This window comes from Tauraco erythrolophus, chromosome 8 (assembly GCF_009769465.1).
Source record: "Tauraco erythrolophus isolate bTauEry1 chromosome 8, bTauEry1.pri, whole genome shotgun sequence".
Taxonomy (NCBI): domain Eukaryota; kingdom Metazoa; phylum Chordata; class Aves; order Musophagiformes; family Musophagidae; genus Tauraco; species Tauraco erythrolophus.
The window spans coordinates 24,260,303-24,391,485 of NC_141472.1; the positions used below are offsets into that span (position 1 = coordinate 24,260,303).

The following is a 131,183-nucleotide window of genomic DNA, read 5'->3' on the forward strand; positions in this document are numbered from 1 at the left end:
GGGTTAGTAGTCACTGGACAAGTTCCCCTTCTTCTATGCCAAATGGAGTTAAACTTATATAATATTTCTTCATGACAACTAATGAGATCTTTCTGACAAATCAAAAATCTTTCATTTGCTTTTCTGTTCTTTTTTCTTTTTAATTTCTTTCATTGAAGTATGTTACCCTGTTTCAAGTATTAATTATAAGCTATCCTTGCTTTAAAGGGTCAATGGAATAATTTATAGGATGCATTGTAGTATTGCCTGTTCAACTTAAAGGTTCTACTAAGGCTATGTCAATATTAAATCATGTTTACATGTCCTTTATTAAGGACAAGTCTTCCTATGCCTTTCTACTTCAAAAATGCAGATTTAAAGAAATTTTTTTTCATGATGTTTTGTAATTTGAAAAATGTAAAGTCTGAGGTAGTAATGGTCAGTTAAATGTTTTCATTACTGATAAAGCTTCTTTTGCTCTTAAATGTTTCTTTTGCCAAAACTAATTGCATTCATGCAATCATATGCTCCGTGGTTTTCATTCATGAATTTTCCAGGTGGCGATGGGGCTCTTCTAACCATAAGTATACTGAAAAAGGCAAGTCAGATGTCATGGATGCCAGAATTTAAATTTTACTGCTATTTGGCTAATGGCTTTATAGAATCTATGGATCCTTCCTTTCATGTAATGTAGAGTATTAAAAAGTGTAATTTACCTTTATTGAAATGGCAAATAAGAATAACCTGTTAAATGGCTTTCTTAGGACCTAGGAGGTCTGAATACAGAAAGAAGCACCTTTTTATTTCATAATAAAAAAATATGATAGTCAATATTTTTTGGAAACAGTTAAGAATCCCAAAAGTAGAGTTGTAGCTATCATCAAAAGCAATACAGAAAGCGTGCTTAATTTAAGCTTCCAACAGAAGTGTCTTTCTGACAAAATAAGGCAAAAGCAGCGATTTACAATCTGGTAGTTTTAGCAGAGCTCGCTGAGAATGAATGAAAGCTATTTACTACCTATGCTATATTGTTGGACAGAATTTTGCACTTAAGAGTGTACTTTAGATTTGTAGTTACAAAACAAGTTTGATTGGTAAGGTAGAGATATTTAGCATTGCTCAACTACTGAACAAATCATAACGTCTGGCTCTTTGTATTTCAGTATGATAAAGTTTTCTTTTTCATCTCAGTATCTTTTCAGATTTTTGGCTTATTTTGGTTTGTAAACAGTGCAGACTGGAGTGTGTTGTAGTTTTGTAAATCCATTCAGATGCTCTCACTGGCCTCAGCACATGCAGGATCTCATCACTATTGTAGTACTTCAAGCAGAGGTGTGCTGTGCACAGAATTGGAAGGAGTGCTGAAAGCAGCGATATCCCCAACTCCAAATGCTCTGTGGTGACAGGATTTCATGGAGACCAGGCAGAGGGAGAACAGCAGCGTTCCACAAGCACTTGCTGGCAGGGTTTTCACATCAAACTCTAGTAGTGTGACTCACTGTTTCTTCCAAGTTCCTCTCTCCAGCTGAGAAGCCATTTCAGGACACCAGATGTACAATTACCATTCTTACAGGAGCTAAGCAGGCAGTTTTTAACTTTCTAGAGCAGTATGTTTCTTATCAATCACAGACTTCCGCACATTCACAAAATATTTTCTCCTGAAAGTTTATGAGACGAGCAAACCCTATGTACTACCATAGACTCCCTAGAGTATTTTCCTTCCTCCTCAAGTTTCTGTGTGGAAGAGGGGCAGGATGGCTCAGGTTTGCTACATGGACATAAGTCTGTATGTTTTTCACACACAAAATGTTTGTATCTCATATCACACGTTATCTGGATCTTATATGGGAAAGATAGTTATCTAGTAAATAAACTATTTAGTATTTGTGACTCAGTAGCAAACAAAACCTAAATACAGTGTGAGGATTTAATTAGACTCTGCCTGATGTGAACACTGAATAGAAGTTTGGGAGAAAGACAAAAAAGTAGCAGACTAAAACAAATGTATTGTGAATGCAAAACATGAGATTGAACACGTTCCCATAGCAGGAAGGAGAGAGAAATTAAAAAACAAGCATAATGCACAGAAGGTTTATATTTTTGTAGTAGTTCTGTTACGTGGAGATCTAATTTTAAAAAGCAATTCTTGAGTTTCAGCCTAGAAACTGTATTGCAACATTTGTTGTTTGAAATTTTTTTTAGAATTATCATAAATTCTACAAAGTAAAGGATTTGAATTCCTGCCAGTGAAGGAAATAAGTAGAAGCTTTCTAGTTTCTGTTGGTCAGTGCAATTGGAGAAGATGAGATTCAGGTACATGCTTAGCACAAATTCAACATTTGCCTCAAAATTCTTCGTGGAGAAAACCTAGATTATTTGATTATTCCTCTTTCTGCTTATTTTTCTCGTCCCTCTTAGCTAAATGTTGATTCTAGGTGCTTCATAAGACAATACTGTATGGAAAAACTATAGTTGCTGTATAGAATTCCAAAGTAACATGCAGCAGGAATTCAAGAAAACTTAGGAAGGTCTGAATTTTCACATGTGGTTTCCTGAAGGAGACAATGGCTACTAAAATCTGGAAATTGCCAATAAAATTCATGGACTTACTGAATTCATACAAGTACTGAAGTAATGAGCTGAAGACGAAAAAACAAAGTTAGAAAATAAGTGAAAATTACTATTAAACATCATAGGAATAAATTACAGATGTCATTCTATAAAACCTGCATTAGCTGGAGTCATGCAGATCTGCTTTCAATGGGATGCTATGTCTGCCACAAGCAGTACACTTGTGTCGTGGTTTAGGCTGACCCAGCAACTAAACTCCACGCAGCTGCTCTCACTCTTCCCCAGTAAAGTGGAGAGGAGAAAAATATAATAAAATGACTGAGGGTTGAGACAAGAACAGAGGGAGCACCCACCAACCATGGTCCCGGGCAAAACAGACTCGGGTTTCTTAAAGCAAAACAATTTATTAACGGTTACTTAAAAGGACAAAGGGAAACAAAACCAGTTACTTGAGAGGATAAAAAGAAACAAAGCCAGATATTAAAAACAACACCTCCCTCCCCTTCACTGACCTGGTGTCTGTCTGGCCGTTTCTCTCAGATCTCAGTCCTCTCTGGGTGAACTCAGCCCAGTGGGCACCCCGGGAGCCGTGTGCTCCCCGAGTTCCCCAAGCAGCTTCGCCACCACCATCCTCAGTGGGCGGCACCGACCCGGCGCGGGCCGCCACCTGGACAGGAGCCAGGGAGTGGGGGCAGTGCCCTCTTCCCTTCTCTCCTCGCTCCTGAGCAAAAGCACCTTTTCTTGTTCCTTTGTCCCGACTTAAGTAGGGCAATTCGCAGAGGCGCTGATTGGCTCAACCCCAAGGGCGATGGGAGTCCGATCTGGTGGCCAGAACTGGGTCTGACCTGGTTCCAAAACCAGGGAAGTCACAGGGAGCAAATCCCCTCTCCTGCCACCAGAACTGCCCCCCCACATCAAACAATCACATTCCACCCCTCGCCTCTGCGAATTCCATATTTAGGCACAACTTCAGTTACATCATTACAATAGTATAACAGCATTGAACAAGACGAACAATCCACCCCTTTCCCTTCACCAGTCACAGCAATCTAAGTTCCCCAAGGTCCTTTGGTTTTTCACCACTGTGGAGTCCATGTTTTGCCCGTTACCTCTCCCAATCACTATTCTTATCTCGAATTCCTCAGCCCCATGTTGGGTGCCAAATAAGACTGTTGTGGGTTAGGCCGCTCCGGCAACCAAACCCTACACAGTGGCTCACTCACCCTCCCCCACCCCCAGGGATGAGGGCGAGAATTAAAGGAGAAATGAGAAGCCCAGTGAGTTGAGATAAGAACAATTTAATACAGATGATTTAATACAAAGTGTAGATACTCACTACCCCCTCTTATCCGAAGCCCATCTTGTCCCGAAGCTTCAATCCCAGACGAACGCGAGGCCCCAAAATAGGGAGGGAGAGAGAGAGATAGTACTCCAAGAGTGGGCGTACTGGAAAGAGTGGGGGGAAAAGGCAATAGAGCAAAAGCAGCGAAAGAGCAAAAGTGCAAAAAGCCCTTCTTTCTGGCTGACCCTCACTTTTATACTGGACATGACGCTGCATGATATGGAATACTAATTGGCCAGTTTGGCCCTCAATCCTAAGTTCCATCACAAATCACAAGGGGAATCATGGCCCCCTTGTCCCGGCTATGCACACCCTTATCCCGCCATGCTTCTGCACTCCGGCCAGAACACGGCACACTGAAAAGTCCTTGGAGTTTCACTTCCAACTACAAACATCAGGTTGCTATCAACATTCTTCTCAGAGAGAGCCTCTGAGTAAAACCAAAACACGGAGCTCTTCTAGCTGCGAAAAAGAAGAGCTAACTCTGTCCCAGCTAAAACCAGGACAACTTGGCAGACTCAGCTGTAGCAAGTAGAAAGCTCCATACTGAAATAATTCCACACAGCCTGCTCCGGCTATCTCTTATTTTCCTTTGACTCTTCAGCGGTGTCTTATGTCTTTATGGTGGTAGAAAACCTGATGGTGGTGATACTGCTGTCTTGCCAAAATTTACTGACAGATTCCGTGGTGTTATGTTGTATGCATCTCTCATGACTGGTTTCCAGAAGCAGGGGCTGTCTTTTTTTGCATTCTGTGTTCATATCCTGCCTAGTTCAATGGCTTCTGACTGGTGACAGTGCCTCCTACGTTCTGTAGTAACATAGGCAGTAATTATTATACTTTGGCTGTGTTGTGCTGTTCCTCTATTGTTATATTTTGTCCCTATCATGAGTAGGTAACATAAATGTGTCACTGGGTGACAGACAATCCCTTGCTTTTATTTTTGGTTCAGATGTGGGAGGTTTTTTTGAAAAAAGGCTTAGAAGATGTCTCCATACTTGGTTCACTGCATTTTGTGACTCTTCTGAAAAGGACACAGGTGTCATATGCCTCATTTATGTAGCCAAAGTGATTAGTAGTTATTCTAATTTTTGTAGTGCTGCATGAGAACTCTTGTGAGAAAGCAGTGTCCTCCCTATTGTACAAATATGCTCAAATACAGGGCAGTTCTGGCCCTCTTGGAACACTGATTAGCTCATCAAAGGAGGCATGACTGTGGTCATGTGACATTTGATGAAGTGACAGCTGTCTTTCATACCAACTCATTTGGAAAGATAATTTTGAGGGCAAAAGACAAGCATTTTCTTTTAAAGCCAAAACTGACTGCTTGGATAAAATGTGAATGATTAAAATAGACCCTACAGGTCCAAAAAGTTACGTGATGGCAGGGACTTACATTTAAAACTCCGTTGTACTGAGCACTAGCTTTTTCCTTTCATCCTACCTTTATACCTCATAGAAAAGGAATATTTCTAATGAACTTCAGCAAGTAAGTTTCAAGCTCTTTTCTATCATATGGCAAGAAGTATGTTAGCTGAGAAGAGGCAAATAAAAATATCTTCCTGTGCTGTTTGAAGAAGTCACTTGCCTAGGCACTAACAAAAAAAAAGAAAAGACTGGAAAATAAATTATAAAATGTGAGCATATTTAAACAATGTTCAGGTCACATAAATTCACTTCTGTTCATTTGCTTGTTCTCTTTCCATCTTGTCTCTGTTTTATTCTTTCCTAGAAAGTATTGTCTGTCTCTTGAATCAGGTCCTTTTATATCCCAGCTCAGTGCTCTGATGTGTGAAGTGCAAAGTCATTCCTCTTCCATCTATTTGTCTTTACATTAAAATTCTTGGCATTGGCCTACTACAGAATAATACATGTCTTACAATAACATGAGTTTTCACAGAAGGATTATTACCTTCCCAGGACTATGTAGCTAGCTGTCTTCCAGAGAAGAGATAAATCCCTAAAATTGAATTTTGGAGGAAGTAAGATATGAGACAATACCATAACACAGTGTTTTACAGCATTTTAAATTAGCAGCAAGCTGTATGCTGACACCAGACGTTAGTAACAGTGCAAGTCTGCCTGCAGTGTGAGACAAATGATGCTCTTAGACTCCATTCCTATATTTAACAGCATATATTCAGTCTGTTCCCATCCAATGACTGGGCGCTGGGATGAAAAAAAGATTATTTCTTCTAATAAGACTGTAATTTTTAAACTATACAAAAAGATTATAGTATAGCCCATTTTGTGCAGAAATCTTATTATGAAAGAACGGTTTATAGTGTGCTGGTCCTTCCAGAGACTTCATAAACCATCATGAAGCCTTCCTAGACCATCACGAAGCCTTCCTAGAGAAGTGGGACAAGTTATGCAATAAGATAATGGATGTTTTCAGTCTTTCAGAAATCTGGTGTAATTTAATACAGGTTTTATAAAAGAGAGGTAGGTCTCAATGATGAAATACAAACATAGAATTGGTGGCATATCAAATTATTGCAGGTAGGCTCTGTTGGACTTGTCCCAGCTGTGGGAAGTGGAGCTAGACTCTAGAGGTGTAAAGTACTACTGATTTCCTTAATTTAGGTTCACCTACAAAAGCAGTGGGAATCAATGGCATAATACACATTTCTTCCTTGTAATTCCTGCCTTCAGTGCTGTGTTCCCCATCTATTGCATTACATGGTTTACAGTGCACTGGAAAAGACCACGAGCACGAGTGAGCTGGATCAGAATTCTAACTTTGTAGGTACAGAGAGGAGAGTGTGAAAAGCTTTAAGAGAGGGAATGGTGTAGCTGTCGATCCTGCGGGTGATGCAGATGCACTGAAGACCCATGCTATTATACTTCAAAAAGTTACTCATAGTGAAGCTGGACAAGAGACCCCATTTCATTTCTTGTACATGCTAAATATGGATAATATGGCACAGGAAGCTTGTTATTTTAAATTATGAACTGATATTTTTATCTGCTTTCTGCAAATATCTAATCTTGTATTGCCTAAGAATACCAATAGTGAGGTTACTAATAATTCTGCTTGCTGCAAACAAATTCTGGCTTTTGGAATTGATTTAGTCTTCTCTGTCTACTCTGAATTCCACTGCAACTATTGACTAAAAAGTCAAGGAAATGCAGAAAGGTGCAAGGAAACTTGAAACTAGTCTTTCACTTTGGTAGCGTCTGCTGTTACTAAGCATCAGCTGAACTGGAAAATAAATATAAACATTTAAAATGCAAGTCGTCTTTAGTAGATGGGAACACTGTTTCCTCTAATACATAACTCAACCAGTAAGAGTAAAGAACTGTGGACTTCTTGGAGCAGAATTAGCTCTAAAAGTTTTAGCTCTAAAGGTTCCGTTGCATGCTACTTTGTATTATTAATTACTGGTAGTCTGTTTCCACCTACTTTTATTAGGATGCAGTTCTTCCTTAGGTGGACATTGTATTGTGATTTTTTTTTCCTTGGAAGACTGTGAAACTTGTAAGGGGCTTCCAAGAGGGCTTATATCTTGAAACTAAAGCAGGATGCAACAAGAAAAACATCCTGAAACTTTAGCAGGGCATCAAAAGAGGAGCCTCCTGGAACTGAGGAAGGAACTTTGTTGAAAATTTGCAAATACTCCCAAGTGATGGTTAATGCTTCCAAAACTAGAGCCAGAAAACCCCCAACTTTGTGCTTGTTGTGTTGTAGTTAGATGTAAGCAGGGAACTCACTTGAAACTCATCTGTAACATCAGTATTTTAACAATGTAAACTGTGTTTCATTGAACTGTGTTTCTAAATTGTTGAAATAAGAATGTTTTACAAGTTATAATTGCTTATGATGAGATTTGGTAAGTTGTGCAACAGCTTCTAGCCGTTTCCTATAATAAGTGGGATGGTGTCAACATCGAATTATAAAACAAAAGATCCCGTGCATCAGGATGCCATCGGTCACTGGACAGAGTATCATGGGACTGGTACAAGTTTATGAAGAATGTCACTGTGACCCAAGAGAAAGAAGTTCTTACTGTGAAAAGATGAAGACAACTAGATACAACCAGGGAACTAGATAAACTATTGTGTTAAAATTTTTAACTTTCCTTCCCTATAGAATAATTATAAATAAAAGTTGTTTATATATTTTCCTCGTAGTATAGCTACCCCTTTTAGAAAAAAAGAAAACAGCACTAGGGAAGCCTTTAAACTGCTCTTTTGCAAATGGGAAAATAATGCCTTGACTGAAATATTAAAGGAATTGCAGAAACACTTCTATTTCTGTTATTTTAGGATCTTCACTTTTGGACTAACTCTACTATCAGTATTCTTGTAAATGAAGCTCTTAAATCTATGCCCTTGGGATTCCCACAAAGTACTAATGGGTATTAAGAATTCATTGCACTTTCTCTTTTTAGAACCATCTTGGTCCAGACTAGCAACTTGGATTTTTTTCTGCTGTATGAAGTGTTAGTGTTCCTTGAGGTATTATTCATGTTTTAATTCTGAAAAGACTCTATTCATGAACAGTAGCTTTCTGCATACTCTTTTATGTGGATTTAAATTTTTGTGAGCCTCCACAGGGCTCCAAAATCTCAATCCTGAACATATATATTTAAAAATGCAGAAGCAGTCCACATGAAAAAAGAAAAAAATGCTCAAGTGTTTTTATGATTATTTTAAGAATCAATATTTTACTCTGACAAGAGTCTACTGTGAAATATTGACCACTACACAGAATATACCCAGATTGACTACAATATTCTGGGCAGTAGACAAAGCAATTGTGGAATATGAATAAATTAATAATTCAATTGATGATTGTTAGTGACTATTCAGTAATTAAGTACTCAATTTAATTAAATAACTGTTCAGCATGTCAACAGACCAGCATTTTATGTCTAGGCCTTGAAGGCTGTACCTTCAGTTTGATACTTAATTTTTATTTAAATTATTTGGTATTTTAAAACACTTTAGTTAATTGTATGTGTTCGTGGTATTCAAGTATGTTTGTCAGAAACGTGGGAAGAAAGTGGCAAGATTCAAATGCTCCCTTCTAAACTGGACATTACAAGGCAATTCAAACTGGAAATAAATTACCTTTAACAGAAAGCAAGTACGTGTTTCTTATGTTACAAAATATTTTGGTAAGTGCAAAATTAAGCAAGTATTCATTCAGTATTCTAGGGAGAAGGAGAAAAGAATTGGGCTCCAGATTTGCGAATAGTTAACCCTGTCAGAATCCAGGCTCCTAACTTGGGACCCTGTCATCTTGTCCTAGAGGGATTGTTAGGTCTTTCTCTTTCTGGAACGGAGAAAGGAGAAAGACAAGAAAAGCAGATGGCAGTGTATTACTAGGCGCAAGAGGCAAGCAAGAAGTAATCATGATGATATATTTGAGGGTGAGGTTCTGTCTTTGTAGATTTCTCTACAGCTCTTTCCAGTAGTATCTGAGAATATGCAAGAAATAAAATATGGCAGTGAGATCTCTCCTTTCTTTGCTGACAAGAGTTATGGTAGGGGTGACATATGGTACGTTAAGATGAAAACAGTGGCCAAGTTGCTTTCATTTTCAGTGTACTTTAGAAACCTTTTCAGCTTAATAACGTCAGTGTGACAGGCTTATCTCAGCCTATGTTAACAGCAGAGCAGCTATTTTAACCTTTCCAACACATCTCCTCTATAGCCGTCCATTATTACGTGAATTCTGTTTCCTGTAGTATGATGATAATGCATGACCCGTTGATAAATATGTAACAAAATAAGTGATAAGTCAATACAGACCTGATACGTATCTAGATGTTAGCAGTTCAGAAATTTGGTTGTTGTTTTAGAAGCAGACCAGCAGATGGTGCTCAAAAATTAATCGCAGCACAACAGAGTTATCATGGTGTGTTTTTAATTAATTTATCTTTCTTTGTTCTATATGGAATGGTTATTACATACATTTCTTAATTAAATAGAAATGTGAATAAGGATGGAAGAACAGAATACCTAACACTTCTCAGAAATTGATCTTGAATCCTTACTAATTTTCTTCTAGCAATAATTGTTGGTTTTAATTTCATCATTTATCTTATTATATTACTTAATTTCAGTTCAAATGTTAACAGTTTTATCTTAAAACTTTAGCTTTCCTCCAAATTGGACTGAGATGGTTTGCCTTGTAGATTTAAGAATAATTATAATGATATTTGGAGGGATGATGAAAGCTGCAGATCATAGTTATTAAATTAAAAAAAAAATAGAAGTCCCTGCTTGAACTGAAGTTAAGCTGCAAAGATATACCAGTAATCTTAAGAGCCTTGAGAATTTTATGCACAATATATTGACCATAAAACCTTCTGCAAATCAGAAAATTCAGTGTTAGTTTTGTATTCACCAAGCAAACATTGGCCTGTGTTAAAATGCAGTAAACCTGACATGCTCTGCCATCTTGTTAAGTCTCAGTCTACGGCTGTGACAACCTGTTGACATGCTATGTTCTAGATGCTGCGAATGATATGCCCAGGTAGTTTGAAAGCTGGCAGCTTTACAGTCCCTGCTTTCCTGGGTATTTCACTTGCAGACACCTTGATAAATACATCAGTTTATGCAACAGAGTGTGAAGAAGAACCTAGCTTGAGAGCTTTGGTGTGCCCCAGCCAAAGTGTATAGTCTGTTAAAATTAAATATATTGGCAAGTTAATGAAGCTGGTTTGTTTGACTAGTAAAAGCTTAACATTGGCAGTTGCTGCCTTGAGGTAGCTGTACTGGAAAGAAGGGAGAGATTTGACAAAGAATCAACAACATGACAAATGGTATACTGGCGGTGGCATTTTGTGAAAGAAGGATGAATTAGACTGGTCTTTGGCAGGACAGGGATGTATACAGTGCTAGCTTGCATGTTAATGGAGACAGCTACAGAACTCACATTTAATGTAGGAAGTTTATGACAAGTAACAAATTTTGGGTTATGCAAATTCCAGGAAAACGCAAGTAGAATATGCACTACAGTGGAGTTTAGGAAGTAGAAATTATGTGTGTGAATACACACACACAAAACAAAAACAGAAACAAAACCACCCATACATTCTTTAGAAAGGAGAAAATGCAATTTAGAAACAGTAAAAACTTGCAAAACATAGATTACACAGCATGGGAATAAAACAAGGTACCGGTCTTTGTCTCTTGCTGCTAAGCCCATTGTTATAGACTTTTAAATATAAACTTTCTATTAGTGTTTCAACAGATGCACCAGGGGAAAAGAAGTAAAGATTTATCTGCTCTTTGTCGCACGTAAAAGGAGAGGCATTAATACAGGACCTTCAAAAAAACATTTTCAAATAATCACAGCTCTGCATGATCCTCAGTGCTTGGAATCTCTGCTGCATCCATGAGAAGCATCTCTCTGTGATAGGTTTTCTGCTGTAAACTACTGAGATTGTTGCAGAAAAAAAAATTACATTACTAAAATGTACATCAGAATTCAATTCAAAACTGTGTAAACACACATACAATGTGATTTTCATGGACCTTAAATATGACTTAAGATCTTTGATAGACTGAGAATGAATCAGACTACCTAGCAAGCCCAAAGGCATATATATGGAGACTGACTGACTTTCAAGTATGCTGTACGCATGAACAGAAAAAGAAAGGTATTTTTATAGCTGCTATTGTCACAATATTCCAGTTTGGAAGTTACGTATGCGGTGACATGTCTTTGAACTCAAAGCTGATCAAACAGTTTTCTGCTCCTCAGTTCTTATTCTGTTGGCAGCTTGGGCTTCTGTATGTAGAACACCTCTCTTTGCTTTCTCAAGTATAGGAATGAAGTAATTTGTTCGTGTTTTTAGTGAACAGACAAGCATTGTAATGGTGTATATTGATTTTATGGACTGTGTGCATTACCTGAACTTCCATGGCAAAGATAGGAACAAATACAAGCGAGTAATTTATCTATACAGCTGGAGTCTTTGAATGCAGCCATTACTCTGTACTGCATATGAAGTTAGAACTGCAGATCATGTGCAGCTTGAAATCGAGGTCATTCATTGGAGTGAATCTACGCCGAAGCAAGATGTTTTGGGCTTGTTCTCATGGGAGTGGCCAGGAGCTCCTTTGGAAGTAACAAGGATGATGGTGACTAGCATGGCCATAGATTTTTCTTTGTCATACCACCATCTTTTCTTGGTTTTGATTTTTAGTACATTTGTTGCTTTGTTACTCTTGTTGCATATGATGTTTACTGTGCTCTGCATGGTGTCCATCAGTCCTCTTATTCCAGTAAAGACTGTGTTTAAAAGTCTTGTTTCTTCATAATAGTCTTCAAACAGTTTTATTCATCTTTGGCTGGGGGATGAGATCATTCTTCTCTTAAACTGAGTGCATATATTTATATTTTTGTTGATCTCATCCGCAGTAGACTTGGCCAGTCGGAAAACCGGCATGGATATGCTGAGATGGAGGTCATGGGGCTGAATGTTACAGAGGTCAGGCATGCAATAGTTGCTGACTGTTGTTTTTCTGTGGAGAATAGGAGATCGCTGTGACAGAGGCTCTGAAACCTCTGGCAACGTGTAGTGGGCAGAGGCAGCAGTAGGCTCAGAGCAGTCTGATGGTTTAGCATCTGTTTTGATAATAGCTTCAACGAGAAGCTATTTTCACCTGATGCTTGTGGGCTACCTAGCATACAGTGTAGCCCACACTAAATTGGCCCTTCGGGAAGCTGCAGTATTGATTGCCTCAAAACCTGGCTCTTGCCTGGGGTTATTGAAGCTTTAGACGGAGGGAACTGGTCTCTAGATCAAAGGCAAAATGGCACAGAACTGGTTATATCCACAGTACATATTAGGTGGCCCTTTATGTGCCCTGGACATAATAGAGTACTGCTATGGCTCTAGGCATAATTTGTGTGTGCGTGCACTTGTGTGTGTGAAAGAGAGAGAGAGAAAGATTTTTTTCAGCTCAAAATATTTAAAATGATGTGAAGGATTTGCAGCAGCTTGTGGGACTGGTAAACACTCATAGATGGCATTATACAGAGGGTATGGGAAAGAGTGCTAGCTGGTGCAGTCAAACCACACCAGAAGCCATTGAGAACAAGGGTGCAGGGCTCAATCTTGTTCCATGTTCCTATATAATTTGGCAGTATAGACGCAGCCTGCCTTTGTGACTGGTGAAAAGTCTGTGATAGATTATCAACTGTCTATCAACGATATCAGGAGATACCACTGTACCATTAACAATTTTCAGACAATGTCAGTACAGGCTAATAAGGACTAATACAGACTTAATAAATAGACAAACTGAAATCAATCCCAGAATTACAGCAGTTTCTTGTTCTACCTGCAGAGGGCATTCATACTATTCAGTACATCGTTCCTCTCCAGTTGCAGTGGATTCAGGGGTTTATTTCCAGTTATCTCAGTTAAAGGTGAATGAACCAGGAGCTCTGTCATACTCGGTTTACTGAGCACACCTGCCTTCTGTAAAGACTCTGAGAACCCATAGCTGGGTATATATGAAACAGCTGGAAGATGTGGTTGTGAGAAGAGTTGTAAGAGATGGTCATAAATTCTCCTAAGCAAAAATACCATTTTGCTTGCTGAACTACTTTATCATTTTAGTTATAAAGTTTTAAAAATTATTGTTACTACTAATTTCTAACCCTTTGCATTTTAATAAATTTTTGCACTTTGTTTGTGCATGGTGCTAAACTCCTTTTTGATAAAGTTACTCGACGGAGTTTGCACTGATCTTGCAGAGACCAGCAAAAGTTGCAAATATGAAAACTCTGGAAAAGACATAATAAAATCAAGCCAGATTGTAGAAGGATGGTATTTTATTTTCTTGGAACCAAGAAGCATAAGAGGAAAGACATCTTATATCACGGCTATTAATCAAAATATTTTTCAAAGCATTTATTTCAGTATCAAATTTGTTATGAAAGTGATTATTGTTGTTTTCTTGAAGAGGGAGCATGCCCCTTAGGGAGGCTCAGGAAGTATCTTCGTAAAGGATCTCCCCATCCTGGAAGTGGAGAGGGCAAGGAATGTAGACTAGCTGGAAGAACAGGTCTGATAAATGGTAACCCAGGCCCATTGCGTCAGACAATGGCAACTGCTTAACAAACACTAGCAGGGCAGTATTAGTCTGCACAAGAGAGGAGCTGAAGCACAGAACACTTGAGATCCTATTCATGAGATAGTTGTTGATCCTTAGATGCCTCTGAAAGAGAAGATGACTGTTAGAAAGTTGGCAGTCTGTAACAGCTGAGAATAGAGCTTTATGAAACAGAGAGAGAGGAACAAGAGGAGTTTCTGCCTCTTTTCCAGGCTAGTCATTCTGCATTTGGGCATTCATTCGTACCACAAGCCATAAGACAATTCTGAGGACGTCTGCATTCATTATGTCAAAGTGACTGCGAAGTATATCACTGAGAATCCAGGGCACTGAGGTGAAGATAAGGTGCTTGTCAGGAAGGTCATCCTTGGCAGCGGACGCACCTGTATTGCAGAACACAGTATCGCTGGAGCTGCAGTTTCCTTTCATGTAATAATCCAGCGCGTATTCATGAAACTGAGAGTGACTGAATGCTATATCCCAACTTCTAAGTGCCTGACAGCTCTCCCCTTGGATGCATATATTTCTGTATTCTCTTTATACTGTCACAAGCTGCTTGACACGCAGCTTTCTCCTCTGAACTCTCATCAGCTCTCTGACAAACCTTATTGATTATTCCTTACCGGAACTTACATAATAAATATTTGAGTGCAATCACTGCAGATGGTGTGCTAAGTCTTGCTGCTCTCAATCGTATTTTTAATACAGAGGCCTTCATGCTTATTCACACTTCCAGTAAAATAGTTTATGAGCCTTAACAATTTGAAAAGTGACTAGGGTTACAGCAATTGCCAGGTGGAAAAAACTCAGCAAAGTTTTTCTTGCTGACTGACACAGAGATCTGTTTCTGTAGAATCCCCCCATCCTTACAATGGGCTCTATAATATTCTGGTAAATTAGGCCTATGATGTCTAGTGCACGTATCTAGGTATGGGAATACAAAATATGCTCTTAGGTCTGCCGGGTCAGATGTTGCTAAAGAGATTAAATTGCAACGGTTACCTGACTTTTATATCCCTCTGGGTAATGGAAGGGAGGACGAGAGGAGCTGTTGGAACTTGCTGTTTGTTTTAAGTTTGGCAGGGGATTTTACTCATCGTATTATTTCTCTTCTGTTTCATGTACTGCAGATGAAACAGAGTACTATTTAGCCAGGATCTGCTAGTGCAGCAGATCCTGAAGCAGATAAGGAGCAAGATTTCTAGCAGTAGTGGGAAAAGACATTACCACTCCATTCCTTTAACACCAATTCCATGGTGGCAATCATAAAAAGTTTAATAGATTAGTTTATACTACCGCTGTGCCCAATATGTCCCATTTTTTGTCATGCCTCCTATATAAATTTGAGGTCTGACTTAAGGCGTGCTGAGCTGACTTTTACAAATCAGTAAAATCGATATGTGTTTTCACTGGACAAGGTGAAACTGTTAATAATCTCTAGAAAGTATATTTGGTCTTGATGAGACTTCTCACATAAAAATGATAAGCTTTATGCAAAAGCTAAAACATATACTGCAATCAGGTCCTGAGGTTTTCCTGTAGTTTCCAGCATGCCTTTTTTCACATCTTGCTTTTACCAGCTACTAATTTTCTCCTTCAATAAATCAAATCCTTTCTGTTAATCTGTAACTGAGGTAGACTATTTGCAAATGAAATGCTATGGTTCTAATCAGATTGCTGTCTACTATGGCATTTTGCAATGTGTGATATTCGCTGGTATCTGGTGCAACCTGGAGAGATCTCTGGAAAGGCAGGTTTGCTGGATAAACATAAGGACTAAGCTGTGTTGCATGGAAGGATTTAAGAAATAATATTTCACTTTCTTCTTCCCAGCATCAGGTTAAAGTTGTCATGACTTAAGCACATTACAGATTCCTGGTGTTCTCTGTCATATCATGCTTAACTTGGATATCTTTTCTGTGCTGTACTATTGTTTTTTACCTGAATGATATTTGACTTGCACAGTCATCAGAGAAAGCTTCCAGATTTTAGTCTTTTTTTTTTTAAAGAACTGTGTACAACTTAGATTCCTGTTGTAACAGGTACACATAATTGCTGCAGCTCTTAAGAGAAGATTCTCTTCACGGTGGCTGCGATAATGAATTCTGAACACTGCCCTTACTATCTCCTCCATTTCCTATTTTGCTGAAGATTGCAAAGTGCTTCTTTTCTTATCATCGGCCCCAGATGTCTACGATTCTTTCACAGAAGTAACTTTCAGAATATATCTTGTGATTTAATTTGGAGTTAAGAGAGAGACTCAGTTAAAACTAGAAAAATTGACATGTGTAAGGATAGAACTTCAAAATACAACAAAATCATTGCTCTGAAATCTGCCTCCAGGCTTTTTTTCTCCTTCAGCACTGTGGTTCAAATCTTTCTCTGAACTTGGAGAAAATTGTGGAATATATTCAAAAATGAGACTGAAAGAGCCATCGGTTAGGGATGATCTTTGCAATAATCAGTAATTGTTATTGGTACCCTTCCAGGCACATGTGTAGCACAGATGGAAATCCTGGTCCAAATTCACTCAGAAGACAGGACAGCAGTTTCCAGCTGTCTGCCTCGTGCAGGTGAACAGGCTTCTGATTAAAGTCTCAGTCATAAACTGTGTGTTAAAAAAATGCTGTAAGTAGGATCACGACTAGAAGTCCTAACAAAAGAAGTATTCAAGATAGTATTATGTCATGTATAAAGCAAGGTATGTGTTGTCTACAATAATAAAAGTTATTAGAGAAAAGAAAGAAAAAAATGAGAAAGCTTCCAGTATATTTTAAATAGTTTAAGATAATTCCCCTTTCCTCATTATTCCCCATCTAAGTGATCCCTAAGTCCTGTCTTTTACCTGCTTTTGTGAACTAATTTAAAGAGAAATGAGGATTTAAATATCTGTGACCTTTGAAAACTTAGACTTCTTAGCCTGAATGGTAGGAAGAAGGAAAACCTTGAAAACACCAATGCTTGAACCTTGAAACATCAGGTAAATTTGCACCCCTAGGAATCACAAAGGATCTTGCCCTTGGAGCCAGAAGGTTGGAATTCATCCATGCATGGTGTCTGACTGTTCTGCATTGGTGAATCAGTAGAATAGGTTCTCTTCTTTGTAGAGAGTAGTTTCTGTTATGTTTTACTGGAGAAACAATACATGTTTTTGTGACTCCTTGACTCTTAGAACACAACAGATTGGCTTACATTGTTTGTTTCATTTTTAACAGAACGTATATTTAGTCTGATTTGCAATTCATAAGCATCATATTAACTGAATAAAGATGTTATTCAAGTTAGCCATCAGTGGTTTAAATCTTTATGAACTGGACTTTACTTTTTGTCAGCTACAAATCTGTTCTGTATCCAATAAATCTTTTATCATAAGAAGGATTAAAAATCTGTTATTTTGTTGAAAAGCATGAGCAAAAATAATTTCATCTTATATTCAGGAATGCCAGCCAAAAATTGCAGTGGTCTAGGTAGTTAGAAATGTAGTTATCTCTGCCATTGCACTTTGAAAGACCTAAATTCAGATTCACATTCACCGCCTTTCAGGTTTACATAGGAATGATAGCTGCTTGATGAAGCTGCACCAGTTTGCTAAGACAGTAACAAATCTGATTTCCTGACTCAGTCTTAGACAGTTGATCGAAGTCATTGGAGCACAGGCCTTGATGAGTACCAGCATTAAACTCTCTCATTCTTGACTAAGGATGAAATACAGAAAAGTACTGCACTTTTCTTTATGCACTCTGCATTTTTTTATCAGTGGCATGTGAAGTGGAAAAAAGGTGGCTTGAAAAACTGGAAAAAAAGAAATTTTTTGCTAAAAAATGATGACAAATAGTTATACAATCTAGCCTAATAGTCCCTCTGATCTAGAGAGGACAGAGTGACTTTGATATTAAAGCCTCTGTATGCAAGGTTAAACATCTGTCCAGCCCAAGAACATAATTTTAACTTGTGCCATGAATCTGTTCCTGTACCTTCATGTTCCTTAACCATGTAGTCTGGCCTTGCCGAACATTTTTACCTCTTAGTTCTCTTCCTCTCATCTCCGTCTTCATATTTTATGCTGAAAAATGTCATATTTCCTTTTAACATTGATAATCACAGTCTATGTTTTAAAAAAATTTCCTTCTGCCCTCACAGGAATCTATCTCTTGAGTCACTGTGCAGCTCTACCTCCCTGTTCTTTTTCATTCACTCTAAATGTTTAAAAAATTTTCTGCCCTTGGGCCAAAGATTTTCTAAGGTGCATCTTGAATTACTTAAAATGAGTTATGCAGCAGGGTTCTGTCTGTAAAATCAAGAGAAAAGTTAGTTCGCTTGAAAAATGATTGTGCGTCTCAACCTAAATTGACATCATGTTGACCAGAGTCTACAGCTGCTTAATTCTCAAATGCAGTTTCATAAGTAGCAAAATAAAATAGAATAAAAATCATTTAGGATGACTCTTTATTTCCCCATATTTTCTCCTGCTTCTGCATCTGGGCAGCTCAACTCTTTTTCAATCTTTGCTCTTTCACTATTTGACCTAAATAGACTCTGATGCATTTAATTAGCATATACATGTTTATCTTTGTGAATCTTAGCCTGGAATGAAGGCCAAGAACTTGTATTAGACTATAATGGGCCGACTTTTAAGGTTCAACCTGGTCAATAAGTGTTTCATACACTGCTAGAGAGAGAGAAAACATCTCCTTGTCCCAGTGCTGTCACTTTCACACACAGTGAAATAAATAGTGAGTTGTTAATAAGGCCATTCAGCATCACCACTTTGCATAGAGCTTCTAAAGTCAATAGCCAAGCAAGCCATTCAGCAGGGCTGTAATTTACCTTCTAACACCACTGCCTGTACCAGCTCTTTGAATGCCTAATACTTGAAAGATGTGGTGCATTACAATGTAAAAAATAAGACTGAAGGCAAAATCTCGAAATAATAATTACAGCAGGTTCAAAGAAACCACAGACATCTATAGCACTCCTTTACCTTTATTAAAAAATGAAGCCTTTCTGTTTTAAAGTCAGACCTCCAAATAGATCTAAAGAACCTCAGAACACAAGAATGCCTCTCTGTGTCAGACTGAGTGTCTTATTTAGCCTGTCTCAGACAATGTCCAAAAATGTATGTTGAGGGAACACTGTAAGTGAAGGGAAAACATATATACTTCCACAAATATTCCTATCATCCAGCATTCTGTGGTTTGGGAACTTCCTGAGCCAGAGATGGGACTTTGTATTTAATAACTCTTGATGGATTTCTTTTCCATTAACTTGCCCGGTCTTCTCCAGGAAGAGATAGGAGAGATAAAACTGGTACTCTTTTCATTTTCTAACCTTTATTTCTGGGAAAAACACTGACCTCATTCCACAAAGTGAGAAGTAGCTGTAGTGCTGTCATAGCAGATGAGTGGCCTGTGGCTCCAGTATTGAATGACAATGGCAGTTTCACATCTCCTGGCATAAATGTGTGACACTGGAGCTACACATTGTTGATGGAGTCGAACTGACTGATGCATTCAAAATCTTTTTGTTTTACTTAATTGGGTTTTTCTTTTCAAGGGAAAAGGTTAAAAATACCTTTAACAAGCTACTTAAAAGTTTAATCGTCAGATCTTTTAATTGTGCAATTGTACTGCTATGCATAAAACATTGCATAGTCTTCTAAATCTGGTCTAATGCCCAAGTCAAATTAGTTGAGCCAAGGGCATTTCTTTTTGCATGGAGCATTTAAAACTCTAGCCTAACTGGTTTATTTTTTCACCTTTTTCTAAATGAAAATATCTGGACAATTTCATGCAACCTTTGTCTCTGATTAGTACACAATACTTAACTAGAGTGAATATTAATGTACAGCAAAAAGCAATGTAAACTGCTGCATGTATACATAGTAATTAGCATGTGAGAATTCTAAGCATCATTATGTTTGGTTTTATGCTGTAGTAAACAGGACAAAACCAAACTAGATTGTTAAGCCTTTTTTTCCCTCCTGACTGTGTCAAGATACGAATGAAACTTGCCTAGCTGTGCCATACTCAGTGGATAGTAAGCAGTGACTTTAGCATAGCAGTTTGGAGGGAAGGAAGAATGAAATAACAGCAGCTCTGATGGAGGAGAGATTCCCATGGTGTATGGACACAATCCCTCAATTTTAAAAATGGAAAACTAGTGCTAGAAAATTCTCCATACATTTCTTAAATAATTAAACTTAGCTAAAACTTAACTGCTTAAATTAGAAGCGTTCCAAGATGCTGTGGTTTTGATAAATCAACAGCAAATAGGCATGCATACAAGTTGTATTTTTATACAACCACGCACAAAGGCTAGACAGCTTTCTCAGTCCATGTTGCCATGGGCTTATTGCTATGTGTGAGACTACTTTGCTGCTTAATTACCATCTTTTTAGTATGTATCTCTCAGATACAGTGATACATCTAGTGGTGCATATAGTGCACCAGAGAATACACTTGTGCTACCCTTGAGCTATCCTGTCCTGTGTACTGCTGCTAAGCATAGCCAAAGACATAAAGAATTAAGCTTCTACATTCTCCAGGAAACCTGGCTCTGAAAATGAGTCGTTAGCCCATGCTGAGCTTCACGCAGCTGCTAGTTTCAAACTGCCTTTGACAGGTCTGCACAAGCTGTGTTGACTACACATGGATGCTCACTAACGAGGTAGTTCTGTAAGGAGACACTACAGACAAGAAACGGAGTCAAAGCTTTGAAATGACTTGGAATTATTTATGCAAACTCTCAAACTCATATCAGTAATAATTTTCAGCTGAAAACCTCAAAGAATTTATTCAACCAATGTTTCATCTCCCTCTGATGAGGCAAATACTAGACATAAAGCCAAATTCAGCTGTAATACACAGCCTTGAGCTCTTAGAGTCATAGCGATAAATGACTTACTTGGAAAATGTGTTTGAAAAGGTTGTGGGAATTATCACAGTTGGTAAACTAGGCCAGGTACTCTGACTGAAGCCTTTATGTAAGTATCTGTTCATGAGTTTTATTCAAACGTTTATTGGAAAAAAAAATCCAGCTTTCTAAAAGCTCAGAGCACTAATAATTTCTGGATCTATGGAGCAGCATATGTGCCTACAGTGTGACTTAAATGGAGCTTGGTGCAGTGTGGTATCCTTGAAACTGCCACCATTTGAAGGTGGGATGAGACTGGTTTTTTGACAAATAGATTTCTCCAGGTCCCTAGAATTCTCTATATGCACATAGGTGACCAGAATTATCTTGGATTTGTCTGTGCTGAACATCTCAGTACCATCATGTGTTTAAAAGAGACAAGATGAATACCTCTCTTTGGAGCCCTGTTGTGGAGTCCATTCCAGCAGTAGGTCCCTCAAGCATGCCTGAAGTAGCACACTGCACACAGAGCAGCACCTCTTCTCTTGTTAGTGTTCCAGAGAAGTAGCACCTCTTCCCTCTCTCCTCCCCGTTTATTCAGTTGTCTAATCTGAGCACGCATTTCATAACATCCAACTTAAGTATTTAACTCCTTCTTCGTGCTTCAAAAGGACCTTAACATATGACACTAGATTCCATCTAAATGTATGTAGTGTCTCAGAGGATGTCCAGAAAGCATAAGCCCTGTAAAGTTACCCATGCTAGTTCTGAGCAAGTTAGCTAAAGTATCAAGAGATAGGAATTTATGCCGCATAAAGCTTCTTCTGGGCTAATATATCTTGCTTTCATGATACACTACAACCATAGCAATATAGCTCTCAGGACCTAAGATAACTCCTCTACTGATAGCTTAGCTATTGCTATATTTTCTGTATCTCTGTTGAAGAAATTCCCAAATCTCTCTTGGATCTAAGTATGTTTTTCTAATAGAAAAAGGATATTATGTTTCTTGTAGTGTTATTTTATGATACAGTAAGACATAAGCTAATGCATTACTAATCACTTGAACGAATATTATGAATGTATTTTTTCCAAGGTGTTTTTCTTCATAAGTATTTTTTAGTGTTCAGACTTTACAGACTTCAGTGTTGAGGATTCTTGCACAGCATGCTCTCCTAGTTATATATGAACATTCATAATTTGTAAATTTAGTGCATAACAGCAATTCAGTGAACTTGTAGTGTCTTCTGAACCTTAGGTAAGATTAACATCTAAATTCACTCATCTGTCCTTTATTGCAACTATTGTGGTTAACATGATTTGAAAGCTTTAGACAAAGCAGTTTTAAAAAGTAATTAACATTGCAACAGGGCATCTGCGATTCTATATCTTAAATCACTCATTACTCCGCATCATCTGAAGCTTTCTAGTATTACTCAAGTGTGAAGTTATTCCACATGAATACCTGACTAATTGTTATTTAATGCATTCCCAAAAATACTGTTCAACAAGCAAAATAACTTACAAACCATGACACGTAACATGGTAAAACATTCACCTTGATGATCCAAAGGCAAAAATAAAACACTGGCAGAGTAAAAACACAATGGTAGCAATGGGAATGCATTAAATATGACTCAAAAGGACAATGTATCTCTAAGAAATTAAATGCCTGTAATGTACACATTAGGAACAAAATATATTTGGGACTATATTAATGAAAGAAGAAAATATTTTTGGATCTGACCCTGCATTTACTATTATGTGTGGTTGCAACTATTGGGAAAACCCTCTTTAAAAGACAAAAATTACTTAGTCCTATGTCTGACAGTATATGGGGTACCTCTTTGTTGTCTTATTTGTAGTTCGTCTAGCAGGCCAAAGAGTTAAACGGACAACTGCATTGCTTACAATTTAGAATAACATGATCTGTCTCCTCGGGGAGAAACCTGTCTTTGTGTAGATGGCCAGCACAGATATGATCTACATAAAAATTAATAAAATATAACATTAAGCACAAAGACTGAATGGTACTACATGTGTAATCCTGTTTAGGTTAACAGAGTCTGTGACGCTTTAGTTACTATAATTGGACTCCATTGCAAAGCAGTACACTAGTGCAAACCCAGCTGTAGGGTAATTTCAATATTACTTTGGGTCACATAGATAGGACAGTCCTAACTTGAACTATTTTCTACTTTTTCCTTGTGTAAGAGGAGAGAAATCATTCTTTTATATATTCCATTGCACAACAATCAACCAGTCCAAGTGGTCAGGTAGTTGGACTACATGATTGTTGCAGGTCCCTCCCAACTGAACTATTCTATTCTATTCAACTCTCATTAAAAAAATCAGTGGCCCTACCATAAACTGAATATAAATCCATCAATCCATATTGTGTAGGATGTCTTTATGCTCAGATGTTTACCAAATCCATACATCAGTGCCCACTTGGTAAATCTCTGATGCAGATTTTGAGGCTACTCATTTTAAAACCAGTTTCATAATTTTCCATGTACTTAAAAATATTGGATTCACACAGGTAGATGCCTTTTATTGTTGTAATCCAATTTTCTTTAAGATCATCTGCTGATGAGAGTAGAGAATACCACTAGTTGTGATATAAAGTGGTGCTATCCCAGTTGTGTTGTTAACTAGCTGCGATTTTAGCAAATTGCATAATCTCCAGGCATCGAGGTTATTTAACATGAGAAATAGAAATAATAATTTTTACTTCTTTGTTGTGGTAACATTTTACTATTTAGAAATGCTCCCCGAGCTCCTTAGAAAAAAGGTGTTAACAAAATGCTTACTATTCCTTTTGTGTATTTATAGATGAGATGTGTATAGTGTTCTTCAATTAAGCACAGAGTTTAGATGGGCACAAAAACCTGTCCCTGTGCCTACAGCAATACTTTCAGTGGCTGTATGCATGCGTGTGCATGCTTCCCCAAACCTCACCCACATGCTGGAATGCAAACACAGAAAAGGCAACTGTTCAACAGGATGCGATGTAAGCTGATTGCCTGCTCTGTAGAAAAAATTACATACAGATTTAGTTTTTATTTAAACAAAAGCAAAAGTCATACAATAATTCCTTGGTTTATGTTTATACTATAAGGGTAAAATCTGCTTTTTATTGTGTCTGCTATACTGGAAGAATAAAACAGCTCAGCTTTCTAATATATTTTAATTGTGCATCATAAAATTAATTTAACAGAGAAAACACCCTTCAATTCCATATTGTGTTTCACACCATGGCACAACATTATTCAAAACAGCTACTGTGTGATACAGTATGATTTTCTATGTACAAAACTACATTAGGAGAGCATTCAGATTACATTTTTAAATCACAAAATGCCACTAATACACTTATATATGAAAAAAATTTAAAAGAAAGACCTTGTAAACAGACCTTTACAGTAGTGAAAAATATTGTAAGACTCCTGTGGTCTATTTAAGATTTCTAATAGCTTTCACCACAGGTGATAATGGGCATACCTGTTTGAAAAATCATATGGTCTGTTACATTTCTACAGTGTCTTTCATCCCCAAATATTTGTATTCCACATTTCTGGCACTCTCTTGAACAGAGGAGAGCAACCACCAGCACCATCCTACCGTGTGGGTGAAGGCATGAAGATTTTCACCAAACCATCTAGGACAACTCTTGACTGTTATGAAAAATGCCATGGGATATTACTGCCTTTTCAGAACAGGCAGAGCTTTGTTTTTTTTTATAATTTAACTTGTATAAAGAACCCATACTTAGTAAGCTGCCTGGAACTCCATGTCTCTACCTAAGACAGAGGTTCTCCTTCAAATAGTAGTTGGAATTAACAGTTCTCACTACAAGCATAACTTGAAGGTTATGCTAACAGTAATCAGAACCGGGTATTAATCTACAAATATTTATACTGAATATACAATGGCACCAAGCACATTCACTGTGTGCAGTGAGTGGTGGCTTGTCCCATGGATTAATGCCTCCAGCTAAATGATTGTTTTACCTCAAACCATTATCAAAAGATGACATTATTGTAACTGTGCAAGTAATAACCTGCCACTTTGTTAACTGATACGATGATATCTTCACAGATGAGCTTGAAAAAGCTAGGAAACTTTTATTTAGATGTTCTTTCTTTCAACTATTCAATTGGAGAGACATGAATAGTGCATTAGTAGCTTATTTACTTGGTATTCCTTCTTGCAGCCTTCTGTTTATTGTGTATGAGAGTTACGTTTGCTTTGTATGAGCAATGTTTTGAGTTCAGGACAAAGTTATGAACTTTTTAAAAATAGAAAAATAAAAAAGAGTTTGACACTGTCAACATCTTACGAAACTCAAACACAGAACTGATTTTCTATTGTTAAAAAACAAAGCGTCATAGGAGTCTAGAATTTGTTTTTAAAAACTGAGATCCCCAGGACAAGTGGTATCTTCAGTATCTCATAAATCCCACTATTTTAAGTCATAAAACTCACTGCAGAACATGGCCTGCAGGCACTCAAGTTTAGAGCCTACAGTGTTTCTAGGGATCAGCATTTCAGAGGTGTTTAGTTAACAACCGAGATTTGAATGAGAGAAGTGGTAGTGTGAGAAGATAAGCATAACCTCTCCCCTCTTAAGTGAGACTGGCTTGTTCAGTGAACTGCTTTTTTAGATACTTCCTCAGTCTCTATTGGAAATTGCCACCACTAACAATTATTTTTTTCATTTATTTCCCTGATGTCAGTTTTCTCCCTGGCATTGCTGAGTTTCTATTATTAGCCTATGTGAGATATTCAATAGATTGCAATCTTCATGGCAATAGTACTTGCCAAAAGAATTAGACTACAGCATATAGTGGTTTTCAAATGAGACTTCAAAGAGAATGGTACAACAGTTCCTTATCTGTTGGTGGTCTGGCAAAGTTGATTAGAAGGGATGACAACATCACACCAACTTACATAATTATTCTTAATAATATACAGTGGTCTTTAGTTGAGTTGAAACAGCACTATAGTGTTAAATCATATCACACTTTTGCAACATGTGAGTTTCATTACCGTTTAGAAGATACGGTCACTTAATGGTTTTGTCCCAGAAGTAGCTGGTTGGAAACATGAAGTTCTTTTGTGCTTAAGCTGAGGCTACGGTCTGAATGCAGAAAGTTACCCTGCCCTTACTGCAGGAACAGTCAACATACAAAGGAATTATTTGTCAGCCTTCATCCTAACCAAGGAAGTGGCCAAACAATTTGAGAAGCGTGAGAAAAGAAAATGGACTGTCAAAAAAGCAAAAGGGTCAGAGACTTACCTAATGTCTTCAGTGGAATTGTTCTTGAGATTCTTCTTATTGATCAATTTGTTGAATACCATCTCTTTGAAAAGTGGACCATGGAAAATCCGTCTGACTCATCAGTGATTAATTTTTTGGTTTAAGAAACTTACACAGATTAGCGGGGCGTGGCTGATAATGGCATGTCGTTGTTCAGGGTGTGAACAACCTCTAGGGTCTGTCAAAACAGGCAGCTTCAGGGTTATTTAATCTCTGTTGAAGAAGCGGAAAATAAAAGCAGAAGAAAATCTTTATTAAAGAAGCATAGTACAAATGAGAAGGACATACTGGGAAGCGCAAAATATTATTGAAGTACAGTATCTGTATTGTACTATATATTAGACAATGTTCATATTATGAATATTAACATAGAATGGACCATTATAATACTTTTTTTTCCAGAGTTTTAGTCTTGGAACTAGTCAGAAAAAGGACATGTATACTAAAATGTAGTCTTCTGCTTTTTCCCTATGGAAAAAAAAAAAATGTGTAAACGCTTCATCTTTGGCTACTTTTCAACTTGTCTTAAGCACTGGACAGAACATTACTTGCACAGAGTTGTATTTTACCGTGCAATATCATCTCCTGATCCCACAGCACAGCTGGAAAGGAGCTCTGTGCCGACAGGGGTAAGCAGCGCGCACTGAGAGATCCCTCCCTAGGTGCTGCGAAGGAGCCGCTTGTCGCACGGGAAAGGCTGAAGTGCCGTCAAAGGGCAAACTGAAGGCCGTGCTGAAGCCTCTCTGAGCCCCGGTGGGCAGCTACCCGTGACACGGCGGGGTCGGGCCGTGCCCCGGCCGCCGAGGCTGCCCGCCAGCGGCCGGGGACGCGGGGCAGGGGTGGGCTTCGGGGAGCGCGGGGCAGCGGCAGGGAAACGTCGGCGCACACGCCCGAGACGAGTCCCCGGAGCGGTCCACGAGGGGCGCGGGGCGACCTCGCTCTGATCACTGAGCAGAACGGTTCGCCCGAGGGCGCTGGATCCCGCCGCCGGCTCCCGCCTCCGGGGCAGTCGCCCTGCTCCGCGCCCGACTCTCCCCACCTGTAGGGATTTCGCCCCGCGCCCTGGTGGCTGGAATGGGGAAGGGCCGAGCCCGAGGCGGCCGCCGGGACGCTTTGCTCGGGGAGAGGAAAATTCCAGCCGAGCGGAGCGGCCCTGCCCCCGCTGGCTGCTGACAGCCCGCGGCCCGGGCCGAGCGGAGTCCCCGCACCGGCCGGGCGTCGGGCCGTCGCTGGAGGGAGAGCCGGGTGTGTGGAGGCGGGCAGGCAGCGGGAAAGGGAGGGAGGAGCTGGGACGGGAACAGGGAGCCTCTGTTTCTCCATGGGTGCCGGAGCAGGGAGGGTTCTGCGTTTCAAGTTTCTAGCCGCGAAGTTGGTTTTTTTTTTTTTGCTTTCGTGTTTTTTTGTTGGTTTTCTTTTCCTCTCCGCCCAAGGTGTGGTTCAGCGAGCGGCCGCCCCGGCGCAGGGAGTCCGGCAGAGTCGTGTGCGTGGCCCCCGCCCCGGGAAGGCGCTCCACGGCCGCGCTGTAACCAGCGGGGAATGCCTGGGCTCGGGGGCAAAGCGGCGCTGGGGGCGGCAGAGCGGGGCCGTCTTCCTCAGCCCGCCCCGAGCAGGTGAGGCGGGGAGCTGAGGCGCCGTGCGGGCGGATCCCAGCCGCTGCGCCCGCCCTACTCCCGGAGAGCTGACCCGCGCTCACCAAGCCGCCGGCATGGACGGCCGCGCTCATCAGGCGGCCGCCCCGCCGCCCTCAGGGTAAGCACAGCTCACCGCACGGGCGGGAGGCCCGGGCGGGAGGCCCGGGCGTCCCCCGGCTCCAGAGGGGCAGCCAGTGGGAAGCCGTGGCCGTGCCGGGCCGTGCGTGAGGCCGGCTGAGGTGAGGTGCGAGGGGGCATCTCGGGGCGTAGAGGCCGGTGCTGCGCGCGTCTGGCTGCGAGGTGCGGTGTTCGGGAGGCAGCCAGGGGTGAGCGAAGGCTCCCCGCGCCGGCGTGGAGTGCGTGTGCCCCTTCCCCTGGCTGCCCCGGCGGAGGGAGCGAGGCCGAAGCTCCGCGCGGGAGCCGTGCCGGAGGCAGATGGAGCAGCGCGACCGTTAAACGGCGGCGGGAGCGGGCGGGTGGGCGGACAGGGCACCGTGCGCCGCGCCTCGACGGCATTTCGGCCGCTTCCCCTGACCGAAAACGGGCTCTCCGGCGGGCCGGGGCTGCGGGACAGGTCTGTCGCATCGCCCGCCTCGGAGGTGCCTGGCTGAGCAGCGGCGTGCGTGCCCGGGCTGCGCCGCCCGCCCTCGCCTCTCGCCGGGGGCATTTCCGCAGGGACGGGCCGTGACCTGCCTGCCAGCAGCCGCTGGTGCCGTTCCTGTCGGGGAGCGCTTCGCTGTCGGGATCGGCTCCTCTGGGGAGCCTCGGAAACGCAAAACGTAGCAGTCTGGCCAGCTGCGAGGTGTGCGTGCGCGCTGGCTCTCCGTTCGCTGTGTAAAAGCGGTCGGTGGTGGCGGTGTGGGAGAGCTGGGCGCTGCTCGGGGCTTTGGTAACTGCCCACGTTGGAAGAGGAAAAAACATAAACAAGCAGCATCTGTTGGGAGAAGTGAAAGGGTTGGTTTGTTTTTAAATGTTGGCCTCCTCTGACGAGTTGCTTATAATCTGTCATAAAATGTAACTTTAAATAATATAATTTTGAATCTGAGTGAAACTACCCCACTTACAGATCAGGAGGAGGAGGACTTCCCGTTAAATAGTTAAGTATGTTTGAAGAAAAATAATTCAGTTAATAACTTCAGTAGGAACTTGAGGGATTCAAAATATTGACAAGGCTACTGCAGTTATCTGTAAATAGAAGGGAAAAAATACATGGTGAGCGTTTTTAACACCAAGACTTTCTTGAAGCGTTCGTATTATACACGAAAATGGGTTCACTGGATTTCTCGCCAAGTGAATACAGGATAAACGGGTGCAGCCAATGGTCTTTACTGTAGTATTTGCAGTAGTAATCAGATCAATTCGAAGTCATGGCTGTAGTGAGTATGGAAGAGTCATAGAGGAGGGTTATTTATTCGCTTAGGGCCTTGTGGCAATTCCACATTTATGGCCATTGAGAAACAAAGTTTATATTGTTAATCAAAGTAGAAGGTGTAATTACAGTATAGATAATTACTGTGTTTTTAAGACTTGGGGTATGTAAGCAGTGTAGAAAGGACTGAGCGTATGGTAATAGAGCAGGATGCTGGGTTAGGAAGTGACTAAAACAGTGTGTCTTGAAGGTCCTCAGTTTTACTTGCGGGAAGGAACATGAAAACAAGCAAAAAGGCACAATCAAATTTTGGTTGTTCTGACAGCTTCTCTGGGCCTGTCACCTGCCATAAAGCTGTTGGTTATACTGAATTTTGGCTGCCACTTGGTTTCTCTAAGTCAGGAAAAGTAGTGTGATCCCGTAATGTGACTTCAAACACCTGTCAGCATTCCCATCTCACTTTTGAAAAATGTGTAGCTATGAGCAGTGCTTATTTGCGTTGGCCCTGCAGATATATTTTCAGACCTTTTATCAGCTGTTCCCATATAATTTAGTACTTAAGAAATCAATTTACCATTCCTTTCTTGTTATAACAAGAGTTCTTTATTGGCAATCTTAATTATTTCCTGAAGATGGTCTCGTTTTCTCATCCAAATGGTGGATTTGAGGAAAAAAATCTGGATATACCTGCAGAAATGGCAACTCCCAGTTTACTGACGATGATCCACAGATACGTTTTTTAATAGTAAGCAGTACTGTAGTTCTCTCCCTGAGACTATAGGAACAATTGTGCAATCTGGGAAGAATTTCAGTTTTCTTTAAATGAATTACCAAAAGATATGATACTGTGTTGCATCTCTTCTTAACCTGTCTAGCCAGGAGAATGTTGTTAATCTGCAGCTGAAAACTGTTTACCAGTAAATGTGTTTTTAAATCACTGTTGGAAGTTATGTGTTGTAATTACTGATAACTCTTCACGGTTTAGAAAATCTATTTGTGCTAACTGCCAAGGCAGCTAGAGCTGTTAAAGGTGTTCTGTGAGTTTTCAAGTATTGATGTTTACTTAGCCTTGGAAGTTCAATATAACTTAATCATTGGTGGCTCTTCAATATAGAATTTTGTTATCAGTTCTGTGATAACAAGTTCTGGGAAAAGATCCTGTAGTTATATTCTGGAAGGCTTTTTTTTTTTTTTGCATGCAAGATTATTCTTTCCTATTGAAAAATTGTTTATTAAAACTGGTTGTGGGTAAAAGTGTTTGCTTGGATTTGAGGAAAATTACACCTATGTTATTCTCACCCTGCAATCAAGGTAAACCAGTAAAGATTTTTAAAAACAGCCTGTGCTGCATTTTTATTTTTAATATGGTGAATAGAAGGTGTGCCCAGTAACTGGCTGGAATTTTTTGGAATATGGTGAATAGAAGGTGTGCCCAGTAACTCGCTGGACATGACACACAGTTTTTTCTGGTAGCAGAAGAAACTTGGCTGGACATATTTTAAGGCATTTTGTAGCTCATCTATGTTGCCTGGAGTCTGAGCATGCACTCATGACAGTGTGCTCCTGCCAGGTCGGTTGACACAGTCTGCTCCTGTTCATCACAGAGCCGAATTTGCTTTATGTATTGGCTGTGTTACAGGATGATAGGAAAATGTGTGGTTTAATACTTAAAAAAAAAAAAAAGTTGCCATGGTTGGTATCCTGCCTCTTCAACACAGTTTTCCTGCTATGGCTGGATAGCAATCCTGTTCTCTGGGGGAAATAAATTTATGCATGAACAGGTAGATTTCATGAGTTGACATGGGCTTTTATCATGACAAACTCTATTGTAAATTAATATGCATTTAGAATATTGGAGCAAATTTGGATTTTGGTAAACAAAAGATAGATTTCCTTTGAAATATTAGGATGTGCATTTAGGTCCACCTTTAATAAAATTCTAATCAGTTTCTGGCAATTTTACATTATTTCATTTGTTCCCTTAAATCATGTTTAAAGCTATATGCTTACTTTCAAAATAACAGCTTCTGACCTGCTTTACCTAAGCAAACCCCCTCTGTTTTGGCTTTTTTATGTGTGTGTGTGTGTGTCTAATGAAAACATGCTTAGGAGATACAGCTGCTCTCCAGGGGCTGAAGATGGAGATGGGGGAGGGGGGAGGGTGGCAGGGAGAAGGGGGAGCAGAGCCAAACTCAGCTTCGGTTAGCTTACTGCCAGAAACACTCCCATTCCCTGGTTGCTTGGCCTAGTGAATATTTTTGAAACGTTTAATAAGAAGAGCAGGAAAGAAGTCTTTTTCACATGATTAGGGCTGTCTGAGGAAGTGAGAGATGTCTTCCGAAAGAACAAGAAATTTAGTTTTTCTCTTGTGTGTGTAACTTGAGTTTTTATCAAATCATTTCAATCAGATTACGGATCTCTGGAGACATCAGCTGTGGCTCAGTGTTGAGAAGTGTCTGGCATCAAGCTTAGAATACTGATGTGAGCACTCTTCCTCTCTTTCATGTTGTCGGTTGAGTCAGTTCACACATAGCCACAGGTTTGTTCGAGTATAAATGAAAGTCCTCGCTGTTGTGGAGTGTGGTATAGGACAGAAAGTATAGCACTAGCTTCAAACCAAGCATTCTATTGCCAAGCCACAGCAGCACATTGTGTGTGGGGGGGAGTGTGTCTAAATCTGTTCAGTTTGGTGACATTTGGGTCAGGGCCGAAACTATGTTTTTATCTTGCAATGAATTAGCTGTTGCCATTGCTCTGTGTCCTACATTATTGTGTACACGTATTTATGAGTAAGTGCAAGACCTTTTGTGCTACTAAACTGTAGCACTATCTAGGATCAGAAGGTAGGCTGGCGTGGGTCTAACAAGCAGTCCAGTCTGAGATGTGCTTTGTCTCCTAGGCTGAGGGCTTCCAGATAAATAGTTTGCTCATTTTTTCTCACCCCTGTGACCCTGATGAAGATCAACTAATTGAGCAGTAACAAAATGGAAAGAACTTTGAGAATTTTTGACCATAGGTTTTGCTGGATGTTTGAAACAGGGAGTTAGCTACTTTGTGGGTGGATCCCCATCAGGAGCCACTTGAATGCTAATCATACCAGGGGGTAATTTGCCAAATGAGTTCTGAACATACAAGTAATACTTCTTGAGGTGATTATTTTGTTCTTTTTAATGTGTCTGCCTTAACCAAGGCAAAGTCAAATAGTTGCATGATACAGTGGTGGCACGAACTGGGTGTTGCATTTTAAAGCTGGTTTGATTACTCAAACTTTGTCAAGTCTGAAGTCATAGCTGGGTGCCTATGGAGTAGTCAGTGGTAATGTCGAAGTGTGTTGCTGTGGGAATGAGATCAAGGAAACATTAGGGGGTTGAGGAATGTGGATGCTAGGGTGAAAAAATGTGTGGGAGGGTAATGCACAAATAGAGAAGTCAAGAGAGTTATTTCAAAGCTTTGTCCAAGTGTGATGGTATCCTGTGAAAAGGAAAAGTGAGAGTTAGTTTTTTGTTGAAGTATCAAAAGCATGTGAGGGGAAAAATTGCTGGAGTCTGGAAGGTAGGGTTTCAGTGTTAGAATAGGTTCTTTTCTTTCTATTGTTACTGGATTTTTTTTTTTTTTTGGTGAACTTTAAAGGAGATAACAGTGTTTATGTAAACCTGAAGATCACTATTTATGTTGAGTAGGCACATCTGTATTGGGTCGAAGAAGAAAAGACCCCATTGTAAGGGACCAAGAGCTTAAATTTTAGAGGAAACTGAAGATCTTCACAAGATTCCTGCCATCTGACAGATAAATTAACTCACTTAAGAATATTTTAAAGTGGCAAATAAGTGGTTTCTCCTGTAATCTAGTGACATTGAAATAGGTCTCCCTTCATGAAGTCCAGTACTGCTTCTGCCTTTCTTGACTGTAGCTTGGAAGAAAGTTTCTAAGTGTGCAAGTTTTTCTAGCTTGACTGCTGTTGTTTCTAGCTGCCACTGTTGTAGTTTTAAGTGTGCTGGGGAGCAACAGATGCCAAATTATCCAGCCAGCCGTTGGAGTTGTAACAATGGTAGCGCCTGCTTAACCATTTTTTTTTGGTTTTTGGAAATTAACAAGTTGATATGATGAGTCGCTCTGTTAATGGAGTGGATACAAGGAATGCCGGTGTTCTCTTTCACTGCTGCTTGCAAGTTCAAACAGATCCGATTTGTGGGCTTTCTTTCCTTTACACCTGGCTCTCACTTGCTTCCCCAACAGCTGACCTGCTGCTCTGACTGAAGTTCAAGTAGCTGCGTGCTGTTTGAGAAAGAGTTGCTCTTTACTGTATTTGCTGTCGCTATGTGCTACTCTAAAACTCACGGAGTTGATATCAGGGCATCAGAGGATGACAAGAAGCCGAGATGTTGGCTCTTAGACTCCTGAGGAGTTCTGTGGCCTTGCCCAGCATTAGCACAATGAAGAGGAAACTCTGACTGTGCAGCGTGCAGCAGTAGAGAGTTCAGGGGGAGAAATCACCCTCAGCTGTTCTGAGCTGTAACAAGCAATTAAAAAGTTGAGGTTTTACCTGAACTCTCTCCGAAGGTAAGGTCCCACAATTAAAAATGGAACTTTTTGTATGAAAGTAAACTTAAACATTTACTAACTGGAGTTCCAGTAGATGTGTTCTGACTTAAAATCTGCATGATGATGGACTAGTGGATAAAAGTGAATTTTGTTCATAGTTTAACAAGCATTTTTTAATGCATCAGAAGTGGAATGCCATGGGAATCTTTACAGAATTGAGAGTTCTTGGATTTGTTTATTTGCTAGGTGGATATCCAGTTCAGAAGAGGCATGTACATTTATATATATCTTTCGGTGTTTGTAAATGATCAAAGCGCTGCAGGTGGTTGAAGGATGGATCCCTAATCTGTCTATGAAATGTCTCCCTGGGGAGTGGCATATATGTTGATTGTGCTTCGAGACTTGGGTTGTCAGGATTGCTATTTTCAGTTAAAGAAAATAGAGCACATGAATATTTTTAGCTAGACATAAGCTTTCTTCTGTGAGAAAGCAGTGGTTTTGTTGGAAGCTTTAGTTGTACAGAGGTTTTCATTGAAGAAATAGCTTCCAAACTGCACTTTCTTAGCTGTATTTTAAAAATCCTTTGTGCATATTTCTTTGAGTTTTATTTTTTCTTCTGGAAATACAGCTACTTGGTTTGGAAAACATAGATGAATCTGATCTCCTTCCCAAACAATGCAAATGATTATACTAAACAAGAAATGTTGTGAGCTTGACTTTTCTCAAATACCAACGATGGTACAGTTTTTGTTCTTTGCCCTACATCTCTTTTACAAAGTGATACTGTCTTAATGAAAAAAAAAACACTACACCCCTCTCTCAAAATAACAACGTTAGAAACGTGGATATTTTTCTTTAAAATCAAACCTCTTTTCAATTTAATATTCCTGAATATTGATTTATTGTTTTAAAAATCTTGTTCTTTTAATGGGCTTTGGTTTCCTGCTGGGAATTAATTTTCCCTTTTGGAATTTTACCTGTCTGTCATGTCAGACCTTCAGATGTGTTTTCTTCTAAAGACTGAGACTCTGTACAGGGGTTTTTAGCAGGTGACTTTCAAATGTTTTGCCATTGGCAAGGCATAAGCATCTCTTTCAGTTGTCCCTCTAATACAAATGTATTATTGACAAAATTGCCTGGAGGGACTGCTTTTTCTATTGCTTTTGTAAAATGATTTTTTTTAAATTATGTATTGCATCCAATTTGACTTTGCTCCACCCCTAGTTTGATATGCTGGGAGCTTTGCTGAATAAAATGGGTTAAACAAGAATGTTATTGGATATGACACCAATAGTAGGGTAGTAGTGGAAACTTGCTGTTACTGTTGCCCAAATACTTTTTATGTGTAGGTATCAAGGTAATTAGAAGGGCACTAGGGAAGAATACAGTGTGTCAAGTTTGGCTTTTGTCATTTACTATTTTACTGTGTCTTTAAGTATCATTGTGTTGCTCTTGACCTTTGTAAAACCTAGTACGTCCTGTACTGTCAAACTAGCCTGACAAAACAGCTGGACATAATACTGCAGGTAGAAGATAACCTGCTGAGGTATCTGTTGTTTAACTGTCCTTGTCACAGCAATGTTGAAAGCATTTTTTACTTGGGAGGAACAATGTTTTGTCTCTGGATCTAGTAAACAAAACAGAGGAGCCAAAAAGTCTGTTAGTAACAAAGTTGAAAATATAAATGTTTACAACTCATCATTCTGGGTTGCAACCCCTTCAGGCAAAAATGAAGTACATCTTTCTTCACTACGAGCTGTGGATTTGAACCTTTTGTTCTTTTCATTAAAAGTGCATGTTGTGCAGAATTAAATATGGATCTGTTCTAGCTTTGAAAGCATAGAAACTATCTGCATGGATGGATGGTTGGTGTTTTTAGTTCTTTAGTTTCTAATACAAACAAGATGTTAGTTGGTGATGATTGTGTGTAGTAGGTGGAATTTCCAGAGGTGGAATTAGTGATGATTTTCAGGAGTTTGTATAAAATCTGAAATTCAAGCCATGACAGAAATCAGGGCTTTGACTTTTTTTTAATTCAGAAACTTTAATTCTTCAGAAATCAGGTACTGAGGTACTACTATGTGTTGAAATTTGTCCTTAGGTTCCCAAACTTTCATTTCTTAAGAGTTAGTGCTTTCTCTGTCTACTCCATGAAGTCTTCAGGCATACACTTTTCTGTATCTTCTGCTGGTCTCTGATTCATGGTCTATCACTTCCCCTTGCCTGCAATTTTGATCCTCTCCTTCCACCCACACTACAAAGTAGCCTCACTAATTCCATCCTTGGCGCCCTCCTTGAGCTATTTTTACCTCATTCGGTTTTTAAAGGACTCACTACTTGGAGAAGGTCCTGTTTTTCTGAATCTTAAACTTCCATGTGCTACTTTTCTTTCTCATAAATCATACTTAGGAACTTGGAAGAATTTTAACAATAGCTAAGGCACCTTAACCGTTTCGGTTTTAAACATTAGGAAGCTAAAGTGGTCTTTCCCCATCTGCTTTTATTGGTGGCAGATGCTCTTGAAGACAACACTTGGGTTTTGAGTGTTTGGGGTTTTTTTTTCTTCCTTTTAGGGGAGGAGATTCCTTCCTCCTTTTCCCTTAATCTATTTTGCAATGTATGACTCTGTGCTTTTAGCTTCTTGGATTCTGTTTTTTGTGCATTTTTTTAAATTTTGAAATTTAAAAAGGACATAGCCCTTTGGCTTGGTTCTTCCATCTAATATTTTTCTCCTGTGTCCCGTTCTGCCCATATCTGCTTTCTCGTCCCCTGACTTCACCCTGAAATGATAGATTCTTCTTTTTCTAAATGTGGCTTTGTGTTTCAATATTATGTATCACATTTTTGCCTAGGTTAATGGTCTTACTCCCTTGTGCTTACATGGGCATGGAGACTATTTTTACTTAAATGTTTAAGGGGAGGAGGGCTTCCCAGGCCCTTTCCTACGGCACTTTGAAGAGAGGTCATCGGCTGTCTTTCCCATTGCTGTTCTCGTCTGCTTGCTTATCTACGGTTGAGTAATGCCTTAGACATACCCGGACTTGGAGCTGAGATTTTAAGGCAGCAGTGATAGCTGGAGACATGAAATAGTTGAAAGGAGAAAAATAATAAAATAAATCCTAAGTCAGAGTTTACTTATGACTTCGTTGGACCAGTAGAAGTACTTTTCTTAATGTATTATATGCTAACCTTCCTCTGAATTAGATATATTTATTTTGATGTCTGCACAACAGGTTGTCAGGACATTTGTTGTAGAAATAAACTGATGGAACTGGGTCAAATGTGTCTTTATTCCTTCAACCCCTTAGTGCTTCACTTTTGTTTCTTTTTGGTTGGTTGATGGGGTTTTTTAGAGAGTGGTCAGTTTTTCTTCCAAGTGATAGGTATAGGCATCAGAGGATTTTGAAATCTAGGTAACTTTTGGGTTTTGTTTTGTTTTTCTGCAGTATAGGGCACATATCCCCTCCCTGTGTAGGTACTGTTGAGATAATCTCAACACACCAGGCAGTGCTTGTTCACCTTTATAGAAAATCAAGGTGAAAAATCTAGAAGGTATGGAAAATCAAAACATTTTATAAGCATTCCTTCAGAGCCAATTGTCAATAGTGAGGACTATAGGAGAGAATCTGAAGCAGCTTATTTTGGAAAAGTAATAAGGATCTGACATCATTGTCTGAACTGTTGGAATCTCTGTCTTATTTCTAAGCATCTTTCTTTGACTGTTCTCATATTTCCACTGCCCAAACATTCTTACAAACTTTCCAGTCTTCCTCCCAAAATATGCTGCTCTAATTTCTCTATCCATAAATCTCAAATGAATAAAAGAGGAGAGAAATGGAATGAATGGTAAATGTTAAGTGAAACTCTAAAAATAGACAGTGATTTATTTTAGAAAAAAATAGGATTTGGTGCTCTGATAGTTTTAGAAATAAACAAATCAGTTCTTAGTTCTTGTTTTTTCTTTCTGATGATCTTCTTTAAGATACCACTTACAGGCTTCTGTCTTTATTATTTTTTTGCTTCCTGCTTTTAGTTACCAAAAATTTTTCCTGGATTCTGTAGCTCCAGTATGTAAAGCCTGCCAGCTAATGGGTGGACTTTTTTTTTTTTTTTTTTTAGGTCTGCTTGCCAGCACTTAATCCAGAATAAATTTTTATGGTAGAATTGAGAATGTTTGGAAATAATGACACATAACATAAATGCTGAAATTTCACCCTGTACAATGCCAAGCAGTATTTTATACTTGTTAACGGTAGATGGAGATTTTAGAATTACATGGTACCCTGATTGAGTGGTGTCGTGGAAAGATCTATTGGTGTCAGTCAAAACTCTGCCCCTCTGCAGAAAAGACAGATGTCCTGCATGCTGTCTCCACTAGAGAAGAACAGCTGGATTTTCCTTCACATTTGCTGAATGAAATGTCTCTGACAAGCTGATGCTGCCTCTTCCTGCTCGTGATTTGTAGTAGGAAATGAAGTGCCCAGTGAATTGTTTATTTTGTAAACAAATGTCTGTCAAAACCACTTGGAAGAACTTTGGCAACTTAAGATAGAAATACCCTTGCAAAATCCTACCCTAATTAATTGAGAAGTGTATAGTTCATATGCCAACAATGTACTCTCAGAAAGGAAAAATTATTGAGTATGTAGTGTTCTTCTGTTACATGTAAAGAAAAGCTGCAAGAGTAGAGGAATCATTTTTGAGTTTTTAACTTTCATTTAAAAATAAAAAACCAATGAAATCTGGAAAACTCGCTATCTACAGTTACTGGGCTTTCCCACATCCTGTCACATCACGTTTCACATCTCAGTCATACGATGAGAATAAGTGTTTCCTTGAGTCAGTTTGTGGTATCATGTGAATAAATGCCCAGCATGGTAGAAAGATCTCCAGTCTGTTTGTAAAAGAGCATGTGATGCTTTATCAAATATAGAAAAGAGTAGATAAACATGGCATAGCATTTGTTGAAATTGTAAAAATTCAGTTATTAAGCACAACATGTTAAAAACCTTTTGACTTCTAACAGTAGAATGAAGTCTGTCAGAAAACGTGAATCACATCCTCAAGCTGATGTGGCTGTACCATTGTTATGTACTGTCGTGTTTATCTATGACTTTGATTAACAAATGTTTTCAGTTAAATTGTTAAGTGGCAGTGAGAAAGAAGTGGTTTGTTGACTCTATGAGAAAGACTGATTCATTCAGAAATCTGGTTCTGGATATGGAGATTCACTCTTCTACACCCACCTCTTTTTTTGTTTTGTTTTGTTTTCTTTTTTTTTGATAGTAGTCGAATAATTAATAGAGGTTGCATATGTATCTCTCTCCCTTATGGACAGTCTAGGTGGAAGTAAGTTTCAGTGTCATCTGAGCTGAATGAATAGGTTTGCTGCTGCTGTTGAGCTGGTGGGGTAAGTTTGTTGCAGCTTCTTTATGTCCTTTTCTTCAGTTAGAAGTCAGTGATAACTGTAATCGCGAAAGTCTGAGGTTAATTCCTTTTTCTCTTTTTAAGGTTAGGCAAGGCTTTTGTTGCTTTAGGCCCTCTTCCCTTGCCTGTATTCACCTTAGGATATTCTTTTAGTTTGGGTGTGTTTTTGAAGTGTCAGCTTTGAATTTCTGGATCTAAAGAGAGTCTTTCTTCTTTATGCTAGCAGCACTATGGTAGTGAATTTATCTCCATGTAATAAAAATTCCAGAAATTCTCGTCTTCGTTGTTTTATGTATGTCAAAAGAACCAGCCAGATGGCCATTAGCCACAACTTGAATCTCTCCTCCTATATGAAGCCAGAGTTCTTCCTATGGATTTCCTCCTTTGGGCAGCATTCGAAACCCAGCCCTTACTTATTGGGAGAGAGATGTGGCACTTAAGAGAGGGTGATGGGGTTTAGGTTACTAGTACTTAGTTTTACTTGGTAGAGTCAGGGTGAACTTTTCAATTTCACAGAGTTTGCAGCTGAATTTTAGCGCTCCCTCGTTTATGTCTCTGCTTCCATCGTCTGTGCAGATAGCTGCTCATGAAGTTGTTTTTCCAGATGGAATAACTGCTCTGTTTTTCAGCATGTTAACTTTAGTTTTATAACAACATTCTGTGAAGCACTGATTACTTCAGTAAAGGTTGGGGAAATCAGGACAAATTTTGGAGAGATTTTAGGGAATGAACTGTCTACAGCTTGTCCCAGACCTAGCTCCTGCAAATAAGCAGAAGAGTAGCAGCTGTGGTCTACATGATGTTCTGGTCTAAGCACCTTGTCACTGAAGCTGCTATTGCTGTAGCTGCATTGATGGTAATTTTGCCTATCCTTCTCCCTTCACTGCCACCACTCACCCCACCCCAGACCTTTTTTGACCAGTGTAGACAAATTTGAGATTCTTTAGTGCTCTTGAATCAGGGTCATTAGTTTCTAATTAAAAAGTTTGCCCTATATTGGTATTAGTAATTACCTTTTTGTTTCCACTGTCGTTCTACTGGCATGCTGCTTACCACTTGCCTGGGGATAAATCAGTAAAAAATGTGGATATCTTGTAGATATAACTAGTAATACATTCCTCATTTAATAAGTTTTTAGTGATTTAGTGTATTCAACAAGCAACAATTTCTTCTAAAACTGTTTTGATCAAGTGCGGTGGTTAACAGTGAAGCTCTCTTGGTCTTTCTATTTCTAAAGTGTGACTACATGTGAATGGCATGTTCATGAGTTACTGCATGGTTACAGAGTATGAGCATGTAAATAATTCAAAATGCTCTTTGGCTGGTTACTTTCGTGGGTAGGAATGTGGAAAATACTGGATTTCTGACAGGATTCTGACAGTTGTGATAACACAGGATACTAAATGATTAAATGCTTAAAATAATCTGAAAGCTATCTAATAAAAAAATTTTATACGTATATTCTTTTAGGCATTTTACAGAGATTCTCTGTTATATTCAGGGAAATCTTCTAAGTCCAGGGAGAACTTACAGAGACGGTTTCAGATCTCAGGAATTTGTGTGTGCGTTTTAAGGGCTTAATGAGATCTTATAGCTTAGATCATTTGGGCAGTATTTCTGTCCTTTCCTTTGAAAGCCGTAAAGTAAGAAAATCCTTTTTCCTTGAATTTTCTTGGATGTTTTTACATGACTTCCTGGGTGGGAGAAGTGTGTTACTTTTTCAGTTCATATTTGTAAACTGAAGTTACATTGTTTCAAAGCACTTAGTATACGTTTATGTATTCTGTAGATCAGATAGGTACCGTATCAGAATTTTCAGAAGGAAAGAACCAGGAAGATAATATGCTGCTAAACTGGAGAGTGCTGCTTCTCATAATGGGAAGGCATTCAGTTATAGGAACTCTGATAAATAAAGCCCGTAGACAAACTGCCCAGCTGTACTTGAAGATGAAAACAGGATGTTGGTTGTATTGCTGGAGGACTACTGTATAAATCAAAGGATATGCCGTTATTGCTGTGTAAGGAAGCTGTGTGCTCCCTTAGAGTAGTTCTGTATATAAAAGAATGGTAATTGCCATGCTTATCAAGGACTGGCAGTTCTCCTTTTCCCATGGTGACCTGGTGAGTCCACCTCTAGTTCATGACTTAAAACAAACGTTGCCAGTTATTTTAATCCTCTATTCAATAGGACAAACAGAATGTGGTTATTTTTATCTCTTCATGGTTCCTTAAATTATACAAATAGAAACCTCCTTTCTTACTTTCAAGCCAAAGGTGCTTTACTGAGGGGAATGTGGATTGTTTCCCCAGTGCCTGTTAAACCCTGCCAGTTCAAGTTGTGTCCACTTAGTCATGTCATCTGGAAGTGGCCAGGTGGCTTTCTTCCCTTGCTGATGTCTGACCTTTCCTTCTCCTAAGTGTTGGAGATTTTTTGTTGTTTTGATTTTTTTTTTAAGAGTTCATTTATAGCTCCTTTCAATTTTTGTTTGATAGACTAAGCCATTTTGTGTTTATTCTCATGAGGTCTTTTAAAGCCATTCTCTGCCCCTATTCCACTCAGTGTTCTAGATGATGACTAGAATGGTGTTGCCTTTAATTTTGTTTTTCAAATTAGTTTAATGATTTTTGTGTTTCTAAGCGCTATATCCAAGTATACTTTCTCTCTTTAGGAAGGAAATGTGTCAAATTACTTTTTTGCTTTTGATTTCTACCAGTTTATTTTTCTCTTCAGGGAAATCATAGAATTGCTTGAGTTGGAAGGGACTTTTGAAGATCATCTAATCCAACCCCCCCAGTAGATCTGTAGTACACTGTAGGATAGCCTAGACAGTTACTCAAGAAATATAAGTAAGTTTCTCTTAGGCAGAAGTAGCTGAATCTGGAACAACAATAAGTATATAGATAAAGATTAAATTGATGTTCCTCTAATAATACATGTGTTTTTATGGAGAATTTTTTGGGATAAGTCCTCAAAACCGGAACTATTTTGGTAGAACGATTTTAGCATAGCAATTTACACTGGTTAGTAGAGAGCTGTCAGCCTTGTAGTGTTTGTACTCAAGTGCAGAGTTAGCCTTCTTGGAGTAAGACTTCTGATGGTGAATCAGAGTTGAAACCAGTCCATGCTGCCGATGCCTACACTGTAGAGGAACAAAGGCTGATAAGAAAGTGAGAAGGCGGCAATGGTGAGTCAGTTATGCAGAACTGCAAGGGAAAGCAAATCTGCTTCACTCTTGAAAGAATCTTCACTCTTGAAGACTTCACAGCATAAACTTAATATCGATTTAGTATTGATTTTACTTTATACTGAATTATAAATTATTCTTTCAAATCTATAGTTTTCATGAAATTTGATATTCAGACTTTTCTGTTATTTACCATCACTTATCTACATATCGCTGAAGTTCTGTGAGAGAAGGATGTTGCAGGAACTGTTTAGGTTTATGTTACAATTCTTCATAATACCTAAGAAAAAACATGTCTATGATGTAATGTTCCAGAAGACATTTCAGTCTTCTTGTTGAGATGGTAGCACATTTGAAATAGCAACTTCTTTGAAGGGCTAAATAGTGCTGTTATTTTGGAACATTACTCATTACTCTTACAAATTTTTGCAGTTGGTAGAACTGGTTGTGTTAGGTTAAACAAGCTACGCTCCTGGCGTTTGAGCTATTTTTTAAATCACACTTCCATTGCCACATTATTTGTGTACACTAGAAAACTGTTTAGTCAGAGGTACTAGAGGTGAGATGCTCTGAGGGGATACTTATTGGAGCATTTTCCATTATTTTTTAACATAAATACTGATAAAACAACTTCAGGTTTCAAACTGGGATGTAACTGTATGCCAATATCAATTAATGGATGTATTTTTGAGGAAGTAAGGCCTCACTAATCTGCTTCTTTCTGCTTATTCACAGGGGTGGAACAGGAGGAAAAAGTCTCAAAATCCAGAATTTGTTCCATGTTGGTACTAAACATTTGTAGGAATTAATCAGGAGTGAAGTTATTTTGTTCAAACACAATGAGTTCTACAGTAAAGATTGAGTTATGTTGGATGTACTTGAGAGGATACCATATTACATGTAGAGATATGTGATTTCTATGGAGGTAGAACCTTTCTGGGGCCAGGAACTAATTTATTTGAAAACACGTTTGTCAGTTATAAGATATCTTGGTGTCTGGATTTATGGTAGACCAGTGATTTTTGGAAAATGCATGTAACTTTTAGATAGTCATGACCTATGGTCATTAAAGATAAATTTTATTTTCTAGCTGTTCGTATAAACACGTGATGTTCTTTAACAGGCCAGAAGTGTGGTTATCAGGAGTCATGCTGTGGAATTACCCTGATGTGACCTTGCAACTGGCGGATTTGAGAAGCATTAAGCATTTATTTGAACTTGTCCAGTACTCTGAAGGCCTCTCTCTTAATTGTACTGCCAGTATTACTTTTCTTAAAACTTCAAATGGAGGAGGATGTGTTCTGGAGTTCTTGTCTCAGTTGCACACTCATGCAGACAGTTCTCACTGTGCAGGTTGTATTGTACCTTAAAATGATTGTGATGGATGTTTGTTTTTTAAATTTTTGAGCAAGTATCACAACTTTTCATCCACAAAGTAAATCGCTGTTGCTTTTGATTAGTAACTTAAACCTTGGCAAGTATGTAAATTCCTCAGCAGGACACTGTTTTTGAAGAGTTACTTATGTTCCAGTGAGAAATCTTTGGAACAGATTGTTTTAGAACATGTGATATTTTTTTTTTTTAAACTTTTTTTCCTGCTTCTGTACTACATTATCTGCACTGATTTACTCCTTTCCTCCAGGAAACACATTTGCATTAAAGATCCGGCCTTCTGTTTATATAGTTCCTGCTTCTTATTGCTTCCATGGGGTCCTCTTTGACCTCACAATTAACAGAAAAATAACTGATATCCTGGGAATTAAATTAAGAAGACAATAAGTGCAAGGAGCTGATAAATCCGATGAATTGTTTCACTAATTAAGATTCCATTTTGACATACAAAGATCCTCAGTAATAAAAACAAATAAAAGGATTAAAAAATCTCCATAAGGAGAATGTTTTTCACAGTTTCTGGTGCTTCATGGAAGGCTTTAAACTAGCAAGGGAACAGTCAGGGGTACCACTGGGTCCTATTGTTAAATGTTGGCTTTGTCATGAGAAAAATTTCAAGTGTATTTGCTGGAAGGTACTCTAATCTGGCCTGAGCTAATTTTTATTTATCTGATCTGTTTTGGCTGATTGCCTTTTAGGTAGAATATTTGCGTTGTACCATAACATTTCGTAGTCCCAGCTGATATACCTCGACTTCCATTTTAAGTTGATCTGCTGGTGTAAGGATTCTTGCTGCAATTAGTGCAATACTGAAATATAGTAGTAAGTATAGGAGACACTCAACTTGCTTTTAAGCTTAATCACATACAGCAAATCCAGGGAAATAACAGTGATAATTCTGAGATCTGCTTGCTTTCTTTCTATATATTGTATTATATTATTATAATTTTGTTGGAAATAAAGAAGTCTGGTGAGAGATAAAACTGGCAAATCAAAGAATTGAAAGGGTTGATTGCAATGTTGTCTGTTTAATGTGACTTTAGATATCTAGACTTGCTAATTTGGTCTGATTTGAACATAACAGTGTCATGTTCGAAGGCACAGGATGCCAAGAAAGGAAGCTGCCATCCCTTGAGCTTCCATAAGTGGGAGTTTCAGATTGAAATTGGACTATAAAATATTCAGATTTTTCAGAAAGAGCTACACAATAAAACAGGCTGGTGGATCAAGGCCATGTACTTACATGTTTAAAAAAGCCAAAAAACTTCAGGCTAGTATCATACGCAAGTTCTACTATGCATCTTGAGACTGGGCTTTCCTGCTACTAGCTCAGACTAATGTTAAATTCTGGTTAGAAGACCAAATGTAACTATACCAAACCTTAGCATTGGTGACTATATGAAATTGTGTTTCATTGTGCTGATGGAATTAAGCCATCCATTCATCCATCCATATTTGTTTGTGGCATATAAGCAAGAATATGTTTTGCAAGTGAAAGGATCTAATTCTAAATACTATTGATTTACATATGCTTACACATACTTATATACGTATACTTACTGACAGTGTTGTAGGTCAAGCATTTTCCTTTGTTTTCTAGAGCTTAATCTTACTAGTTCTGCATGTTTTCAGATAATAATGTTGTATATGTTGTCACTGTTGGTAGTTGCCAACAGTAGAAATAATCTGCCAAATGTTAAATTAATACTGATTACACACTTTCCTTAACACAGCTTCTAAAGAAAGGTGTGTCTTGAATTCCAAGTACACAAACCAGTACACTTAACATACATGTTCTTCTTCAGGAATCTGTGGTGACAGCTGTCACTGACCACAGTGTGGAGCTTCACATAAGCTCAAGAAGAGCAGAAAGATTGTTCTTTCTAGTTTCAGTTCGTGTTCCTGTTCACTTCCAGCCCCTTCATGTAAGAAGCATGGAAGACTGGAACTTCTAGCTGGTGTTACCCAGCAGGATGTTGTGGATTTGCCCACTATGAGCAAGTGGGAATGATTTCCTTTCTTCTTTTTCATATTTAAAAGAAAAATAAATTAAAAGAATATGAACAGGAGTGGACAATATGAAGAGCTGGTTTCACCCCTGCAATGAAGAAGGTGAGGACTTGACAGTGTTAGGTTTATAGTTGGACTCGATCTTAAGGGTCTTTTCCAACCTAAATGATTCTATGATTCTATCTTTTCCTTCACCAGTCACTTAGCTGCATCACTTGTGATAAAATTATGCGGCTGTGCAATTGGGGCTTAAAAAGACTGGTAAAAAGATAGAGAAATGATAGCTTGGCCTAGCTGTAAAATTTGTCTTGCAATTTTCTCAAAAGCTTTATGTCATTGTTTTGATTGTTTGCTTTTGACAGCCAGCTGTCCTTATTACCACCTTTGACCCCAGAAAGCTAATGGTATAGAATATTTTTTAAAGCTGCTGGATCATACCTAAACTTATGCTCTAAAAAAAAGTTTCACATAATCTGCAATGTTAATGTGACAGATGTATCCCCTGTTCAACCCTGTTGTTTCACATCAGCAAATATGCAGAAAATAGAATTATGAGACTAAAAATGATGGTGAGCTTGAGAAACCATGTGACTGCACACACAGAAGTAGTGCACTGGTGCAAGGTGTTTTATGAAAAACCGTTATTTAGCCATGTTAATTTTTCTTTTTTGTTTAGAAAACAGATTCAGCCAGGCAGGTGAGTTGTTAGAAGGTGTGGTCTAGTAATTCGTACTGTGATTAGCAGTGGGATCCAGTGAGGTTGTGCAGCCAATGGCTGGTCATTAGATATAGAAGATGGTGAAAGGTTGGTGGACCTTATGAAGAGGAGGAGGAGGGTGAAGGCAACCAGAGTCACACGGTCTGTTTCCTCTCTTTATCTACTATAATCCTTAATTTGACAGGTGAATTCTGGTGTCTCCCAGCAGTAAGTCACAGCTTGTTTGGTCCTCTATGCATATCTGAAGTGACACACAAAGATGCAGCCTGTTTTTCTGATCCCTATCTGTATGTCCGAGTCAATACTAGACCAACTTTGGCAAACTTAATTTGTGGTTGTCCCAGCACTTTCAACACAAAACCACTTATGTGTTAATGGTAGCTGCAGTTACAGGATTACATCCATTTTCCATGCATGTTCGCTCCCTAGTTCTACTGAAATTTTTAAAGAAGTCTTCGTGTATGCAGGCTACATTTTAAAACTGAGTAGAAATACCTTTTTGATCCATTAGATAATCTTGGTAGCTGTTATTAATTTCTCTTTTAAGTAGATGATAAAATAAATTTATTTCCCATAGAAAAATGCAGGAAGTTAGCATAACTTTTAGTCACGTATCAGTAAGAGAGAGAGACAAGATTGTCAGAGTGTGATGGGGCTTCTGCAATGTAGTTTTTAGACTCTTCCTGGGAGCGATCTGATGATAAGTTACCTATGTAAAGTTTTTAATTTGGCAAAATTTGTACTTGTAAGATACTCTTGTATTGTTCAGTGAAATAAGAGCTTTGCATATGTTTTTGGCTTATGCTGTCAAGCATACCATACTAGCAATACAGTATTTTTGTCTGATCTGGATTTTTTTTTTTTTTGATTATGCAGTAATTGGTTGTTTGTTTAAAAGAAGACATTTGTGTTCTAAAAACAAATGACACACACAGCTGTGTAGCCAAGTGACCTAGAGAAAATGAGTTCCCATGATCTATGTGTATGTGCAAGTGATGGGGACCAGAACTTGTTCTTTGTCCAATAGTTCAGTTGTGCACAGCCTCAAGGGAACATGTGGCCATGCTCTCGTACTGCTAACTTTCCATGGGAATGTAAGAATGTGTGTCGCAGTGCTGGCTAGGAATAATTGTGTGGGGGTTTTGGTTTTGCGTTTTAAAAATTGTTTTCTTATATGTAAATTTCTGTGGGTTGTACAGAAATTCAGGCTACATACTGATTTCACTTTTGAGGAAGAGCAAAATATTGTGTAATACCACAGTGGTAAAGAATTGGACGTAACTTTTTTGTGTTGCAATGACAAAAGCTGGTCAGCTTTTGAATTTCTGTTCTTTATGTTCTTGAACAAATGCTTCTGTTCTAGGATAGTTGAAAAATGAAGGGAACTTCTTAGTCATCTGCATAAATAAATAGACATGAAATTCTCAGACACCTGAGACGTGAAAACAGATTGTTATTGTTGTTCTACAGTGGGCAAGACTGTTCTACAAGTGAGCTAGGATTGACAGAATGCTTTCTTTGGTATTTGATTTTTGTAAGTTAAAATTTTAGAATTTGAATTTTTTTTTTTTTCTTCAGGGATGTATGTATGTCGAATTGACAAGTTCTGTAATGCCATATCGTAGACCAAGTGCTGTTCAAGTTACTAATGACTGACTATGGAAGCTTTAATGCATTGGCTAGTTTTGAAATTATGATTAACAATTTGATTATTAGCAGTATGATTAGCAAAATTTCCAATTTAATTGCATAGGGTTCCTGGTGCCATCCTGAGACGTTATTCCAAACCTGTGCAAAATATGTACCAATTAACTCGAACATTTCTCTGCCTTGAGTAAGGAAATTAAAAAGCAGAAGAAAACAGAACTCAGAAGGCATGCGCATTCCTGCGTCCATATATCTCATTATACACAGCTTTGTCAGAGGCCATACTTTTAAGAGAATGGCCTTAAAGAGCACTACCTATTTCCTGAACTTGTACAGTTCCATTTAGCTTTCTAATAATAATGGTATGAGTGGCAATAGAGGTGGACAGAAAACCTATTTGAAGCACTATTAGGTTACATCTGGTGTGTCTATTTTTAACTTAAATAATTTAACTTATTTAGAATTAATGGAGCTCACTTCCATTAGTTGCATCAGCACATAATCGTTCTGTTATATGTGAACAGTATTACAGTTTATGCAATTGATTAACTGGGAATTTATTGTATGAAGTGGTGTAAGTGTAGTTAGTTACTCAGTGTCTATAGACAAACACTTCAGCAGAAGCCCGTACTCTCCAAACCCAAGCAGTGGAAATAGTAATGGCTAAAGCTTTTCAGTAACAAATATTTTCCTTTGTGTTTTGCTGTTGGTTGGTGGAGGAGTTTTTGGGGGTCTTAAATACTTTTCTATTAAATATATAATTTTTAAGAAATACTAACTCTAGGCACTGAGTTTCTGCTACCCAAATAATTTTACCAGATCACTGACTTGTTAATTTACTGTTTGTCAGGCACAAGTTCTGAATCCGTTTATTAGAATACAGAGTGCTTTAGTGTGAGTCAGCAAAATAAGTAAATAATATGCTCAAATCAAATTTGTATAGCTTCGGAAATCAATACTATTACATAATCATCTGCCTTATCCTGTGTTAAAGTCCCTGCTATATTGGCATGTTTCTCTGCCAGTATGTTAATATCATGCTATCTAATAGCAAAATAATCTCCATATACAAAGAGTTTAAGAAGTACAAGGAGCAACCTTGTAGCAGAAAGAATGATTTATAGTTACTTGGCAGTTGAAACAATTACCAATCCAGTCTTGAATTTCTATCTGAGAGAATAAAACATTTTATTGGAAGACTGTTTGCCGATCATGCTTTCAAACTAATCATACTTTCAAACTGAAAACTTAAAATTACCTAGGACTTCAGGTCACTAAAATGGTTATGCATAGTCATATAGTTATAGTATCTGATAGTTTAGAATCTGCTGATATATCAGGTTTATACCTTGAAGGAACCTTTTGTTTTATAAAGTGGAAAGTAACTGTTGCAATCCTGGATGACCTCCAAATCTCCTTTGAAAGCCAGTTTCTTCACTAAATGAACAGGAATAGCTTTTCTTGCAAATGTTTTGGCTTTCAACTCAAATACCAGGGATTTGAAATTTGGAGGCGAAGAAGCCAACAAAGCAGATTAGACTCCTAAATCAGGCTTTGAAATATTGCTGTAGTGAGTCTTCTATTTTGGATGAAATTATGATATTCTTTTCTATATAAGAAGGAAAATGTTTTAAAAGGATGCAGTAGTGTTGAATGCAGTACTAAGGATTTTTACAGACTTTAATTCACTTTCTCAGAAGTTAATGCTGTCTTTCCTCTCAGAGGAATAGAGAACTGTTTAGAGATTTTTGCCATCTCAATATTGATAAAAAGCTATGCTACGAAGAAAGTTCTTTAGCTTTTAGTATGAAAAAGCACATGCTCTGTGAAGATTTTTTTCTTAAATTATTTCAAAATGAACTGACAAACCTAAAATATATATCAGTCCTTAGAATATCTTCACAATAGCATTCTTTGTTATGCTCTTAAATACCATGTAATAAATTTATGAAATACCTTGATATCTATAGCAGTGTACCTCTTTTAAGATGTGATTTATATTCTAGGGATATTTGTTGCTGGACAATACAATACTTGAAGAAAAACTAATGAACCAGTCTCCTGTTTTATACAGATGGGATTAGATATGCTCTGATTTGCCTGGAAAAGAATGAGCAGCCGAGTAGTTTCAAAATCCAGCCTACCTGCAGTGCCACCCCGTGGCTTTTTGTTTCCATGGCTTCTCTCAAGCTAAGCAGTTTCTGTTCCCTCACCCGCAGCGGGACAAATACTTGTGAACTTCTAAAATGCCTGTATTCCTGGCTGCAGACCTGGTCTAACAGTTCTTTGCCTAAGCTCTGTGAGGCAGCACCATTTGTCCCTGCTGAAACCTGCTTAGATGGAGAACCAGAAAGGAGTTCTGAGCAATACTGGTTCATTCTGCATCAAAACACTAAGCAATGACTGGTTTGATCATTGGAAAGATCGTATTGGAGCTGGAGAGTGAAAAAACATGTCAATTCACAGCAATAACTCGAAGGAGCATATTAATTGGTCTCAATCTGTTCCAGCAATGCTACGTATGCCAGATAGTCAGTTTTCTACAAAGATTTCATTTTAAAATTAGATTTTCTACTTAGACACAGCATTTGTTGTGGAGATAGTTAATATTATCTTGCATTCAAGACACCTGCATTTTTCTTGACTTTATTTGAAGGATGTCAGAGAGACTTTGTTTTTAAAAGCAGCATTATGCATTGAGGGATATGTTGTGCTTTGCCTCACACTGTTTTAAAGTCGCTCAAATCTTGTTGGGCTGCGTACCTGTAGGTTTGAGACTGTGGCTTTCATGTATAGGAAGTAATACAATATTGAGTATATTTCACACCAAGCAAGCATATAGGAAGGAACTTTTCAGCACTTCACCTGCCTGGCCTGCCTCAGAGAGGAGAACCTGTTTTCTTCCTCACAGACAGCTTGATCTTACTAACCTCTCTGGATGAAACGCAGGGTTTCACCTGTCTGTATCTGCTTCCTGCCATTCTGGCAGGGAACAGAACAGCCTCTTTTGCCCCCTCTGCCTAGTTGGCAGCACCAATGTCTTTGTTCAATGCAGGAGGGTCAGCAGCACTTCCCTGGGCTTACCATCACAGCCCACCACCTGTCTCCAGTATAGCAAAAGCTGACCTGCCATTCCCCAGTCCAAGGAGAGTGTTTGGCTACGTTTTGGAATGTTTAAAATTGGTACTTTTAATGTTGTAAGAGTTTTTATTGTAATGCTTTGAACTTGCTTTTAGTATTTTCCTACTACAGAAGTACTTAGTTATTTAAATGCAACAAACTGTCCATGCTTGCGTTGCTCTGCTGTTGGCCCGATCACGCTGCCTCGGTTTCCTCACTTTCACCGAGCACTTGCTGCCTGCCCCAGAGCTACTTGCTTTATGCGGAGGCAGGACAAGTGACTAAGGGGACAAATCGAGTCTGGACTAGCAAATCCTTGGCGTGTGTTGTTCGGACACCTCTGGGCTTTGACGTCTTCATTGAGGGCTTTGTATTTTTCTGTAATAGAAATGTAAAATGTGAGAGCATGGTAAGTATCAAGCTGTATATTTAATGTGTATAGCCTTTCTCTGATAAGCAGGCGCTTATGTTCACATTTGTCCTAATTGTAGAAATTATATTTGGCCTTTTCTAGAAGGCAAACGTTTCTTTTTTTGAATCCACATATCTTGCTTGTAAACTGTAAGTAGAGGCGTGTGAATGTGGGTCTGAGTTCTTGCAGAATCTTAAAGCCCACAGTAGAAATATCTGATACTACAGTTTGTAAGTTGCACTGTTTGTTATGTGGAGTTGGAATGTCTTAAGTAGTGAGAATTAAAAATGCAGAATTTTCTTCTTCCAGTGTTGGCAGAAAGATTTTCATTCTTTGACAAGTGTAGCTTTTTTTAAAAAAATTAAAGTGTGTATCTAAATATAATGCAGTGTGTATCTAAGCAAAATGATGAACAAAAGACTTAAAAAGAAAGTTAAAAGACTGTACTTTGTTTTCTTAAAACAATTTAAAGTAGTTTAATACTTGCAGTTACATCCTTTTAGAAGCCTGGATTTGCAGACAGTAACAACCAATGATAGAAGTGGATGTGAGAGAAAGTACTGGAGAAGGTTTTGATTACTTGTCTTTATGTAGGAAGCTTGTTTGTTCTTTCTGCCACACATTGGGCTTGTGCTTGGGGATGTGTAAACTAAAGTCTCTGTGATTTAAGGCAGTTATTGCAGAATCTCTTCAGGCTGCTATAAAGTGCAATGGAAGGAACAACTTCATTGTGCTTTAGATCTTGTTTTTTGTTCAGTGGATGTTTTTCAAATGACTCAAATGTAAGTCATGGACAATTCTGATTACTCTTTCTTAAAACAGAAAACAGAATATTGAAATGTACCCATGCATGTACATTCTTGTATGTCACAGGTCCTGGCTTGAGTCCTTCCTGTATTAGAATTCTGGCTAGCAAAATGTCTCACTTAATTCCCTAGATCACAAACAGACTGCAGCTTTATTTTGAGAAAATATATTTAAAAACTTGTTTACCGTGCGATTCAAGTTCTGGTAATACTTCAGAATTGTGAATAAAAGCCCGTTAGTGTCAGCGACGGCACTTTCATTGGGAAAGAAAATCTGTGCTCGTAGTTGTGAAAGTGAATTTCATGACTGTGCTGTATGCCCTTCTATATATTCTTAACACGTACTTTTGTTTATCTCATTCTATAAAGTAAAATTTGAAAAATTGTTACATGAGCTCATCTATAAAACTTTACATCTTTAGGGACCTTTGTGAAAAGATGTTCTTTGGTTTTTACGGACAGTCCACAAAGGGAGGGGAAAACAAAACAAAACAACCCCAGTGTTGATACATGCTGTTTCTTCAGTTCTGTGAAATGCTGATACTAACTTGGACTGTTTGATGTTTGATAGGAAAAAAAATTGCCAGAAATAGCCACCTACCATAACTATTTGCCTTTCTGTTGCAGGATTGCAAAGTTTGCAGGGCTAAAGTAAAACACTGAATCATAAAAACTTGGTGTATTGTATGCTTAAGTTTAAAAATAGATAATATCAGGTAATCAGGCCAAATGTTTTGTGGCTGGTATATCAGTCTATAATAACGTAATGTCTTTTTAGCAGCATATCAAGACAAGACACTTAGAAACATTTGTGAACTTACTATGCTTTCTCTCTGTCTCTTTTTTTTTTTTTTTTTTTTTTGGTCCAGCAGAACTCAGCTTCATTAAACTCTGCTGTTGACGTTTCTTCTTTCCTTTGCTTTAATTCGTTTTGTTCTTTGTAAGCTTTTTCATTTGATAGGATTTCAGTATTCATACTCCACACAACTAGAAGTGTTTGAATACTTATATCACCTCTTTTTTTAATCTTCTCTGAGTAGGTAGAAAATCAAGCTGACAGTCCTGCTCTGCAAAGAGCTTATAAGAACTTGGGATGTTTTAGCGTACAGAATTTTGTTAAGCATCTGGGTTGTACTATTGCACAGAGGAGACAGTCCGCACGAGTGCTATAGCACTGTGCGATGAGCTGTACACCCATGCAGTGTAGGGTGTTGTACCTAGTTTCTAGAACATCTGGTTTATCTAGTAGCAATTTCAAGGAGCCTATGAGCTACTTTTGAGGTAGTGCAAGGAGGGTTTCTACATTCAAGTGGGTGTTCCAGCAAAATACTAGAATGATAGAAGATTAAACATGAGCTCTGTCAATTTTTGCCAATGTAAAATACTCCCCCCCCCCCCCCCCCCCCCCCCCCCCATGATAGCTTGTGTCAAGAGCGTTTTTCGAGGATTATACTGTAGATTTTCTAAAATTAAAATAAAAAAAGCAAATTCCCTAATACTGTAGTGTGTAATAGAGATTGAGTATGACTGGAGCACTTGCACTTCTTCTAAATATTACTCTAGAATTATGGTTTGAAGCAGACAAGGTGAAACTTTTTTTTTTTTTTTAGATTTTAAATCATAATGGCACAAATAGCACTTTCAGGGTGCTAGCCTGTTACATTTGATCTTCTTGGAGATATTTTAAACTGTTTTGTTAATGGTACCATACCATCTCTGCTATATCTAGAATTAAGGCCATATTTGAGAAGGTTTTTTTTTTTTTTCAACTTTGTTGACTTGAGCTTTCTTCTTTTGAATGCTAGAGAGAATCCCCAAGCATGACTAGCTGCCCCTTCCAGAAGCTGATGTGCTACACTCCCAGCTTAGTTGTCCGTGATACTGATTCCAAAGATACATGCTTATCTGAATTAAGGAGCTTGCGTATGTGCATATTAAGTAAGAAAAAACACTGTATTTTTCTTCCTCATTCCTATCTTACTGGTAGCAGGGAACCTGAGGCATGTTCTTTCCCACATGACATGTTTGCAACCATGGACTTTTGCTCCCCAGATGGCTTCTTACCCCTTTGTAATGAAGCCCCTCACATAAATTGGTTTCAGCTCCTGTGAAATCTGAATTATTTGGTGTCATCATTAAAAAGGGGAGGGCTTTTGATTACAGATTTTAGTATTGATCCCAGTGCAATTAACTGTATAATTTTTTCCATCATCTCATGTTTACTTCACTTTGAGGAAGTACCTGAAACTTGCATGACAAAGTTTATAACTGTAGTATAATATTTGCTTTTGTTCTTTTTTCTTCTTTTTTTTTTCTATCTAATTTTATCATCTGATAAGCACAGGAACTTAAAAAACTAAGACAACACCACCAGATATGCAGTTCTGAAGAACTGAGTGAGTGAGCACTGGATGAAGCAAACACAAGATGTCCTTGCTTCACAAACTGTTTAACATTTATTTTTAACTTTTTGTTTGGGGAGGAGAAGAGTGAGTGTTACTAAACGCAACCAGACGTACAAGTTTTTAAAAACAGCATTATACTATGTGTAAACATTCAGAAGAAGAAACTTGTTCAACTTCTTATTAAAGCTATGTCTAAATTCCTTACAGCAATAGTGCCATAAAAAGATCTGTTGAAGTACAGACTTTTCTGTCAAGGAATGGATATGATTATGAAAACTTGTATGTGAAACTGGATCTGAAAGTTTCTGAATTAAAGCATGGGATTTTCCAGAAGGAAATCACTGTGGGAGCTTGATTTTTGTCTGTCATTTTTTGATTAACTTTCTGGGCCTCTGAGAGTGATTTAAGGAAGCACAGTAACTCTGTGTGGAGCCTAATTCTCAGATCTCCAAAAACACTGTGGGTTTTTTCCAGTTGTTTGGTTTTGGGTATATTTGATTGTTGAATCCCATAGTGACATTTAGTGTTCCAGAAAGTCTTTGTTGTGCCTGGCTTCCACTTCTGCTGGTTAAGGAAGATAATACTGTTTTGGTTATCCTTAATGTTGTCTAAATAAATTGTGAAAAAATGGGGCGACTCCAGAATTCTACGGAATAGTTATAATAATGTGTTTGTTAAATAATAAGGTGTTTGTTAGAAAATCCAATTTCTCTTTCCCTGCGGTTCTCTGTCATGAGTAAGTTAGGGAGCTTAAAAGATATTTTAGCATTACAACTTTTAAATAGTTGGATACTGTCTCTTTTTGACTATGTAACTTCAGTCATAAGTCAAGTTTTCCACATTATGTTCCTTTCATGATGGCTTGGCAGTAGCTCTCCTCTTTTGAACCTCTAACACTTCAAAAAACCAGTACGGTTGTTTCCATTGGTCTTTGCCTGGTAAAGCAGTGTGTTACTGCTCGTACAAGAGTGCTGCATATACTCAGGGTAGATTCTGGGGGATCGCAGGTAAAAAAAAGATAAAAACCAAAACCAACAGCAACATTCAATAATATTTTGGGACCTGGTTCTGCCAAGCTACCAGTGTTCTTGTGCCATTGCACCAGCGCAGGTATCGGTTGTCTGGGGATACGCCTGTACCACCCCGTGAAGGCATGACCGGGGCGTGGGTACGGCTGGTCACTGCAGCTTTCATCTTCTACCGTAAGCAAGAGAGTAATGAAGGCGCAGTGTCATCAGTTAGTAATTGCTGTGTGGGTTACTAAACACCAGAGGGCTTTTAGCTGTGAATACCGCATCCTTCACTACCATATTAATCATGTTTAATTTACAGCTAGCGTTATGCCTGTTTGTGTTACAGCAGCAGCTTCATTTATGGAAATAACTTGAGTACAAGATTTGTGGTGATTTTTTTTTTTTTTCTGTCTTTCTAGATGCCAGATTTAGTGATATCTTGGTGCGCTGCTAAGCATATGTCATATTTCAAGCTTTTGTGGAGGATTATAAACTTGGATTTAAAAAGAAAAAGGAATTATTTAAGCATGAATCAATGATCTTACGGTAACATTGTAGCAATAGATCAAGAGTTGTTGATCCTAGCTTTTCGGTAGAGTGTTTGGTCTAGGCTGTATTTGAACAATTCTGGAAGTGTAAGTTGGTAATTCTAAAATAAAAAAAAAAATCCAAAGCTTCCCAAAGGGAGCTGAATTAGGGCTGTTCATGGCTTTCCTGCCTACATGCTCTGCTAAGTAAAATCATACAGTTGTTTCACAAACAGAGGGAGGGTTATGAAGGTAGCTTTATTGTGACATTAAATCTGTCTTGAGAGCTTTCCCAGAAATATGAATATAGTAATTATATGATTAAACAATAAGGAAACTTTCTGGGTTGTGCACTTCCTCAGGCTATTAACCTAACCACTGATTAACTAACAGGAAATTCCAGACCTGAAAGTTTCATTATTGCTATACTGAACTGTGAAAATATAAGTGTGTTAATGAGGATTTCATTATAGCCATCTGTGTCTTGTTTTTAAATTGTGTCAAGGCAGGAAAAACATAACATACCATCTGTTACCTAACCATGTCAAGTTGATACAAAAAATATTAGAAAAAAAGATCACTCAATTTACACCTCTAGTTGTCTCTTATTTTATTTGTGGCAACCACTAGTGCAATGGCAGTACCACCACTGTGATAATGTGTCATTTACCCCTCAAATGATGTATTTTGTTTAGTTTACAATTTCTATATTATAGCTGCAATATTCGAGGAGGAAGAGGTGCTGACTTTCCAAAATGGTAATTTCTTAGCAATTAATGACCCCTCAATTTCAGTGTCACTTTCTCAAACGTGTCTGAATCACCAAAACTCAGAAGCTGAGGATTGTTTTGCAATTTACAGTTCCTTTTGGTTTTAAGTGAATAAAAACTTCTGGATAACATCTATTAGTATTCTCTCTTTCTTTGAATAGTGAGCATGAATTGAAGCATTTTGTGCTCATCAGAGGCTGGGGTTTTTGCTGCTCCTTTTACCTTAAGCCTTGTGTTCCTCTATAGAGCTTAATCCACACAAACTTTCCCAAGTTCCTTGATTTGTGGTTCTCTTTGACCTTAAAAAGGAGGGAAGTTGTGTAATATATTACCAAGCAAGCACTTACCAAGAAATAGTACGGATTCTTAATTGTTAGATGTCTGTAGACATCTAACAATTAAGACAGGTAGAGCCTTAAGTGAGAAGAAGGTAATGGTCCCATGGAAGAAGTTACAAAAATTACTCTCAGGAAGAGAATTGGCACAGAAGAAAATACTAAAGCAACTGTGAGATAGTGAGGCAGATCCTTAGCAGCTGAGATGAAATATGATTCAGTAAGGTCATAAAATGTGCTAATGTTTGCCTATTACCTTTTGTGCTGAGTAGAGAGAGGAGTGATCTATGATGTGAAAATGAGGATAAAAGGTGGTAATTGAGATGGAGAGGTGGAAGAGTCATGCAGCAGTTTAAGGGAAGTCGCACTGCGTACAGGCAGCCCAAAATAGGGGCTTATCCTTTTGTTCTCATAAGTTTTCTGGGTAGGCATGCTTGTTTTGTCCTGAATTTGCACAGCAACTAGCACAGCTTTCGTGAGGGCTCTTAAGTACTACCTTAGTACTCAAGACAAACTATAAATTTGGTAGCTGAATTTACGAACAAAATATGTTTCTCTGCAGGCTGTGGTGCAACAAGCACAGTTAGAATAAAATGAGGACCTCTTCGATGTAGCAGTATGTGTACAATGTAAATGTCTTCGTGTTGTAAAAATATAAAAAGAATATAAGTGCTGTGCTGACCAAACAGATGAGGAAAAGCCGGCTGGTGCAGTCTTTCTGGTCTTTCAAAAGGCTTCTGCCTTTAACCTAAAGCCTTTTAGGAAAACTAAGCAAACATGGCATACGACAGTAGACCTTACATGGCTAAATAATTTGCCCACAAATAAGAACAGCGGTATGGGGAATGGTCTACTATGAAGGTAAAGGGAGGCTACCTTGGAGCTCCACAGGGATCTGTGCTGGAACTCTCACTTCAACATGTTAATAATCTAGAAAAGTGGCTGAATAGTGAAGTGGCAGTTTGGTGACGGTAAAAAGTTATTATTCATAGTAATTAGAGGAGACATGACTTTGAAGAATTGCAAAAGGATTTTACAAAAATAAACGGATAATGAAATGAGATTAAATTCACTTTAGATAAATTTAACGTGAATCAGTTTGCCATGTGTGTTAGTAAAGGAACAGAGAAGAAGAGAGAAAACATGAGTATGCCACTGTATAAATCTATAAGGACAATGCAGTGCACAGTTCTGGTCTCTGTCATCTCCAAAAGCATATAGTAGAACTGGAGAAGGTTCAGAGAGGATCAAAAGGGATGGTCAAAGCTGTGATGTGGCTTTCATATAAGCGTTATAATGACGTAGTCTCTTGGCTCTCATGTTCTTACATTTACCATTTGTACTTGCACCAATTTGTTGTGTTCTAACTGTTCCAAGTAAGTGAAAAGAGAACATGCAACAGAATTGTCTAATGGAGCTGTATAAAATCCTTAAACCGAATGTTAAATAATGGAAAAATAATTGTCTCCCTTAATGTTGGGTGATTATACAATCTATAAACAACTTTCCTTGTTGATGTGTGACTTGCATAAGAAAAACAAGTTCTTGATCTGCTTCCAAGCCATTTGGAAGTGTCTTGTCTGTGCTCTCTTCTCCAGTTCTTTTTGATAGAACAAAACTATTTGCCTTTCCCTGGAGATTTGACTGTGTTGATCCATCACAGATGAGATGTCATCTCAGTAGGTACAAAGCAACTGAAGAAATAGAGTATTTAATAAAGTAGGAATTTAATCTGGAAGAATGCCTGTTCTTAGCCTCGTAATCCAGGTTTCCTGCTATTCTTGCTGATTTCAGACTTTAGTTTCTCATGGATATTATTAAAAAAAATAATCATTACTATTTCAGGGTTAGAGGAAATATCAGATAGTTAAAAAAAAAACATCTTTTGTTTATAAAAATAGAGACAATAGGTTCAAAGAGCTCCTGACTTTACAGACATGTCCCTGTTGGGGATTTGAAAAAACAGATAATAATTCTGACTAGCTTTTCCATGTGCAGATAATTGATACATATCTGTTGATTTCTAACAGCCTATTAGGCTTTTGGAGTTTTTTGGGGTTTGATTTTTTTTTTTTCCCCCTCAATGCCGAAATACTCTATGCTCTGAGTAATCACAGACAAGTGAATCTAAAAATATCAAAGATTTAAAAATGAATATTGGGAAGCTTTTGTTTTACTGCGTTCAGTAGTGCATGCAAGTCTGCATATCGTTTTGGTCTTGGAAACAATTCTGTGGATTAAAGAGCATGAAACATCTGTACTAAAAATGTGACCTATATAAGGACCTCTTTAGAAAGTGTTTTGTATTTAGTGCTATAGTGTCACTGTATTTAGCAAAATTAGATTGCTTACTTCTTTTGAAGTGTACACACAAGAAATAAAATCTATTCCATGTTTATGATCCATTCATATGCATTCCCTTTTACTGCTGATGCTAGTCAGTTGATGTTTCCTTTTTAGGGAATGTTTGCTAATACAGCAATGCCAAGATGAGTAGTTTAAGTAGATGCTTTATGGAAAAATGAGAAACATTTTAAAATTCTAATCTTAAGGAAATTCTAACAAAACATTTCAATTCCATTCCCTTAGATTCCCCCTCTAATACCCTTTCTAAGCTCTCTTCCCACCCTGTCTTTTAAAATTATCAACATTTTAACTTTCACAAGTGTTCTAGGAACTTACAAAAAAAAAAAATACTAGTAGCCTATGCTGAGTGGAGGAAAAAGTAAAAGTAACCTGTGTGAGATGTAAGAGAAATAGCCAGGTACATACTTGTAGAAATGAAAAACCTTTCCTTCCTTCCCTTTCAGGTTATCTGAAATGTTGGGCATTTGCTTATTGTGGTCAATAATATTAATTTCCATTGGTGACTCCCTGAATGAAAACCACATGATTTTTCAACAGTGATAAATGTACTCCGTAATACGTGAAATCTGTAAGAAGGCAACTGCTAAGCAGATAAACAGTATTTAAAAATTAGTACTGCAAGATACCAGTAAGACTAAAAATATCAGATATTTTAGTATCGTGAATAGTAATTGAGTATTTCCAGCTACAGACCTTAGACCCTGATAGTAGTTAATGCCTCTAAGTGGTGTTCCCAAATGTTTTGTCCTGTGTAGAACATACTAGCCATAGGGAATGTGTTGGTATTTTAGATAACTCTTACTACTGATGGTCTAGTCCTGCAAGTCTGCCTGTGTCTGTGCTATCACTGTCCCCAGCTTTTCAAGCAATTAAAATTGCTTCAGGGATTTCTGTTCTTCATATTGTTAACTCTTGAAGTTTGGTTGCAGAGTGCAGTTGACTTGGAACGTAACCAACGATTGATCTGACTGTTTCATTCAACCTTACACGTTAGATAAAACTGACTTAGATTTCTGTTTTGTCTGACATAATAGGGGATGGATGCTGGTGATAGGACTTCTCAGGTAGGAGAGGCTAGAGAAGGAATTGTCAGTGCTGTTGTTCACTCAACACACATCCACTCACACAGATGTTATCCTCAAACTTAAGTGGTACACAAGCCACTTCGAAACACCATATGGCCTGATAGAGATCTAAAAGCAACATTTACCAATGATGGGAGCCTGCAGAGTGTTGCTGTTGATGACAGCACTTGCCCAAAAGCGTTTGTTGACTGCATTCCTTGCCGTGGGCAGACGTAGTTGTAAGCAGTCCTCACATGGCTGTATACGTCAGGTTTGACTTTGGGAAGAGGTCACTGAATTGAGAATTGCTTTCATGCAGCTTCTGCTTTTAATTGACATTGAGGTCAAGCTTTTGTAAATTGTCCTGCTTCAGACACCACGAAGTTTTTTTGTTTGTTTTCCTGATAGCATAAATATTTCACTTTTGTTTGCAAAATTGATTTGTCAAGATCTTCAATAATTTTGTAGGTAGCACTGATTATCAAATTAACTGGATGCAAGCGGGAATTTGCTGCCTAAGTATTCTACTGATCACTAAAATTTGCTCACCTGAACTGTTTAGTTGGGTATCTGGCAGACAGAGAAAAAAGGAAGGCTAAAAAACATTGAGGGCAGGAAGAGTCCTAATTCTAAAACTTCCCATTAAACTTGTCTTGCAAAAATAAAAGGGCGCGGAAAACAGGATTGGATTCTTTTTATGGCATAAAGCCACAGAAGACAAAACAAAGCTACTTAATGCTCTCTTTTGAATTGGCTGAAGTAGGTATGTCAGGATTAATGGCTATACAAATCTCTAGATGTACTCTGTAGGCTGTTTGGTCAGGTGGTGGGATTATAAATAGGTAGGCTTACTGATGTCACCAGTAACAGAAGGGAGCAGCAGTGAGCTTGTCATGCACACACACACTCCCTCCCTTCTACCCACGTATGCTATTGAAAGAAATTCCCTTGATTTTAATGGAGAAGAAAAACCTGTGTTGTATTGGAGGTAAGCAGAAAAGTAGTTTAATCAATTTTAGTTATGCTGCTTCCCTCTCCTTGTTTAGCTGACCAGCAGAATGACTTCAAAGTAATACTTGTATTGCCTTACTCTGGGGAGCGTCATACTAACAACAATTTTGTTTGCTACACACAAATAAAGCTTTGACCCACCGAACTGTTCTGATTGGTGTAAATGGGAATTCTGGAAGTGTTTGTTGATGTAAAGTGACATGTTTTGCAAGACTGAGGATGCAAATGTTGGTATTTACACAGCATTTCTTTGCTTGTTTGGTTGAACTTGTCCAAACACCTGCTTCGAGGAAAAATATTTACAAATAATTATATAGCTGCAGCAGCATTTAAGTCATTGCCCTTCGAGGAGAGGCAGAATTCGGGCGCAGGGCAGTATGTAAATTGCTAGAACTCAAACATAGGCCTGTGAAAAGAAAGAAGAATTAATGCCTATTGTCCTGTTTTCAGAGAAAGTATGTAATTCTTCCAGTCCAAGGTACAGAAGCTTTTTATTTTAATCCTGTTTCTGGCTCAAAGATGAGGGTTTATAAAGGCCTGTAAATCTCTCCATGTGGATGGACTGCTGAAATTTCAGCCGTGCATTTCTGTGTATAGAAGCTGTTCCATCTTTAAGTTGATGATTGGGGCCAAGAAGTTCAAATGAGGTTATTGAGATTATTTTAAATGAGAAATATTATCTCATGCAGACTGTAAGACTTTTCTGACTTTGATTATCTTTCATCTGATTTTGATCTAAAATTTTGTTTGGAAGAAAAACACTTGTTTGTAATAGCTTGTAAAAGTCAATGCCTTTAGTGTTTAATAGAGTCCATGCTGTGTATTCTCTGTATTCCTTGAATATTATGTATCACTTTCATTTATAATGGAAAGCATTAAAACAGTTTTGTAATACCTAAATAACTGCACAATACCAAGATGCACTTTGCTTACAGCAACAAAGAAAGAATTTAAGAAATCTTGTTCAGTTGGGCTTGTAAAAGTCAGTATGCTTCTGGCACTGAATCGGGCGTTAATTAAGTTAAAAACTCAGCAGTGAAAAGTACTGGGTGTAAACTTGCGACAGTGAAAGTTGAAAAGGATGAGGGGGTGAATACAGGAGTGAAGCATAGTAGTTACAGCAAATTATTCATCAGCATGGTTGTATGGGAAAGTTTCTCTACATTCCCCAGAGCAGACTGCTGCTGATAAATATAATCGTTATAAAGGTTAGTAAGAAGCATGCTTCTCCTTCTCCAAAAGAATTTTTTCCTACATTATAGTTAATGTTGAAGTCCTGTACCCATTTTTTAAAAGGAGCAGAGGCTTTCTGGTGGAAGTAATGGGTCAGCCAAAATAGCTTTGGTGTTACCACCATCATGCAGGGAGCCAGCTTGCTTTGAAGAAATAACTTCTTCCTTCCTTGCCTGTTGCAAGAATCCAGTAAGAAATGGATCTGGGGGATTTTGAGTGCGCAGAAGACAGCGGAGAAGAGGGCTAACGGCAGCTCTTAAGTGTAGATGGGGATGACCTTGGGGAGGAAATAACAGCGTTTGTTTGGGGCCCTGAGTTACCAACCAAGGAGGGAGTTTAACTTAAAGGGGGACAAAGGGGAAGGAGGTTCCTCTGTCAGTGGCAGCAAAGGTGACCGTGAAAACTGCTGGTTGGGTTTATGCTGTGAAGAGAGCTGGGACAGGACTTCTGCCTGTGCTTCATACCACCTGTCTCCCCTCACACAGTGCATGAGAAATTAGGCTTGGGCTCCAGTAGCAGCACTGATGTTTGAGGAGATAGTAAATGTAACCCTGTTCCTGAAAGTGAGTTTCCCACTTGGCTTTCTGAGGATGCAGGGCATGGAGTGAGTGTTGAGGAAGCAGCTGTGAAAGATGAGCAGAAGAATCTGGTGGCAGGTAGGTACTCAAAGTGTTTCTTCTTTGTTTTGCAAGGAGTGTTAACTCAAGATGCTTGGTGCTTCTGTTTGTGGAACTCAAGCTATGTACTTTAGGAGAAAGCTCTTTATTGCATCCTAGCTTTCAGGATGTGAACTGCCAAGGTGCTTCTCTTGCAATCTATTAAACAAAACACTTGTTTTAGTACCATTTCTTAGCCTGAACTTAACTTTTTTTCCTCTTTTATTTTCTCTCCTGTAATGAACTACGACGCCTTGTTTGCTGACATGGTTGTCTGTCCGTTCTGCCTGTGTCGCATAGCATCTATGTATAGCTTCTTGCTCAGGATAGGAAAGTTTCCCTGCTTCCCATTCTCTTCCAGTGATTAAGATCATGTCTGTTCTCCAGTTTACTAAACCCTCTTATTTCTTGGTAATGCAAATGTACAAAACTTTGAAGTTTGACCAAACTTAGGTAGCTAAAGGACATAACTGCTAAGAGAAGGCTCCTGGTGGCTGAAGAGCTTCCTACAAGGGAGAAAGCTTTTTCTGTTCCAAACACCTGCATAAAACCCAGAAATCAGCTATAGTGCTTCCCAAAGTCATATTACTGTGCTTGGCTCAATTATTCTTCCTGTATCTGAACCTTCAGCTGGAAAATGGGTCTGTTGCAGTGGAACCCAACCTTTTAAAGCAGCTGAAAGGAAGAGGGAGTAAAATTTGCCTTCACGGTTTTTACTGCAGAGCTTCCTAGCTGCTGTCCTGCATAATTTTATTTATTACCCACCTACCTATATTTGAGGCACATGTGTATGTGAGGTAAAAGGGAAGGGTCTGTATTAGCCTCTTTCCTGGCCACTGTGATACTGAGCAGCTCTGCTTTTCTTTTCCATACCTTTCCCAATCTCTAAATCCATCCAGTGCCTGCCTCCAGTGTTACATCTAAAACATGATTTTGAACAGGAGAGAAAAGCAGCAGCAGAAAAGCTCAGATCAATTGACAATTCTTACCTCTATTGATGTTCAGAATAGCAGCTGAAAAAGCCGTGAGCAGAGCTAGGCGTTTCATCATGACTAGGAGATAGCGGCCAGAAGGGCAGATTCAGGTTTTGCTCTATTTGAGAGGTTTTAATTGAACTTTTCTTACTGGTCATGGAAGAAAAACATCTGTATGAGCATCCTTTTATAGCAGTTCTTGAAAAAAGATTTGAGAGTTTGTTCCTAGTGGAGGTAACATATGTTTGGTTGAGTTTTAAGCATTTGTTAGATTTATTAGTGTATCAAAGGTTAAGCTCTCCCTTTCAGTTCAAGCTGCTCTTTGTTTTCTTTTCCTGTTTATTCAGCCAGTTATATATTACTCAATTACTGTTACAGATTTACTGCTTTCTCTTCCCTGCTCTCCTTCCTTTCTGTCAGGCTGTTTTCATAACTGTAAATATAATAAAGACTGTGAGTCATACGAAGTTTTAAAAGTTTTGAATGTCAATCAAGTTTTTTGTACTTTCTTTTGATATTAAATCTGGGTTATTTTTTGCATTTGATACTTCATGAAAGTGTTGCAAATAGATACGAGTATTTGCTAATTGCAGAGCTATGTTGCATATGGACATGTCAAGTTTGTATTTGTGTTTTGGGCTAGCCCTATTTACTTCAAAAGTCTAAGTTCTTAACCTCTTTAGAAGTAACTGTCATTGGAACTAAAGTTCCACTACACTTTTTTTTTTTTCTTTTTTAAAAAGAAGAGAGGAGTACTTCTTTTGGCCCAATAATGTGCTGTAAAGGAACTTCTGTATCAGAACACATTTCTATAATTCCTCAGTAATAATAATAATAAACTTTATGCGAATTTATAACGTAAGGTACTTTTTCTATCCTCGTTGCCTGCTAGGATTCTGAGCTTTTGGCTGTCTTCCTAACAGAGAAGCAATTCCTGTGCCTGGAGAGGAGCTGCGTTTTGTTGGATGGCACTGAGTCAGTGGCTGTCTGTGCTCAGGAGTTGGGTGGTCTTTCATATGTTTTAAGTGAGCTTGCAAAGGTTGTCATAATAATAGTTATGATTTGACTTTGAAGGGCAATGAATGAATCATTTTTATAGAAGTTTTAAATTTGTACTTGACTTAATTATTTTACATGTTTATACTGGAGTTGGTGCCTCTTTAATGCTAAGACAGGCACAATTAAAAAAATGCCTGTACCATACAGATTTCTGTTTACATTGCCTCTGGATCGCCCCTTTTTCCTTGTAATAAGAGAAAACATTGCATGAATTATGGCTCGAATACAGTCTCTTCTGTTTTCAAGACTGCCACTGCCACTGCCATGGGGACAGACAATCGGGCAAGTGTCGGTTCCAAATGGCCTGGAGGGAACTGAAGGATTCCTTTGCTGCTTTCTTGCTTTTAGTGTGAACCAGACGTCTGAAGATTCCATTAAGGTTTCACCTTACTGTCATGGTTACCGTCCCAGTCCTGTGATTTATTTCTCTCTAGGATAAGACTTTTGAAAAAAAATTCTGTTCTTCAGAGCTATGAGGCTAGTTTCAGGGGGTTCCACTCATCCCATTGACTAGGAAAAACTTTTCTCTAGCAAAAGCTTTGAAAACATGTCTTGATTCCAGGGATGCCTCATTTTCTTGATTCAATTTGTATATGGAAAGAGAGTGGAAACACAGGTATTTTAATTTTTTTTCTTTTGTTGTAGCAGTCATCTGAATATAGGCATAAGTAAGAGAGCATCTGCAGATGATTTATTGCTTGCTGGAATCTCACTGAGTAAACCTTTAAAAAAAAACCTCAAAAAATTCTTCAGAGATCAGTTAATTAATAATCTTATCACCTACAGCATTACTACTGGCATGTCAGTTGGTGTATGAGTTACACAACACTTTTTCGTGTTGGGAGAGCTGTTTACCCAATGCCTCATTTCTAGTACCATCTTATGTAATATTTTTTAAATACCAGTGTTATTTGCAATATTGGTCTCCTTTCAGCCTTGTGAATCTGTATAGAGAAGCTCACTGTGAAATGCCCCATTATCGCAAAAGATTTACAAATTGTTCATGTTTGTTCCTCTACCTGGAAATTGAACTTAAAATGTGTTTCTGAACTTTGGGTTTTTTGGTACCTATTGAGCCACCTGCTAGACACAATATCCCCTCAGAATCTTCCTCAAATAACTAAGTGGATGAGTTTAGAACCTGAAATCCCATATTTCTCTATGGAGCAGGTAAAGCAAATATTTTTCCTTTATCTTGTCCTACATGTATCATAAGCTTGGCTTGAAGGGATAACCTAAGAATGGACAGTGCTTGACTCTCATTGATCCATGCCTTGATCTTAACATCCAGCTGGTGCTTTTATAGTAGAAATAAAGAGATAGACTGTGTATCAAACAGTGGTATTGATCTAGAGATGAAAGCCTAGTATCAAGGCTGATAGGCATGTTATATAGATGCTGTGAGGCCTGTACAGCAAATACTCGGGTTGCTTAATGTTAAGGAAAAATCTTAGAATACTACAGTATGTTAGACCTAACTTAAAAGTAACCTTTTTTGCAGCACTTCTGGCAACCACGTTTTGTGTAGAAACCTGTGTGCCTGTTAAAGATGATTAGAATGTGACATTTCAACTAGCCAAACTCCAGTTAAAAATTATTATTTTGAGTTCCACCAAAAAGAGAGATGGTTTTCATGAACAACAGCAAAATGTTCTTTGAGTATGATTTTTAAACATTACCTGGTCATATATTTATTTAGGCAAGTGAATTACATCTAAATTCTCACTTAGTGGATTGGTGTGGAAAATCAGTAGGCCCGCTAAACCTTAAAAACTTTTAGGTAGAATTAGAGATGATGACAAGCAAATTAGAGACTCTGTGGAAGTCTTCAAATAAATGTTAAATGTTTTCAGGTTAATCTTAGGGTAAGAATGCCAGACATGGTGAAAATGCTTCATTAGGAATGAAATGAGAATAGTTCTTAGATTAATTTTATGTTTACAGTCCCATGTGGGTCTCTATTCTTACAAAACATCAGCCACAGACTTAAGTAGGAAGTTCAGACGTTGAGTTAGAGGGTGGAAAGAAGTGTTTCCACTTTATAAACTGCCCATTATGGTCTGCTGATACTTTAGAAACAAAATAATATGCAGAACAAATCTCAGTGTTTTGGAATAGCTTTTCTGTCATATACCAGAAGTTTTCTGGTCTTAAGGACTGTGATTAAGAAGACTATATTGTTTTAAGACTTTCATTAAAAGATGAATGTGGACAATGGATTCCAGCATTAGAGAAGAAAGCAACATACTGCTGAGGAGTCTGTTTTCTGTGATCCAAATGCAATTATGTGAAAACAAAGTAATCAATGTACAGAGGAAGACACAATATTATCGGCTTTGGACTTTGGTTTGTTCTGGGAGTTTTTTTTGAGATTCTTGGCAAGCAGTGCTGGAATTGAAAGCAGAAGTTAAATGTGCCATCATTGTTTAATTTCCTTGCATAAGAACACTTCAGAGACAATTTTATGTAAGAAGGGAGGAACAAAGATGTTTGGTGTATATGTGCAGGCATAGATCTTAAGCAAAGGTAAAGACTCATGCTGAGTCTAATGATGGTATACCTGTTTCATGTATTATAAAAACGTGAGTCAAAGCTGGGAGTGGTTGTGATGCTTTTCATGTCTGCCATTCTGTGGTACTTGTTTGAGGTGAGATGTCTGGACTCTTCAGTTCATTTACCTTTCCAACAGATATACAATGACCAGGAAAAAGTGGTTCCTGTTTTTGCCTTCACATGTTCAACGCTTTGTCTTCTTTGGTTGGTTGGTTTGCTTACTTTCTTTAGTTTATAGTGTACTTCAAGCTTGGTTCTTTATCTCCTTACAGTTTGTTGTCATTCACTTTCCTAGTTTATCTGAGCCTTTTTCCTAGTTTAGATGTTCATATGTCTTATTCTGTCAGTGCGAGACCCAAACACACTATGGGCTCTACCAGTAGACAATAACTTTACCTGAAGAAAGGACACGTATTCTCAAATGGCAGCCACTTAACTTGATCCATTAGTCTAAGGGTAGTTTTCGGGAGTTGCCTCACTTTTGTATCTTTATGCTCACCTTAAGGTGAGAACTCTGTTCTTGAGGAGCAAATTCTACTTGTTGACTGTTAGTTCTGTGAATTTGCCTTCATAACCTTATGTGCATAGCAAGTTGGAAAGAGTCGGGGAAATGTCTTGGTGGTTTCATGTACCTCTGTTGCATAGTGCTCATTTCCTGCTATGGGACGGTCATAGTGTTAATTCTGTTTTGTAGCAGCTTTAGGGAAAATCAACACTGAACATCTGGAGCTGACAGAGTGGCTCTGAAGAAAAATGGAAGGAGTTGAGATGTTATATTAGTCTCCGAGTGGTTTATTTGACATACTTTATCTCAGAGGTTTATTTCATCTAGAGGTATTTCTAAAGGCAACCTCTTTTCTGCAGTCATTGTTCTCCGTTAGACTTGACTGATGACTTGCTGTCTTATCTGGAGGAGTATTAGAGCTAAAACTGGGACAATGTAACTGTAAAGGTAGCAGAAGGTAAGTAAATTTAGGGACTTCCCATTCCAAGCCCTGATCAGAAAATTTAAGCAGTGAACTGTAATTTGCCAATGAGTGTGCTATTAAAATAAACTGTGTTGTATAGAAGCAACAGTACTTTTTCTGATAGGAGGATTTTGTGAGTCCTTGTTCTTACCGAATGTTAAAATACATAGACTTTTGCTGGTACTAGTTAGTATTAAATTCAGTCACTGAATCCCAAGAACAATACAGCTGTGCAGTGTCTGGATACAACTATAGTGTAACTTTCGACTTCTTGATCTAAAACTTTAAGTGATTGAAAAAATTCTAGAATTTCTTTCAAGCAACTTGTTAGAAATGTGTGTTTATGGAGGAGGTAGGCTGCAGCAAACAGCAGTGAAAGCTGGTTAAGATATAGTGTAGATAGTTACAGGTGATGTTCTCACTTCAATTCTCTGAGTTCAGCAGTCATTAAGGGCAAGAATCTCTAGAAGCTTATGAACAAAATAGCCTTTTCTGTTTTTGGAAAAAGCTAAGTTGTTTTTTTTGTGTGATTTTTTTGTTTGTTTGTTTGGTGGTTTGTTTTTTTTTTTTTTGGTGAGAATAGTTCCAATTCATTGGGCAGTGTAAAGCAGAGGACTTACAGTCAGTTCTTTTTCTGTCAGCTTCAGACTTGGGCTGGAAGAAGCCAGGATGGGAATACGTGAATCCAAGAGATGAAAGAGAAGTCTCTCTGAAAATCAGAAAAACAGATAATCTTGTGTTGTGGAACGAAATAAATACTGGTTTAAAGATGCGTTAGCAAGTGGACTCATCATCAAGAATTGCATAATATTAAGATATGTGCTTGCAATAACCATGCACATACGCTGCTGTAGCTGTATGTAATATGACACTGTTGACTTGAACGGATTTCATGCAATGTTTCCACATAATGATAAACAGATAATTTACTGGCTTGGGAATTTTCTGCTCTTTGCTAATAGCACACAGGAAAATAGAAACTCAATATATTGTAGGATGCTAGCTGTTAAGTAAGGTTTTGTTTTTACATACAGATTTTTAAGGAAATTTCTAATGAAATTATATACCTTATTACACATTGCTCGTTAAACTGTGTTTTCACTGATCTCTGGAAGAAGGTTTTTTTGCTTTAAGAGACTAGATGCCAAGTATCGGATCATAGACAAGAAAAAAGCTTCACGTGCAGAGAAGATAAATCCTGATCTCATATATAGGCCATTTTGCTGTACTGGTGGGAAGAGTAATGGTCCTATTTCTTGACTATTTTCATGTCAGTCTATCACGAGGTTATGCACAGTGGCTTTACAACATCTCTGTAGCTACTGTAACAAGAAAAGTTGTGTATTTCAGTTCTCAAGCTAAAAAAAAAATACTTCAGGTGAAATAAATGTGTCACGTAATTGTTAATATTCAGATTAAGAACAATAAAAATGAAAATTGAGCTGCATTTCACTAAAGGAAAGAAACCAAAAAATATTCCATGATTATACTGCAGATGAAACTGGCCTTTCAGACTGGCCTGTAGACAATAGACTCTATTGTAAAATACTCCATTTTGATTTGTGTTTGATTATGCAATTATCAAGTCCCAATTTGGGAGCTTCAATTTGCAAGCTAACCTAAAATGTGGATTACTGAATATTTGTCTCATGAAATATTTTCCCCCTCCTTCTTTTTGTCTTTTTTTTTTTTTTTTAAAGAGGTTATCTATACATATGCCCTGAAACATATAGCAGTGATTTGCATTGATAACTTCAGTCATTTGCTGGACTATGATGTTTGCATTAGTAAGGCTACAGTTGTCTCCAAGCATTTTCCTAGCAGGTAGTGTTTGAGCTTGAAGATATGCAGTGGTGATACTGTGAAACCATAATCCCCAAAGAGGGAACTGAATAAACAGGAGGAAAGTTGGTACTTTCATGATCTTTGCTTAGTGTAGAAGACAAATTTGTTCTGTGAGTAATAAAGATGATGAGTATTGGGCTGGTTATGCTTATAGGTGAAATTAGGGTCTTAAATATTGTGTTGGCCAAAACTGATGTATCATTGTAAACAAAACAAATTAATGTACTTGGTGTAGGCCTGAACTCTTGTTCAGCTGTTCCTTAGTTGAGCAGATTATGTGCAAAGTTTTGGCTCTCTGCTACTGTGGCAGAGCAGTGGAGCAGCATTATTGTAATAATCATGAAAGCGTTACAATAATTGCTTGGGGTGAGAGGTTAAAGGCAAGAAAAGCTCTAGAAAAAGCTTTATTACAGTGGCTTTTTTCCTCTTGTGGTGTGATCTTAATAGAGCTAGATCCTTTCCTGACTTTGAGTGAAAATAAAATGAAGTGCTGCTTGTACTTTTGGCATATAGAATTTTGTAAAGTTTGATAGAAAAAAAAAGTGTAGTACTCTTTGTATAAACTAGTGTTCATGGTGCCATAAGTCAAATAAACAAATGTAAATATGTCTGTTGTGCAGTAGAAAACTTTTATTGTACTGTGCTTGATGAACTTTTTTAGTACCTGAGAGATGACTGAATTGCAGGTGAGATCCCTTATGGCCTTTCCTGTCTTAGATGATTGCTACAGAAAACTTGAGAGACAGTTCTGATGTTGGAGGTTAGATCCAAAATGACTTCAGTGTGCAAGCTATCAAGCTGTCTTTGTATAGTGTCTCATGTAATTGTGTTCAAGACGGGAAGTTAAGTGCTATAAACATTAATATTCCTTGAGATAAAGATTTGAAGAGGTGGATTGTTTATGCTGTAGCCTTTGATTGTGCACAAATCTTAGCAGATAGATTTCCTCTTTTTATTTTTCTCCATTATTTTGGGGAAAGTGATCCTTATCAAGAGGAAGTGCTAGTGATAACTGGAATATCCAGGTCACTGGAAGTTCAAGTATTTCTCCTTATTTTAAGTGCCATTCTCTAGTTACTGATAGTTAAAAATACATTGCTTGTACCTTTCTAACAAGAATTGAAAGCTTGTTGTTTTTTTAAAAGGTAATATCAAATAAATAGATGCTTTATTTATTAATTTAATTAATTATTGTTTTTTTGAAAAGGGCTTCCGTACATTCAGATCACTGACGCTATTAATTTTTTTTTTGGCAACTAGGAAATATTGAAAATAGAGTCCACTAGCATTTGCAAGCAAATCTTTATCTTTCTGTGGCATATCGTCCTCAAGGATTAAATTCTGAGTTCAGTTGTGATAAATACAATTTAACAGTCATTTGAAGTCACTCTAAAGATGTAAGAATAAGTATAGAAGGGGAAAAGCAGTACTGCTTCACTTGGAATTTGAATTTTTTTTTTTGGTAGTAATAACATGTCGTAGGGTGAGGTTTTTGTTTTGTTGTGGTTTTGCTTATTAAATAGTTGTATTAATGTTCTGTATTGGTTAATAATTTCTTTTTGATGGTTATATGAAAGCTAAAAATCATGCCAAAAATAAACCAAGTCACCAACAAGTGGGGAGGAGTAAAAAAAGTTTGATTCATACATTTTGTGATGGTCACATAAATCAAAAACTCACAAACCAGGCGAGTTGCTGTAGAGACCAAAGTTTAGTTTGCAGCTATTGCCACGCATCTGGAATTGTACACAGAGTACCCCAAAGCTTATTTAAAACATTGGCAGAGAGGAAGTATAGACTTTGTTGGCGAATCCTCAGCGAGCGTGTTTGGAGGTCCGGGAGTACTCCTGATTAGCTGTGAGAGGCTGTGAATAGTTAATTATTCAGCACGGAGTTCTGAAGTTCAAAACTCTAAGCACTTTCAGCAGCAGATTGGTCATGTGAAGTCTCGTTACACAGTCGTCTTTTGCAGTGCTGCTCTGGACCTTGTTTGCTCTTCTTTGTGAGTGACTTTAAACTTTGTTTTCCCAAGAAAGATGTGTGTTTCTAACTGTTGTACACTAGGCATTTGTTCTAATTCTGTAGGACAATTATAGAAGTTAATTTCTTTGGTTACGTTTTAAGTAAACAAACTTTGGTACAGCTCCAGAATCTACATTGTGAGCGTATTTTTGGAACCTTTGTGTATTATGTTTTAAATGTATTTTAACTTTCCGTGAATGTGGCTTCATTCAATCTTTTATAAAGAATGTTTATAAGAAACGAAAAAGTTCTCATGAGGTAATGCGTCTCCACAGTGTGTTTTGGTTTCGTTTCTAGTGGTGAAATTCTTAATAATACTATCTTTTCCTTGTGAAGATATTGGTGAATTGTGGAAAGTTATTTGACTAAAAGGGGATGCTGGACTATATGTCATAGGACATGAGAGTCCTACCCTCAGAATTTACTGTAACATAAATATATCGAAAGATGTAGAGAGTTTTCCTTTTATACCATTTTGGATTTTTTTTTTAAAGTTAAATAAGCAAAACTTGTTAGTGATCACTCTTTTATTCAGGAGTACACTGCCTTGTCATTAAGATGGGAAAGGATAGCAAGAAAATTAAAATAGGAAATCAGTGTAGGTGAGAGGAAAAAATGAAAGCATATTGTGACTGAAAAGAAATATTGCAACACTGTAGTATTGATTATACTGCTATTTAATCACTGTATAGAAGTTAGTAAACTAGAGCTGGTAGGATTTGTTTGAATGATTTTGATAATCAAAAGAAAAAATTTGGGGAGGAGAAGTGTGATTATTCCCTCTCCTATCTATCCTGTATATTAAACATACTGTCAGTGCAATTTGGCTTCGTACTGCATAGTACAGTATTTCTGTTTGGAGAGCGCAAAAACAGGGTTCTTTGCGCAACCCAAGGGAGAAAAAAACTAATTTACTCTTTTTAATGTATATTAAAAAACGCTTTTTGCTTTAGGCTTGATGTTTATTGGGCTTTTTCTTTTAATATGATGCTTTGTTGTATCTTCTGTCACTACTGATCATATGTTTAAAATATTCTCTCATCCCTTCCTTGCACATATCGTTTGCATGGTCTGAGTGAATAGAATTCTGTGTGGTTCATTCCTGTTCTGAGACTTGTTAGTTTGCCAGTATGGAAATACATGTAATGTGTAAATACATGACTTTTAGTTTTTATCCATTTATTTCAGAAGAAAATCTAAAGCACCGCCTCCTCCATCTGAAGCAAAACCCATTGCTGTTTCTCCGTTTGATGACACAGAATCAACCAACCTCATCATGGAACAGAAAGAGAACATAATCGATAAAGACATTGAACTATCAGTGGTCCTGCCAGGAGATGTGATCAAGTATACTACAGTTAACGGGAGGTAAATTACACAAAATGTCATTTTTGTTCAATTTTCTTTTCTTGCTCTAGTTCACCCTTCCTTTTAATCGCTTAGTGAAATACAGAGGTTGTATAAGCCTGAACGTTTCTGGGTAGGTGTGGAAACATATACTGAACATGTTTACCTACCTTTTGGGAAGACTGTTTTTTGAGGTTCAGAAATCCTGTGTGGCACCTGTCGGGATGCATAGCCATACCTGTTGTTCTCTCTAGTCACTGTAAATCTCTAGAAAAGTGCTGATTTGTATGAGCCACTGAAATTTTCTGCATGTTTTCCTTGTTAGACCTAAAGTTGACTTCCTGCATGCTATTTGAGTACACAGTCATATGCTCAGTGCTTGCTCAGCACTACTACCTATAGACTACTAGCAGTCCTAAAAAAAGACATCACCATGTCAGACAAAAATCTATAATGCGTCAAAGAAACAGTTTCTAGCTACAGCTTTGGAAAACCTTTTCTTTTAGAATGAGATATTTTGCTTAAGCTAGTTTCAGTTTGAAATACGTATTTCAGTCTGTTAATTGGTAGTACAGATTGTGCGTATAACTCTCAAGTCACCTTTAGTTCAGGAAGAGCTGGATGTTGTCTGGTGAGTTGAAATCATAAATCCTGGGACTCCATATGTTATATTAATTATCGTAGCAGGTCTACTAAGAATGCGCCTATGCAAGGCCTTGTATGGATTAGAGCAATTAGGGTGCTAGTTTGTTGCTTTCCAAAGCTGAAATAGAGAAACTATTTGTATATTCTGGTTGTGTTAGCGTAGTGCCACTGGCTTTGCTGCTGAAAGCAAGCAGACTTATTTATTCATTTATTTAAACCAGGTGCGCTGGCTTTGGCTGGGGTAGAGTTTGTTTTCTTCCTAGTAGCTAGTATGGGGCTGTGTTTTGGATTTATGCTGAAAACAGTGTTGGTAATAAAGGGATGTTTCAGCTATTGCTGACCAGTGCTTACACAGAGTCAAGGGCTTTTCTGCTTCTCACGCCACCCCACCCCACCACTGAGTAGGTTGGGAGTGCACAAGAAGTTGGGAGGGGACACAGCCAGAACAGCTGACTCCAACTGACCAGAGGGATATTCCATACCATATGATGTTGTGCTCAGCATATAAAGCTGGGGGAAAAAGGAGGAAGGGGGTGACATTCGGAATGATGGCGTTTGTCTTCCCAAGTAACCGCTATGTGTGACGGAGCCCAGCTTTCTTGGAGATGGCTGAACACCTGCCTGCTGATGGGAAGTAGTGAATTAATTCCTTGTTTTGCTTTGCTTGTTTGTGCAGCTTTTGCTTTACTTAACTGCCTTTATGTCATCCCACAAGTTTTTCTCATTTTCACTCTTCTGATTCTCTCCTCCATCCCACCGGGTAGTGGAGTGAGTGAGTGGCTGGGTGGGGTTTAGTTGCCAGCTGGGGTTAAACCATGACACCAGGTAATGTAAATGTGTAGTTACACCTGCTACATTTCTTAATGAGAGATAAAGACTTTTGTGGCTGGAGTCTGTTTGCACACTTTGTTGATTGCTTGAGTTCATGAAGTCATTGCTTAGACATCAAATACCAGCTTGTTCACCAGAGCTGCAGTGGATGTATTTTTGTGGATTTCTTCCTCCCCCCACCTCCCCAACTCCATGTGAGTTTTTCAGGATAACTTAAATCTGAGGTCATATTCCTCAGAAGAAATTTGCTGAAATAATTGATGACTAGTATGATGCTTTATGGTATTTTTTGCTAGTGTGTTGTTTACAGCAAGGAATATTGCTGTCTGTAAATTCAGTGCCTTCCTCGGTTTTTAAAACTTCTTAAAGATGAGACTCCTTGTGTATTCTGTCAGGCGCTTCTCTTTGTTCTCTTCGCTCCCTTTGCCCACAGTCGCCAGTACCGTGTGCCCTCTGTCTTGCTTTGCTCAGAACAAAGTGCCAGAAAGGAATGTTGCATACGTCTTCACTCGGTCAAATTACATTGTGTATAATTACTTGGTGTTCAAGATAGGCCTCACAGCCTTATCAGAAGTGCACACGTTTCCCAATCAGTTTTATTATCCCACAGTTACTGGCTTTTTTTTTTTTTTTCAATCAAGATACTGTATGTGATTGATATAAATGACACTCTTGCAAACAGGAACCTATATTAGCACTGCTAGGCTCACTCAGAGTGAGGAGACGTACTGATGGAGGACGTGCAGTCCACTGTGAAATATACTTCAGACTATCTTTTCTTCTAGTTTTGCTCTGTCTTGATAGTCGTATTTTGTGGACAAATAGGCAAGATCCTCTAGAAATTACATAAAGAGATACATTGCTAATTTGTCTCTTTCCTGTTCATAATCAGAGATGAGCAGTCTCAAAGCTCCTGAGGCAAGAATACCTTTCAAAATCTCATACTAGGAAAAGCAAAACTGCATTTGTACAGCCACGTGCTCAAATGCCGTAGTCTACTAGAAGAAATTTCTCTACTGTTCTCAGATGAAGTTGGGTTGGCTGGCTCCCTGCTTTGGCACAGTGGGTAGCAAGAGCTATGTAGAACAAAGCAAGATGTTACATAGATAAATATCTTGAGTGAGCAGAAGTAGGCAGAAGAGGATCAGAATGAAATCCAAAAGAGGTTTTAGAGAAAAAGATTATGTGAGAGAAGAATTTTTCATCCTTGAGTTGTTCCTATGGGCAGCTAAAGCAAAAAACTGAGAGACTGAGAAAAGGAAGGAGAACTGAAATAGCTCATTCCTCCTTCTGAAACTTCAGGCATGGGTGGGTTCTCTTATTTAAGCCTAGATGCCAATCTGTATTTTGTACTGACTAGTGGTAGTGATTCAGTTCATCTGTTCAGAATCTGATGGTGGCATTCGGGCTGTCTTATCACCAGGATTCCTGCAGGGAGGTCCAGGCAAACAATTAATCAAAAACAAACAAACAAAACCCCCAAAACCATGGTAAGAAAAATGAGTGGTAGGAAGTGAAGATACACTGTTCAGAGGAAGGAATGAGTGAAACTTTTGTAGGTTTTTTGTTTGATTGGTGTTTTTTGGTTTTTGTTGGAATGTTTTTCAGAGTGAAGTTTCTGAATCTTCTCTGTTGGTTGTAAATACAGCATAGGACTAAAGAATTTTCTGCAGCTGAAGAAAAAAAGATAACTTGAAGAACTATTTTATTTAGCCACCTGATCATTTTGGTTTTTATTTTCCCACAAAGAAGAAATGCGGAGTTTGAGAAAGTGTTCTAAAAATTGAATAATTAATTTGTTGTATGCATCAGTAAATTAACTTAGAGAATTCAAGTGCCAATATGCCAAAATGCACATGCATTTTATTTGAAAATGGTGTGCCAAATAGTTTTGCAGGGCAGCATGTTTAGGGCTTCAGTTTCAGATGCCTTTCAGAGAGCCTTAGCTTTGCTGAATTTGTTTTCTTAGAGTCCTTTGTGAGTTTTCATTTGATCCGTTCTTGAGTATTTTCAGTCATTAGGGTATTCTTAATAAACTGTTGATTTACTCCGTATAGCTAGTGAATAACAAGCTTTGTGGTGTTGCCCTACTTTTCAAAACCTATTGTACTTACATTTGTTAGTAACAAATTCTGGGGGTTTTGATGTTTTTTTTTGTTGGTCTCCACAAAAACAAATGTCTTTTCCTCTTTAGAGAATGGCATTAGTAAGTACTTTTGCAAGGAAGACTATGGAGCCATAGGCTTAAATAATCAGAGATCTATAAAAAGCCAAACTGTGTGTGGATTTTCCTTTCTTTTCCCCCTTCTGTCTGTCTTTTCCCCCTTTCCCCTCCCCCCTCCCCCCCCAAATACTTCTGGTGATTACTGACAAATTTGTTTGTTCAGTGGTGCTTACTGTGACTCTCATGATGGGAAGACCTTGTTCCTAAAGTTTGATCATGTAAGAACCTCAACTTTTTTTTTTTAAAGTAGCTAAAGTTTCTAGCCCTCATTTTTGGACACGAGTGTAGAATCTTGATGTGTCTTTCCTTTACATGCTTGATGCAGTATTTGAAGTGACACCTTTCACTGGTGTTTACAAACAGTGCGGTTTGTTACGTTCTAGGTGAAGGTCATAGTGTAACGAGAGGCTGCTGGTAGCCACTTCATATTGTTATTAGTCAGGTAGGAATAACCAGAGGAAGATAGATGAGAGATGAAGGGGTGCAGGAATACGTAAATAAATTTATGATCAGAGATTTCCAGAAAACTAAGCAATATAATGAAGTTAAAGAAGTTGCAAATAAAGATTTTACTGAAATTAGATAGAGAACAAGCAGATAATGTACTCTGAGACAGTTGATGGCTACTTCTTGGAGTTTTACTAAATGTTATTTATGGAAGCTGTTAAATTTACTGTGATATTTTTATTCCTCTAACTACAATCCTTGAAAGCTTTGATAAAAAATAGTTTTACAGGTTTTGGAGGATGTGATTACAAAAAAAGGATCACTTTTTGTATCACTGTAGGAATATCTGTCTAAAGCAGTTGTTGAAGATGTTTCGGCCTCCAGTGGAGAGGCCGGACTTAACTGGCATCCTCCAGTCATGCTGGTCATTTCTGGAAGTACCAATGGAAAGCAAAATTGCACTGAATCACTATTTTCATGTACTATTTTCAGGTACTAATTTACATGTACCTGTCTGTTGTTTGCGAGCAGCTATGTTTCTCACTTATCATTCTCACTTATCACTATGTTTCTCACTTATCATTCATTGTGGATGCCCCCTCCCTGGAGGTGTTCAAGGCCAGGCTGGACGGAGCCTTGAGTAGCCTGGTCTAGTTGAGAGGCGTCCCTGCCCATGACAGGGAGGTTGGATTAGATGATCTCTGAGGTCCCTTCCAGCCTATGCCATTCTATGATTCTACGATTCTGTCACTTCTTGTGACACTGGTTATCGAGAGGGCTTGCCCCTGTCACTGTAGTGCATTTCCACAGAATGGCTTCTGCGATCTTTGCTTGTGAATTCTTGTCCTGGTCATCTTCAGTGTTCTTTCCCGTCTCCGATCACTGAAGGCCAGAAGAAGGGCAGCTTTTAAAGCCAGTCAGCATATAAAAATGCACCAGAAGAAAAGTAATGGGTAACTTATTGGATAGGCTGATAACCAGAAAGGTCACTACAGAAGTAGTGTCTGCTGTCTCCACTGGCTTCCTCATCCCCTCCCCTGCCCTGCCCCTAGTGAAAGGGGGAAATGACATGATTTGCATTTGCAACTCTTTTCTTACTAGGGCAAGATAGATGTACTTGTTCTGTTATGGGTCAGAAGTACAAGAAATAGAGGAGTTCCTTCTTCTTTCTTCTAATCGGAGGAGGTTGTGATATATGTGAGACAAGAATTGAAATTAACTCTCTGGTTTAGCTGTGTGAAAAGGGAGGAATAGGTATTTTGCTGCAGTGCTCAGTGCATTTCTTATGGTATTCCTCAGGCTGATGTATATCATCTAGATGAAGGCACAAGAGTATATTAGATTCTTCTGTATCTCTTCAGACCATCTAGTAGCTGCTTTTTGACACCTTGGAGCATCATTTCTGTATGTTTTTTTTGTTTTATTGTTCCTCCTGCCTTTGTCTCCTGAGGCAAGTATTCTCCTGCCACTTGAGCAGGCAGAAACTTTCCTCTGGGGGGCGGGGTGGTGGTGGTGGAAACAGGTCAGCAGTAACTGTGTCTATCAGCTTTCAAACTATTTCCATCTTCTGGAAGTGCAGTGTGTGCAATAGAGAGGCCAGCCCTGCTTCCAGAAATGAGAAGACTGTTTGCTTAAGGAATACTTGTTCTTTAAGACCAAGTGAAAACAGGAATGATATTCTAGGGTTAATTAAAGGGGGAGGAAAACAGTGTTCACAGTAATTCCTAACACTGAGTCATTCTTGATGCTTTTTCAGAACTGTATCATATGAAAAGTCTTTTTAACTTCCTACTTAATAAATGTAGTCACCATCTTTGTATTACCTAGAATTCTGCTTAGTTTGATGGCTCTTTTTAGAAGCTATCTATTTTCACATGTGGCTGTGCTACCAGAATACTTACATCTGTTCAGAGATTACATCTAGAACTTCGATCTACATCTTAGTTAGAACTTCCATCCCTGGAAAGACAATGGAACAACTTATCCTTGGTGCTGTCTCTAGGCGTATCAAGGATAAGAGGGTCATTAGGGGCAGTCAACATGGCTTCACTAAGGGTAAGTCGTGCTTGACAAACCTGATAGCCTTTTATGACGACATCATCCAGTGGGTGGATGATGGTAGAGCAGTGGATGTGGTCTATATTGACTTCAGTAAAGCATTTGACACAGTCTCCCACAGCATCCTCACAGCTAAACTGAGGAAGTGTGATCTGGATGATTGGATAGTGAGGTGGAGTGTGAACTGGCTGAAGGATAGAAGCCAGAGAGTAGTGGTCAATGGGACAGAGTCCAATTGGAGGCCTGTATCCAGTGGAGTCCCTCAAGGGTCGGTACTGGGACCTGTATTGTTCAACGTATTCATCAATGACTTGGATGAGGGAATAGAGTGCATGGTCAGCAAGTTTGCTGATGACACTAAACTGGGAGGAGTGGCTGACACACCTGAAGGCTGTGCTCCCATTCAGAGAGACCTGGACAGGCTGAGGAGTTGGGTGGGGAGAAATTTAATGAAATACAACAAGGGCAAGTGTAGAGTCTTGCATTTGGGTAAGAACAACCCCATGTACCAGTACAAGTTGGGGACTGAACTGTTGGGGAACAGCACAGGGGAAAGGGACCTGGGGGTCCTGGTGCACAGCAGGATGACCATGAGCCAGCAATGTGGCCTTGTGGCCAAGAAGGCCAGTGGCATCCTGGGGTGTGTTAGAAGGGGTGTGGTTAGTAGGTCGAGAGAGGTTCTTCTCCCCCTCTACTCTGCCCTGGTGAGGCTGCATCTGGAATATTGTGTCCAGTTCTGGGCCCCTCAGTTCAAGAAGGACGACTGCTTGAGAGAGTCCAGCGCTGGGCTGCAAAGATTATTAAGGGAGTGGAGCATCTCCCTTATGAGGAAAGGCTGAGGGAGCTGGGTCTCTTTAGCTTGGAGAAGAGGAGACTGAGGGGGGACCTCATTAATGTTTATAAGTATGTAAAGGATGACTGTCATGAGGATGGAGCCAGGCTTTTCTCAGTGGCATCCAATGACGGGACAAGGGGAAATGGATATAAGCTGGAATATAGGAGGTTCCGCTTCTTCTTCCCAGTAAGGGTAACAGAACACTGGAACAGGCTGCTCAGAGAGGTTGTGGAGTCTCCTGTGGAGATGTTCAAAACCCGCCTGGAGGCATTCTTGTGTGATCTGATCTAGGTGGTCCTGCTCCGGCAGGGGGATTGGACTAGATGATCCTTTGAGGTCCCTTCCAGTCCCTAACATTCTGTGATTCTGTGATTAAGATTTCTGATAAAGCCATAGCAGCCAAACCCTATGTTAATTTTCTCTTAGACACTGCAGTGTTCTTTTCAACATAGCATTTGATTGCTTCACAGACTTTTAAATTATTTTCATAATATCCTTGTGAGACAGAGCAGGTAATAGATTTTCCTGTTTATATCTGTAACTGAGAGATGCAGAGGGTGTCAAAATGAAATGCTTCTTACAGATGATTACTGAACTCTAAAAATTTTTAAGGAATGACTATTTCAATTGATCTGATAGTACTATAACCTTATTCAGTTGCTGTAACAAGCAGAGTTAGTATATTCTCCTTACCCTTAGTCTATTTTAACTTCTGTGACACTTCTGTTTAAAGTACAGCTTTAATAAATTTATTTCAGTAGCAACTGGGAATGTTCAGCCTATCTTAATACGCGGTTCTGCATGTTCTTTATTGAGCACTGAGAGAACAAGGACATACAGTTAGTAACTACATATGAAAAATTCAGCTTGCCATACTTCATTGTGAAAAGGACATCTGTTGCATCACACAGAGCTTCTCAAGAAATGGCATTCAACTACTATATTGTCATTTAGCTCTTTCCCTCTGTATTAAACAGCTGGCTCTCATTTTGGGATCCCTCATACAAGAACTCCTTAAAAGGTGTCTTCCTCCAACTTAATTTTTCCTGCTTCCTCCAAATGGTTCATACTCAGATTTTCTGAAAATAAAATCCCTTGTAACCTCAGAGTGAATATAAAAATTTCAAGCTTTGGAAAGAAACTCTTCTTTATGAATAGCAAGGCATTTATCACCATGGCTTCACTTCACATTAAATGTAAAATGAGGTGGCTAATCCACATCTCCCTGCGGACCTCAGGAAAAGCATCACTTCACAAGAGCAAAAATTTCTCCCTTTGCTCAAGCACTTGGCATACTTTTGTGCAAGCTGATTTCATCTTCTTTAGTTGTGGGTTTTTTTGTTTATTTGTTTTGTTTTGGATTGGCTTTTTTTTAATGTTGAAGTTATTTAAAGTTGGTGCCTGGGAGTAATTATTTAGTCATGGAAGGCAAAGGATGACTTGGGTTAAATGTTTAGCAGCATGTTTTGTTATAGCCTGCTTAATTGTCATCTGTTGTGACAGTTCCATTTGTCTTTTACAGGAAGCCCATGATGGACTTGTTGATCTTTCTCTGTGCACAGTATCATTTAAATCCATCAAGTTATACTATAGAGTTGGTATCAGCAGAAAATAGCCAGATTAAATTCAAACCCAACACACCAGTGGGAATGCTTGAAGTGGAAAAGGTGATTTTAAAGCCAAAACAAATGGATAAGAAGAAACCTGCTCCAGTTATACCAGAGGTGAGAACTAAAAGCATATTAAGAAATTAGAATCACTATTGTATTCAACACGTTGAGCAGGTAGCTCAGCCTCTTGTTTCAGCTTTTCCTGTTCTCTCATCCTCTCACCATGCATCCCTGTGAAATGCTTGGCTCCATGTTCTTCATGACCTCCTCTTAGGTAAAGTATTTCTCAATTTGTTGCAGCAAACATCTTTGCTGCTGAAAGAAGGAAAAGTGACAATATTATTTGAAATCCCATGCTTTACTGTCCTTTTGACAAATTCTGCAGATGAAATGTGGCTGAATACAGCCTTCCACAAACTGAAAATCACAACTTGTACCATCTGTCGTGCTGCGATATATGGCTCTTCTGACTGTATGTTCATTTTCCTTTAATACATACTGTACTCTTTTGTTGTCACTTGACTTTTTTAATATACGCTTAAGAAGGCAGGAGCTTTTAGAAGTACTAAAGCAACTTCTGGACGTTGCCTAAATCTTTCCTCCCACCTTGTGTGCTCTACAGAAAAATTCAGTTTCTTAATTTAGCTAAAGCTCCTACACTGGACCAGGGAGCTCTTCTGCTGCCCTTTTACCTTCGTCCTACGTGTGCGCACACACATGCACTCATGGCTCATTGGCTGACTTCTACAGCTTCCTAATGGAACCTGGTAGGGCATCTCGCTCCAGGCATGTACCTTGCTCAACAGGCAAATGACAGATGCTAAAGGAGGAGCAGAGTGTTTCTTGTGTCCTTTTCTTGAGTAGAAGAGAATCACGATTAGTTCATAGTTGCTTTTGTAATATTACCGAATCTATAACATTGGTGAAGTTGGGGATTCCTGTGATTACTGTAAGGCTGTTACAAAAATGGCAGTTGTTTCAGAATTCATGCTGATATTTATTGGAACTTTCTTCTCTTCAGCAAACAGTAAGGGTAGTGATAAACTACAAGAAGACACAGAAGACGGTAGTAAGAGTTAGTCCACATTCACCCCTTCAAGAACTGATACCAATTATCTGTAGTAAATGTGAGTTTGATCCTTCACACACTCTGCTGTTGAAGAATTACCAGTCTCAGGAACCCCTTGATGTGACAAAATCTCTTAATGACCTTGGACTAAGAGAATTATATGCCATGGATATCAGTCGAGGTAAGATTACTTTTGTAAATAACAGTTATAGAAAAGATAATGACTTAGTATTTCAATAATGTGTATGTTTTGTTGGGTTTTTTTTTACTTATGAAGAAATTAATTTCTAGCAATTTAGTATATCTTTTATTAGTCTTCCACAAAATTGAAACTGGGACAAGTTTACCTGCACTTACATTTGAGAAATGCTATATAAAGGTGTTATTTTCTAACAAAGTCTTAGGTACCAGCAAAGGTGGCTAAGTACAAATCATCACTTAAAAGCAACCTCTTCCTTTTCTTCCCCCACCCCTTCCCCAAAAAGACCAACAGCACTGTGTTTGCTGTAGCTCATAGAAAAGACAGAATCATGATGAGCTGAAAAGAATGGAAACATTAGAGAAATTTAGTTTTGTTCTAGAATAATTTAAAATATAAACAGTGTTAGAATATTCTGATGGTGTTTATGTATATTTCTAAGTGCTGTTCACTAATTTTAAAGATTGTGAAAGAATAGTAATTCTGTTTTTAATTTTGGTCCACCAGGGGCACAATGAACTAACTTCCTTATATTTGTACAGGTGTTTCTATGCCTGTTTTTAACTTTAGCTGTAAGCCTGTCTTTTTCGTTAAGTGTTTATTGTACTGTGATCAAAAAACCTATACGATGTGCATTTTTTTTTCTGCTTCAGACATTTCTCACAGGAAATTTTACTTCAATATAGAATGCAGTAGTATTGGCTCGCTCCTGCTCTTGACCACTGTCCTATTTCCTTGTTTTTCTTTCTGCTCTAAAACTTGAGGTTGTTGTTGGATTTTTCTGTTTGTGTTTTTTTTCCCTTCTACCTAAATACAGTAACCTTATTGTTTGGTGGTTACTTTTCCAAAAGTTCTCTCAATTACTTCCCAAAGACCACTTATTGTGAAGAACAGGAGAATGACAGATTTGGAAAATATGTCCTTTTCCCATGGAGAAAACAAAAATGAAATATATTTCTCCTCTTCACTGGAGAACAGCATATTTTTACTCGCCTAAACACATTACTTGGACTACATCTGCCCATAGTGCATTGTCTTGTTTGTTGTCTGGCTGCTGCTTCCATCTACAGACTGACAGAGCTGCCTTTTGCACAATGTGACGTGTGCTTCCTTTGAATCAAGAGCCGAAAATCCTTAGGAGAAACTATGAGGGCATATATGCTTTCTACATGGCAGTGACCTGCTAGTAAACTTAGATATACTTCAGTTCTTTTGACACAAAGTAGTTCAGCGTTTCAGTTTTGCAGACAGTTTCAAAGATCTGAATTTTCAGCTTTCTTTATGAAAGTAAATGGTGAGGTGTACCTTTTATGTAATGGAATTTTAATTTTAATTTTATTCAGATTATATTTTAATTTTACATTCTTCTTTGTTTTCCAAATTTGAACTGCCTGACAATCCAAAACTTAGAGCGAACTGTTCTATACAGTGATTTTCCTCTTTCCTTCAGAAATATAAGTGGAGCCTCTCTCCTTATTTACAAGATTCCAGTCTGTGTTGCTTATCTTCAGACTGAAGTTCTTAAATGGCTTATAGCATTAGAAAGTACAGGTACACACCCTTTGACTTCAGGAAAGTACCCAGTGACTTTTTCCTAATGTTGAGGATTCAGCTTGGCTTTCTGTGTTTGTAACTTATAACTGCATCTTTGATTCAGATTCACATTTTCTGTCTTTCTTTTTGTCTTTCTGTAGCCACATCACCAGTTGATTTAAATTTACCGTCTTTGCAAGGTACGATTTACTGAAATAGGCGGTGAAACTGTAGCACTTAAATGACGTTACCATCCGCTCCTATTGTAACATCTGCTTAACTGTGACATGAGTAATTATCTCTGTCCTATCATAACTGCATATTTAAAAAGATAATACAGAAGTGGATATACCCAGCTATATATAAAGTATTTCTGTATAGTTTTACCCTAAATAAATAGATTAAATTTACAGTCATGTTTGTATTGATTCTGGTACCAAGAGCCCACCGTGGCCTTGCTGATTTCTGTTGCTTGTTGCGTTTGCATTCAATGGGATTTCTTTAAGAAAGTCAAATCTAATAAAAATTAAAAAGAGAAAACCCTTAGATTTACAATTCATCTGCATGAATAAGACAATGTAAGGAGGAAAAATTCTGCAAGATACCAGAATGGACTTGACTGTCTTTACTATGGCTGCCACGTGGTTTTGTGTACAGCACCTATCAGGTGTTTCAGTGATCTTTCTCCATAGTCATACCATGTGCAGGCTTGTGCCTGACTTGTCCCACTTCACGCTTTGCCATGAATTTAAACTTAGGAATTGAGAGCTGGAGAGACTGATGCTCTTTTTCCCTTTTACGGCCTTTGTGATGTGAACCATAACATATGACAAGTGGGATGGGCTGGATTAAGTGCTGGGGTTATTAATAGCCACTGAAATTTGTCTATTCCGACTTCTGAGAAAGGCAGGATGAACATAGATCGTAGGAAACCTGTTCACTTTGCAGAGTTTAGAAAAACTATTAATATAAGTGATTTACGATGTGCTTTGTATGTCCTTCCAGGAGGCTTATGACAGATAGGGAATTAGTAAGAATACGGGAGAAATAATCCATGCAATCAAGAACATCTAGAACTATTGTTTTCTATTTTAGACTCCTACCAATCTGACAACTTAGATGTTCTGAAGGGGAAAGAAAACAAAGGATTTTTCAGCTTTTTTCAACGAAGCAAGAAGAAAAGAGAACAAGTAAGATGTAACTTTGTATAAGCAAAACTTCTAGAAACGTATTCATATTGAGCAATCAATCCTGTTGGTTGTTTTCCAGAAAGTGTAAGTAACTTGGATTTTTTTCTTTCCTCCTGCACCCCAAGGCTGCCAGTGCCCCAGCAACTCCATTGATGAGCAAGCCAAGACCAGCATTTATCACAAGATCTAATACTGTTAGCAAGCAGTATGATTCAAACACTCTGCCATCTGAAATGCCGAAGAAACGGAGAGCTCCTTTACCACCTATGCCAAATTCTCGGAGTGCTCCCCAGGAACTTGCGCACACCCAAGTCAGTCCAGCGTCTGATATTGTGAAATCTGACAGCCTTGATATGAATGAACAGGTTAGTTATATTTGCTTAGTTATTGCTCTTAAATCAAGTTCACGCATAATAACCCTGATAACCCTGTTAATATCTGCTGAGGCTTGAAATAAATGGGAAATAGAAGTGTAGTACTTGCTTTTAAAAATTTTAGTTTGAAAATAACTGCAGAAATTGAAAGATGTGTTCCTTTTAAACTTTATATCCTGTATCCAAAGTAGCTGCTGTATTTTGAAAAGGCAAAACCTACTACTTACATAAGTTGGTATTGTGAGAACCTTTTGGTTCTTTTCAATGAAAAGTTTATATGTTTAAATGTGAGAACATTGTCTCACTTTATCATATCTAGTCGTTGATGTTTTGATATTTCCAGTCATTTTGAATGTTTTAGTTACACGTGATAAAGAGTAGTTTGTTCTTTACATTACATTACTAGAAAAAAGGTAGAAATCTTGGGAAGTAGTCTTACCATTCTTGTACTCCCAGCATGTTAAAGTAAAGTTTTATTTTAATCAAAAAGGGATGTATTTAATTGAAGCTATGAGATGTGGGCTACATATTTAAGTAACCTATATATGCCATGCAATGCAGAAAGTCTGCTAACAGAATTCTGGAGAATTGGTGCATTAAGTATTATTATGGTATTGCACACACGGTCAATTGTGAATGCCAGTTTTAAGGCTAAAATTGTCATTATAATTTTATTTATTTATTTCAGTCTTTGCTTTGAGTACAGTATCTAAAGGTAGTCTTTAATAAATTATGTTATTGGCATGCTAGAAAAATAAAATACAGAACTACATGAAATACAAGTCTGAGGGATTATTTTTGTGTTAGGCTTAGAAATGAGAAATTTCAAACTGTGAATTCCTTTATCGTTAGACAATGATTTACTCTTTCATTGATGCACAGAACCACAAGAGAGCACTGTTTAACAGAAGTTCTAGATTTGTATATTGCGTCCTGCTGAAAAGCTTTATCATTTGAAGAAGACAAAGGTTTCTTTCTGTATTTTAATAAAAAGAACTTTTTGGGGAAAAAAATAATGGTCTTTTTTTACCTCATCATGTTTATCTTTTAATTAAATTCAATTTTTTTAAAAAATAATTTATTAGTGTCAACATGCTTTAAATGATTAATATCCTATTATGTCTAACAGTAATGTATGACTGCTGGGCTAGGATGTGTCACTCAACAAAATTGCTTAGATTTATTATTTTTTACTGGCATTTCTTATTCATCTAGAGTGATTTGACTGAAGTTAAATAGCTCACAAAGAAAGGACAGAAGTCCAGATTAAGTTATATTTTTGTGTGTATTTTCTATTTAGTACTACTTTGTGCAGCTCCCTTAAACTTAGAAGCCTTTGGCATGTGTTTTTAAAGATGACTTCTGTTTCATTCTGATTCGATTGCACAGTGATTTATCAGATAGTACAAAGTTTAGGACTTAAATATGGGCAAATATTTGTTCTCTGCTTTGAATTTTATTAATTCATGTAAAATATTTTGTCTTTTTAATATCTACTTTCCAATAACTATCATCTAATGAATTAATTTGGATTGCTTGGTACATATTGCTTGATGTGACCAGGGAACTCTTAGAAAGGATCCTGTGAGAGACTTCCTTGGAGGATAAAGGTACTCCTTGGAAGAGTGCTGAGATATTTTGAGACACAACCTTTCTGCAGCACAAGAGTGTGGTCCGGTCCCCTAAGTAGAAAAAGGAGTAGGCATAAAAACAAACAGTCCCATTTAAATGTGCTACTGAGAGAGCTCAAGTGCAAAAATAAGCATGTGAGGGATGGAAAGGGCACAGAGCAATTCCCAAAAAGAAATATATTGATACTTCTTAGACATGCAGAGATGCAGTTAGGAATGCAAAGGTAAGCCTGGATCTCAAAGTGCCAGGAGATGTCAAGAATAACAAGAAAGGCTTTTGTAAGTTAGTGGCAAGCAGAAGTCCGAGGATGAAGGATGAAGTCATCTACCTGTATTTTAGCAAGGTGTTTTTCACACTCTACTGCAACGTTTTGTTTTGTTTTGTTTTTTGTTGAAAAGCTAGTAAGGTATGGACTAGGCAGATGAACCACAAGGTAGGGCTAAACAGCTCAGATGGTGATGGTTAATGGCTCAAAGTCAGACTGGCTGTCAGGTGGAGTTCCTGAGGAGTTGACAGTATGGCCAGTACTGTTAGATATCTTTGTAAACAGCCTAGATGATGGAATTGAATGCACCCTTAACAAACTTGAAATTGACACCAAAGTGGAGAGGTAGATACAGCAGAAGAGCCACCATTCAGGGAGACAGTGACAGGCTGGAACTGCATGAAGTTTAAAAAAGATGCATGTGAAATTCTCCATCTAGAATGGAGTAATCCCAAGCACCAGTACAGGCTGGGATCTGGCTATGTACCAACCTTGAAACCAGCGTGCTCAATACTTTTTAGGCCCCACTTTTACTACTATGTCGGACTTTATACTCGTTTAATCCAAGTCAGTTCTCAGTAGTGCAGCAAGTACAGTGGTCACCGTAGACCACAATTGTTTCATTGTAAACAATATAAGAATTTGATCTCTCATATTCTTCACTGTTGAAAATGTGTGTCCTGCTGGCAGGATTTAAAGTCTGGTTCAGGTTGCTCACCAGGCTGATCGGAGTGTTTGCTGGGCTGTTTAGTATGTCTGGGAGTTTCCCTGTTTTTGCAGTGTCCCATGAAGTTAATTTACAAAACTTAGGATATATATTTTTATTTTTTTGAAGGGTTACTTTTTATCTACTTTTACCTTACAAGAAGCATTTCCTTGCACATCATACTGCTTTTAAGAATGCCTAAGTTCAGAAGCCTGCCCTTCAGTTTATTTGATGGCCTGGATACATGCTTTATTTCTTCTATGGACCAGGATGACCTTCTGCATATGCCTATTACAGACAAATCTCTTTTGTAACATCCACAAGGAAGACAAAGTGAAATGTCAGTTTTGCCTGGGTAAACTGTTTGCCTGGTTTTGATAGAAACATGCCAAAGTAGTAACATCAGACAACAGTGAAATGAGCCAGCTTTAAGGGAACAGTGTTCTCACTGTTGTCTTTCTTCAAATTCACAGTGTATTGTAGTCCAGTTTCTCACAGAATGAAAAAGGGGTATTAATGTTTACCTCCTACAGCTTCTGCACTTCTTTTCCCTTTAAAAAGAACTGCTTTCTCTTTATATAAGCAGTTACATTCTGGTATGAGGGTTGGAATTTTTTCTGCCTCAATTTCAGAGTGATTATAGAATTAGTTTTTGGAGATACGTTCCTGTTTTTAGGGAAGAAATTAGTACAATGAATGTAAGGGTAGCTTTTACAAGTTATTGCATAGCATGATTTGCTCATTCTTTGAGACTCAGAAGATGACTAGTACAGCTAAAATAGTTAATGTTTTTCCAGCAAATTTCTATGTTAAGTTAGATTGGAAATGAGCATGTTAGTCTGTAATATTGAAATCCCTCACTTACTTGTCACTTCTAATTTTGGGCAAGATGGCTCATGCCAGAAGTACGTTTAGTACTAGCAAGTTTAAACGCACTTGCAATAGAGAGGACTCACAATGGTTTTTGCAAAGTACTGTTATATAATTCTATGATTCTATGTGTATCTTCACAGTTTTCATGAAAGTGGATGCAATTTTCTAGTAATAACACTTCTCTAAAAGCAAATTTGTTTTAAAGGAAAAGCATTTGATTATGTCCAAAAAGCCATTGCTGATTTTCTTCCTAATGCTTTATTTACAAAAACTAGATATCTTCATTTTATCCCATGAATGCTTGTCTCCTTACACTGTTTTTAGTTATTGTAGCAGAACATATATAAACTATGCTTGGGTAGGAACAATTAAGTGGAGATTTTTAGTCCAGATGTTTACAGTTTTAAATGATGGATAGAACTTCTCAACTGTAGAAATATAGCTTGCTTTTATTTACACAACCTTAACTCCTAAAAATATTAAATCTCCAGTCTACTCCTTAAAAAAGAAAGGGAAGGAGAAGATGGCAGAGTGGGGAAAGGGTGGGAAGCAACTAAACCATAAAGTATTTTTGAAAAGATTTGTTAGCTGCTGTTGTGGAACAGCTTAGTTCCAATAGCTTTCTGGAAGGGATGAATTCCATGCTTAAGAAGTTACATCAGAAGCTCAGTTGCCTGAAACTCGATGGTCAGCCCTTTGAAGGAGAAGTCGGGCAATGATGCAGTGAGCACTACGAACATGGGGGAGGTCTTGAATAGAGCCAGTGTTACCTGGGAGAAGACAATGCTCAGGACTACCTGCTTGCTCTTGCTGAAGTTTGCATGAAGATTATTCGATATGATTCTGAAATGATTCAGAATTGGTGGTGAACATTGCGTGCATCTGCTTTTCAGTATACCAAATGCATAACCTTGTCCCCTTACTGTATTTACTTCTGTATCAGCAAGAATGTAGATTAACCATAGGAGAGAATAGTCATATTGGGTGTTTGTACAGAGTAACACCAGCTGAGTTTCTCCAAATATATTCCGTATGTCCTTTCTTTCCAAAAGCTTGGAGATATATTATTGTCTCTGTAGTAGAATCATAGAATGGTTAGGGTTGGAAGGGACCTCAAAGATCATCTAGTTCCAACCCCCCTGCCATAGGCAGGGAAACCCTCCACTACACCAGGTTGCCCAAAGCCTCATCCAACCTGGCCTTGAACACTTCCAGGGATGGGGCATCTACACCTTCTCTGGGCAACCTGTTCCAGTGCCTCACCACCCTCTGAGTGAAAAATTTCTTCCTTATATCTAATTGAAATCTGCCCTCTTTCAGTTTAAAGCCATTGCTCCTTGTCCTATCACTACATGCCCTTGTAAAAAGTCCCTCTCCAGCTTTCCAGTAGGCCCCCTTTAAGTACTGGAAGGCTGCAATAAGATCACCCTGGAGCCTTCTCTTCTCCAGGCTGAACAGCCCCAACTCTCTCAGCCTGTCTTCATAGCATGGGTGTTCCAGCCCTCAGATCGTCTTCATGGCCCTCCTCTGGACCCGCTCCACTAGCTCCATGTCCTTCTTGTGTTGAGGACTCCAGAGCTGAACGCAGTATTCCAGGTGGGGTCTCACGAGAGCAGAGGGGCAGAATCACCTCCCTCGACCTGCTGGCCACGTTTCTTTTGATGCAGCCCAGGACACGGTCGGCTTTCTGGGCTGCCAGCGCACATTGCCAGCTCATGTTGAGCTTCTCATCCACCAGAACTCCCAAGTCCTTTTCCTTCGAGCTGCTCTCAATCCATTCTCCGCCCAGCCTGTACTTGTGCTTGGGATTGCCCCAACCCACGTACAGGACCTTGCACTTGGCCTTGTTGAACTTCATGAGGTTCTCATAGGCCCATCTCTCAAGCCTGTCAAGGTCCCTCTGGATGGCAAAGTACTTTGGCTAAGTTTAAGTTTTTTGGGAAACTTAAGTCACATAAAAGAAATAGAGTGCATTAATCACTGTAAGAGCAAATAATTTTTTTCCTGTTACTCCTTGGACATACATTTGTCTGCATGCTTGTACAAATGGAAGAAATACTAGCAATATGGCTAGCAATGTGCTTTGATATCTCAGTCACATCTATGTATCTTGTGTTAAACCTAGTTGTCTGTGGAGCAAAAGAGGTAGGTACTGGTGGTATGGAAGTGTGTGTATAGTGACCTTTGGTATGAGGTATGCTTTCCAGCACTCTGAAATGCTCCACTATCACTGCATTCTTTCCCAAGTACTTTTTTTTTTTTTTCTCTGTTCCAGCTGCAAAATTGCTATGGACTAATTACCTTTCCTTTGCTTTTTGAAATAAGAAGGGCCAGGTAGCACGTCTGCCACTGCTTACAAAGGCAGTGCAACTTGGGAAGCGCTGCCCCCTGCGAGTATCTGCTTGGGGTGGTGTGGGATTTGGTGCCAAACTTCTCTCTACACATTTGAGGCTAAAAAGCTTCCTATCCACCTTTGCTTGTTCTGGGATGAGGAGAGTGTACAGTGTTAAAAGTGGAATTCCCACATACGTTGCGGAAGTTATCACAGGGTTCACTGGTTTTTCTGCACAAGCACAGTTAATTACTTTAGTGATTCTAACATGATTTTTAATTTAAGTGTAACTGATAAAGCATTGGTTATTATTGGCAGTTGGTATGACACATGAACACCCAGATGTATATTCTGAAACTTCGTCAGAAATGTCTTAATAACAATATTTTTTTTCCATCTGTTTAAAGTACTATTTTCACATTACAGCCTTTGTTAGGATTTGAAAGCTCTTAATATTCATATGTTGAATAATTCCTGAGAAAATCTGTTCAACACTTGAACCTTAACTGGAACATTTAGTACTTTCTCAAAATCTCTCCTTGCAAATCGTTTGTTTCTTTGGATGCAAAGGGCAGTAGAAAGGCTTATAAAAATCTTCTAGTAGCATTTGCGCTCTTAGGCTGAGAACATTATTTTCCCCCTACACACACACTCTCTCTGTGCAGGAGGGAACTCTGGTGACATCTGTTTAGCTGAGCGAGTCTGCGCAGAGCTCTGTGCCAGCCAAGTCAGCTGAGGGAGCCTGTGCGCAGCAGATGAGGGTGCAGACCTTTGAAGAGAGAAACGGTTTCTTTGTGCACAATGGAGGGGTGCAGTCTGGAGAGCCACTACCAAAGAGCAAAAAAATAGAATTTCCCAACAGCAAGGGGGAAAACGATTTAATGATAAAAAAAGCCTGGGAAATAATATTATATTTGACAGCCCCTCCTGCATAAATTCAGATGCTGAATACTATTTTTTTAAAAAAACTATTTGGGAACTGTGAATATGAAACTATAAAAGTGTAAAGTGATTTTTGTTGTATGACATTTTAATCTAGAAACTGACTTGTTTAAAAGCTATTCAAGCATGCAAGTATTTTTAATTAGGAGTGGAGTGCTATGTCCATATCCTCTGCTGTTCTTGAAAGAACATTTCACCTCCTGCTTTTTTTTGTTCTCCTTAAAACCCTGAGTCCTGCTTTGCTGTAAGAGGTTTGAGTTGCTTGCTTTGGCAATAAAGTGATAAGTAGAAGAATTGTGTGAACGTTTTGGACAGTGTTGCTCCTTACAATGCTGTAAAATATCTAAGGGATCTGTCATACCTGACATCGAGGTGGGACAAAACAGATGACTGAGTATGCCCAGAGTAGCTCAGAGGATGGTTTCACTGTCCCAGTTCAGGTATCCTGTTGGGATATAACAGGAGCTGCGAAACACTGCTCCACAGACACCTTATGCCAGTATCTTTTCTCTTGTATGTAATTTTCTTTATAGTTTTGATTGTGTAAAACCAAATACTCTAGCTTTTGGTCTTTAATAACCTCATTACTGTAGAACATGTATTTATTCAGTGGTGGCTTTCTAAATGATACACATCTTATTCCATGGATGTTGTCACTGTCAACAACTTCTGTTGTCAGTGATGTTTTTGAAAGGATTGTCAGTGAAACAGGTGTATTTCTGCAATCTCTGATCCTCAATATTCTACTTTGTGAAGTAGGCTGGTTAACTGAAGCACAGAAGAGTTCTCTGAAGATGACTCCACATCCCGTTGCTGTGTGGATCCTTCTCGCAAGAAATGAATGTCACTGCTGGATTTTATTATATTGTTGAGTAGACAAGTGATAGGGATGAGAAACAGGCAGCTATGTCTAGTGCCAAAAAATACTCCTTCATTGCTGGGACCCTGAACGTTGTCATTCTAATAGATGTAGAAATACAAGGTTTCTTCAGCATAAGGCATACTGCAGTTAAGAGTGGCAGGCAAATTTACAGCCACTGTCTTTGAGACACAGAATGTATTTTTAAAACAATTAAAAATGCAATTGGACCACTGTATCATAAAATTGTGAAGTCTTCAGCAGGTAGCCTTTGTCCATTTTTTAATGGTTTTGATTGTTTGCGAATTAAGAAAATTTTTTGCCTTTTGCTGAAATAACGAGGCCATTATTACAATTTAACATCTGTAGGTATTGTAATTATTGTTATTACCACTTATTGCAATTTAACTTCATTAAGTATTATAAGACAGTTGTACTTTCCAAGATAAGTCTTGAAAGCTGGCATTCAAAAAATTTCTGTGAAAGTCCAAGTATTTCAAGTAGAGAAACAAAATCCTAGTAATTATGTACACAGTCCAATTAGGACTGTTGTTGAAGGAATGGAGGAGGAAACATGTGTCATGTCATCGCAGTGGGGTGTAGCTGAAGCTTCTTTCCACAATAGTTTTCAGCTACTTTTAGAAAAGAATTATGTGGAGTTTGTAGAATAGCCTTTGGGCATGAAAGAATTCAAATTTTCTTTTATACTATACGTAACAACTGATTTTCTTTTACTGCTCTATCATGTACCTCTGTGAATATATTCAATTACTCCAGAAATTATTTTTTTTGGGGGGGAAAACTACTCCTTGGAGGAATTAAGATGAGAAATGTAATACGTTTGGTAATAGGTATATACTCTCTCTTTCCCAAATGTATTTTATACATACTTTTGGAGAATAATTAGGAGAGCTATTTTTCTGTTTTTCTTTGATTGCTAATAATCTTCTTCCTCCTATGTTTCCCGTTTTAGGCCCCTCTGGGATTAGTACGGAAAGGTTCTCTGCCACTCAGTGACACTGCTTCTGTGAACTCCTCTCTACGGAGGATGAAGCGCAAAGCACCCTCACCACCCTCTAGAGCACCAGAAGATCAAAGGGAAGGCAGTAATGAGACTGGTAATCTTTTTGTGCTGTTTAATTGGGAGGCAACAGAAAGTATGGCCATTTGGCTAAACATTAAAGAAATACCACCTTATGAGATAAGAACCTCAAGTAAAATGAGTGCCAAACATCTTCAGATTGTAAGGAGTAATAAAACTACTTTATGAGATTGGCTCACGTAGTGTGAGAAAGTAGGCAGGTTTTAGGGCACACAGATCAGGAGAAAAAAACAGAAAATACCAAATTAATTATAGTTAGGTTAACTATAGCAATTGTGTTTTTGGTAATCAGATGGACAGCTTGGGGTGGGGAGAAAAGATAGCTTCTCTGGATCAGAGAAGGTTTAATAGGAAATGGACTGAGAAGAAGTATTTTAGAGGAAGCTTTGCATTGTTCTTTTTTAATTCTGCTGTTTGAAAAAAAAAAATCAATTCTCTTTGGTTCAAAAATACCTCAGAGTTGAGATTAAAATATCTGGGAAATATGACAACAAGCACTGGTTGCTTAAGAGAAAGTGCATTTCTTGAAGAACTTGCCAGTCTGTAAGATCACAATTTAACATTTTATCTAGAACTTTTGTTGGTGCAGAAATTGAGAGGCTATAAAAAGCTTGTTACTTGAATTTTTGCAGTAACAGAGTCAACAGAATCAACCCCTGCTAAAGTGGAAGAAAGAGCCACTGAAATGCAGCCTGAAACAGGTTGGTTCTTTTTCCAAATGCGTTGATAAAATCTACTCCATAGCAAGCTGTGATAATTCATAGTAATAAATTACTATAGATGTGTTATAACTATAGAACTAACTTTTATGCTTCAGATCAATTAACTTTTCCTTTGAAGTACAAATATGGCCTTTTAAAATAAAGATGTTTTACCTTTACTGTCTGCAGAAAAATACATACAATCTATTTTGTATTGGTCTTGGTGCTTTACATTTACTAAACTAAACCTTATCCCTGTTTTCCCCTCCTCCCCTACAAGTTGTAGACAAGAACAAGCTAGAACTTTACCTCTGCAGTTAGTGATAGCCTTTGTTCTCTATTTTTGCTGCTGATGTCTTCATGCAATGTCCTTTGCTGAAGACTAAATGCAATGCTTTTTATTTTTTATTTTTTTAAATGTAGAGACAAGTCACATAGCATAGCTTCATTGCCTTTTTTTTTTTTTTTTCTTTTCTTTTTCTCATGGGATACTGCTGCTCTCTAGTGGCATCTGTGAAACCGTCCTGAGGCCTATGTGTAAAGGGTCCCTTTAGCAAATCCCACCATGCTGTGAGAACTAATATTCACTTGCAGCAAAATCAGTTGCAGTACACTTGTCTTATTCCTAGTCTAAAAATTATGCACATTTAGATATTGCTTTAAATGGATAAAATATATCTTTATTTTTATTTATTTTAAAAAAATATCTCTTTAATTGCTAAGTTGGACATAACTTTAACTTTACATAAAATCAGTAGTTCCTTCCTTTTAAATTAATACTGCTTTGATTGTCAGGCTTCTGGAAGCATTGTGAGCTTTTGCTCAGCTATGACTGGCATTCCTAAAGTAATTCTGTTATGCATTGCTACTTTAGCAAATAAGCAAAAAAGTTAAACTGCAAGTAGTGTTACCTTCTGCCCTGTGATGAACCACTACAAATGTTCAATTTGGTGTCTAAGTAGCGCATAGATAATAGATACGTGTACATTACATGGAACTGTGCTATACAATTTGGAATAGGCAACATGTCTGTTGTGAAATGACAGTTTTCCCATGGTTTAAAAACAGACTGTACCTTCACAAAAGTAGTTTGAAGGCATATATCTACTAGAATAAACATTGACAGAGAATTAATTTGAACATGTGGGATTATAAACAACAATATTTTTTTTCCTCCTCAATTATGATTTTTGTTCCCATTCCCAAAGTTTAATTAATGCTTAGTCGTTTTTCTAGGGAAGAGGGTGAAATGGTGTTTAGAAGAAAAAAATTTAAGAAATTACAGATTTTAAAATAATTTCGCATCAAACAAATCCCTTGATATAATTATCTTGGTTACAGTATCTCTTGAAAAATTTGTTAAAGACTATAGAGTCAAGGGCAGAAACACTGGCAGACTTGCATGATGTAGTCAGGGTTCCCAGCTTTGGTGCCTACAAGCATAACGGCTCCAGAGCAGTGTCTGCCTTTTCTCAGTTGCGCAGAGAGTATTCTTACTGACTCAAAGGAGACTTCCACTTGGTATGTTAGTCATCTTATCAGGTGTGTCTTCACAATGTCATCCTGTAGGCTTCAACAGTGTTCTTTTAGGGCTAATTAAAACTCAGTGACTAATGTTCATTGAGAAGAAATTATACACAGACAAAAATGCAATTTATATTATATTTGGACTTACATATAGAATATATAAGCAAGAAGGCAATGGTATGTAGCCAGTATTTTCATAAGTACTTCATAGCAATATGTTGCATATAAAAACTCTAAACTGAGGGGTTGGAAACAAGTCATAAAATCTGAACTTTCTCTCTGGGGAATTAACTGCGTGATGTAAGTGAAGGATGGCTGATAAATGTTGTTTATGTATCAAATGCATTCAGACTTTATTCTGCTGCAGCACTGGTGGCCCAGGTCTGGAATGAGATCCAGTAACAAATGAAAACCCACTAGTTGAAATTAACTCCCAAGCAAGGCTGATGTTATGTTGGCAAATGAAGTAGAGTACTTTGGAGAAAGTGTGAGGGTTGTTTTTGTTCGGTATTAAACATTTGTAGGTCAGGTTAGTCCACTCCAAAGCTTGGAAGTGTTCCTAGCACAGCAAAGGACAGACTTTCACGTAGCAGGAATGTCAGCAATACCTCCTACCAACCCAAGCAAAGTTCCATCCCATCAGGACAGGTACAACTCAGCCTTTGTTAAACCTCTCCAGAGGAAAAGCGATAGGGATGACAGCAGTGCCTGGGCACAAAGCCATAGCAACTCCAGAATGCTTCCATTTGTCTTGTCAGAAGTCCTGGCTGTGCTTTATTGTATAATTCAGGTTTCCACAGAGTATTTAGACTGAAGGTCTTAGTCTTTGTTCGTGTGGCTGGTGATGGCTCAGGCCCATGGCGTAATAGCTCTCATCAGTGAAGGAGACTGTTCTTGAGAGCTGGTTATGGACTGTGGAATAGTCTCAGCAGGTTTGACGTTTGCTCACATTCTGTTATGCTTTGTTTGTGCCTTCTGCCATATATATTTATCTTTGCACACTTAAAATTGTACTGCTACCACTAAAATTATTTCCCAAAGTATGAGGCTGCTGGCATGACTAGATGGAGATAAAAGGGTTTGGCGGGGGGAAAGTAAGAGAAGAGCCTTACTAATACTAAATTCTTAAGGAGTCTTTTTAACACTAATGTGGCATATTTGTATGTACCTGTGCTTAAATCACAAGGAAGGCGCTCACCTGCACCACTTTGCAGTCTTGCCTCTCTTTCCCCAGGGGTCTAAATCACCTCTGCATTCAGCGCTATGACACATGTTGATCACATTGCTTAATGTGTAACTACAAAGCATTATTACAAGCATGCAATACAAAAAAAAAGATAATTAAATAGTAAAATGTTTGGCTTTAGCAGTTGCTCTGTAACTGTGAATGAGTAACTTTGGTACTACTGAACTCTTAACTAATGACCCTATGGGAAAAAACAGTTTCTGTTCTGTATGTACTGTTCTGTTATGGGAGACTTTCTCCCACATATGCAGTCCTCTATTATGATTCTATAACAGTGTAATTCTCTAGAAGTACTGGAAGCATTGTAGGGTACCAGTGTGTACAAAAAAGTCAATCTGAGATTTTTCATACTCGGGAATCTGCTGCTTTCCAGCATTGCTTGCTTTATGCCAGTATTTTGTTTTCATTGTTAGCCTTGGTTTACACTTGGAAATTTCTATGATTTACTGGTAAAACTTCGAAAAGTCTGAAACCTAACTGCCCAAGTGCAAGGGCTCATTTTTTTTTTTTTCCCCCTGACCTAAATTATGGAAAGAAGTCTCAGTTTTCCTTCTCCAAACCACTTAGGCTGACTTCACCAGTCCCTTTGCATCTACACCCGGCACTGAGAGCTGTGGGTTCTTTTGTTTTGTTTTTTCATTGTTTTTTTTTTTTTTTTCTTTTTCTTTCTGTGAGTGTAGGTGTAAGGAGCTTAGAATACAACCTGGAAGAAATTGATGAAAGGGAAGAGATGAGTGTGCAACAGAGAGAGGACAGTGAAAGTACAAATACCTCTCTCAGGACAGGAGAGGTTACCGCAGCCTTCAGCTCTCCTGAGGTACCACTGGCAACTGAAAAAAATGATCCTGCTTCATCAGCTCCAGTTCCTGGCAGTGTTTCTGTAGTCAACTCACAAAGCTTCAAGGAAGAAAAACAAGAAAATATGAGCACAGATGGCAAGTAAGTACGTTTTGTGACAAAGAAAGGAGCATTGGGGAGGGAATGGGGGAGGCAAATAAAACGTAGAGTGCTGTTTCATTGTGGAGCACAGAATAGGGAATTGTGAGAGAGGAATGAGCTTAATATGCTTAGCTTTCATTGTAGCACTCTTCTGTGCACAGTAATTCATGAAGCTTTTCAACAAAAATGACAAAGAAGTGTTCTGCTGGCTATTCTGTTTAAGCCTCCCTTTCCTTAGTACTCAAATAGCTGAACCCCAGAAAATCTCAGCCCATCCCTAAAATACCCAGATATTTACAAGAGCAGCGTGCTGAAAAAAAAAAAAATTGGATTGATTAGTTAAATGAGAATTTACAAATTCATTCTTCCAGTTGGGGAAAGACAGGTAGATCGGCCATTTCTGTTCTTCTGGGCACAGTTATCTATTGCTTGCGTCTTTGTTTTGGTTTTAATTTTTCTTTTGTCTTTTCATTATATGTTAGGCAGTTGTCTTGACCTGTCTCAATCCATCTGCTCTCAGGAAAACAAGTTAATTCTTTCTTTTTAAAGAATACACATTAGTTTTCTTAACCGCTCTTTTTCCCTCTGGTGACGCTGTACCTTTGCCCTTCAGCATGTTTGTTAAACTACCTGACTCAGCAGGTTTCCAGCATGAGTTAGTGCCTGCTTGAAATAAATGTTGATTGTCCAGAGAAGTCCCATTGTGTTAATGTAATTCACTATTTTTCGGTTCCCTGGGGCAACTAAACTGGCTACTGTTCCCGATTTAAATTGAAAGAACTATTTCAATTATTGTACTGAAGCTAAAATGTGTGAATGCTCTAGCAGCCAAGAACTTTCAAGGTATTATGGAGAGCTTTGACTTGTATTTCAAGGGTCTTTTTTGTTAGTCCAAGGCCAAATGGGGATTTGCAAAAATCTTTGGTGCTCTGTCCGGACAAATGTTCTAACAGTTGCTTGGGTGTGTCTGCTCTATGGCAATCTACAAGGCGGAGGATCAGCCAAATGTTATTTTTCAGTTGTCTTGAACTCACAAGTTACCAGACTTGTGCTATTGGGCCAGTTTGGCCAATTGTCCGGTGAATGTTTCTTTTTTTCCCTCGTTAACTTGAAACAGCCTTTCATGGCCTATAATCCTGGTGAGAATCATCTAGTATGCACTGCACTCCAACTTTAGAGTTTGGCAGTCCTTTTTTTCCTGAAATGTCACAGGGATTCCAGAATGAGGGCTAGGGTTTTTCTGACATTTCTGACATTATTTTCTGACATTATATTTCTGGAAACCTTTTGATAATTCAGAACTTTTATAGAAGGTCTAGTTACTTTGAAGAAGTGCTTTTTTAATAAAACCAGAGATATGTGTACTATTCCAGTCAAAACCACTGATTTTTATAATGATATTCTATCATGTTCTGTGACTCGAGTTTGGGGTTTTTTTTTTTAAAACAGTTCAGCCTTTTATGAATACTTGTATTTGAGGGAGTTCAGTCCTGTAACTATGTGCAAGAGAATGGAGATAAGCAAGAGTACAGAGTGCAGGACAGCTTTTAACTTTCTTCCAACAATAATTTTGAGAGCATATGCTCCTGTTTAGTGGTTTATTGGACATGTACAGTATATTTTGGACTGTACAAGCAACATGAGGATGGATGATTATTGAGGAATTTATGATTTTAAATGATTCAAAGCAGGTATTTCCACTCAAGGCACTGATTCCTGACAACTAATACGTTTGATGTGGAATCTTCGTAATGCCAGTATTTGTAACTACGGGAAAAAAAGTATCATAAACAGAGATGTAAGTTTGAAGTTCTAATAATTTTTTTAAAGAGAAATTCTAAGTATTTTGACATTTTTCATTTACCTTTTTAAGTCAAGTACTTAATGTTCCCACCTCCCCCAAAAGATGAGGGGTTTTCCCAGCATTTGTGCAGTTCTCTTGTCCACCATGATCTGAGGACAGAAGCTGTATGCATTGCAAAATGTTTAGTATGCAAGTAACACATTTGATGCCTATTTCTTTGTTCACAGGGTATTTCCTGAAAGGGATAGAAAATTTTTCATTACTATTTTGAAAAGTCAGTAGTGCACAGTTCGTATGTTCATATGCAGTCAGTGTTTCATGCAGCTTCTTGTCGGGGACAAAATCAAGGACATGTTTTAAATGTAAGGGGTATCAGAAGACTTCACACCAAGTACACTGTTATATGAATGATAAACCATCACCTTTGTGGCTTCACTGAAACCGAGTTGTTCCTGGAAAGGGGCTTGTTCGAACTGCATGAGTAAACAAAAGGAGGGGAAGAAGGGAAAGGAAAACTGATCATCTGTTTACACGGAACAGAGTGAAGCTGCATGTCATTTTGGTAAAATATCTCAGCAGCATTTCCCCTTGTTATAAAAAAAAAAAAAATGTATTCTGTTGAGTACTCCAATGTTTGGCAGAGTGATTCTATTTTGTCCATCTGTGTTTGGAGAATATTGCCAGTTCTCTTGCATCGTTTCTTGTGTTTACTGAAATGAATGATACCAGCATATTTAATGTACTGTTGTGCTTTGCAGAGGACTACAGACTAAGATAAGCAGTGAGCAAGCTGCATTTGAAAAAGGCAGGAAGCTTAGAATTTTGGAGCAAAATAAAAACGATGGTGAGTAGTTCCCACCCATTCTTAATACTTCAAAACGAGGTTGAAGAGAACTTTTCCTTTGAAAAAAATGACAATACAGTCAATTCTTGAAATGTTATCATTAGATTATTTTCTTTGTACTTTCTCTAGCTCTGGTGTATCCCCTTTGAGATGAGGTGACAAGAATTGACAGCAGTTGTGGGTTTTTTGTTTTTTATTTTTAATGTTTATTTTTTTATTACTTCCTATAGCAGCAGTCAAAGCTGCATCACACTGTCGTAGGGCAGTACAGGTGGAGCAGTGCGAAGGAGAGGGAAGGCTGGACACAGAGGTTATCTTGCCACGCACTGTGACATGGGCACTGCACCACACTGGGCAAGGAAAGGCCATGGGTTTTTCTTTGCTTACAAAATTAACATGAGTTTTCTGCATGAAAATGCAAATATTTTAAAGCACAAATAGAACAAAGTGACATGCTGATTTCAAAAGAAATGACGACATCCTGTGCATCTAACAGATCATAAATTTTTTGGTGGATTTAGTGATCCAACTGATTTATTTTACCCTTTTGTGACAGTGATTTTTAGATTTATATATTAGACCTTCCATAGTCTTTTATATTCAGTACACCTCTGCTTATAAATCATTATGACATACTGCATAAGTCCTGTTTATATGTGACATAACTTTTAACTTCCATCTTGTAAAATACTTGAAATGAGGACGGACTTTTCTCTAAATGCCTAAAGAATTTTATTTTTTCCAATACTGTATTTAAAATAATTTGACCAAAATGTTCCTGTGTTTTGGAGAGGGCTACATGTGTTTAGTCCAAGGTTAGAAAAATTGAATTATCAGACCTGCTAAACAGTTGGAAAATTGCTTTTGTCCATATATTTTCCAATTGTTCTCTTGTACAAATACATAAGGTGTAGTTGACAAATAACACTTGTAATGTTTAAACTGAAGAGCAGAAGACATAAAAGTGTGGAACTAAATAAAAATTGCATCTAACTTAATATTGAATAGTCCTTGAGCTCCTGAGTCATTGATGCCTATATAATCAACCAAAATTCATTAGCACTTTTTAAATGATTCTAGAATAGATTTTTCTATTAAGTTGATTCATGGCATCAGTAGCCTATTAATTAAGGAAGAATACCTGAGTTAGAATACTATTATTTGGCAATATTAGTCAAAGATAAGTGTATCGTTAAATAGCCTTTAAAAGTAAATATTAAGGAAAATTTTAGTATCAGTGAGCAGCCAGTCCTTCTAGTTAGATACATTGGATGCAAGGCTTCATGAGGTAAGGGGGAAGGTTGAATCTTTTTTGCATTTGTATTAATTTTGTAATCTCTCTTTAACTTAAAGATCACAGTGATACAAAACTCCTTTCAACAGAAGAAGGGAAAGAACTTCAGACAGCCAAAATTAAACCAGAAGATTTTAGAGAAAATAACAAGCTTGAGGGTGACAGACTATCAAACTGCCAGGCATGTAAAAATGACATCTCTGTAAGTCACAGGAATTATCCTCAGCTGATTCCAGAAAAGCAAGATCAGAAAACAAATCAAACCAGCTTGGACACAGTAAAAACTCAGGATGTTGCAATCCAGACAGGTACATCGGATAGCAATTTGGGAAGGACTACACAGAAAGAAATTATTGTTCCTGAAGGTTGTGAATCATCCACACTCAGAGGACTGGTCCCTCAACACAATACAGATACAAACAACACCCTTCTTCAAGTGATGCATGGAATACAAGAAGATGAAGATACTTCAACAGAAGAAAATCTTGAGACACAGAAATTTCCCCATGAAAAAGTAATTCCCATAAAAGATCAGAGTGACATTTGTATAAATGGCAGTAATTTTGCTTCACCAGAAACAACTATGAAAACTCCAGATGGTTCTCCTATAAAAGATTATCCTCTTTATAGACAGGACACCAAACCTAAACCCAAGCCCGCTAATGAAATTACAAGAGATTACATACCAAAAATTGGAATGACTACTTACAAAATAGTGCCTCCAAAATCTTTAGAAATAATGAAGAGCTGGGAATCAGAAATTCCATCAGATTATAAGGATCAAGAGGTATCTACTTTGGGAGGCTCTCTGAAGCATGAAGACCCCAAAGAATTCATAGTGCAAGCTGAAATTCGTCATCTTCCAAAAAGTGTGGGTCATTCACAGGTTGGTTCACAAAATGAACCTGCAGCTGTGAATGATCTGCTGCACAGAGTGAACAGCATTTCTGAACATGTCGTGACATCTGGAGCTGAGATTACTGAGAGCAACTGGACAGAAACAGAGCCTTCCAAACCGCGTGTCCCACACATGCTAAGCCTGGATAATACAAATGCTTCTTCTGTGTCTCAAGACAAGTCAAATGCATTAAGTCCTACAACGAAGCCTAGTTCTTTTTATCTGCAGATGCAACGAAGAGCTTCAGGTCATTATGTGACATCTGCAATGGCCAGAAGTACCATTTGTGCTCCTAATTCCACTCAAAATGAAGCTAAAAATACAGAGATGGGGAAAAAAATCTCATCACCTGATCCAAATTCTTTATCTTCAAATAAAACAAGTACTCCTGCTCCTCCAGCAGATGAAGAAAAAGTTGATGATGGAAAAAAAGTTGAATCCTCCACTTCTCCTGTCAAAAGCAATAAACCTTCAGGTTTTCCCTCCTGTCCACCAGCACCGTTGAACCTAAGAACTCTAAGAACTTTTGCAGTTCCAAAGCCGTACTCCAGTTCAAGACCATCCCCTTTTGCTCTTGCTGTCTCCTCCGCAGTCAAAAGGTCACAATCATTCAATAAAACACGTACAATCACTAGCCAGGCACTGAGAGAGGAATTTCCTGTTGAACTCTCCTCTGCTGCTTCGGCAGCTGAATTCTCCTCAGCTACCTCCATGCCTCACGTGAAAAACTCTTCCTTACCGACTGTAACAGGGGGATCACAAAATAGTCTAATGGATAAGGTAAACTTTGTTTCTAATATTGGTTGATCGTTGATCCACTGTCATCTAGTGTGACTAGTCTAGAGGCTAGTATCTGAACCGCTCCCTGATCAGAAAGCGCTGTATTCATACAGTGTAAACACCTTATGGTGTCTAGCAGTAGCACAGCATCATAATGAAATACAGGAAAACAGGGGATGTTAAACAACCTCATTCAGATTTTTGGAAATAGTAATTTCTTGCCATAATTAGCATGCCCTATTTTGAAAAACAGTAAATTAAATAGAATCATTTATACTGTGTATACCTACTTTTATGTTTAGGGTGATATGATTTGTTCCTTCTGGTTCTGTGTGTTGATTTCTTAAATTTAATTCTGAATAGTGTGATCGGTTTAGTGTCAAGTGATCATGGCACAAACACACTTGAACGGGAGTATAACTTTTCGCTGGCATAATTGAGAAGCTATGTGCTATAGTGGAAGGCTGATCTCTGAAATCTTGAATGAAGCAAACACTAGAACGGTGGCAGTTTGACAGGCAACCCTGTGCCAGGTTGACTTAGTTTTCCATTTATGACTAATTCAGATTAAAAGATTTTCTTTTGTTTTTCCTCTGACTTCCTCCCTTTATAGAAAGGCAGCAATGTGAACAGTGAGCAGAAGAGTCAGGCTCAGTCAGGTGCTTCCACTGACCACCCACCACCCCCTGTCACTAAGAAACAAGCCGCAATGACGTTCCAGCGCTCTGACCCAGAACAGATCCACCAGAGCTTGCTGGCTGCAATCCGCTCTGGAGAAGCTGCTGCCAAATTGAAAAGGGTGAGTTTTCATCATTGCATCCATAACAATGAACTCATGGTACTTCCTGCAAAAGTACCATATTAATGCCTGACAGTAAAAGCAGTTAGCTTTGGCACAAAGTGCTGCCAAGGGATCTTTTAACAATGGGAAGGGAGGTGGGGAAGAGGGCTCAGTTTTTGCAGAATAAACTTGTGAATGCACAAGCAAAGCTTCGTACGTACATATTTTCAAACAGTACAAATCCAATCAGAAATCTTCCTGGAATGAATTACAAATCTCTAAGTGTTAATTAAGTATCTCTTTCATAAGATCAGGAACATATTCAATTATTTGTTTGTGTTTTTATGGTTTTAAGTGGTATGGTTTTAGACACACGCTAAGCAGCTTTACCCTAGACCTGAAGTAGCTGCAATCTTTTGCAGGCTTATAACACAGAAGTTCTGAAGATTATATTCTCCTATTTATTAGACTCTATCAGGTTCTTAATTCTTCTTAAATGTACTTCAAGTCTCCTGCTGCTGTTTGGTATCGCTAGTAAGATATTTCTCAATGGTTTGTCAACAGTCCTGGTAGGACCATCTTCCCCCATCTCCTCAGGTTAAAACAGTGGCTGAATTTTTCTTTGCTCTCTCCTAAAATTCACTTATACTTCTCTCATGTGGTAAAACATTGCACACTTTAAAAATCTGTATTGTTTTAAATTTGTAGCCACACGATCTAATTAGATAGTTTCACACAAAGCTTTCTTGACCCAGCATTAGTATTTTGCATTCTGTATAGAGGAATAATTTCTCATTGCAGAAGCCTAAGAAATTCAGTAGTTTTTGTTTCTCTTCCCTTTCCCACTTGAAAGAAATGAATGATGTGTGGAGGGTGGATGTGAGGGGTTTTTTTTGTTTGTTTTGTGGAAATCTTTGATTCCCTAGGGTCAAAATCTCTCAATGGCTGGTCAGATATTTGAACAATCCATTTCATACGTAAAGTTTTGTTTCAGTGTAGCACTGCAACAGCCTCTCTGAGACTTGTAGATCTCTCATCATTTCTAGACTGAATAGGAAGATTCAGTTTCCCGGGAAGGTTACAAGCACGCTCAAGTACTTTTTGACCTCTAGTCAGTAAAAGTGGTACATGATACACTGTAGTATTACTTCTAACTTCATGTCACTAACCACAGTCACTTTAAAAACAGGATAAGATTAAGCAACTGCTGTATTGTTCAGTCACTTAAAGGTCAAATGTATCTGTTCTACCAGAAATATTGTTTGGATTTTGTTTGCATATATTTTTATTAAGTTGTTCCTTTTTCCCCCAGTGCATAATTACATTCTTAATAATACTGAACTTTATTTATTTTGCTTAGTGTGTAAACTTTGCTTTACGATTCTATGGGAAATATGCATAGACATGGCTGCTCACACAGTAGCTTACAACTGTTTTAAAAATAAAGTTCATAATATGCTTTTCAAAACTCAAGAAGTCTATTTCTACTGGAAAGAAAACAAAGAAAAACTTCATTATGTGGTTATTCATTCTTTTCTAATAGAAATGTTCTTAGGGTAGGCTTGATCCATATAGTCTTTATCAGTCTAGGTACAAAAGTGGCATGGGGAAGAAAAGAGATGATGATTAGTCCTTTTTCCCCTCCCTTTCTCTTCTGTGAGCAGATGTTCTTTCTCAGCATAGTATCTGTTGAGACTACGGGTGAGGAGGGCTACACTTTTTAAGGAGAAATTGAAATAATGAAGATGCTCTAAGCATAAAGAAAAGCATTCTGCAACCCAGAAACTTGAAACAGACTTCGAAAAAGACCCTGAAACACGCATACAAAAAATGCAATGAAGAACCCACCAAAATATTGCCAAACATAAAATTGTACCCGCTGTTCTTTTCACTCTAACCCAGAGCACATATGCTATGGTACAGGTACCTTTGACAGCAGAGAGTTTTTTGGCCTATGGCAAATTTAATAAAAACATGGTCTTATTTTATGTTTAACATGGAGAACTGGCAGTAACGGGACAGAGAAATGAAGCATTTTGTATCAATAACTTATTAGCACCCAAAAGTGATTTCCAGTATTGAAAGGACTTTTAATATGCATTCACCTTATAGCTGCCACTGTCGTGCTGCACTTACTAAGAGGAGTAATAACCTGATCCACTTGAATTGTGACAGAGGTGTGTCAGGTGCTTGCGTCTCTTTTTACCTCTTACTATGCTCTCTCTTCTTTCAGCTCTGTGAGAGAATCATTAAAGAAATAAAACGCTGGCACCCTGGCCAAATTATTTATTTTTTTCCCTTGTTTTACTTAATATGTTGCGAGTATGCAATGCTGAGATCTGTGGCCTTTTGTGTTGCTGGTCTTTTCTGTTCAATAGGGCCCTCAGTAATTACTAACCTAAAATGGGTCAAGTGAGGTTTCTTTTTAATAATTTTTCTCTTCAGAATGTTTTCATTGTGTTTAGTAAACTGTGTGCTGTGGTATGTGGTTCACATGGCTGTGGAGCATCCACAGCTCCCATTAACTCCAATTGGAGTTGCTAGTTTATGCAGCTCCCTGGAAAATCAGGTCTTTGCTATCTATATTAAAAGTTACAGTTTGCTCCTGATTAAAAAAAAAACAACACAAACATTACCATTGTATAAAGAAATGTTAAAAGATTTTGTTAGAAATCAGCCCTATTTAATAAAAAGTATTTGGTTTAGTGATGTTTTTTCAAGTGTTTCTTTGCAACCAGGTCTGGAGAAGGACTAAATATTGTGCGTATTTTGAATAGTTACACAGGGAATTTTTAGATAGAATAAAATATATTTTAAAGTAATTTCTTATATTTCTACTTCTGTAGCATATGTGATTTGTTCGGAAATCATATAGGAAGTCTTTCATTGTGATGTGAAAAACACTAACTGAAGTGACAGTATTTCTGTTTTCTTGAATACTGTGTAACATACTACAGAGAGAAGAATCTGAAAAGTCAGGTTAATATTTCTTTTATCTTTTTTTCTCTTCCCCACCCCACTCCCTGCCTCCAGGTTGGTCCACCATCAAACACCATATCTGTCAATGGAAGAGCCAAGCTTACTCATTTGTATTCCACAGAAGCAAAAGCTAATCACTAGATATTGTACCAAATATTTTGCACTTTACTACTGCTTCATAGGCCAACTTAATACTAACTACAAAGTTTTGAAAGTGTAAATGCAAGTATATGTTAATATATTTTTGTCAATTGTTATTGGAATTTCAAGCTGGATCCTTTGATGCCTTGGAAAAATTATTAGAATATGTAAATTATGGTAATATTTTGCCTTTTTCTCTTTATAAAGCTGACTATGCTGCTAAAAAGGTTTAAGAGAAGGTGCAGATGAGCTTTGCTTATGTTAGAATAAGAATCAAAAATTCTTGATTTTTAGCCTTTAAGAATGAACAATATGTAGCACTATGTTGAAATTACAGATTTAAAGCAATCTAAAAATTTTAGATCATTAATTTTCAATTATGTATTACTTTAACAGATTGTATAAATTTAAATCTACCACATGCTGCCTCCATATTACTTTGTTAAATTAAATTTGTAATTAATAGAAAATCTTAACTATATGCAATACTTTGTTTCTCTTTAAAGAATGGGTGGGTTTGTTCCTTCAGCTGAGAGTAGCTGGAATAAGTATTTTGATTTTTTTTTCAATCTCCTTTAATTTTTTCCTGGTAGCGCACACACAAAAAAAAAACCCAGGACATAAATTATTGGAAATTTTTGTACTACTTACAAACTTTTCTTAGCAGTATCATTACATGATGTTTCTTATCTACTCTTTGACTACCTGTATATACTATTTACCTAGCACTCAGATAAGCAACACTTTTTGTGAACTAGACATATCTTAAAGTAGTCATCAGCATACAGTCACTTACTGATAAAATGCAAATTCCAGTTTTGATACTTAATGAAATAGAAGAATTTTTTTTCACTGGGAGTATGACTAAAGAATGAACTGCTTTGGACTTATTCATGTAAAATATTTTAATCTTAAAACAGCACAGTAACACACTTAACAAAACATTCTTGTGTCTTAGAGCATCTATTTATAGATTAAGCATTAAATACAAAAATGGGAATATATCTCAAAAGAAAATGCTTCATGTTATATCTATTTTGCATTTCTTGTCAAGGTTATACATTTTGGGGAGAGAGGTGGAAATATGATCACACTCATGACTAAATAGCTAGATTATGGATGCATGCAGCAAGTGCTGGGGTATTTGCCATATTAAAATATTTTCTTGCTGGACTTGATTTAAATAAAAGTAATTGTATTTAGTTTCTATTCTTTAACAATATATTTATTTTGTACTTTAGAGACATTCTGTAACTTAGTTTCAGAAACTGATCTATATGTGCATTTCAAAGGGTTATTAATGGTTTGCTGCCAGGTTTTTGTGCAATAATCTCAAAGAAGTCTCATCACTTTTCTAGTACAGAGTCAATTATTGATTACAAATAACAGTGTTAACTTAATGCTGAAACCCTTCAAGGAATGTTTTAGCAAATAAAAATTCATAAACAGAGCTGATGAACATTTGTTCACTGCTGTTCTCTCATGTTATCTGTCCTATATCTTAGTCCCCTGTTAATATGTGTTACGACTTCCTTCTCCACTTTATTCTTGCCTCCAATCAAGGGCTAAAACCCATATGGTAGTTCAAAAGATCTATTTCAGGGTCTGATTGCAAAAAGAATGTTTCATCCTTCACTTGAAGATGATGAGATAGAAGTAGGGTTTTCTTCTAGTTTCTAACTGGGGCTTACGTTCTAGATTTCACTGTGTTTTGAGGGACAGACTTGAAAACTGTAACTCTCCCAGGATTCTAGTGTGTGTGTTCATTGTGGTATTTGAAGTCCACATTTTAAGCATTCCTATACAACATGCTGATCTGTAACTGCCATGGAGAGGTTGCACTGCGAAAGGAATCTCCTTGTTTGTGCTTTGGGTGAGAGGGGGTTCCATGTTTTTTCTGAAACCTTTGTATTCTCTGCCAAGGTGACTAAAGTTATTTCATAGGACTAATTTAATCTCCATCTGTGGTCTTGTGATACAAGTCTACATGACTTTTCACTATTTCAACCAAATCAATGGAGTCCAATTATTCTGGTTTAGGGGAAAGATCAAATAACTTTGCTTTGTTGTTGTTGACTTTGGTTTTGACTACAGAACTATACTGCTGTATGTTCCTTAGTCCTGTATGTTAAAAGTACATTGCCCTTTTATGTGAACTCCTGAAGGCAACATCATCTTATGTAACAGATTAAAACTAAAACCACCTTGCTTGAATTTTAGGGTTTCTTGTCTTTGTAACTGAACTTGCTTGATAATTAACTGAAATGTCTACACACAGTAGTACTGTAAAACTCTTCAGTGAGACTTTCTGTTACTAGCTGGCAATATTGGTAGGCAAAACTTTCTTTCCCCTACTTCTGACATGAAAACATAAGACATTTTTAAATCTTGCTACTGTATGTCTAGAGCCTCTTGTTTTTTTTTCTTATACTCTTGTATTAAATTCTACCAGAAAAAACTCTTGTTGATAAACTTGGCATGTTTATTCATTGTTCAAACAAGAAAACATCTCTGCTCAAGTAACAAATAAATGTTTCTAGCAACTGCAAGACCAAGTTAGACAGCAGTAAATTTTTATTGTGGATGCCTTACATGAGGGAAAACAGACTTTTTTTTTTTCCAAGAATACTTACAATTTGGACAACAGATGTCTTCCAACAGAAGACAACTAGTTATGCCATACCACTTACAATCCCCTCGCTGCTTTTGAATGGCAGTCAAAACGTTTAGGGAAGAAAAGTCAGGATGTTGCAGTAAATGAGTGATAATGTAATTGTGCAGACAAGATAGCAGACCTCAATAAAGGTGTGCTACGACTTACTGTCATGAGTTCTTTGAAGAAACAGCAGATATCTATGTAGTACAGTGGGATCTTGGTCCATCTCAGACTCCAGGACTTTATAAGTAAAGGAAGACTAGGAAAAAAAAAAGAGAGATAATAAAAATTATCGTGTTAGTTATTATCGATTATATCTTTTTTATTTATTCTGCAGAAGAATAAAATTAAGACTACAGATGGACCTGGAGAAGGGAGCAGTTTTGCTGGGAGAGCATCACCAGATAATATTTGGAAATATTGTGACTAAAGGTTTTACGGCCAAGGCATGAGCTCTCATACTTGCAGCTGAAAGATGTTAAACAACTGGATGTCTCCATTTTTGGGAAGTATATTTAGTAATTAGTGCCCTAGTTTTTCCCAGCTACTTATGATTTATGCCCTAGCATATTGTAGCATGCAACATGAAGATCTCTAAGAGAAAGGAAAACATTAAAATGACATGGATATGGACTAAGAGGCATAGGATCACATATACTAGGGGGAATGAAGGACAGCAGCTAATGTCCAGGCACCTGTTACCAGCCAAAGCAAACATTTTTCCATTGGAGCTGCTTAGAATCCTATTTTAATACACAATTGCAGAGAAGGCTGAAAGAATTCTGTTAAATAGAAACAAAGAAAAGAAGCTGTTGAGCAGTACGATGTACATCCTTGAATATAATGCTTGGCCAGAGTGCATCTATCAGGTGTTGGACAACTACAACTAGACTGAAGAGCAGCTGTCAAAGACCAAGTTGACGGGTTGGTAGCCAAGCAAGTAGAGCTCTTTGGTCTAGGAGAGAAGGTAGGAAAATGTGTCTTAATTTAATTGTCTGTGTCCATGTTAACAGAATGTGAGGCTGAAGTCAAAATAGTGTTTGGACCGGAGTTGTCATCTTCACAGGCATGACAACTGGTTTTGGGTGCTGTGAATGGTCTGAGGTTCTGAAGCTGCAATGATCTCTTCAGCTTGGCTGCTGACTGGATAGCTGAATCTGAAACACCACTTGTTATAGATGGATTTCTTATGAAGTCTGTTTCAATGATGAAGCAAAGCTGTAGCGATATCAATGGAAATGCTTCACAGCTTTTCATTGGAAAGGACGCTTTCTATGTGGATTATTTTACACAATGCAATTGAAAAATCACAGGTGGATTTTTTTTTTCCTTTAAAATTTCTGATTAGATAGCTTTGTGAGAGGGAAGGTGTCCTTGTTAAAATTACATGAAATTTGCAAGTAACAGAATATACACTTTTAAAAAATACTTCATTTTGTTTTGTTTTCCTTGCAAGAACTATGTGACATGGTAACTAATACATAAATGGTGTGTTGAGAATCTGTCACAATGTATTGTACACAAAGTTGCATTATTTTTTCTCAGCTGTTCCTGCTCATTAACACAAGCACTTAACACCTTAACATTTTTGGTATGTATATATTTTCAAGGTGCAGATTTTAAAGTGATTTATAGTTTTCTCTTTTAGCTACATAAAACCTCACATTCACATAACAGTTCAACAGCTAGTGTTTAAGTGAAAGAGGATTAGATGAACACTTCCTTCCCCCCTCCCTCCATCACCCTAGAAAGACCACTAAAACTGTTAATGGACTTAGTTATTCCTAAATTATTCAAGACACTTAAGAGAATAAAATTGAAGGGAGGGGGAAGGAGAGGAGATGAGGTAGAGAAAAAGGAGTTCTGCTTTTCTTGATCTGGAAAATTACCACTTCTGTTAGGACAGGCAGAAGGATATTTCTGTTCCTCCCATTTAATGCATAAAGGGGTAATCTTCTACAGGCAAATTATCAGTTGAGGAACGACTTCACTTGCTTCCCAGTGGAAAATGTTGAATGAATTTGGTATTCTTCATCAGTGTCTTACCATAGGAAGCACTGCTTCTCCCTCCACCTTTCATATTTTATGTTTTCTGATTTGGCTTAAAGGTTCTACAAATATTGTACCATTTTAGAATGTGTGGGTACAAGCCAGAAACTAAAACCTTAATTCTGAAAGCCTAATAACTTGGGATCCCCATTCATGAAATCAGTGCAATGATGGAAATACAATCCTGTGCAGGACGGGCATCGTGCTGTGTTTTTGCTAATATAGCAATGAAAGAAAATCTCAGTGTTGGGAGAGGGAGAAACAACTGTATCTGAAAAGGACACTGAACCTATTAAGGAATTTTAACTACATCTATTGGTAATGGTTATTTCAGAGTGACTGCAGGGGGACTAACTCCTTGAAGAGGGTGCAATTTTGCTTTCCTAATTTTCCTGATTTTGTTGATATTTTTTATGCTTCTGCATGTGAAGAACTGTCTTCTGTTTCAACAAATGATGTGCTTGGTAATTTTTAAAGAAATAGTTTCCATGAGTGCATGGACATTCCCAAACAATGCTTAAAAGAAGAGTTTTGGAGTAGGGTGGGAAGCTCATTCTTAGATTCCTCCTTAGTCATTTGAATACTCTTCAGAAAGTATTTTACCAGAGCAATTGGTAAAATAGATGAAGAGGCTGAAGAAGACTTCAATCAGAGTGGAAGACTAGGTATTACTGAAGAAGAATACACTCCAGTCTTGTTTTATATGAAAGGTAAGGTGGCATTTTTTTGTTATTTTTATTAATCATCACCTAACTTTCTGAGTAAACAGTGGACATCAAGAAGTAGGGGAGGCTGGGAGAGGGAAGAAAAGCTTCAAGATCAATGTAGTTGAACTCCTCTAGAAAAAAAAAACAAAGACTTGCTGATGGACCATTCCCTTGTTCCTTCCATTGGAGAGAATAAACTGAAATACCTAAAATTCAAAGCCTTAATCTTTGATTTCATTGGATTGGCGTGATTCTTCATAGTATACCTAACTATGTGCCACATATGAATTAAGTATCATATTCCCTTAGGTATTTAGTGGCAAAAACTGAAGATAGATCACCATGTGGAATATTCAAAATTATGTACATAGCTATCAAACACTCACAGATTTAATCTTATGATTTGTCTGCATTTTTATGCAGCTGTAGTAGCAACTAGTTTATCTAGTTGCATAAAGTTATGTGAACTGTAAATCTGTAAATCTCCTGTATCTCAGTTTAATGTGAAGATAAGAATTTGCAGTGTGCCAAGAAATGCTCATTAAATATTCCATCAGTCTTCAAAGTTTCAAGTCAGTACAGGGGGTCTGCTTCTGCTGTTGCCGTGCTCAGAGAATGTCAAAGCAATGGGATATCACCTTTTTATAGTTTTAAGTCTCTTTCTGAATTTTTTTTAAATCTGAATTTCATATTGAACTTAAATGTTGAACAAATGTGCAATTGTTAAAATGTTTTAACATCTTTAAGTGTGAAGGATCCAGATGTTTAACAGCGTTTAAGTAGGTGGACCTAATCACTTTATTCATTAATGACATACTGTCGCTTAAGGTATATAGTTGCTTTGATTAGAGGCATTCCCTTATGAAATGAACTAGAACAGCACCTAAGGATGACTATACTGTGTCAGTGATTCCTGAAATATTCAGCTGTCCCTGTTTTAGTAGTTATGGCTTCTTTACAATTGCCTTTGGTCATTTTTAAGATGTAAATTCAAGTCTGCTCAGATTTATGAATAAGAACATTGTGTGCTGCTGACACTAATGCAAGAGTGAGTGCTGCTCTGTAACTTGCGTACGGAAGTCAACGTTACTAATATGAAATAAATTAACTGTTAAAGCAGCTTCCCACAGCAACTTTAGGTTTAGTCATTATTTACAATCTGTATGTGAATTGAGATTTAACTTGACCACAAATTATGGACTCGATGCAGAGATCTCTGCATGAGATTGCATAGTATTACCACTGCATAGGGTTAGATGGTCACAATGGTACCTTATTTTCATGTGAGTGTCAGACACCTGAATTCCTACAGGAATAGTGGAAAAAAAGTGTACTTCATCAATATACATACCAGAAAATTTTGCTAATTTTGAAGTAAGCTGATACAGAAGCAGGGAGGGGAAAACACAAAACATAGTGATGGATTATAAATGGTGAGGTTTAACTAAAAAGATAAAATCAGGTTATGTAAGTACTTTCAAGCAGTCTATCAGCTGACAGTTTTTTATTCAAATAAGGATTGGAATGATTTGAAATACTGAAACTGAAGTTTGTGTATAATTGTTTTGTACTTATCAGTCAGGCATAGACTGTAGCATTGAAGTGTTGTAGAACAGTCTTTTGCAAATGTCCAAGTATGGAGAACATAGTTACTCAGAATACAGTATGGCTGGAGAGCTGATGTTTCCACCTCTACAGAACTGACTTTGTCATGTCTAGTGACTGAACGGAGCTCTCAGTCCTGTTTTATGTCATGTTTTTTTTTTTACAAATAAGCAAATTCTAATGCAGCAGGGGTTTCTAGTACAGTTCACCAACCTGTAACACAGTAAGTTAAAAAGCAAAATACCAGCTACAAATAACGCAGCACCCTCTCCTGTACCACATGGAGAGTGATGACACTTGCTTAAAGTCATCCCTCTGAGTACTAAGCAGGGCTGACCTTGTTTAGCCTGTGATGTTTGACAGAGCAACAATGCACTAAAGTGCAGTACACACAAGGAAATTTTCAGAAGTGACAGAATAGTTAAAAGAATGGGAATGATAAAGAATGGGCTTGCATATGTGATAGTGAACATCCAGAGGAGTAAAGGAATTGAAGCATACAATCAGCTCAGGGCAGGAGGAGAATTAAGGCCACAGAACCTGTGGTTGCAACAGCTGTTAAAGAATAAATCTGGCCAACAGTGGCTCTTTGCAAGTACTCGTGTACTTAGTGTACTAATGCTGGTGTACATTAACCATTAGTCTACTTACTAATGGTTAATATATTTATATTAGAAAAAAGTAATTAATAAACTATTGTTGGACTCGATTTCTTGATTTCCCCCCAGCTATACATGTATCTGCCTGTTTGTTTTTTTTTTCTCTGCTATGGGATCCTGAGTGAGAACTAAGATGTGGTGGCTACAGTCACACAATCTGAAGTGGTAAAGCAAGGAAAAATGAATTTATTTCACAGTTGCTTAAGGCTTTATATAGCTCTGATTTACACAAAAATACAGTGAAAATCATCTTTAAAATAGTTAAGCTGATTGCAATTTTCTAAATGAAACACTTGAACTAAACAGGGAGAGGGAGGGAGGAATGTGGAGAGTGCTGCAATTGGTGACCTTGGTTAAACAGCATGATCGATCCCATCAGCAGATGTATTCTATTTCTTCAAATGCTAAAAGCTAATTAACCACTTGTGTTCTGCAAGCTGAAGTGTATTTGGCCACACAAATGTGGATCACATTGGGGGACACCTGCAGCTACAAAGTGCATGTACCAAGCAAGTCCCTACGGGTGTGTATGCCAAACTGCTGCAGTTCTAAACTCCAGCATCTAAGTGGTACAAAAAGGTGAAGCAAAGGCTGAAGAAGTAGATTACAGATGACTTCCTTTTAAAATTTAGAGGACTGGGAGAAAGATGGACACCCAGGCAGCTGCACAGTTAGGTGCCTCACTTTCAAGGATTAGCATACTGCTAACCCTTATTAAAAGTTGCAGTACTGATAGGGTTAATTCTTAAATGGTCAGAAGGTCTGTCGGGAGACAGCCATCAGGCAGTTGAGCTGCTGGTGGCCTTAGTGCTGAGCTCTTAGTGCTGGCATGCTTTAACCATATCTAGACTGCTTGGGACAGAAAGTTCTCTGATAAAGACACTGTTTACCCAAGCGTCCCTTTAACAAGACAACCGAGGGATGAGAAAAGGAGAGAATTACAATTTGTGTAGCTGCTGGTAACTGTATGGTAACTCTCTTACACTTAGTTGTGTAAGAGCTCTACCAGACCTCTGCTGTGAGCTGTGTAAGTGAGCTCTACCAGAAGCTATCATGAGACACAGGCATGAGCTGTATGCATGGAGTTCACCTGGGGCTGGCCCATCAGGACAAGGGACCCTGAGAGAGGGAGATTTGGGGGAAGTGAGCTTCAGGGCTCTACCTGGAAATGGCAGGTTGGATTTTTTTTTTTTCTTCAAACTGTGTCTGCTATTAATGCTTTTTTTAAAAATGAAAATTTTCAAAATGAAAAAAAAAATAATATTATAGCTTGTCAAGTGTGTTTGGAAGTTCAGTGGATGTAAAAGACATATTCTTTGGTGCCCACTAAAGATAAAAGGCTGCAAAGAGAGGTAAGGAAGGGTCTGCTAGACCATATTGTCAGGAAAATGAAGTAGGTGATTCTTTTCTTGTGTAACTATGACATTAATATAAAAACATAATTCGGTGGTGATGTGAAATGTAAGTTCCCTGATCAACAGTGGGGAAAGCAACACAGCAGAAATCAAGCTGCAACCCAGCAGGAATGATTTTGTCTCAGAAAGTGGAGAAAAAAAAAAAAAAGTGGTTAAAAGCAGCAGATATTTTAGATTGAATTCTGACTCTTTAGATTGATAATCTAAAGGTGGAAGGCAATTTGGGTGAGAAAGAGAATAAAACAAGAGTTACAAGACCTTTAGAAAACATGTCAAGAAAGATTAAAGGAATAAGGTTGGTTTAGTGTAAAAAAATGGAAGACTGATTAGGATGACATAACAATGTTTCAACAAAAAAAAAAAGTTGCTACACCAAGGGAGGTGATTAATCACTGTATCTTCAAGCAATAGTCTGTTCCAGCTTTAGAGCATAATGGAAGAATGCCTGTACTGGGTCAAACTGCAGGTTTATTTAGCCTGTTACCTGGCTTTTGACAATGATCAAAAATTCATGCCTAGGGAAAAAAACACAAGATTGTAAAACACACAAAGTAATACTCATCCCAGGTATGCTCAACCTTCAACAATTTTTAGCTCTGAGAATGCCTAAGCGAAGAAGATTTCCATGTATTTAATAGTCTTAGTCGTCTTGTTCAAGAACTCGGCTACTCATTCTTTCCACTCCTGTAAATTTGGAGCAGTGACATTACTGTATGACAAGGAGTTCCTTGGCTTAATGACACACAACCTGAAGAACCATCTTTTTTTGTTTATTGTGAACTTCCACTTCCTAGCTTAATTTTATCCTCTTCTATTCTTTTTCTGAAATAGATATTAACTCATCAATCCCCATTCATGCTCTCTATGCCACTCATGTCTTTACATAACATAAGGGGTTGTACCATAGGCATTAGAGACTTGTACACTTGTGTCATGTTAACTGTTAGTGGTCATTAAGGTTAGTCAAAACAAAGATGTAGGTCTGAGCATGCCTTACGATTCACTTCCCAGTATCTTCCGAAGAGGATATTTTTCTTTTAGCCACATCTATTTTTCAAATATGTCTCCTTCTGCAGCTATTTGACATAGTGAATCACCTGTAGGATACACCTATCTTCTGTACAAGATAAGAGTTTGAGAGAAATTTGTGTCACACTTCCAAAGTACTAAATATCCAGCTGAATAGAACCTTGCTGAATCTTATTTATTTACAGATGTGATCATCTGTGAATCAGATGATCAGTTCTTTGGCTAGTGAACAAAAGAGTTTAAAATCTTGAGAATGTGATACACAGGTTGCTCAGTCTACTGTGATAGTCGTTCATTAGTTTTAACTTAATATAATGAGATTGGTTTGGTAGCTAAAAGTGCCACCTTTACATGTGAAACTGCACTCCATTTTTCTGATATGAATTTCTATTGAAAACCACTACCAACATAGAATAGCTCATCTAATCTTTAATTCATCCATTAGCAATTTTCCCAGGAAGTTATTAAGGCATAAGTATATAAGATTTCCAACAATGAGATGAGAAATGAAGAAGCTTAACAACAACAAAACCCTTGCCAAGCATTCATGCTATCTCCCACCTCAGCACCAAGAGCTGTTGCTCCCAAAGGAGTGGCAAGCCAGAACCCAGCGTGGTAACACAGGGACCCTGCTGGGCAGTGTCCCATCTCACCATGCCCAAGTGAGGGAGTAGGGCAGGCCTGGAGACAGCAGCCAGGGTCAGCCAAGAGTACAGTTTAACAGAAAAGTCTGTAGTGAGGAGGAAGTCTGTGGCTCTGGGTACAGACCAGGAGGTCCATGGCCAGACACAGGCATGGATGCAGCAGGAACTGTAGCTCAAGTGGGGACAAAGCACTAGAGCCTCAGATCAAGGGCAGCTCCCCAGGAAGGGGACAGCCCTGACTACAGCCTCCCCACCAAGCTGTCTGAAGAGCTCTTCCCAAGGTCAACAGCTGCAATCGCCTGGCCTTGAGCTCAAATACACCCAAACCCACAAGACAAGAGGGGATGTGCTTTGGGTCTTGATATCTGGCTCTGATGGAAAGTATGCCCCTGAGAGGAAGGAGCTACAGCAATGTAATACTTGAGATATACTAGAATTCACCCCTGGAAACGTTTTGCTAGCCGATGCCCACCAGGTCTAGGAGGAAAAGCAGGGAGCTGTGGGCAAGTTACTAACACTGCTGTGGTTTTCTCATCCCCCTTTAATCCCCATCCATCAAACTGAATGTAGTAGGCAATATGGCCATAATTCATACTCCCTCTCCCCTTTTTTAAAATCATATTTTCACTATAGTCAATAACTATGCTAAAGGTTACTGTAAAGCATCAGTTGAATGAAGACCATGTACTTGCATGATGAGCACTTTTACCTACAAATACAGGTAGCTGTCCAGAAATCTAGAACAGGGACCATGCATTGCCTTTAGTTCAAATGTTCTTTCTAGTCTGGCTTACAATCAGACAGTGTTTTTTCCCGAACTATTACTGCTGGTTCATTATTAACTTACTTTGTATTGCAATGTTAAAGTGAAACATGTTTCTTTAACTTTCTTTAAATGAACTACCTTTGTGGCAGTATTTCTAGATGGGTCTTTTGATGCCTTTTTAATGGTACATTAAAACTTAATGAATGCTGAGTAACAGTAGAATCCCTATGGAAGCACATATGGTATCTACATTAATACTGAATGAATGCATAATGATCAGTAAAATCTTTGTGATTTCCACATGAATCAACAGTGATGAGCCACTTAGTGTTACACTCAATTACATCATGCTTAATTTATGTAGCTTTGTTTGGACATTATGTTTAAAATGTCTTTAGTAAATCATTGAGACTCTAATTGAGCCTCCGTTTCAGTGACAAATTGCACTGTAAACATTAAATTCATTTTTTTACACAACAATTAATTTATGTTGAAGCCTGCTTGCAAAGGGTCAACAATTTGATATATTCTCACTATTACTACCTGAAAAATGGAATCCTAGTATGAAAACAAATTGTGGTACCTGTTAAGTTATTTCTGTTCCCTTAGTTATGCAGCAGCCGGACACTGGAAATGCATTAATTCCCTGAACTTGGGAAACAATGGCAATACCTCAACTGCTCTAAACGACTGCTGCCAAAGAGTTCAGAAGACCTTTGCAGTCAGAGTACCTTGTCCACATCTATTTAGCAGACTCAGGAGTTCTCCACAATGCCTGCCTCACCGTGGTGTCACACCACCTCTCATGTATTTGGGAGGCCCTTCTAGCACATCCATGACTCACTTGCAGTGCGTATATAGCACAGCTTTTGAAGAGTGACATGCCACCAGTCTGCCAGAGGTAGCCAAAGAGGCGGTGAGGGAACCCACACCAAATGCAGACACTGTCTTTCAGCTATTCTCCCACTCCATGCAGGACAAGGAAGCAAACACTTATTCCCATGATGGTTATTACCTAACTGCCTGTGCAGAGGAATATAATCTTGCCTCACTTCCACAGCAAAAGTGTGAGGACCTCCTACCTCACTTCATCTCTCCTTTTCTACCTTGTAACACACTGAACATGGGCAGTTGGTTGTGTAAGCCCTAGAGTGAAGGCTCTGTGAAAGGCTGGAGTATCTGTAGATGTAGGCCTTCACTGAAGTCTTCCACAGTAACTGCTGCAGCAACCGAATTTGGAGTGAAACAGGGCAGAGACTGCTATGTGAGACTCTATTTCGCCAGACTGGCTTTGTATGAAGACTAGGGATGTGCACATATCTGATCACAGTGAAAAATAATACAATTAAATACACTTTGTAAGGGAAAACTGGAAATAAAAATATGCATACTTCATACCTCCCTAAGAACAGTAAACTTCTGCTTGGCTTTCACTTCTTCCTGTCAGGTACTTCTAGCAGATAAACTCCTGACACACTCTTTCAGTGGGCGTCTGCTTGAGCTGGCTTTGGAGATGTTCCAAGGCAGGTCTGTAAATATTCATTCATAGAATGAGACTGGGGTTGCCTGTTTTGCTCAATCAGCTCAGTTACCTAGAAAGCCATCTGAACTTGGCTGAGTTTTGGCAGAGAAGATGCCCCCTTCCACTACTCCAGAAGGGATCTTGCACTCTCTATTCTCTTAAGTTGGTCCTTCTCCCTGGTAATTCAGGCCAGCAAGACCTTATCAAAAGTCTTTTTGTCTTTAACTTTCTTTCTCAAATAGCTGTTCAAATACAGTAAGCTTGAGAGGTCTTGGCTTGAGTTTTTAGTTCTGAGAAGTTGTCTAGCCCAGCTGTCTCAACAAGAAGAACTGCAGGGAAGTAGTACCAGGTTTGGACACAAAATCCTATCAGCTATTTACAAACAAATCCATCCATCAATATATTTTTAGCTTCTGAATATTTCCTGCGTTAGCTTCTAGCACTAGGCACTGCATCCAGTTGCTTTAGTTTATAGAGGATTTACCATCTGTGAGTACACAAAGCTATCGTTTTAATTTGCTGTTCTTTTTGATCTACTATGAGATTATCTGATAACTGGCAAGGCATCTAACAAACAGCTGATCAACAACTTTGTTAGAAGATCTATAGACAAAGAACTTTATAATGATAATGATCATAACAATAGCTGCTCTCATTTCTTTGGATTGCTGGAAAATGCAAATTCAGACCTTTAATAATTGCAGCTCAGGCTTTCATTTCTGACAGCAAAGTGAGAGAGAAAAAATCTTTCCATCTTAAGAAGTTGTAAAAGAGGCTATCAGCTTCTTTTTTAAAAATTATAATTCACTTCATTCTTGTTAGAAGAATTTAATAAATGAAGTATAAAAGAGAAAAGATACTTATGGAGAACCCTTTCATTTTGCTTTAAAAAGTTCTTTTTTGGTTTATGTTGATCATTTTAATGATTCTGTTCTCATGATTCAGGAATTCTGTGCTGTGTTAATTTAATTCAGCTTTAATTTGAGGAAAATATTGGCTAGCTTGCTGGTTCTGATGATAAAATACATGTAATCCTTAAACAGAAAGTGTTTGAAATATATAAAATAATCTGAAATACACTTCTCTTTAATGTATGCCTAATAGATTTTAGTGATGTAATTACTTTTAATTTATTATGTAGCTATGTATTTTTAGAGCCTGCCATATAAGAATATTTTTTAAAATTATATGTAATGAGGTGATAATGTCACTATAGCCTTTGGAATAACACCAATATAATAAACAGTACAAGAAAGTAATCGAATGTATGCCTTGAGCTACATGATGACTGTACAAACAGACTTCACAGCAAATTAGATTTCCTTGACTAGTGTTGTGGTTACAGTGATATAATTCATGTTTCATAACTCTGAAGAAATAATGAAGACATTGTAACCAGAAATGTGTCAATTTGAATAAATTTATTATGAATTGCTTTGGTTATAAAAGCTCCCAATATGTTATAATAGAAGCCTACGTTCTTGCTTGAGAGCCAGCCAAAGTATCTGAAGAAAATGGAATAGGTTTTTAACGTCAACAGATCACTTAATAGTAGATTTTCCCTTCAAACCAACAAAAGGAGAAATGTTCTGAAGGGACTGTGCTAATAAAAGAGATTGGAATATACCTTTCTTTTAAAGCCACTTTGAAAGTAGAATGTTTGGAAGCCTCGTATTTAGATGGTGGCCTCTTACTCCCCACAGAAACTCAAAACATTGTTAAAACTGTACATCCATTTTCACCTGAATCCAAATTGCAACAAAGCAAAACTTAGCCCATGCAACAATTAACTCTCTTCACCCATTGCTGAACTGTTATTACATTTGACTGAATGCAATATTCAACAGGCTACCTCCAGCTATATAGTGCAAAGTAACGTCTCCAATTAAAACCATGCAGGCCGGCGGAAATTGGAATTTAGATAAGGCATCATGTAACACCTCACTAAGTACAATTTGTCAGGAAGTTTCATATATCACCTTCAGCGACACGTTTTGGCTTTAATACGATTTCTTGGTCAGAGGCTTGGTACTGGCTCTGAGGCCATCGCTTGACAACTGGGCTTGAGGCCTTGAAGGGTAGCCACAGGAAGGAGAATCCTCAAACTCACTTTGTTAGTTCAAATTTTTTAAGAGATTTTCAATGGGTTGAATTTTTACCAGTAGGCTTTTTGCCAGATCAGATATTGTCATTCTTCCCACAGCCTGCATAAAGTCAACACAGAAACATTAAGCTTCTACAGATTATTTATCATGTGTTGTGGCTAATTTAACAGAAATGTGCGTGCTTATTCCTTCTGTGGAATGAGTATGTCATCTTGAGTGATCCAGTAGCACAGAAATCCAGTCATGAGAAAGAATACCAACTTGTATGTCTAGCGTGAATTTATAAAAACGGACTTTAGGAAAAGGGAACGTTATTGGTCTAGTAGTTCTTCTTGGATGATAGGAAGAAAGTTCAAGTGGGTTAGAAGTCTGAAAACTGCATTGCTATTGTTTTATAAAATAATTTCAAACAATGTAGAAAAAAAAAGTGCATTGCTTTCTCATGCTTGAATTCTCAGACACGTACAATGGATTGGGCTAAATTTATGGTACTGACGGAGAACACTGAAGGTTGAATTTAAAAGGGTTGAGGGGCTATAACAATTTTCCTAATTTTAGATATGATCTCAGTTTGTACTCCTGCTTCCCAAATGCTTCAGATACATCAGATGTTAAATTTCTTTGAAGTCAGGTGCAAATTATTTATGAACTTGTTCAGTAGCCAGCATTTTTCTCATTTCTCCTCCCACCCCAAGGGAAAATTTTGCAAGACTTTTTGACATTGAAGTAGCATTTAGAGGTCCACTGTGTGTAACACAATTGTTTAGAATTATCTTGTATATTATTATTCATGTATTGTGTAATGTCTCCTTCATAAATACACAAAAGTGAACTAGAAGATTGCTAACATTCAGTGTTATGAAATTGTTCTATTTGTCATGGTAAAATTAGGACTATTAGAAAAAAATCACTTTTTAAATGAAGTAGAGATGCTACTAGACAACTCCAGAGCACAGCTTCAGTAAACATGAAATCAAAGGAAAAGGTACTTTCTTTTCCAGCTCAAAGGAAAATCACCTTCTGGACCAGATTTAAAGCTGTAAGCTGGCCTATTGTCAGGAGTACTGAAGTATTAGTACATTTTACCTTTTTTATTTTTAGAAACAAGAAACCTTCATTATAGCTACAAAGAAGGCCAGCCTGATTGTTAGGGTACTAATTTTGGACTCAGAGTTTGCATTCCTTACTCAGCCACAAATTCCATTAGATGTTGAGAAAATCACTTAGGAAATTAATTGCGTTGTCTAATTTTCAACAGCTGAGATGCTTAAGTCAGAAGACAGTTCTCCCTAGGTTTCCCATGTAGTCAGAGGAAACAAAAAGTTATTCTGGGCTGACTGTCAGCACTAAAACCCCTATGTGTGTTTTAGTTGACCTCTGGAGTCTTCTGTTTCTCTCCATGGAAATTCTGTGCCTGTACGTTAAATAGCCAACCTAACTTGGTATAGTGTTTTAAGTCAGGTACTCTGAATACCCACTGGGGGTTAATTTTTAAACATGTTCAGGCACATAAAGATGCAAACATTTACTCATCCGTATGAAGAGAATAAATACATTAAAATGTTAGGTGCACTGATGTTGTGATAATTAGGTTCATAATAAGTGCTGAGATTGTTGTTGTCAGATAGGGTTCCTGAATTACAGACATTTGCATTAATAACCTTTTAATATAATAACATCCAAGTAGTCAGCACAATGCTTTTAAAACATGAACAGTAGATTGGTTTTTCAAAGGTTTATTGAATACCTCATTCCCTGAATATAGATTTCTTGGAAAAATTCTTTAGACAGAGCAAATGCCCCTGCTCTGTGTAAATCCTGTGAGATTAATCCATTCCAAAGAGTACTAGATGTCCTACCAGGTGATGTATTAAAATGGTGGCAGATATGTTATCATATAGTGGCACTACCTTAGGAATTCCAGTTGGCCAGATAAGCATTTGTTTGTTCTACTTTCTGTCATTTGGGAGGAATGTAATGACTCCATCATTAAGGTTCAGCAGAGCTTTCCAATTCAGAGCCCATTTTCAAGGCATTCTAAATTGCACATGCACAGGTAGATTGATTTGGAAATTGCTTTGCTCAGTCAGGGCTGGTGCAAATTTGGGAGTGCAAATCTGAGCTAAGTTATTCCAGTCATTTTGGAAGAGAAAAATTCCTCCTCCCCTCACATGCATGCAGATATGCATACAACCACATTTTAAATTTTTTACTATTCCCAGAATTACAGAAAAATGTCCTCAGATTTAATGAAAGCTTCCAAACCCCAGTTTCACAATGAAGTATGGCTGAAGTTGCTAACTTCCATTTTGTTTCCTAAAGTGATGGATTGTCTATTGTGAGCTGCATGTTACAGAAGCAGAAAAGAAACAATATGAGTGAAATTCAGGCACCTAAACACAAGCATCCGGTGCCATATTTAATGTCCAAGGATGTCTGAAACATCCACACGGAGCTGCCACACATGACGCAGGATGAACAGGAAACCCATGCCTTCTTAGGCCATGGTAGAATAGGTATCTAAATTGGTATTAGATGCCTACACTTAGGCAAACAAATCTCTACACATCAATTTTTCAAAACACAGAATTCATTTTGTCTTTAAATTTCATTTATCAGCCTTGTACTCTGATAACAAAAGTGGAATGCTGCCTGCCTTGAGTCTGACCAGCTCTGTTGTTTCTTTTTGCCCAAAATAACCCTACATCTCCCTTCCTCTTTGCGTATATCTGGAGACTCTTACTGTGCTTTGTCTGGTACTATTACTTCAGTGTCCTTGGCAGCAGCTTAGAAATAGCTGAGACTTATGAGTGGTGTGGCTGTTCGTGAAAAGTCATTTTAGCTCTACGTTTCTTGTTGGTTTTTTTTTTTAATGCTTGTATTTTGTTTCCCACTCTACAAAATGACTAATGTTAAAGGATCTTGAATCTGATTTCCCAACAACTTACATTACGGAAACTGAACTTCTATGTGCTGAATAAACACAAAGAATATCAGATAGCATAAGTCACCTGCACCCTCCTTCCCTCCGTAATAATTACCAGTTTGTGTGCATTATTCTGAAGGTATATAAGGTCAGAAATTATGTTCTTTGTGTAAGATGGAGTTCCAGAAAAAGGGCTGTAAAAAGTATCAGCAGTACTCTGCTGTTGTGAAACATTGCCTGTTTAATCTATCTAAATATTTTATCACTTATGTGATGTTTAAAGTTGTCCACTCTTCAAAGTAGTTATTTCAGAAGAACTAATAGAGCATTAATTATCACAAATATTTATAAGGGATTAATAAGAACAGAGAAATGTATTAAAAGAAAAATGTTTCTTCCATTACAATACTATCATTACAAATGTTTGGCACTGCCAAGTTAGTTCCCCGAGACTCATCGATTCACTTCCACAAAGAGCTGCAGCAGTATATCATGTGATTCATTCACCCGTAACTACCCAGAAGATTACATCTAGTCCAGTAGATTTAGACCCATTAGATGAAGATCCAGCAACAGTAATCCATACATATGTAATATTCACCCTGGACTATTAAAGTTCTCTCTAGGAAGGAACTTTATGCCTTACAGAAGTTCAAGGTTGGCCACTGCAGATCGCATCACCTAATGCACAGTTTATTATAGACACTGCTGAATGATTGATTTCATGCAGCCTTAGTGCGACAGAGCAGAAGCCAGTATGTCACGTTGTCTGACCTGCATCTCACAAGCCCTACATGCCACCCAGTCAACCCTATGCTGAACCTAAATATTTGTTTTTAGCTACAACAACCTTTCAGAAAGCATAAGCTCTTGATTTGATTTGATTGATCTGAAGGGTATCATTCTTATTCTCAAAATCCTGCACGGAATTTAATTCTGTTCTTGTGTTACAGTTCAAGGCAAAATTCCAGCACAGAGATGTTCTGTGCTGAGGACAAAGCTGTCATGGGGAATCACAGAACTTGCTATTGAAATAGCAAACACTGTTGTCAAATCTAGCAATAAAATCCATCCCTCTACTGGAGATTCTTATGAAAGTATGCTAAAGTATTCATGCTTTACAACGGGTAAAAAATCCCAAGTCCAAACCAAACAACAGCAGAAAACACAGTGCCAATCTGTTTCTTGATAGTATGTGCAGAAAAAGAAAATTAAGTTAGGGGAAACACCAGAGTGTTACCATGCTGTGGTTTGTGTAAGTGCACACAGAGGGAGTTTCGGAGTAGGTTGTAAAGCATCTTCTGGAAACGACGGAGACTGGAGGTACTGATTTAATCCCTTGGAAGCTTTTCCTTACCTGCAATAAAGGCAGATATTTTAACAGTAATTCTAAACCTACCATTCAATGTGAGCTATAATAATAGGCAAGACTCCTCACAAAACATTCAGCCACAGATAATTTTCAAAGAGTTATGCACTACTGCCAAGAAGTTAGCTACTGATATCTCTAGTTGTGCTCATTGGATAAATTTGGCTCTCATGAAGTACTGCTCAAACAGATGGGTCAGTTTTCAAAATTAAAAATGGGCTTTTGGAATGCTCAAGAAGGAGCAAGGATGTGCAGCTCATTGTATCAGGACCATAATAAGTGTTCAGCATATTCTGAAGTACATGGAGTTAATAAGTTCATATAAATTACAAATTCAGGCTTGTATCTTGGGGCATGCCTTTTGTATTGGACAAATCACTTTTTTTTTTTTTTTCTTAGGGTGATCCTCTGTATCATTACATTTGATGCAATTTATTTTGGGGTGCTTGTAGAGAAAACATTGTATTTGGAGTCAAGACTTAGGCCTGGTTATAGCCTTGCACTGGAAAAACTAGCTACTTCTGTGGCTTCAGTCTGGAACTTCAGCAGAGAGAATTCTTTTCTCTGCTATTGCGGCTATGACAGAAGATGGTGTAAAGGTATGATATTAGTTCTTTTTTTGTGCAACCATCTTTAAGAAATGAAAGTGAAGCTTTTTATGGTGAAGCCATTATATATGTAAAACCACACTTAAAATATCTTCATAAAAGCAAGGGGGGATATGTGGAAGGGTGAAAGAAAAAATCCAATAAAAACCCTCTACAGTTTTTAGAGATAATCACAGATAGTTTGGATTTTTTAAACCTTCATCAGTAATAACTGTGAAAGTTTACTCTAATTAAAGGCATAATTTTGTCAGACTAATCAAGTGCTGTGGTTCTAAATAGCGCACAGGCTTTTGAGAACTTGAGAGCTTGATTTTCTGGAAGTGGGGTGCATACTGAATAGCTTGAATCTGTTGGGTTTTTCTCAATATATATTTTTAATTTTACTTGATAAACACCTGCACCCGATTAGGGCTAACAAAGATTAAATATAAAGAGAAAACAAAACTACTGAGTTAAGGACTGAAGAATGCCCAGAAATCCAGTTTTAGGGAAATCTAACTCTCAGAACAAGGACCACTATACTGCAGAAGCACAGGAAGTATATATATAGAAAAAAACCAACTAGGCAGCTTAGGTGTATTTATGATAAAAAGAAAGCCAAGTCACACAGCTTAACAAATATTTTGGTCTGAGGACTTAGCAGAAATCTGCTAGCCTTTTAATACCAACACTATTAATTGCCCAGAGATTACTGGGTTTGTACTTGTTCAAAGAAAGAGTTAAAAAGGGTTACACTTGAACAGAGGCCAGGTCAAATGCTCTCAGATATCTTTAACAGGCAATCTTTTTTATCCTTGCAGTTGTTTGCAAGGAGTGACAGTAAGTCAGGGGAAACTCAGTTTCACGTTCTCACCTATGCAACGTTTCCAATGCTACACTGGAACAATCACGTAGGTCTTTCTGTG

At 38.0% G+C, this 131,183-nt stretch overlaps 1 protein-coding gene across 1 annotated transcript; it reads left to right on the forward strand.

The window, feature by feature from the left end:
* The first annotated feature begins 27,686 nt into the window (after nucleotides 1–27,686).
* COBLL1 (cordon-bleu WH2 repeat protein like 1) lies at nucleotides 27,687–110,218 on the forward strand. Its single transcript, XM_086615753.1, has 14 exons — nucleotides 27,687–27,760; nucleotides 74,400–74,579; nucleotides 83,121–83,322; nucleotides 84,230–84,458; nucleotides 86,171–86,209; nucleotides 87,105–87,199; nucleotides 87,325–87,564; nucleotides 96,156–96,300; nucleotides 96,917–96,985; nucleotides 100,439–100,697; nucleotides 103,260–103,345; nucleotides 104,693–106,317; nucleotides 106,931–107,116; nucleotides 110,132–110,218. Exons 1-14 carry the CDS (start codon nucleotides 27,687–27,689, stop codon nucleotides 110,216–110,218), a joined length of 3,516 nt encoding a protein of 1,171 aa, XP_086471879.1.
* The last annotated feature ends 20,965 nt before the right edge of the window (nucleotides 110,219–131,183 follow it).

Excerpts from the sequence above, each read along its gene's own strand:
- COBLL1 (XM_086615753.1), top strand. The coding sequence starts at position 27,687 with ATGCCTGGGCTCGGGGGCAAAGCGGCGCTGGGGGCGGCAGAGCGGGGC. Across the intron at positions 96,301-96,916 it reads GGAAGGCAGTAATGAGACTG|TAACAGAGTCAACAGAATCA; the intron begins GTAATCTTTTTG and ends GAATTTTTGCAG. Across the intron at positions 107,117-110,131 it reads CTGCTGCCAAATTGAAAAGG|GTTGGTCCACCATCAAACAC; the intron begins GTGAGTTTTCAT and ends CCCTGCCTCCAG.